Below are 123538 nucleotides of genomic sequence, written 5' to 3'. Positions count from 1 at the left end.
ATCTACTTGTTCTTTGACGTGCTTTCGAACTGCTAGGTTGGCAGGAGCAGGGACCGAGCAATGGGAGCTCACCCCATCGCGGGGATTCAAACCACCCACCTTCTGATCGGAGAATTCTGGGAACAGTCATTTGTTAAGGGTGCTGAGAGTTGTTGAGATGCTTCACAGAACTACAATTCCTGGTAGCCTTAACAAACTACAGTCTGATAACTGATGATGCTGGCTGGGGGTGCTTTAGAGTACAACATCTGGAGGGCCACAAGCACCACAGCCCTGGATGTTGTTGTAATCTTATGTGTATCTGCATGTAGTGTCTAATTTGTCCTTGGTAAAAAACCTGAGCTTTCCATGCTATATAGCAGTTAATAATGAGCTGAATGTTTTGAAGAGGTATAGTGAATTGGTAGAGCATGTGACTCTTAATCTCGGGATCATGAGCTGGAGTCTCATGTTGGGCAAAAGATTCTTGCATTGAAGGAAGTTGGACTAGATGACTCATGATCCCTTCCAACTCTACACTTCTGTGGTTCTATGACACAAGGTAGGGCTCATCAGTTCCATTATTGGGCTGTTTTGCTATACTATATTCTATAAATTAGGTTTCTGTATGGAAATATCATTTGGATTTTACCCACTGGAGCAGAGGATTAATGGAGGCATAATATACATAAATATGGCATAGTTAAATGGTTTCTCATATGACTTACCAGCCCAACTGTAAATAAAGCAACATTTACTTCAGAAGCAGCCTTGTTAAGTGAATAAAGTATATAGTTTTGTTTAACGTCATAGGCAAGTACCGTACATGTTGTTGTGGATTTGGCTAAGCTTTCTAGTGCTGTGTTTTCTCATAAAATGCAAATACCTTAGTCAGAGAAACATGCCAGGCCTTGGATAGTTAAGTTGTGACATTTAAAACCTCAGTTCTACCTTTGTTAAAAGCCCCTTTGATATGGAAACATCTTACAGTTCCTGATTTTCTAAGATGGGATTGTATGTTTAAATGGGCACTGTCAGATACAGAAACTGATGCATTTATTTTAAAAAACTAAATTGTAACCATAGTGATAAGTTAAATGTCAATGTACACTGGTTTTGTTCAGTTTCCTTTCAAGCAGGTAATTGTTTGCAACCCAAGGACTGAGACTATCAATCATTGTGCAGTTCAGAACATGACACGATTATCTCGCTTTCAGAAAGATGCAAAAGAGGCATATTTTAAAAGGGTGAATAAAGTCTGCTATTAAAGTTCACTTTTCGTGTTTGTGATTTTAAATAACAATTGAGAAATGCAGTCAAAGTCTGGGGAAATGGGTCAATTTAACCAATATACAAACTCATCTTAAGTTTTGGGTATGTTTTTTTATTATTATTAAGTGGCAAAAGATTCACCATAAGAATCTTTAAAAGATTCCATAGTTAGGCAATTGGAATCATAGCTGCTATAATAAATGTAATGGGAAGAGCTTCATCTATATTTCTGTCTGTCATGCAGCTGTTAAAAGCACAGGAGCTATCTCTACCTAGTCTTTTGCCAACCACTCTCCAAGGCTATCTCAGACCACTGGGTTATCCTGGAGGTTTTTCTATCATGTAAGATTGTGCTGAACTGATTGTCTTATCTCAAGGTGATGATCACTCTTAGCCAACCAAATATAATGATTTAATGTGAAAATTCCTGCTGATTGATGATCTTTGACAGATAAATTTTCCTCAGTGAGTAGACATCCTTACAAATCCCACAATACATAGATGTTTTAGTGAACACTGCCATTTTCAAAATTCTGCATCTCATTAAATATTGTACTTAGAAGTATGAACCTTATGTCAAATTTTATAATTTCAAGATCAAGGGCGTATGCAAATCTTTACTAAAGTGTCTTTTTAAAATGTCTTCTCTGTGTATCTGGATCTGCATATGAAAGGTAGGAAAAAGTAAGATTCCATATCTATGTCTACTGGTTAATTATAATTTATATGAAAGCGATGATAACATTAAAAAACCCAACCACCACCCTTTCAATTTAAACGAAAAAAGAAGGCACTCAAAAACGGGCAAACACAAGAGCATGGAAATTGTAAGGTAAGACACCCACATTGATTTCCACATCAAGCAGAGGCAAAAGTCAGCAGTGGGCTCAAACTCAGGTGCCTGGCAGCAGGGTCCGATGGAGATACTGCTTGGTCTGAGCCATGCTGCTCTGAAGTGTCACTGACAGAGGAATCTGAAGGCAGCGAGCTGACCTGGTGGCAGGGGATGGCCTACCAGGGGGCAGCTAGTGCATCTCACTGAAGGACACCCAAAATCAGGATCTAGTACTGAGAATATAGGTAAAGGGACCCCTGACAATTAAGTCCAGTCGCGAATAACTCTGGGGTTGCAGCGCTCATCTCGCTTTACAGGCCAAGGGAGCTGGCATTTGTCCACTTCCACAGACAGTTTTTCTGTGACTAAGCATGACTAAGCCACTTCTGGCGAAATCAGAGCAGTGCACAGAAATGCCGTTTACCTTCCTGCTGGAGCAGTACCTATTTATCTACTTGCACTGCTGCTTTTGAACTGCTAGGTTGGCAGGAGCTGGGACCGAACAACGAGCGCTCACCCCGTCGCGGGGATTCGAACTGCTGACCTTTCAGTCGGCAAGCCCAAGCAGCACAGTGGTTTAACCCACGTCAAATTCCTATACAATGCAGCATGGACTGGTGGCATGGGGTGCAGAACCCTTTCAGTGCTTTTGTTCCTGAAACTGATTCTCTTTAGCCATTATTCACCCAATAGGGTTTAATTCTAGCCATGCAGTCCCATTGCAGAAAATTAATTATGGATAAGCAGATTCAGTCTGCCACTCCTTCCCTGCATTTTAGATCATCTCATCCTCTGCTAAGCAGAAATCCTCTGCATTCCAGTACACAGGTTACGCTGCCATAAATGTATACCTTGCTCTTATTTTTTATACTCAAAGATTTGAATGGTCTCTTATCTAGGCAGCTTGCAGGACATACTTAACACAGCAGTAGCAGTAGAATTCCACCATATATGCCTCTAAATCATTTCCTAGCCCACTTCCTAATGGTAATGGCATATCATATTGAAACGTAAGGTGCTATTTGTTATTATCCTAATGCATTGCCCCCTCCAAAACAGAAAGATTCACATTTAAGAACAGGGTCAAGGTTTCACATTGCTAGTCACATCATGGAAGTTACATGGTTAGCCATGTGGAGGGAATATGCACTGACTGCACTGCTCCTCCAGCATGCCTGCCATCTATTCAGCAGAGCAAAACTGGTATTGAGTCCTTAGGGATTAAACTGTTTGCATCCAAGACTTGGAATGTAATGTCATAATAAGTTCTAGCAAGCGCAGGCATTGAGAAACCAAAACAAATTTATGAGGAAATTCCTTTCCCTTAGGTTTCATAAATTTCCACTACTGTCATTATTCCATCACTGTCCAATACAATGGGCACAGAGTTCTAAGTAACTGCCATTATCTGAGAAGAATGCCTTGTTCAAGACCTCATCACTACAAAATTATGACAAAAGCATGTCATTGTCAATGCTGCTTCGTTTAAACGATTTGACCCACTGCAGGTTGAGGGTGATATCGAACTAAGTCCTACTTGGAACAGACCCTTTGAAATCAATTTAATATCACGCTGACTTACTTACTAGTTCCAATACTTTCTGTTCCCAGTCCAGAGAAGCATTAGATGCACCTAAGTCCTATTGAAACCAATTAGCTTAGAGGTTTAGGAGCACTAGCTGGCGAACCGATATTCTGGTCGTCTTCCAGTAATTACTGCCTGTAGTTTGTATAGCTACTTCTACTTTTCTTGCTGGTTTACTTAACTGCCCTCCACAAGACCTATATAATTATTGTATTTCCAAAACAATATCTTTTAAATACTGCAGCGGTACCTATTTATCTACTCGCGCTGGTATGCTTTCAAACTGCTAGGTTGTCAGGAGCTAGGACAGAACAAAGGGAACTCACCCCGTTGCATGGTCTTGGAACTGCCGACCTTCTGATTCGCAAGCCCAAAGAGGCTAGGTGGTTTAGACCACAGTGCCACCCGTTCCCCTTGCTACTCAAATATATGAAGGAAAAACCCAAAGAATATTCTTCAAACTTTTTATCTCCCTTCTTTGGCTATTTCCAAATGAAACCAACCGCACAAACCTTAGCATATTTACTTGGAAGTAAATACTACTGTGTTCAATAGAGCTTACTCCAAAAGTAAGATTGGTGTTTTTAAGATTGCTGTCCACATTGATGAACCAATGGTGGCCCATTTTTCATGATTCTTGGTAGCTGATCAGCTGTTGTGGGATCTTTATAAACTGTAGTGGAAGCATGATGAGACTCTACATGTGGATCTATCATTCTTTGTACCAGTGGCATTCAGATTTTAAAGTACACTTTAATTTTGTGATTTAGTTGAGGAAGAAGCTCTCTAAAATATTGCTGTGGAACCTCATTCTAAAGCCAGAACCATAGTGCTTTTCAAGCACTATGTTCAAGTCCATTTCTTTTGGCCAACTGTACCCAATTACCTAAATGCTATATTAAACAGAATATTTGCTGAATTATTGATGATTCTGGTAACTCTAGAGAAGAGAGACCAACTGACTTACTAATTTCCTCAGGGCCTTTGTTAGAAATACCATTGCTTATACTGCATAAATAGCTGATCTAAAAATGAAAGAGGTTGCCGAGGGGGCCAGAAGGGATATTTTCATGAGAGAAAGTGAAGAAATAAACCTCATTTAAATACTGAAAGGTATTCATTCATCTCTCTACAAAGTTGCTTAAATAAAATTGCAGTGATGCTTCCCAGATCTGTAAGATGCTTTGTTGTGGGGAATATATTTCTCTTACTGAACTGAAATATTATTATTTTTGCTTGCTAAATTGAAAATGCAGTAGAAACAGTTCTCATTTTCATAGTACTACTTCCTTTTATTCATTAGCTCCTGTAGTCGGATTTAAGAAAGAGAAATGTGCATTACTTGTCAATGGAATTAATGTTTCATTATGAATTAAAAGTTGGTTGTTGGACAATTTGCTTCTGAGGCCCATTCTTCCATAAGCAAGCTGTGACAAGTTTTCTCCAGATATGGCCTTCAATCACATGCCTTCTACTGGTAAGTTAACTGCTTCGTAGATATGCAGAGGTACAATAAACTGTAGTGGTTTGAATGTGGACTAGGACCTGGGAGAACAGGGTTCAAATTCCCACTCAGCTATCTAGTTCACTGGGTGACCTTGGACCAGTGATGGCTGCTCAGCTTAACCTGAGTGTTGTTATATGGATAAAATGGGAAGGGAATTAACCATGTATGCCGTCTTGAGCTCTCTGGAGGAAAGCGGGGATAAAAATATAACAAATAAACAAATAAATAATGTTACCACCAGGGAGACATGTTTTACAGGTGGGTATGCTTATCTACTGTATACATTTGTACATTCTTGCTTTTGTGTTAACTTGGAAGCTGCATTTCAGCATATTTATTTTGTGTTCATTATGTCACAAGGTCATTTCACACCATATGGTATACGTATGGTATATACACTGAAAGCATAGGTCCCTAGACGTTGTTGGGACTACAATCCCTATCATCTCTGGCCATTGACCAAAATGACTGAGCCTGATAGTTGTTGTTCAAGAACATTTGAGAACTGAAGGCTGAAAAAAATGGTGCAACAGAGTTGAAGGAACTGTATTTGTCTGTTCCATTTTATACATGTGATTGAGACTTTGACTCACTGCCATATACAAAAACCTTAACAGGCATATATTCACTTCATATATTATAGTTGTGTAGTTGCACACTCTCAATCTATTATGACTTCAATCTTATGTATAATTAGGCTAATTTAAGCCTAGTGATTTCAATAGGTTTAGACAAAAACTTATATATGGACTTCTAAAACTATGTGAAGGCAGCTCCACTTTATTATTGAGGGCACAATAACGTAAGACCGGTCTTTCTTGCAGTATGTGAGAGACAGACCTGCTTGTCTAAATATTTGTATACTGTGCTGCATTCAGCTGTCTCTCTGCTGACGGCACTTTTAAAAACCCAGCTGTGCTGCTACAGGAATCACCAGCGGCGTATCTGCAGTTTAAACTGCTGGAAAGGATGTGCAGAACTAGTCCAATGAAGGGAAACTGTAAAACTGAATACGCTCTGAAATAAGAGTTGGCTGAACTTTTTCAATCCTCCAACTGCCTGAAACTTGGGTCCCCAGCTGTTGTTGGACTACAACTCCCATCGTCCCTAGCTATCAGGACCTGTGGGAACAACAGATGAGGACCCAAGTTTGAGAAACACTGTAGGGCAAGGTTTCCCAAACTTGGGTCTCCAGCTGTTTTTGCACTACAACTCCCATGATTCCCAATTGCTCGTCCTGCTTAGCTAGGGATGGTGGGAGTTGTAGTCCAAAAACAGCTGGAGACCCAAGTTTGGGAAACCTTGCTGTAAGGTGCAATCTGCCTCTGAAGCCAGGAAACTGGGGAGACAGAACCCACTGCTGCGGAGATGGGGCATTTGGGGATACAGTGGTACCTCGGGTTAAGTACTTAATTCGTTCCGGAGGTCCGTTCTTAACCTGAAGCACCACTTTAGCTAACGGGACCTCCAGCTGCTGCCACACTGCTGGAGCACGATTTCTGTTCTCACCCTGAAGCAAACTTCTTAACCCGAGGTACTATTTCTGGGTTAGTGGAGTCTGTAACCTGAAGCGTATGTAACCTGAAGCATATGTAACCCGAGGTATCACTGTATTTCTAGCCCGGGGGGAAGCATCCTTTGCAAAGTGCACACATTCAAAGAGGGACAATCACGTGTGTATTGACTGGGGTAGGGGTGATGGTTAAGGAGAAGCAAGCTGCCTGCTCTAAATGTCATGATCCAGGGATGCCAACTTGAATAAAATAATGGGGGGGGGGGAGCCCTTCCCAGCATAATCGATCATATGACGTGGTGCACGCACACCACTGGAATGGCAACTTTTTTGGGGGGGGTACGTTATTGGGGTGGCTCTAGACACTCCCCCTCGGCCCCTAAGAGTCGGTTCCTAGGTCATGAACCGAACCAGTCTATCAGGAGGAGGCAGTCCTTACTGAGGCAGGATGACGCGTGAAGCCCATAACGTGTGTATGTGTGTGCCTGCGACAGAGAAAAGAAACGCCGTGGGGCCGTTTCCCTTCCCAACTTTTTTGTAAGGCGAAGTCACGGTTACCTTTTTGCCTCCTTTTTTCTGGCGGCGGCCAGGACGGGCTCTCCGCGCGTGTGTAGTAACCGTGCGCGCGGGGAGCCGGCGACGGCCAGCTAGTCAGCCTGCCGGGCGACGGGCCGGCCGGCGGCTGGGAAGGAGGCAGGGCCGGTAGGCGGTGCGCCCGGCCCCGCCTTCTTGTCCTCGGGGATGCCGGGATGTTTACAGCCTTGACAGCGGCGGCACCAGGAGACGGAAGAGCGAGAGAGCGAGCGAGGAGGAGGAGGGGAAAAAAAAGAGGGAGGCTGAGGGCTGCGCTCCTTCTCCACACAAAACCCTCACCCTCCCCTCCCACGTACTGCCGCGTCCCTGCCTGAGGGAGATTTAAAAAAATAACTGAAATCGACGCCTGCCCAGTCTTCTGAGGTAACCGAAAGTACCGAGTCGAAGGGGGGGGGGTGGCGGGCGCGCGCTTGGTGGGTGGAAGAGACTGCTGCTACTTCTGAGGGAGAAATGACGCCGCGCGAGGAAACGGCTGAGGAGAAGTTCGCAGGCCCCGCTCGGTAAACGGCCCCCGCCCTCAAAAAGAACCCCATCAACCCTCTTCTTCTTTTTCTTTTTGGCCTCGGCGCTCGCTCCGCCACAGATACTTCGCCCGGGAGCTGCTCGTGAGCGCGGCCCTCCCACCGGGCGATCTCCATTGGCTGCTTCGTACGGCGTCCCCGCCTCTCATTGGTCGCCGTCAGTGCCGTTTCCTTCCCTCTCCCCTCCCCCCCACCCCCACCGCTTCACGCGCTAGTTGTAAGTAAGACGAGGGTGTGTTTGTGTGGAGATGCGGGGTGGGGGGGGGAGAGGAAGCGACTGCGCTTGCGCGCTTTGGAGAAAAGAGTTCTCTGGAAAAGGGAAGGCGGTCTTCTTCTGAATTGGCCCCTGTCCTAATGCTCTTCCTTCATAGGGGCTCCCCTCCTTTTTTGGGGGGGGGGGAGTTGTCAACCTTAGTCACCTCCTCGCCTCCCCCCACCCCGCTCCGTCTTTGGCCCTTGCATAAGTAAATAGGCGTGTATTGAAACCTTGGTTGCACTGAAGTTGTATAAGAACTTGCGCCAAAACTATTTTTGCTTGGGGGTTTGCGTCTGTTTGCCCTATAATGGCAGGCTGGGGGTTGTTAGCAGTGCCAAGGGATTGGTGGGACAACAGCAGACTTCCAAGTGTGGCGTCCCCACAGTGAAGCACCGAGCAAGGTTCAAGACCCAAGATTTCTTCCTCAGGCAACCTAAGGACTTCTGATGCTGGTGGTGATGCTTGTAGCCCAGAAGGCAGGGTTGGGGTGAGGGCCCCATAGCATGGTTCGCAAAAGACACCTGCAGCCCTTTCCCTGCTGTCGTATCTTTTTCTTTGGTGCAAATTCATATTTATTTATTTTTTGCGTGACTCAAAAGTGCATTGGCATGTTGTTGTTTAGTCGTTTAGTCGTGTTCGACTCTTCGTGACCCCATGGACCAGAGCACGCCAGGCACTCCTGTCTTCCACTGTCTCCCACAGTTTGGTCAGACTCATGCTGGTAGCTTCAAGAACACTGTCCCACCATCTCGTCCTCTGTCATCCCCTTCTCCTTGTGCCCTCCATCTTTCCCAACATCAGGGTCTTTTCCAGGGAGTCTTCTCATGAGGTGGCCAAAGTATTGGAGCCTCAGCTTCAGGATCTGTCCTTCCAGTGAGCACTCAGGGCTGATTTCCTTAAGAGTGGATAGGTTTGATCTTCTTGCAGTCCATGGGACTCTCAAGAGCCTCGTCCAGCACCATAATTCAAAAGCATCAATTCTTCAGCGATCAGCCTTCTTTATGGTCCAGCTCTCACTTCCATACATCACTACTGGGAAAACCATAGCTTTAACTATACAGACCTTTGTTGGCAAGGTGATGTCTCTGCTTTTTAAGATGCATAAGGAAGCAATTTCTCCCCTCTGCCTCCCAGGTAGCCCTGTAATCCAAATTGGGATGCGCTGACTTACCGGCTTGTACTCCATTATACACTGGATGTACACTGGGATAGCTCAGTCGGTAGAGCATGGGATTCTTAATCTCAGGATTGTGGGTTGTCCCATGTTGCGCAAAACATTCTTGCGTTGAGGGGGTTGGACTAGATGACCCACGTGGTACCTTCCAACTCTCTTTGATTATAATATCTCCACCCTTCCCTTCAGTTTCCCAGCTGGGCTTGAGGGTATAAGTATTGGTGGTGGCATTGTGCCGTTGCTAAATGTCTGTGGTAGTATTTAAAACCCTTTTAATGTAAACCTCCAGCAATGTTACGCTGGTTAGCGGTTACACTGCAGCAAGAGACTTTACTGATCTTACAGTTTAGCCCTAACTGCCTGGTCTGAAGTAAGCCCAGTTGAATTCAGTGGGGTTATACTTCCAGTTAAGTGAGGTTAGGATTACAACATTCAATAAGCTTAGACTATGCTGTAAAGTACAGTCTTAAATATACCCATCCTGTGTTGTTTGTGCATGTATAAAGCAGTGAATTATTTATCTGGAGGAAAATCATACTTCTCATCTTCCTGTTTGCAAGTTATTGCTATCTTTCAGATACTGATAAAGAGCTGAATTTGCCCTATTACTGGATGCATAGCTTCCAACTCTATATCTCGTTGCACAGAACACGAGTTTTCTTGCTTTAGCATCAGCTGAATAACTTTGCCATTTATAAACAAGGTATTGACGTTCTGAAATGTTGAGGAGCCAGAGTTGCATAAGATGCTGAAAATTATACAGACATGTGGTATTTAAATACAGATGTGCCTGTTTCCCCAATACCAAAAGAAACAAAGAAGTAATTCCAAGTGTTTTCTACAGTCTTTCGTGGCAGTAGCTTTCTGTCAGTATAAGCCAAAAGCCCTCTGAGATGCGTGCTTATTAAGTAGATTGCCTGTTGCTTAGTATGGAAGGGTGAGTCATCTCTGAGATGCTTCCATGGAAGTCAAGTACACATGATGAAGTTCTTTCATGACCTTGGTACCTCGGTTCAAGATCTCATGGAAATGACTTGTTAATTGTGTTTACTCTAGTTTATTTAAAGTAGCTTTTTCATCATGTACATTGTAACTCACCAAAGCTGTAAACAGTCCATCAATCACGTTTTCAGTCTCAGGTGGCTTGTTTGAACTGCTGGTGGTTACAGACAGCGAATTGGCTGCAGTCAATTTTAGCGCATAACAAACATGATGTAAATTAATGGAAAGTTGAAGACAGGAAATTGTGAGACTATAAGTGGTTGTGTAGGCAGACCCTTAAATTCATTTTAAGCAAGCATCTTTGCTTCTTTAAGCAAGATCATCTTTGGTGGCTGAACACTCTTGATTGTGCAGGATACTAAAGGGCCTGGACTCTGTAGCATTTTAAGAAAGATGGTTGTCTGTTAACTTCACTAACAGTTGAGGTACAAGGTGAGATTTCTTACACCTCTTTCCTCACCATTCCCTTTCTTTCCATTCCCTTACTACCACTTTTAAAGGTAGTGTATTTAAAAACGATTGGCTCTTACTTTCTTCATTTTTTTGGATTCTGTTCCTGGTGAATAGATGTTCCAGTGACAGCACATCTCTCATTTTCTGGTGAGAGATGAGCCTTCCAGAAGTTCCCATTTAGCTGAAGAAGGCAGAGAGGAAAACCAGAAATATCAACAATGTGTTATGATGTAAGTGTGGGAACTCAGGAATAAAAAAAAACAAAACAAAGGATTTATAACTGGTACTGAAAAAACTTACAGTTTGAAGCTATGCTGCTACTAAGCTCAGTGAGGCTAACTCTTGAGTAAATTGCATAGGATTGTAATCTTGCACAGAGTTCAATTGTTCACTAGGTAAACTACTGAAAAGTAATTAATGGTTTACTTAATTTACTACAAATTATGTTCAACTATGTTTTATTTGGGACACAGGTGGTGCTGTGGGTTAAACCACAGAGCCTAGGACTTGCCGATCAGAAGGTCGGCGGTTTGAATCCCTGCAACGGGGTGAGCTCCCGTTGCTCGGTCCCTGCTCCTGCCAACCTAGAAGTTCGAAAGCAGGTCAAAGTGCAAGTAGATGAATAGGTACCGCTCCGGCAGGAAGGTAAACGGCGTTTCCGTGCGCTGTTCTGGTTCGCCAGAAGTGGCTTAGTCATACTGGCCACATGACCAGAAGCTGTATGCCGGCTCCCTTGGCCAGTAAAGCGAGATGAGCGCCGCAACCCCAGAGTCGGTCACCACAGGACCTAATGGTCAGGGGTCCCTTTTTACCTTTATGTTTTATTTAAGGTGGACCCATTGATATTAATTGATCAAACTTATGCATGTTCATTAGTTTCAGTGGGTCTTTTCTGAGTATAACTTGGCTGACTACCACCCAAAGGTATTTAGGATCATTGTACAACAATATTAGAGGCCTGTGTTCCAGCAGAGATGTTATAGCAAAACAGAACTGGATTTTACCTAATCTTTCTTCAGTCCAATCCTATGCAGAGTTAGCCATGCCTAAGGCTGCAATCCTGTACACACTTACCTAGGGGCAAGTCTCATTGAATACAGTGGAGCTTAGTTCTCAGTAGGCACGATTAGGATTGCCACTCCTTTAAATCCAGAGGTTTGGGCACACCTAATTCTGCATTGGGGTACAGCCTTAATTGTACCAGGGATACAGATTGTGCAGTATTGGATGCAATCATGTGTGCATTCTTATAGATGTTATCTTCAATTATAGCTTGGTTCATTTGAATTTACAACCAAAAAGGGGAAAACCTTTCAAAGTAACAGACTAATGGAACACTAAAAATTGCCATGTAGCCCTAAGGGTTTCTCCAATATCCTTAAAATGTTAAATTCCTTATAATGATTTATGTGTTGCCAGCTTTCTTTGTGTGACAATACTGCTGTTTTTCATCCAATTATAAAATTCTTATACCGCAGACTTTTTTTTTGACATGATAAATATATTTCATTGTGTCTCTGTTTCAAAGAAACAAAGGAAAATATTGAAGCCCAAGTCCATTAATCATCTTTAATCAGCCCATCATTTATTGCCTTTTCAGTAATGAAAAGTATTTTCCTCACTATGATGATAATACTGTATTGAGTCTCTAGTTGTCTTAGTGCGAATAGTGGAACGTCGACTATGAATGCGACACTTACTTCATTTATTTGGTACTAATGGGAATTAGTTTTCCAGTGAACAAGTGTATTTGATAATTTTCAGGATGCCTTAAGGCCTTTGAAACTTTGGAACTCTTAGAATTGGTAGCCTTTTGTTTATAGTCGTAACATTATCACAGTGCATATATTAATAGTATCTTACTGGTGCTCCAAGACACTTTAGATTGATTGCCATTTAGATGCTGAAGATTTAAATTATTTCCCCCAGTCTTCCAAGCCTCCCTCCCACCCCCAGGTTTGTTGTATGTTCCAGTTGGATGCTCCAGAAAGTTTTGATGCATGGCAGGAGTACTGTTCAGTGTTCTTTTAGTTCAGCTAATGAGTTTCCTACCTACTGCTACTTGTGTTGTTTCTTTTCCACCCCAAGGTCATTTATTCCCCATAATATCTGTACTGTTGGTGAGGAAATGAATAGGTTTTCTTTGCATTAAACTTTCTTTTACAATATAACCCTCAGTAACTAAAGCAGACTGAAAGTTTCATTTCCTCTAGAAGTTAGAAAATAAACAATAGCTGAAGGACCCTAATGTTTACTGTTTGTATTAACACATAAGATGTTGGGGAACAAATAGATTTAAACAGGCTGGGCAACTTGTGACCCTGCCCTCAGACCTGAACACGGCACACTACTCATGCATTGCGGACTGCCATATGCCTGCCAGCCCCCTATTTTGTAGTCTCAGACAGACAGCAAAAATGGGTTTATCAAGCCCCTGGTGGGGCACCACATATGGCAGGTGGGTAGCATTTAGCTTTGTTGCCACATTGTGTGTGCCTGAATGAAAAAGTCTCTAGGGCTGCAGAGTCTGGAATACACTCAAATATAAAATATTGCTGTGTACTCATTTGAAACGGTTAACTGCTAAATCAACAGTAAGCTAGATTTTGGAAGACTGGAAGGTATCTGACATAATCCTAACCATAAAATGCAACAGTTCTAGAGGTGGAATAAATAGACTTCACTAATGTAATGCAGTTTGGGCATTTCTGTCACTGTTTTAACTACAGATATTATCGCACCCACCCTTTGCTGTCTTCCTTTTTTTTAGCAACTGGGAAATAAGAGTTCAGTACCTTGCAGCAGTCCTTTTGGATTACTTTTTGACTTGAAGCCAATATTTTTTAGGGTAGAGACTAATTTTTTGCTAAGTATTCTTGTAATGCTGAATTTACAAGCACACTTTCACCATAGGAAGGTTACTTGACAAGAGACGAGTTTCTCAGAGACTGAAACTTGAAGGTATGAATATGAACTAGTGTAATTTCTGTTTCTATAGGCATATAGACTCTTGACTAAAACCCCTTTAGCTTAAGCCAGGAGATAAGGGGCTTACAAATTCACTTGTGCAGCAAAAGGCATGGAAATTGTGTTAAGATGCCTGTCTTAACTTCTGTGTTTCATAATCAGTAAAGACATTCTACAGTCTTGTGTTTGTTTACAACTTGGCTTTTATACACCAAAACTTTCCAGCTTTGTAAGTTAAGACAGTTTTGGTATTCCCATATTGCAAATGAGAGATTGAGGCTGAATGTGTGTGTAGCTTGTCTAAAGCTACCCAGGAAACTCATGGCAGAGATAAGATTCAAAGTGGGGATTTCTTGATTCATAGCATAGTCTCTTAGCTACTACTGTACACCAGCATTTAGCAATCTAGATAATTAAACAAGGAGGAGTAAGTAGCTGCTGCTGGGGAGGTATTGAGACTATGTGCAAGGAAGCAGGTAAAAATCATCTTGATGAACTCCCTCCTGCAATTATTGTTTGCCTTAAGAGGGAAACTTCCATTGGCACCAACGGTGAGTAAAGAACGTAGGTTGAGTCCCCTACGTTTACTCTGTAACAGTGAAAGTGCTTGTATAAGTTTTTAAAAATTGTTGAGATGGTGTTTACATTAATTAAGTCATTTTTTTCCAGTCTTGCCACTAATGTAAAATGCAACTGTGTTCTGCACAAGGAAGCCTTGACCCACAATGATGTAAGAGTAAATAAATGATTGTTTTGAGTTATGGCTTAGAAACTAAATTGAAATCTGCAAAAACCGTCTCACTTTTGGAGCCTTAAATTTAGCTTAATCAAAGGTTTAAAAATAAATTACTTTGACATCAATTTTTTTTTAGAGTGTTACAATAATCTAATTAAAAGAAGTATCACATTGTGGTTGCATGAAAGAGCAGATCCTGCTATAGGTCAGCTTCACATATTACTAATATCCTAAATTCCTGGTTAGCCATTAATTTCTTTTGTCTGAAGCCATATTTTGAATTGTACAAAATCTGAAGGACTGGCGACATTGAAGTTGTTAAAGGCTGTCTAACAGAATAATGTAGGTGTTCAAATCACAGTTATCTAAATTATAAGCTAAAGACTTTAGTGGGTTGTTTTTTTAAAAAAGCCAAGATAACTTTGCTTGTGCCCATGCATTCTATGTTCACAAGGACATATCCTTCAAGATACTCAAATAGATGTGGGGAAAGCACCGTTAAACATGTTTGCAATATTCTTATTTCGTCTATCACATCACATGTTCTGATGTTTGGGTCTGGCTGTGAAAACTGACCCAATTAAATCCTATAAACCACATGTTCAAAGGTATTCTTTTTAAAAACTATTAGTTCATAAGTTCTGGGACATGAATACTGGTGCTGAAACCGCTAGGTTCCCACTAGAACTGAGTGTTTAAATTCATTTACTATCCTACACTCCTGCAGTTTTGTATTAAAATTAATTAATAAAGCTGATGCAAAGCAATCATAGACCTTGTTCACACTACACAGTAAGCTAAACTACTTACATAGTCAGTGAGATTGTGTGGGCTTTTGGAGAGGAGCTCACACTCAGTGGCGTAGCGTGGGTTGTCAGCACCCGGGGCAAGGCAAGTAATTTGCACCCCCTAACCCGTGGATTTGCGCCCCCTAATCCTAACCCCCAGATGTTGCGCCCGGTGCGGCCGGCCCCCCCTGCACCCCCCACGCTACGCCACTGCTCACACTTAGTTCTTCTCTGGTCCTTTTTACTGCATTGCACTAAGCCATAGTTCCTTCTTGGTTATGGCTTGTGGTTAGTACCAAGAGGGGTTAACCAGGGGTCCTGGTTTAGACTGAACAACATGCTATGCCAAACCTTGGCTTAGTTTAGCATGGCATAGCAGTAAATAGGACTGAGGAGTAGAAAAGTGGCTACAAACTCTTCTCTGGGAGCCTACACATTTGTGTGATCTCATTAAACCATAGTTTGACTTACTGTGTTATGTGAACTGACTATTTTATGTTAGCGCAATATTGGAGGAGGAAACTGATGGCCAGTAAGTTGTTCAGTCTAATCTCATGTCAGTAGGGAAGAGAGAGAAGGAACTAATCACTTGGGGGCTGGAAGAATAGGATCACATAGTTCTAAAAGGCACAAGTGAGTCAAGGCACATAATGCAGAACATTTCAAACCATTTATTATTATTTATTGTAACCTGTTAATTGTTTTTATAAAAGTAAATTAAAGTGACTTATAGTAAATAAACACACACAGCATGAAACAATACAAAGAAAAATCCAAAAGGCAACCCTGTTTGTAAAAGACAAAATTCAGACAGCTCATGCACTGAATGAGACCACAGGTAATTAAAAACTAAAGGTCTGCAAAAAAGAAGCGTTTTTGCACGGCAAAATCTGTAGTGGCGCCAGGTAAGCCTCCCTGGGATGAACATCCCGCAAGTGAGGAGCCACCACTGAAAAAACTGTTCTTGGGTTGCTACTTTCCAGACCTCCTGTAGAAGTGCCTCAGATGACAATTGCAGGGTCTGGGTCAATTCATGTGGTGAGTGGCAGACCTTGGAGGTACTGGGGTCCTGAGCCACCTAAGGCTTTATAGGTATAAAGCAATGCTTTGAATTGGGCCTGGAAACTATTAGCCAATGCAGTTGGACCATGTGCTACAGATTTTCTTGTTGATTTTGAAAACTGGGGAAACGCATTAAAATTGGTAAATGAAACTAGTGTAGAGTGGCACTAAATACCATACTTTCCCGTGTATAAGATGAGGCCCCATTTTTTAAGTTTGAAAACGTGGGTCGTCTTATACATGAAATGTAGCAATTGAATATATAAATAAATAAATGCAGTGGTACCTCGGGTTAAGTACTTAATTCGTTCCGGAGGTCCGTACTGAACCTGAAACTGTTCTTAACCTGAAGCACCACTTTAGCCATTGGGGTCTCCTGCTGCCGCCGCGCCACCAGAGCACGATTTCTGTTCTCATCCTGAAGCAAAGTTCTTAACCTGAAGCACTATTTCTGGGTTAGCGGAGTCTGTAACCTGAAGCGTATGTAACCCGAGGTACCACTATATGGTACTTGCTGCCATACATGCTCTGACAGTTGCAGCTCCTCACAGTGGCGAGCCATGGGGTCTCCGTAGTCTGCTTGCCTCCTCCCACTGAGCCCGCCTTACAGATGGGAGGGAGGCTGAAGGCGGTCCCTTTGTGCCCCACAGAGTCTGCGGCTGGCTAAGCGCGAGCGTTGCTGCTGCTCCAGTTGGCTGCGGCGATCGAAGTAATATTACCCCTTCACAGCTTTCCTGTCATAGAAACTATTAAGTTGTGGGTTGACATAGCAGCCGGCACAGCGATTTCTTCAAGTAGCTCTTTATTTTGTAAGCTGGAATAGAACTGACTGCAAACAGCTCAGCCGGCCTGCTTTTATAGGCAGCCGGCTGTCAACATTGTAACAACCACAGCCCAGAGTTCCCGCCTAAAATAACTGCTGCGGACCTGAGTGAAAACTATCTACAGACCTGAGTGAAAACTATATACAGTATCCCCCTGTTGGCCCAGGGTGAAACTACACTACATAACACCCCTCCCCACCGAGATAAGGTGTTAGTTACAATCGTAATGGTTTCCTTATATACAGCACTACGCGTAATGGTTCAATTAGGCACAAAAGCATATCGGTTACATTTCCCATACTTAGACCAACAGTGATACATGTCCAACAACATAGTCCTTTAAATAAGTTGGGCGCTTGGAAACTCTGCCAGACCGCCGGGGACTGGTAGCCAAGTCCGGAGGGCCACACAGTTCTTGCTGAGGCTGTGGTGCGACCCTAGGTGGCGTTGGAACCCACTCCCCTGGATCCGCTGCTGTGGGTGGAGCCTCCGCAAGTGGAGTGGTCTGAGTCTGTTCTGAAGCGGCTTGGTTCGGCTCCACGCTGGCAGTTTGCGAGGGAGGTGTAGGTGGGGCCGCGCCATCTGTACGTGTCTCTTCTGGAGCTGCAGGCGCAGTTGGGGGCACCTCGGTAGTGTCCAAGTTCCCAACCCTGCGCCTAAGCTGGTCTATGTGCCGTCGCCACAAGCGTCCATCTTCGAGTGCCACCTGGTACGAGCGAGGTCCAGTGACTCCCACTACTGTGGCTGGCACCCAAGGAATGTCCCCCACATAGTTCCGGGCAAAGACCTGGTTTCCTGGGACAAATGACCGTGGCGCGTTGGCACAGCCTAGGGGTTCAGCCACGGCAAAGTCCGGGTGTAGCCGGTCGAGCGGTGACCTGAGGCGGCGGCCCATAAGCAGTTCAGCAGGACTCCTCCCTGTGGCCGCATGAGGGGTGATGTGTTGCACGAACAAGTATTCGGCGACCCGCTCATGCCAGTCTCCCCGGTCCAGGCGCGCCAGTGCCTCTTTTGCCGAGCGCACCATTCTTTCCGCTTGCCCGTTGCTGGATGGATGAAAGGGTGCCGTTAGGGCATGGCGGATGCCCAGTCCCAAAAGATACCGCTCAAAGGTGCCTGACGTGAACTGCGGTCCGTTGTCAGAGACAAGGACATCAGGACACCCATGCGTTGCAAACAGGCCTCGCAGCACCCGGATGACAGCTTCGGTAGTGGTGGAGGGCATCAGGGCGACCTCCAGCCATTTGGAATAGGCGTCCACCACTACCATAAAGGTCCGGCCGTGAAAGGGGCCAGCCAGATCGATGTGCACCCTCGACCAGGGTGTCTTTGGCGTCTCCCAGGTGTGTCCCTTAGCTGCCGGTGGTGCAGGCCTCGACTCTTGGCACGCTTGACAGGCGGACACCCAGGCAGTGATGGCATCGTCCATATTAGGCCACCAGACGTAACACCGAGCCAACGCCTTCATTTTGACAATTCCCGGGTGGCCAACGTGCAGAGCCTCCAGGACGCGCTGACGGAGTCCCTGGGGAATCACGACGCGGTCTCCCCACAGCAGACAGCCGCGATGAGCTGAGAGTTCATGTTGTCTGGTTGCGAAGGGCTGGAACTCCGATGCAAAAGGCCCTTGTGGCCACCCCCTCCACACCCAGTTGAGCACCCGGCTGATGGTGCGATCCTGGGCAGACGCAGAGGCCACAGTGGTAGCTGATACAGGTGCTGCCGGAAGATCCTCAATCAGAAGGAGCGATGAAGCTGGAGCCGGGTCTTCCACAAATGCTGGAAGAGGGCAACGGCTGAGGGCGTCGGCATGGCCCATCGATTTCCCCGGGCGATGGATGAGCCGGTAGTGGTAGGCAGCCAGGAAAACAGTCCATCGCAGCATGCGTGGCGAGAGGACCGGTGGAGTTGGACGATCACCGGCGAGGAGGCCCAGGAGTGGCTTGTGGTCAGTGATGAGGTCAAAAGTCCTGCCATAGAGGTATTCATGGAACCTCTTCACTCCAGCCACAAGTGCCAATGCCTCCTTGTCGAGCTGGCTGTAATTCCGTTCCGTCGGAGATAGTGTCCTGGAAAAGTAGGCGAGCGGTGCTTCTCTTCCATCTGGAAAACGGTGACTAAGGACAGCACCGATGCCAAAAGGTGAGGCGTCGCAGGCAAGGACCAGCGGCCTGGATTCACTGTACTGTACCAGCACACTGTCTGAAGAAAGGAGAGCCTTGACCGCGTTGAAGGCCGCCGTCTCCCGATGACCCCAGGCCCAAGGCGTCTTAGTGCTAAGGAGTCGGTGAAGAGGCTCAGCCACTGTGGCTTTGTGGGGCAGGAACATGTTATAAAAGTTCAGCAGCCCCAGGAATGCCTGCAACTCCATTTTGTTCTTTGGGGTGGGGGCCTGCTGGATAGCGCGGATCTTGGATGTGGTTGGGTGAAGGCCGGAGGCATCGATAAGATAGCCCAGGAACTCTACCTGTGGAACGGCGATCTGGCACTTCTCCCTCTTTACCTTGAGCCCGGCCTCTTGGAACCTGGTCAGCACGGCACGGAGGCGCTCGAACAGCTGCTGGTGTGAGTCTGCAGACACCAAGATGTCATCAAAATATGGTACCATGCCCGGAAGCCCTTGCAGGAGACGCTCCATAAGGCTTTGGAAGATTCCAGGAGCCACACTCACCCCGAACTGCAACCGGCGGCAACGGAATGCCCCCCGGTGGGTGACGATCGTCTGGGCTTCAGCAGTGGCATCATCAACTGGCAGTTGTTGATATGCTTGGGCAAGGTCCAGCTTAGCGAAGACCTTACCCTCACCCAGGGAATGCAGCAGGTGTTGGACAACAGGAACCGGATAAGCGTGCTGCTGAAGTGCCTTGTTGATCGTGCACTTGTAGTCAGCGCAGATTCTCACCGACCCATCTGGCTTGACAGGCGTGACGATGGGGGTTTCCCACTTGGCGTGGTCAACCGGCTCCAAAACTCCTTGGGCAATCAGTTTGTCTAGTTGTTCGTCCACCTTAGCCTTGAGAGCAAAGGGAACCCGGCGTGGCTTTAGCTTGATGGGGGCGACTTGTGGATCAAGGCTAAAGGAGATGGGCGTACCTGTATATTGCCCCAAGGTGCCGTCAAAAACCTCGGCAAAGTCTTTGACCAGACCCTCAGTCTCTGCGTTAGAGATGCAGTTGATGCCGGTGACTTCCAGGCCGAGGGCATCAAACCAGTCTAGCCCTAGGAGGCTTGGCCGCTGACCTTCGACCACCACCAACCGGAGCAGGCCCGAAAAATCCTTGAAGGCGATCTGGAACCGGCCAACGCCTACCACGGGAATGTCGTTTCCCTGGTAGTCTCTCAGGTGTACGCGGTGGGAGTTGAGTTGCCTCTTGGACACTCTGGGTACCAGTCTTTTGATGGTGCTCCATGACACGATGGACAGGGCAGACCCGGTGTCGATCTCCATGTCACATGGAGCTCCTTCAATGAGCACCGTGACGTTCAGCTTGCGTCGCGTAGGCGAGTCGGTTTGGCCAATTGTGGTTCCAGACGGGCAGCGGCAGTTGGTGAGAGCGAAACAACTTTCCTTGGCAGACTGGAGTGAAGACTTGGACTTGCGAGTCGATGAAGGGGGGGTGTCAGACGGAGCCGATCGGCAGACCTTAGAGATGTGGCCCCTTCTGGAACACTTCCTACAGATGGCGTCTCTGAATCGACACTTGGCACGGGAATGGTTGCCTCCGCAGCCGGCACATTCCGGTTGGCCCTTGGACTTCTGTTGGAACTTCCTGCGCTCCCGCTTTGTCTGGTGCACGTCATCGTCTTCACTGGAGGATGCCTCATCACTGCTGGCCTCTTCATGATGCACCGGAACTGGCTCCCTAGCAAGACGCGGGCTGCTGGACTTGCGGATCTCCTGGGCGGAGCGTTCAGCAGCTTCTGAGGCCACAGCCTCCTCAATGGCTTTCTGTAGCGTGAGGTCTGGCTTGGCTAGGAGACGCCGTTGCAGATGGATGTCCCGGACCCCGCAGACGATTCGATCCATCAGGGCATCGTCTAAGTCTCGGAACTCACAGTGCATTGCAGCCTGTCGCAGGGCGGTGGTGTAGTTGTTGATTGACTCCCCCTCTGCCTGGTTCCGGTGGTAGAACGCATGGCGGGCAGCAATCTTGGACGGCTTTGGTGCATAGTGGTTGCGGAGCTTCTCTTGGATCGTGTCCCATGGTGTTGCCTGGACTGCTTCAGGCGCAACCAATGCTCGGGCCGTCTCAAACACCTCAGGCCCACAGAGGCTGAGGAATAGGCCCCGCTTCCGATCCTTTGATACTGCTGTCAGCTCGTTGGCTTGGAGGTAGCAGTCGAACCGAGCGAGGTAGGAGTCCCATGATTCAGAGGCTGGCGCAAACGGCAGTAGAGGCACAAGTGAAGCCATGATTCCGATGCCGGCGTGAAGGGCGATGGATGGAACACAGTGCTCTAGCCAGAACAGTCAGCTCTGAATTGGTTCTGCCCAGTGATTTCGCTCAGTGATTTCGCTCTGTGATTCAGCTCAGTGATTCAGCTCAGTTCAGAGGCTGGCCGCATCTGGCTGTGCTCTGATGTCCATCCATCCCACCTTCGTCGCCAGTATTAAGTTGTGGGTTGACATAGCAGCTGGCACAGCGATTTCTTCAAGTAGCTCTTTATTTTGTAAGCTGGAATAGAACTGACTGCAAACAGCTCAGCCGGCCTGCTTTTATAGGCAGCCGGCTGTCAACATTGTAACAACCACAGCCCAGAGTTCCCGCCTAAAATAACTGCTGCGGACCTGAGTGAAAACTATCTACAGACCTGAGTGAAAACTATATACAGTATCCCCCTGTTGGCCCAGGGTGAAACTACACTACATAACAGAAACCTCGCGCCTTGCGCCCCTCCTGGGTAACGGCGCCTCCCCCTGAAAGCTCAACAACTCTGGGGCTCCCCCCCAAAAAAGCTCAGCAATTGTCTGGCTCTGCCTGCGAGGGAACAGCTGATAGACAGCTTGTTAGAGGCGTGTGGCTGTCATCGTTGGTCCGGCGGGCGAACAATTTTCGTCAACAATTCAGGTCAATCTCCCCCCCATTTTCTTAATTTGGAGTCCCCAAAAATAGGGGTTGTCCTATACATGGGGGCGTCCAATGCACGGAAAAATACGGTAACTACAGATGAGCAGATCTTTTCCATAGCCAAATGACCTTTAGGAATTGATTGGTTGATTATTTAATTTCTATACTGCTTAACATATTAAAAACCTAGCTAGTTGAGCAGAGTATAAATAATAAAATTATAATAATAATTATTAAAAATATAAGATGTGTACAGGAAACTGAAGCAACAGCAGACAATTTAAACAAAATATTACAAAAATACACAGTTACATGTAACAATGTTTGATTAATACAAATGTAAACACACACACACAAAACATATATATCCTACTTTTCCCCATTTTTAGTTTTTTTTAAAAATTAAAGTTAAAACCCACACATATAACATGGAGTTGACTTTCTCTGCTTCTCCTCAAAGTAATAGAAACCTTGGAGGAACCCTACTCCAATTTCACAGTGACTAACCAGGACACTGAGTGCAATAGTATTCTGTTACTCATGGTCCCCAACAACTTGTATCCAGGGGCATATTGCTCCAGTACTATATAGCCATTGATAGCTCTGTGAATAACTCCATGAATTTGTCCTTGCAAGTGAGAGAGGGAGAAGGGACGATAATCGGAAGCAGAAAATTCATATGTTTTGAGGGAGGAGCCATTAATACCGTAAAGTGTTTCTACTTGATGTTGCCATTAGCAATTAAATGCAATGTTGGGATTGCTTATGAGGTGTGGAGGGGAAGGCAGTGGTCACTGGCTTGAGGCACTAAAGTGAGGAGCTTTTGAGGAAAGGAGGAATGACTTCTGCTTTAGGGAAGGAAGAGCTAACAGCCTCCCTAGGAAAATCCCCAAGCTACATGTGCAGCAAGCCAGGCCCCCTGGCTATTTTGATTAAGCGAAATGGAGCAGCAAGGAAGGAACCGGAGCTCAGAAAATAAAACATTCAGGAGGATAAGCCCCTGTTCCTAGCTCCATATTAGAAAATCAGAATGTTTAAGCAATATTTTCTAGCAGAGCTCAACTTGAAAAACATGTTCACAGTGTAAGCTCAGATGTAGGATAAATATAGAGAATCTCTTTGAGAAGTTGACTTGAGATTTCCCCCCCTTCTCAAATTCCAAGTGAATATTATTATGGAATAAGCAGACTGCATTCACGAGTTGCAGCCTGGCATTCTCCAAATTAAAGCAAGGATCGTAATCTTGCATCTTATGCTACTTTTAAGTACGTACTAGTTGTGGGTATCTGGACTTAATTACATGTACAGTACATATTAGCTGTAGGGATCTGGTTTTATAGTGACGTTTGATTGCAGCCCTTGGGTACAAGAGGAGTTGCCCAACTCCACAGTAGGAAACTTGGAAGGAGTGGAAAAACATCCCTTTGTATCACTGTATCAGAAAAGGCAGCCAAATTTCTCTGTGCTGAGGGCCACATCGTAAATATATCATGAATCAAAAGGCGGCTGCAGCTAATTTGCATATCTTATTTGCAGATAATTAATGTGATTTGCATAACTGATTTCATGTGCGTGCCAAACTACAATTAGTAGACAACATACATTTTATTTTTCTGTACGTAGATGTCCTTGAGCCAGTCCTTGAGATTACCTTGTTATATGGTTTGGAAAATCAGCTGAGTTGAAAAAGGTAAAGAATCTTATCCCCTTATGTTACTTGCCTCCAACACTATTTGTAATTCTGCTTTTTAAAAATTATTCCTGCATTCATGAGGGCTAGAAAACTCAGCCTAGACTCAGCACTTGGTTGCATACCATTGCACTTTCTTTGGTTTTAAGTGGGATTTAAGCTAATGCACATTTATGTTGGTTTTATGCTACTGAATTCAGGGATTTGACTTCGATTAGTTTTAAAGGCTCTAGATTGAATTTTATTTATTTATTATTTTTTTAGGTTTTGGATACAGACTAGAGACACATATGTTTTGTACTTAGGCAGAAATCCTATCTACACTTACAGTACCTCATGGAGCTCAGTACCTTAGCTGAGATCCCTCCATTGCAGGGTGTTGGACTAGATGATCCTTGGGTCCCTTCCAACTATGATTCTATTATCTCTGCTCTAGTCTATGAGTAGAATATACTGAATTGTACTGAGTGTCTACTGTGCTTAAAAAGTTTGGGAATGGTGGAAGAGTTGGTGTGAAAATAGCTAATAGAAAAATTCCATTTTTAATTTTAAAAAACGCAGAGAGGAATCTAATGTAAAATGAAACTTGTGTCAATGTGCAACCGTCCATGTCCTGTTCAACACTGAGATACCGTATTTCCCCCTCTATAAGACTCACTTTTTCCCTTCTAAAAAGTAAGGGTGTGTGTGTGTGTGCGTCTTATGGAGCGAATGCAGGCTGCGCAGCTATCCCAGAAGCCAGAACAGCAAGAGGGATTGCTGCTTTCACTGCGCAGCGATCCCTCTTGCTGTTCTGGCTTCTGAGATTCAGAATATTTTTTTTCTTGTTTTCCTCCTCCAAAAATTAGGTGCGTCTTGTGGTCTGGTGCGTCTTATAGAGCGAAAAATACGGTAAATCATTCTACCTGAGGGGAAAAGGTGATAGGCATATATCAATGAGAACCACTTGCAGAGCATCATTAACTACTTCACCTGCTTCCACTGCAGAATCATAGAATTGTAGAGTTGGAAGGAACCACGAGTCATCTAGTCCAACCCCTGAAGAGAGAAGCCAGTCTTTAAACCATACTTTTCTCTTCAGCAGTGGAATACTATTGCAGAAAAAATAATAATGAAGCCCTAGCACTGTGAATAATTCTTCACTGTGTATTTGATTTAAATCTCTATGTGACCAAAAATGTGCTTTAGCGTATGTTAAATAGCTTGCATATATGTGTGGCATAATATTTTAATATCACTGGAATAATGATAGTTGGCTACTTGGTATTTTGCATCTTCCCCGCCCAGACAAAAAAAAAAAAAACCTCTACAGGCTCTATCTGTTTAGAAAGGAGACCATACTTCCAGAAGTGTGCATTTCATATCTTTGACACCTCTGAATGACATAAAATCATTGTTTTGTTTGCTTGCTTTTGGCTTGTGAACCGAACAATGTTTATTTCTTGAAATGTACCTGACAGGAAAGGGCAGAACATGAAATGCATGTAGGAGAAATGGTTGAATCTTGAGATTAAATCAAAAAACACTCCCCTTAAAATAAAAGTTTTCAGAACGGAAAAGATACTCTCCCTTAATACCAGTTACTTCCGTTGCAGTGAATGGTGCTACACCACTTGGTATTATTATCACTTGCATTTATAACCTTCCTTTCTTCCAAGCAGCTCAAGACAGCATGTATTGCTCTTCCCCTGTCCTTTTTATCCTCACAACAACCCTGTGGGGTAGATCAAGGTGAGAGAGACTGCAATAGGCTCAAGATGACCCAGTCATATCTGGTCCAGCAATTTTGGGGGTGGGGATGAATAGTGCCATGGCTCCAATGCTTCTGTATTCCGTAAGATACAAAAAGGCAGACATTGTTGCCACTGATTTTCTGCTATTGTTTACTCTCAACATCTGTTTCTCTCCACTGGCTGTGGTGATGGGGGCTGTTTTTCTGAGTCCCCTCCCTCCACCCTACAACAATGCCACGGAAAGATGAGAAAAATGATGAAGTAGTTGTAATGCTTGAAAATGCAGCTGCCTGGGACCTGGTTTGAAAACTGCTCAGGGGCTCCGCTAGTCTCGATTTGCTGTAATTTCCTTCAATAAATATTTGTTTCCCACTGGCTGTCTACCACAAGTAGAAACAGGATGTTTTAATTTGTGCAACTCAAGGGCTGAGAAAATATTAGGAAGATTGGGTATGTGGACTTTATTTCATGTACGCATCTTATTACTATATTTTGAGATCAGAACAACATTTCCCCCAGGTTACAGTGGCTGGGTTGGGTACTTGCTCTGACATCAGATCTGGGAGACCGTCATATCCTGATCAAGCATTTTTTGTGTCTTGGGCTGCTGACCAGGGTGTCACTTATATTTGTACAAAAGGTCAATTGAGAAGCTAAGCTTGTGTCTTGTAGCTTGCAGTGGTACAGGAAGAAACAGATGCACACTAGCGGCACCTTTTAATTTTTTTAGTACAGGAAAGAAAATATAAAAATTATCACTGCAGCTAAGAGTTTACTAGATTTGGTCCAAATAATCATATCCTTCTTCAAAATGCACTGATGGTATTTTTCTCACTAAACATCCTTTCAGTGGAGTTATTAACTTGGTTCTGAACAAGTGGTCATTCCCAAGGCAATGGACATAGGAAGGACAGGACAGATCTCTGCCACTGCTCTTCTTGCTACCAACCTCACAGGGTGGGGAGCTCGCTGTGAAGATCTAAACATTGAAGGCCTATGGTCTGCTGTGGAAGTGTCAATGAGCATTTGAGAGCAGCTCACCTAGCCCTACAACACTTTGCTCCTCTTTTCCATCTCGGCAATGTCCTAATCTGCACGGAATCAACCACAGTGAAATCCAACATCAACAAACAAGGAAACACCCAATCTTGGGAGCTTCAGGCAGAAGCATCCCTCCTCCTTAGCTGGGCAGAACACAACATCCAGTCAATCACAGCTGAGCACATCTTTGGTCTCCTGAACATGCAAGCAGACTGGCTGAGCCACAGGAAATTGGACAAAGTGCATACATCCATTTTTCAACAGCTGCTGTCAAAGTTTGGCCAATGCCAAGTGGACCTCTTTGCCTCAGACTGGAATCATCAGCTCCAGTCATCAGTGGAGGCATGGGATGCCCTGCTTTCCACATGGCCACCAGGTCTTCTCTCTCCATCATTCTGAGGGTCCTCCAGAAAATCAGAGAAGAGAAAGTAAGAGTTCTCCTCATTATACCATACTGGATTCAGCACCCTTGGTTCCCTCAAATACTCCACCTGGCAGTCTCCCCTTCCTTGACACTTTACGGAACAGAGCTCCTCTTTCAGAGCCTGATTCTTCATCCAGCTCTTAAGTGGCTCCAGCTGACTGTTTAGAGTTTGAACTGCAATGCCTCACCAAGCTGGACTTACCTGCAGACCTCATTGATACGCTTCTACACTCCAAGAGGCCCCCACCCCCTGCTTATATCAATCCACCTAGATACCATTTTGATTCTTGTGTGTGTCCACAAGTCACTCCTACAAGAAACCAGAAGTTTCCACCATCCTTTCCTCAATCCTGTCATGACCATCCGCTGCCCGCCTCTCTTCCCATTTGCTCTTGAAAACGATTCCTTAGAGAGGCAACTCTAAAGTGTCCCCTGACCAGCCACATATTCCCATTCTAGGACCTCCACAAGGTGTTTTAGAGAAGCTTCCCTTCAAACCACTGGGGAAGGTCTCCCTCAAACTTCCATCCTTCAAGCTTGCCTCATTAGTGGCCATCACTTCAGCTTGCAGATTTTCAGAATTGCACTCCAAGAGCACTCTTGAACCTTTCACAAAGAGAGCATTGTCATTTGTACCGACCCAGCCTTCATTCCTAAAGTCGCTGCTATCTTCCACTTGCAGCAAGAACTTGAGAGAGGAGAAAATAGTTGGCATTCCCTGGACATTTGCAGAACCTTAAAAGTCTACATTGCTCAAACCAAAGAGCTCAGGTGGACCGAATCCCTCTTCATGTCAATCCACCCCCATTTATGCACCATTGTTTGCTGGATTGTGCCCAGTGTGACTTTTTTGTTGTAACGTAAGATACTTTCATCAGTGACACTAAACTTATTCATCAGGATAATAGTATTGGGGGTTATTGCGATTTTTTACTATGTATTTTGTGATTTATATTCTGATTTTATCCTGTGAACCACCCTGAGACTTGTGTGTATAGGGCAGTATATAAATTCAATAAATAATGTAAAATAAATATACTTAGCATGATTTTGAAAAATGTTTTTAGAAGAGGGAGTTATAATCTCTTTAGTCTTACATAAGCTATTTAATAACCATTTGTAGTATACATCAAGAGATGACCTCTTTTTGTGACACTGCTAAATTGCCACCTGTGTTTAACTTTGTAGTGCTTTTTTGAGTAATGGATTTTTTTTTTAAAAAAGCCACTTACCTTGTGCATATCTGGAATAAAATTCCAGACATAGTCTTGTTATGTCAGTGTTGAATCCACCCCTGCCCCCAAGTAGGCTGTGTAGATAGGTGGGTTTCTTTCCTTGTTTGACATCTGAGCTTCTCAAAATGCTTCCAGATGTAGCTGATTGGGCCTCTGAATCAGAACTGCTCACTGTTTAACATGGTAGCTCTAAATTCAAGGAAGAGGAAGCACCTCTGTTTCTTTGAGGCCTGCCCTCTTGCAGTACCCAGTTTTGTCTTACTATTGCTATTGAGAATGGAACATAGATACGTTTATAGCAGAAGATGGGCAGAAAGCTGCTAGGTGTTTCTTCTAATGGGATTTATTAAAAGAAGGTCTGGGTCTGGTCACTCCCTGGATAGGAGACCACCCAAGTGCTTCATGCGTGCTGACTTGAATTACATCATTTAACAAAGATAGGCTACAAAAGAAGTGAGTGGTACCTGCAACAAAATGTTGCAGCGTGGTCCGCTTAGGTTCAGGATTTTCCCTTTCCACCAAGTTTTCCGAGTCCCCCACCATCCACAACAGTGATCCAGTCTTTTGTAACGATGAGGCATATTCAATGCCCATTAAGCTTTTTTGGGGGGTGGGTGGGTATGTCCCCCTTTGGGTTCTTTCCCAAAGTTTCTTTGTACTTACACAAATATATGAGCTCCCCCAAGCTTGGTGACGCCTCCCTCTTATGCATAGATGGTGTTGTTTTCACTGCATAAAGAATGACTCTCTGAACATTGGGATCACTATTAGTATGTGTATTATATGATAAATAAGTGTTTGCTGGGCCCAAAGGAAGAGAACACAACCATTGAACTGATACTAAATACTAAGCAGTCTGTAACACATTCATCCCCAGTGCTTTTAAATTTCCTATAACTTTCCTGGGGTAAGAATGAGGTTTGGAAACAAATACAATTCTGCTTGTCCCAAATTATGCTGAGACATTCAAGTCACTTTGAGAACCCATTCCCCAGTGTAAGCAAAGGAATTGTGCAGCCTTAATTTTGGTTGCATGCAAATATGTTAAAAAACCCCTGAAGTCTCTTTTTTTAAGAGTGCTGCTTAATGTTTTAGGTTGGGCTAATGCCTCCAGACTGTTCATGTTCTCTGCATGGTTTACCCTGTGCAGCTTTAAAGAAAATGACACCCCCCTCCAAATAATTTATAACCTAACAAATGGATTAAAATCAGTAGTTAGGGGCCTTTCAGGGGCTAGCCTTGTTTGCATATGGTTTGTTCCCTTGTTCTGATGCTCTAGCTTTGACCTGCAACCCGCAGGTTGAGAATATGTGGATTAGATAGGTGGCATTGCATTCTGGGAATCCCCCAACTTCCCCAAGTGAAACCTGGACATGGGTTCCTCAGTGGTAAGATCAGTAAAACTTGCAAGACCCCCTGAAAGATATTGGTTCTCTCAACACTGATCTTTTCCTGCAGTGTGCAGCTACAGAAGGGTGTTGGATGTGTTCTGTGTTGCAATACTAGTTATTACAATTGAAAATACATAGGGTTATATCTGAGTTCTGCAAAGAAATTGATGGACCTAAGTTGGTAATGTACACTCAGCAGAACTAAGATTAGGTGCAACATATGGGATAATAGCCTTTGTGCCTGTAAGTCTTTAGTATCTGGCAAACGGCCTCTAGGGGTGCAGTTTTCACCAGAATCCTGAACTTCTCTCTCCCCAATATGAGGTCCTGATCTGGATCTGCTGCATCGTCTAGCGGTTGCTACCTGTAAATTTTTGGTTGGTTTTTTTTGGGGGGAGAGAAAGATAGAGATATGCGTTTGTATGTTTCCAGTGTTACGTCAAGTGTGATCCTTGTGTCAGTGGTTGGCGGTACGGTGTAACAAGTTGCTCCATCTTAACGAGTCAAAAATGAAAAGGGTTTTCTGGCTGAAGAAAGCCTGAAAATCAACAGGTTACCTAAAACAAATGTAAAACAGAAGTAATAAATTGTGTTCTGTGATTTGCTAGTGGCAAGTTGTAAATACAAAGCATCGTCCTCAAACCTGTGAAAACAATGAAGGAATTAACAACACGCACGCCTTATTTGTTGTATTTATTTTGCTAAAATGTAAGTCTGCCATACTACAAAGCATAGCTGCTTTGTACAGGTGTTACTCTAATATGTATGATAATGGGAAGGTAGAGGAGTTAACAGATAATTGTTTAGTTCAAATATTAGTCTACCTCTTTATAGCAGAAAATTGAAATCAACTCCATCTATTAAATGCTAAGAATACAGCTAAATGGTGAGAATTGATTTTGTTGCCTTCTGTGCCTATACAAGTTCTTTCTTTCTATTTTATATTGTATCTAAACCAGAAATTTAAAAGAACTGTATCTGTAAATGTGTAATTAGCTGAGATATTAATGGGCTTTCTTGCTGAGCGTGGACTTTTGCTCCTCCTTTCACATGAACAAGCAAGGAAGCAAACCAACTAACCAGCCAACAAACAAACCAGGAAGTCTTTCATAGCTTCCGGTTTCATCTGGGAAACTATGGTTAACAGCTTTGGAATAAGCTGAGCTAGTAAGCAAACTTCAACACTTGGGTGTGCATGCAAGCAACAGGTGCATACATGTTTCAGCTTAAATTGAGATGAATTGTCCAAACTCACTATAGTCTTCAGCTATGTTATTAGTGGCAGACATATAATATTGTAAGATTCATGTTGGAGTTGACATGGGGTTATCTTATTTTATGCTAGCAGTAATATTGTGTGGTAGGTCAGGCCAAGAGAAATTTGCTGGAGGACTCCCAGGTAGCATCATGGCTAAGCAAAGATTTGAACCCAGGTGCCCCCAAAGTCTAGCACTTGTTCTGCTGTGCTACATTGGTGTCATTCTTTCCTGATTAAGATTTTTTAAAAGAGAAATGTGAGATTATTACTGCAAGCTTACATAATAAGGTATCAGATCCAATTAGTGATATCCACATCATAGTTTAAGACACTTGTGGCCTTAAATTCCTCTGCAGACTGCTTGGGCATTTAAATTCTGTTTTTTTTTTCAGACTTGCCTAGACAGAGATCTAATTTTTCCAATGCACTAAGACTTCTTTGTATTTTTGAGCCTTACGTTCAAAAACTTGTTGGGATCTTGCAAGGAGTTGCCAACATTGACCTCATCATGCATCCTAAATAACAGTGTGTTTGCCAAGCGTTGTGGAAAAAAATGTCGCTGCCAGCAATATTTTGGTCTTATCGCCACTTTCAGTTTTTTCTGTGTTTTAGGTGCTCTACTAAATCTTTGGTGTTCCTGTCAGTTAGGAATTAAAGGGTACAATAATGTTCAAGAGATTCTTGTTAAAACCCTCCCCATTTATAAAGTAATCAGAGGGTATACACAGGATGTCCTTTGAAAGATTGTGACTTCTAGGCTTTTGAATAAGTGGGCAGAATTATTTTTTAAAGTGTTGGTTGTGCCAAGTCTGAAGCCAATGTTTGCCCTTACCTATTCCTTCTTATTTAGCAGGCACTGAGGAAGTGAATCAGTATGTATGAATGGGATGCACTAATTTCCAAAAAGTCTGAAATAAGAGCATTGGAAACTATAGCTTGACCTTTAAGAACACTTTCCATTTTGATTCCTTGCCCCCGACTCCTTGAAAGCCCTCTGTATCTGTAACAGAACCTGTTTAGATTGCATGAAATTCTAGGGTCACTTCTAAGGTGTGGTCTCCCAGTACATGTGGGATTTTAGCTGGGCTTGTTGAACTCACCATTGACCTACATGACTGACAGGGTAAACCATGTGTTCGAAAACCTATCGATAGTGTTTTGCATGCGCAGTGATTTTTAAGAACGTTACTCTGTCACGATGTTCTAATTGAATGATCGTCTGATAAGTTTCCAGAGAACCTGTGGGGTTTCTCAGCACGCAGTTTGAAAACTAGTCTGAAAGTTGATTATTTATTTTTTTAAGAGGAGGGAAATATTTAAAGAGGAGCTTTTGTTATTTGAATTAAAAACTGTTACATGACAGCCAGGACAAAGATAATGCATAACGAAGCTGGATTGTATGGATGGTAAATTCAGCTTCTGTACCAGCTATTATCTTAAAGATGTGTGCTATTCAATTCATTGTAAAAATGCTAGCGACATTTGTTTTTGAGATGCAAAGTAGATGGGAAAAGCATTTGCTATGGAGCAGTTTTATTGCCACTATTCAACAAAGGGCAAAGACCAATAAGAACAGTTCTGTAGAAAAGCTTTGCTTCTGGTTTAAGAGTTAAAAGGGCAAAATATTGATGTTTCCCTTATTCTGAACGATTTCCACAGCTTAAAAACTCCTGGAAGGAGAAAAAGCATAAAACTGACATTTAAAGAAGTAAGATGATTTACACTATGTCCAAAACTTTGGGTTAGGAAACAGTTTTAATTTTTTTTTTTAAGTAACTTGTCTGTTAAAAAGTGCTTTCCTTTTGATGCTGTTTCCCAATTGGATAGACTCCTTCAGCGTTTCTAGGTTAAAAATATTTGCATTTTTGGTTTTGTTTTAATAAGGATCTGTAGAGAAGCTTTTTTGTTCTTTGTAGCTAGCTGGTTTTTTATATCGATCAGAATGCTTTCACATTTGATTCTGATCTCAGACCTACATGAATAGAAGCAGCGATGTTGAGAGAAAATGACAGGCTACAAAATGTAGTCAATTTTCTTTCTTTTAAATGAGTCCTAATCTTCTCTTACACTCTGCTCCGGGGAAATGCGCATTTGACGAAAAGGATTTTTAAAGGGAATTTTGGTTGACGAAAAGGATTTTTAAAGGGAATTTTGGTTGACGAAAAGGATTTTTAAAGGGAATTTTGGTTTTTGATTTTGTTTTTTTATTATTAAAAAATATTGTAAATGAGATATATATATATATATATATATATATATATATATATATATATATATATATATATAATATTATATTATATTAATTTATCTGTGACTGTCTTTTCCATTGGTTTACAGCTGGTGAGTTGGGTTGCAGCCTCACCTAAGTGGGTCACAGCAGAAGCACTACTGCTATACAGTTGTATGTTATATACAGTTATATGGTTTTAAAAAAGAAAGAAAGGAAAGAAATGGGTCCCCAAATTAATGTTAGGGCTAAAGGTGGGTGTTGTGGGTCTGAAAAGATTGGAAATCACTTGTCAGGCAAGTGTTGATTTCATTGATCCATGAGCATTCATGTGTGAACTTGCCCTCAGAGGGTTGACCACTTAAAGCAGAGCTTTCCAAACTGTGTGTCGCGACATGTTAGGAGTGTCGGATGCAATGTGTTGGTGTGTATCGCACAAACGCTCCCCACGCTCCTCCTGGGGCTAGAAAGGGGTTAGTTTAACCTCCGGTTTGCTAGTAAAACTGAATTACTGTGTTGAGCAATGATGCAAAACTGAATTACTGTGTCGCGAAATGATGCATGTCTAAAAAGTGTGTCACCAACATGAAAAGTTGGTAAACCTCTGACTTAAAGAGTATTTTCATGTCACATAATGGACTTGAATGTATGAGGACATAATAGGCCACCCCTTAGTTTAACTCCTTAATCCTCATCTTTCCCTACATGAACCAAGCAAATGTAACTTCAGGGGCACACATTTCCCCCCTGCTTACATATTTCTGTGGTCTGACACTGTAACAACAAAAACAACTTGTTAGTCGCTTGTCACCCAAAGGTTTCCAAGCAACTTACCTCAAAGAAAAATATACAATATATAATAGCAGAGGGGAAATATAATATAATACATTAATTCATATAATACATTAATATTTCAAAAAACATAACATCAGTGGAAAAACAACAACAACAAAACATACCAGCCATATAAATAGATGGTAAAGTCCTTTGTCCTGCCCTGTAAATTCCTGTGTAAGCTAATGATGCTATGGAAATAAAACCAAAGAGGTTTTGAAATATTTCAAAAATATTTCATTGTGTCGTATTTTTATAAAGGTCATTCATATTTTTGTACAGGTCACTTGAAAGTGTTGTGATTTGAAACAATGGATGAGCAATCTCAAGGCATGCCAGGCCCTCCTGTTCCTCAATTTCAGCCACAGGTAGGACATTGCATTAGTTGCTCAGACTAGGTAGGAAGGGGTACATTAATTCAGAATTTTAAAGCCCAGAGAACTTACTCTGACTTACATTTTGCCGATGTTATTCTGTTCATTTCCATTACATACTGTAGCCCTAGAATGGTGCTATGGATTTTTTTCCTTTCCTTTTTTTTTTTACTGTTGCAACTTGGACTCCAGTTTGTTTGTTTGTTTGTTTGTTTGTTTGTTTGTTTGTAACTATACTATGTTTAAGGTGAATCACAAATCAGTTCTTGTAGAAACACTAATGCAATAAGCACTAGTCTAGCTTCAACAACAATAGAAAACCCTTTTTCAAAACTACATTTCTCCTCTTTACCCTGAAGGTAAGCTGGATTTTGAAAAGTCCTGTGGTGGCAGTTGTTGTAAAGGTAAAGGTAAAGGGACCCCTGACCATTAGGTCCAGTCGTGACCGACTCTGGGGTTGCGGCGCTCATCTCGCTTTATTGGCCGAGGGAGCAACCGTTTGTCCGCAGACAGCTTCCGGGTCATGTGGCCAGCATGACTAAGCCACTTCTGGTGAACCAGAGCAGCGCACGGAAACGCCGTTTACCTTCCCGCTGGAGCAGTACCTATTTATCTACTTGCACTTTGATGTGCTTTTGAACTGCTAGGTTGGCAGGAGCAGGGACTCACCCCGTCGCGGGGATTCGAACCGCCAACCTTCTGATTGGCAAGTCCTAGGCTCTGTGGTTTAACCCACAGCGCCACCCACGTCCCCACCCAGTTGTTGAGGGATGACCAATTTATCTCAGATGGAAGTCATGAAGCTAGAGCTCCTCTCTGTGATGCTCTATCTTGCCCCCTCAGGGCAATATGGTTCTTGGGTAACCCTTTGGTGGTGACTGAGATTGGTAGAGAGGCCACCAGTAGGAGCTTTAGGAGTTAGTTGGTGGACAGCTCTGTAAGAACATCCCTTAAAATTTGAAGCGCAGATGTGCCAGGACAACACAAATTTCTGTATCATATAATCTTTTTGTGTAGCTCCATGGGAATGCTAATATCAAATAGTGACCTGAGAGAGAATGCAGTTTGCTAAATCATAATTGCGTCAGTGCAAATTATGTATTCAGAAGTAAACGAAGAAACAGTAGCAGAACAAAGTTTCTTCTTGGATTTCGAAAAGCATACCAAGAATGAGTTTGTGTATCCCTGTTTTTCAGCGGAGTGTCGGGACAGCAGCGAAAAACAGTCTAATTAAAAGGATGAAATGTTTTTCTGATACATAACAAGTTTTAAGTTACAAACGGGGAGTGGGAAAGTTGTTAACATTCACAGATTTCAGCACAGCTGTTGCTTTGGAATTTGAGCCTATTTACACCTCAGGTGGTAGTCATGTTCCGCTGCTATACGCCAGTGGTTTGTCGCCAATACACTAAAAAGTGTGATGGGGAGATGTATGCTTTCAAAGATGATGTGCCCCTTTTTTTGGCCAGTCATGACTGTCTGATGTACGTCCGCACACTGCGTTTGTATGTGCCCATCTTCACTTTGAGGATACCAAAATACCAGTTGAAGGTACTGTCATAACCAGGATTTCTAAACACCCTTGTTTCTAGACCTGGTTACAAGGGAACCCACCCAGGCTAGCATTAACCATAATTCACGTTGGTGTAGGTGTCCAATCCTGAAATAATTTGAAAACTGAAATTAATAGCTTTGTGAATAGGTGAATGCTTTTAGTTTTGAACTGTTTTAGAAGTTTTAACTGCATTATTTTTGCATTGACATGTTGCTGCTGCCCTGGGCTCCTTTGATGGAAGGTGAGGGATATATGTTTAATAAACAACAAAATAAAATATAATAAATAAATAATCCAAAGCATGTTCCTGTGACTGCCTTCTGATTTGCAAACTGCGGTTTGCAAGGAGCCAGCACTGGGTCTGCCCAGAACATGGGAGAGAATGGTTAGGGCCCCGATAATCTAGCTCAATAGATGGATTATGTTATGCCAAAAGCAACACCCCAGTTGTTGCCACTCCTTTTCTTTTTAATGTGCTGGTCTAAGATGCAGTGTGATCTTTACCAAAATGTATGTAATATGTTCTCTGACCAACTGATGCTCCCATTATGCATGAGTTTATTGCTTTCCCAAATTGCATAGTGGCTGGGAGGGAGGCCCGGGTGATAGTTGGGAGATGTGCAGCTATGTTCCTTCTCATGTCAGGTCTCCACGTCTAAATTGTATGACAAGACAAGGGAGCAGATGAGACAAGCTGTCAGTCAGCCACACTGCCCTTTGAAGAAAGGCCATTGGGGCTGGGGAGGCAGAGGGGGAGGTGCTGCAAATGGGCTGTGAAGTTTACATACACTGCCCACTGTTAAACAGATTACCTCTAATGAAGTGTCTAATGCTCAGGCCATATCAGTCTAATCCTCGGTGGCAGTTCATCCCTCAACTGCCAAAAAAACACCGCCCTCTGGCCCGCTCTCGCCACTCTGGCCGCCAAACACAGGGAGGTGCCCAGTCTTAATAAAGCCAGACAGTGTGTGATCTGACATGCAAATGTAGGTCATTGCATATGTAAATGTGTGATTACAAACCTGCATGCCAAAACACATTAGTGAGACTTTGCTCTCAGCATGCGGTTGTCACACTGCCTTAGTAGTTCACGCTAATGTTTGTCAAGTTACTGCGCAGACAGAGGATGCAATTCCCAATTCAAATTTTGAAATATATGCTGGTTAAACAACCACAAAACCCCGTAGCTTAATGAAGCCACTTCCTGGTTCTCTGCAACATGAACATTTGAATAATAAGAGAGAACTCCACCAAGTTTCTCTGTTTTTACTCTAAATGCTGCAGATAACCTCATTAAATCTGCATAGGCTTCACTTTGAATATACATAGTGGAATTGCTGCAATACCATCACTATCGAAGCAGCAACGTATTTGGATGTAGGTGCTTCTAAGGAACAATAATTTATTTTTGATTGTGTAACTGAGCATCGGGGAGGCAAAAGCCCTAGAATCATTTCTAACACCTGCTGCAGTTCAAAGAAGACTAATTGAGTACTTACAGCATTTAGAATTGCTGCTGTTTTTGCTTTTAAATTGAAATGCAAGGGCACAAAATGACAAAATTGCTGCCGTCCTTCATTTTGTTACTGTTTTTGTTTGGGTGCTGCATGTCACAAGAGTATGCAAAACTTTGAAATATAAAATGCTTGGGATACAGAACAGAGAACAACCTGGAGTATCACTGACTCTCGGTTTTCTCTCTTACAATCTTTGCTGTCTCCTCCAAAAACAGGAGAAGCCAGTTACAGGTATATATTCTACATCAAATGGAGCATATCCAACTTCAAAATACAAACAGTTAAATATAATCAAGAACTGTGGATCTTAGAACTCTGCATTTCTGCATCAATTTCCAGATCTCTAAAGCAATCTGTTAACGGTTGCTCAGTTTCCATATCTCAGTAGTAGATAAAGCATTGGTCACAGATAACATTGCAGGTGCATGCCTTCAATGCAGACAGAACTTGCTCTGATTCCAGGCCAGTACTAATCCATCTTCTTCAACTACAATTTTCAGAAGTAATTTGGCCTGGGTTTCCCATCCTTTTCTCCTCATCTGTACTGGACACTAGGAAGTTTTCTCATACCTCTTGGCTAGAATGTTCACTTACGCCTAGGAACTATGTAGACACTGTTAAATTGGCTGACATTCAGAAGCACATACATGATCATGTTTCTCTTGAAAATCCACAACTATACATGTATATTTTAACAATATGAGGACTAGACCTGAATCCTTAAAAGGAATACTTACGATATCAGGTGAAATGGGAACAAACAGTGTTATTGATCACAATTTATCACCCTAGTCTGACTTGTCAGAGGACTTGTCGACAGTAGGGGAAGGACTGTAGGTCAAAGTGCCACTGACAGGAACTTTTATCTGCAATCCTATGCCCACTTACCTGGAGATAGGCCCCACTGAGCTCACTGGGATGTATATCTAAGTAAGCATGTATAGGGTTGAATGTAATGTTCATTTATTTTTGTCAATTGCATTTGTGTATAAATATTAATATTCATTTATATTCCTTTTTACAAAAAGTACACAAGGTACCTAATTAGAATGTGACCCAGAAAGTAAACAATAGAAACAACAGTTTAATATGAAGGCAGATAAAACCATGATTTTAAAAAGCCCCACAAATAAAACTGTCCTCAGTCCTCACCTGGGAACAGTATCAATCTCTCTGGACAGAATGAAAAGGCCTTCTTCTGAGTGCACCTACCTAATCGTGAAGGTATTGGTTAGGAACATTTTGGGAGGATTGGAACCTAAAACCATTTAAGGGTTTGAAGTTCAAAGTCAGGACCTTGGGTTGAGTCTAGAAGAAAACTGCCAACCAGTGTCAGTGCAGTGTTGACACACAGACACTTGGTGATGTGGTGGAGCTAGGAAAGGGTTAGTTCTCAGTTTTCAAACCCAGTAACTTAGAATCCATTCCAAACTGGATGCATACTGACTTTCCAGGGTTAGGAACCTAGGCAGTTCCAAAGCAAACATAAGGAAACTCAGAACAAATACACCCATATAGTTTTTCGAACACTGTGACTGAGTACTGCTTATTTCTGCCAGTGCACACATACTTGCCTTTTTAAAGCCTCTGTACTTTGTGCAGCCAATCTCACATTCATGTTCTTAAAGCTAATGGTATAAGCAACTGGCTGTTGGGAGGGGGGAAAGTATGATTGCACATACTCCTCCAGTATGTAAAGTATACCTTATGTTTTCTTGTATCCTTGACTGCAGAAAGCCTTACGACCCGACATGGGCTACAATACTTTAGCAAACTTCCGAATAGAAAAGAAGATTGGCCGTGGACAGTTTAGTGAAGTTTACAGAGCCACATGTTTGTTGGACGGTGTGCCAGTAGCTTTAAAAAAAGTGCAGGTAAGGATGTCTTGAGCAATGCAATGAGAATCTTGGCTACTGCTTTTGGTAAGGTTGCTTAATGTTGTTTTATATATAAGTCAATAGGTAACCATTGTTTTAGAACCTTTGTGGGGTTTTTTACTTTATTTTTGCATTTTTCATTTCACAAACCATAGCAAATAAGAAACAAAATACAGACATCATATCCCCTTTGACTTCTCTGCCCCCCTTTTGTGGATCCTTATGTTTTCATTTTCATTCTGCCTTTTATCACTAAGTCCACTGCTGATTCTAAAACAATTGGAGTTAGCATTGTTTTAGAACCTTGCTAATTGTTGAAATACCGTTTTATAAAAACAATAATCATAATTGTTTATTTTTATACTACTTTTCCACAGTAAACTATGCTCAAAGCAGATCACAACATCAAAATGATTACATAATTCACAAGTCATAACAAGTCATAACAAAATATAAATAATCACATATTATTACTCTCATATTAATAAAAGTACAATAAAATTGTACAATTCACTGATAACAATTCTTAATAAGATCTATCAATAAAAATACAAGAACATAACTTACGCATCTGCAAAACTAAATTTTGACTCCGAGCAACAGCAACAACCCCCACTCTGATGCTCTCTAGGTAGCAGCAACTTTCATAGCTGGAGTCATTCTGTGTTCTGTGCTCTCAGGCCAGGTGAAGATGGTCCAAACTGAGAACAGGGACCAGTTCACATAGGACTTTTATCCACCATCCACTACCCAGAGATCTACCCAGGCAGCAAAGTCTCTCACTTCCGAGTGCTGCCTTTGGCTGATGGTACCTGTACCTAACATTCACCAGCCGCAGCTTTTGTGGCAGTTCTTGCCTTGAAGAAGCCTAGCATCAGCATGTGGCACCTGCAGGCAACTGTGGTATCAGGATTCTGTCAGGGCTTATTGCTGCACTGACACCTGTCCTGAGGCTGCTGAGGCACCATTTAAATTTTCCACAATGGTCACCCCAGGGCATTGTGGGAAATATAAATGGTGACTCTAGGCCGCCAAGCACTGCGGCTGCTGTCTTCATCAGATATCCTTCAAAGATAACCTTTGAAACCTGCAGCCAAGTCCTGAGTAGGAATAGGTGGCTATGATTCTATGCAATGGGTAAATGGAAGAAAGATCTAACATTTTTGTAACATACATAGGATTCAAAATATCTTGGCTCTCTGATTATTGTGCAATGAACTTTAGACATCAAAAAATGTTTCAGACTTGAGCCTTAAAAAAAATAGGATGACAAGGCTGGCTGTACTGCTTCTGCCGCTGCCACCTAAGGATTTCTGAATGCTTTTCTAACCCTGAATACAATAGCACCACCTCTGTCCTCTTCATGTGGCATTGTGGAGCTGTAAGTTTAAGGTGCCAGGTTTTAAGAGCTGTGCATGTGTTCCCTTCCCTTCCCTGCCTCTAACTGCAGTCTCTGTGTGCTGTTTTTAAAAGAATGAGCTTCATTCCAGAGCAGAAGATTTTGAACTGCTAGCTTGTATTAGCGAAATGCATTAAAAAGAAGTACAAATGTTAAAGAGATGCACTCAAAAGAGATGTGCAACGTTTTTTTTAAAGTAAAGCCAGTCCATTGATTCTCGTCAGAAACCCTACTGTGCCAAATGTTAGTCCCAAGGCCATTAAAACATAACAGGCTCTTCTTTGCGGAGTATTATCTACGCACAGTCTACAGTATGGGACCTTCTTGAACAGATTTCCCCAGTCTGATTGCCCCCAGATGGTTAGAACTGCAATCCCCACTATTGGTCATGCTAGCTGTGGTTGATGTAAGTTGTACTGCAGGACACCTGAAGTTTACTAGGTTGGGCAAGGCTGTTCTAGAGCAATAAGTTTCTTCACTTGAATGGGAGACATTGACCTTACTTGAGCATAAGAAGGGCTAGCAAGCCCCTTCCTGCTCTCTCCAAACTTGCCGTGAGTGCAGCAATGAAGGGGACCTCTCTTGTCTGTGTTGTTGCAAGGTCTCCTTGCAAGGTTTTCCTTGTTAGATTGGATTGTTTTTCTTAATGTTGTTAAAGTATTGCAAGTATTGCTTCATTTTTTCCTGTGGGTTATTTCTCTCTCTCAAGTCCTATGCACTGTGTTACAATGAGTAACTTTTGAAAAGTGCCTTCACAACAGTGGAAAGTCCCGACTCGTTATCTGTATTAGTGAGTCATTTCCTAATCCTTCTGCTGTCCTGTGCAAATCCACCCTGTTACAAGGCACCCAGGGCTAGCTTGTGATGCTCGCTCCCACACTGCCGTATATTTTAATGAAATTTGGGTGGAGTGGCTCTTGCACCCCATCCTAAATACTTTACAGGGCCAATTATGATTAGGATTAAATGCTGTCTTTTATTTAACAATGACATTTCAAAATTTACATTGCATTATATTACTTGCTAGCATGCTTTCTGCCTGGAAGTCCGTGGGGCATTAAAGTAATTTGGATTCCTAAACTTTTTTTGGCCATGTTAATATTTCAAAGCGTCCATCTTTAAAAAAGTTACCTAGCAGAATATAAGCTCTTTTATTATATGGAAATGCCAGAGGGTGCGAGGGTCAGCAGACAAGGAAGCAGGATAGTGTTAAATTGCAGCATAAATGTCAAAAGAAGTGTATCTAAATGAAGACTGTAGTTTGTGTGTGTGTTTGTTACTGTACTATTTTTAAACTTGAGAATTTAATAGGTTTTTGAATTGCCCAGCAACAGTAACTATTTTGTTGTTGTTGTTATTTTAAGAATGCATGCAATTATGGAACTTCTGGCTAGCCTGGTCTACATAGGAGTTAGGGTGAAATGTTTTGCTAGAATTCTTTCCAGAAGCTCCATTGCATTTTGTGCCCTAAGTAGTTCCATGCATTTCCCCTTTCATTTCAACTCTTAATACCTTGTGTTAGAAGATCATAAAAGGATTCTTTTTATCTGGCACATGGATTAATTATTCATTGTGCGTTGTCAGCGAATTGCTTCTTCAGGATTAAATTAGAACTAATTAATCTTAAGGAAGAAAGTTCTGTTTTATGCTATAAAAAAAACTATGGCCATTTTACTTTCCTGGTTGGTAATCATTTTATTGGTTTTTGCATTTGTAGGGAATTCTATTTGTTTGTTTTGCCAAAGCTCTTTATGGTTCTGCAGGTTGTGGTTTATTAAATATGCTATATTGAAAACATTTAGTTCTACGATTCAAAAGAGACTACTTTTTCAAAGATCGGAGTGCTGTTCATACATTCTGAATAAAAAAGTCTATTTGCTCTCTGAGATCAAACACCAATGGTCTTAAGAGCAGTATTACATTTTGCAGGGGGAAAAGCTTGTAGCTGGAGTGTTTCAAAAGAAGCATCCTTTTGAATTAACTGACTTATTTTATAGACTTCAAAAGTCTAGTTGTTGGACTGAGAGAAATAAATGCCGAATAAATTCAGAAATGAGAATTTAATGGGGGAGACTTTCTATTTTAAGAGGGCTAGTCCATCTTTCTGCTCCCTTCTGCTTGGTTGTTCATCTTAATCCCATTACTGCTCCCAGCTTTAGCACCACCTCTAAGGATCATCACCCCATCTGCAACATGTAAACGGCCACCTCACCATGCTGATTTTTTGCCTTTGGCTTAAAGCTCCATGAAAAAAACAAAAACAAAACATGAACCCATCTTCTCATTCCCTGTTTGCTTCTCCCTCTCAGGCTTTTTGGTATCCTCTTCAGCAACTTTTTATCCTCCTTTAATATATCTCTTCTATCTTTATCCCATTGCCACAATTTCTTCACATTTTCCAGATAGAAAGCTGTGCTGCGTTTGCCAATTAACTGCTGGTGCAGTAGATAGATGCACATGAATTCAATGGATTAGGTCTGACTTGATGGCTGGCTGTGTAATGAGCAAGTCCCAAAATTTGAAGATGTGCCTGGGTTCCTTGGATGTGCTAGACTAGAGCATGGCTGGGAAACCTGTGGCCCTCCAGATGTTTCTGGATTACAGCTCCCTTCAGCCCCAGAGAACATGACCACTAATGACTGGAAAACATGTTCCTGGTTTAAGAAAGATCTTTTGTTTCTCTTTTTATAAGTTCTATGTGTAGCAGCGGGGTATGTGGGGAGGATTTGGGAAGTTCTGAAAGCCTTATTCGCATTGGGCTGTAGCTCCTAAGAGGTTTGTTTGGTGCCAGTGTTGATGTCATTTTGGTGCTGGATGAAGAGCAGGATTTATAGCTTTTTAAACATTTTACAAAGTTTAGACCATGTTTAGCTTTACAGTCTACAAAAGATTTAAATATTCCAATCCAGAAAACTGCACTTGTCATTCAGATTCCCTACATTCTGCAAACCCATACCTCATCTCCTCCATGCCTCATAACTAAATGGAAAACCATACCCTTTTCCTGTCTAGCAAGATGTCCACATTCCTCAGGCTTTACCCTGGTCTCACACTGAAAATACTTCTTTTGTGCAAATCAATTCATTCCTTTGTATAAGCCAGGCTTCCTCAACCTCAGCCCTCCCAGATGTTTTTGGCCTACAACTCCCATGATTCCTAGCTAGCGGGACCACTGGTCAGGGATGATGGGAATTGTAGTCTCAAAACATCTGGAGGGCCGAGGTTGAGGGAACCTGGTATAAGCCTTCTTGTTTTGTGAGGAAAATCTTTGTCTGTTTTCTATTCAGGAAAAATACTAGATTTCCCTCCCTAAATAATATTTTTTTTAAAAATGAAAATAAATGAAAAACACTTTTTTAAAAGTCCCATGTAGCTATGGAAGATTCTGAAACCCTTTCACCCCAAGTTTTTTTTTAAATGAACCTTTTGGGGCTCTAACACTCTGTAGTTAGAGTGGGAAATTGATTTCAAGGTTCTTTTAGAAGTATTTGCTGGTAAGCTTTAAGCATCATGTAGTATATGCAAGTACATGGACTTCTGAACAGAATAGTAAGATTGTCTTAATTTTTTGTTGGGTGTTTTCAAATCCTTTAACAGTTTATTGGACAGTTGTTTTCAGCTAATAAAAATGACAAAGATTGGATATTAGCTTAGTCGTTACAAATGTCCTTGAAATGATTTAGTCTTAGAGTTTTGTTGGATGCAGAAGCTATTATATTTGAAGTTTTTTCCTGCAATGTACAGATACCAAAAGAAATGTTAAACTTGTAATTCATCAGCGTTCGTATATTGATAACACATTGTCTTGAGAAATGTGAAATGTAAAAACATCCTTGTTGCTCCCTCTTGTTAGTACATGGCTATTTGGTCATGTCTGGATGATTATATATCAGCTTAATCAACTGAGATATGAACGAGCCTTGTACCCTGCACATAGCCTTTTGGCTTCTTCCTTTGGGTGAGCAAGCAAACAAGCCAGGAAATATTCAGTTAACTATTGTTAACCTTACTTTCCCAAATTGTCTATAATAGAAAATGAATTTGGAACATGTCAGGATGTGAAACCATGGTTTGAATCTGGCTGATATCCTGGGATTGTTCCAAAGCCATCAACCACGGTTTCCCAATTTGGATGCAATGAGAAATTGTAACCGAATATTTCCTGCCTTGTTTTATTCATGTGAAAGAAGGAGTGATATGGCTGCATGTGGACTGCAAAGAGGTTTGTTCATATGTTATCTTACTAAGTTATGATACGTATGTCTGCAGCTTTGGGGAAACATTAAGTGTGCATGCTAAGTGGAATATACAGTGGTACCTCGGGTTACATACGCTTCAGGTTACAGGCGCTTCAGGCTAACCCAGAAATATTACCTTGGGTTAAGAACTTTGCTTCAGGATGAGAACAGAAATTGTGCAGCGGCGGTGCAGTGGCAGTGCAGCGGCAGTGGGAGGCCCCATTAGCTAAAGTGATGCTTCAGGTTAAGAACAGTTTCAGGTTAAGAACAGACTTCAAGAACGAATTAAGTTCTTAACCTGAGGTACCACTGTACAAGTTTGTTTTAAGGGTACTAATGATTACAAAACCTCTTGTGGAAGAAAAAATCAGGTATTGAGTAGTACAGCACCCAGTTTAAGGCTATTTAATGTCACCACCCCACCAATATTATTGTCTTCCTTTGAGGGAAAAGTAAATTGTTCTGTATAAATAAGCAACGAATATCTTCCATTAGCATGGAAGTTCCTTTTCTTCTAGTTGTTGATTAGCCAACGAGAATGGATGTATTTGTCATAAATTTGCTAGGCTGCGATAGTTGGGGATTGTTCAGGGGAAACGGGGAACCCGACCTTATTAATACTGTGTTAATGGGCTCTTCCATAGTAAAACACAAACAAAGACCAACTCTTAAATAGTACTCTGGGCTTCTGGAATTCTCCCTAAGGCAATCAGTTTAATCAGTACCAGGTGCTGTGTGTTTCTTGGACAAACTTGAAAGAATGTGCTTTATAAAATAACTTCTTATTCTCCCCCCCCCCCCCACTATGTGATCATTTTAGTACTGTTCCTTCTCCTGCACTTAAGACTATATAACCATTTCTTACTGGGGAAAGATTTGGTAAAGATCATGTGGAAGATCAGTGGAATTTGCTGCCAAGGAGTGTGCCAAGGCGTCTCCTTCTTTGGAGGTCTTTAAGCAGAGGCTTGACAACCATATGTCAGGAGTGCTCTGATGGTGTTTCCTGCTTGGCAGGGGGTTGGACTCGATGGCCCTTGTGGTCTCTTCCAACTCTATGATTCTATGTCCATCACAAAACTTAAATCTAACAAGAAAAAACGATTGCAAGAGAAGCATGGACTTGACTTTGGTATGGATCAGTCGCACATAGTATCTTTAAGCCACAGGGACATAAGTTCAGATTCTCTTGAAAAAATAGTGTTACACAACAATGTATGTAAGCTGTGGTAAACAGCATCCCTTGATGACTCTGTTTTGGGGTAATTTTCAGTTTTCTTCTTTATAGTAGCAAACCCCCCTCCCCCATTTTAGATATCAAATTGTTTTATGTGCCCTATGGGAACATAGTTGCTCACTTTGCTAATGGTGTGTTGTTCAAAACATTAAATTTGGCATAGTGTAGTTACAGTTCATTGAAGCTTTTATTTGTGTAGTACAGCTTGTCCACACACAAAGAGGGGGATTTTCACTTTCCCCCCTGAAACAGCAACTCCACTCCTCTGTATTGAAAACTTCTTTTGAATCCCCTATGAACTTATAGGGACCCCTGACCATTAAGTCCAGTCGTGAACGACTCTGGGGTTGCGGCGCTCATCTCGCTTTACTGGCTGAGGGAGCCGGTGTTTGTCCATAGACAGTTTTTCCGGGTCATGTGGCCAGCGTGACTAAGCCGCTTCTGGCGAACTTAAAATGAACTATATTATGTAACTTGAGAGGAGGGGAGATAAAAGCCCTACTGAATTGGTGAGTTAGTTGTACGCTTCTCTGAATTGTGGCCATAGTCTCTTCAAAACTCGTTACCAAGTAATAGTATCTTCATGACACCATCAAGCTCTCTTCAGAACTATTCACTTTTCAGAAACAAATGTTTCCTTGTGGTGATATTTCATAAAGGGGGCTATGTTCTCCTGCTGGCTCCAACAAATTGCATGTAAGAATTGGAGCTTGGGTGATGTTGACTGTGGGCACAGTTCAGAGCTGTTGAAATCATTGGAGGAAAGCATACAGTGGGTTGCATCCAGTACAATTGCTTTGCGGACAGAAGGAGAGTTTTGCTCATGGAAGGACCCTGCGAGTGCTAGCCATGAGTAGCAGTCTGAGACAAGACCCAGAAGCTATTGGACAAGTTAAAAGTCATGACTGAAGAGCAAGTCTAGAAGAGCACAAATGAAGAGCAAGCATACAGGAACATGCCACAGCTTAGGAAGACCGTGTTGCTCAATCAAGGCTCAGCAGGAACAGGAAGCCCTGTTTGTTCGTTCCTACCCAGAAAGATCCAATGGCCTACCTCGGAAGCTGGAGTCATTCTACCCTGTGTAATTTAGTGGTTCACCACATACATGAGTGTCACACAGATCTGGCAGCTCCTGACAATAATTGTTGTGGTGGTGGTTGTTAATTAAATTTGTATACCACCCTTCATGTGAAGATCCCAGAGCATAAAACCCTTTTAGTTCATGGAACAACTGCATTGGGTTGACAGAAATGCCTTCAGCACACCTCCTTTCCATCATCCTAGGCAACTAGAGTAATGCATAAAACTATTGCATAATATGGTAGCATCCTTGTGCAAAGTGTGGCTCTCTGTGGCACAACCAGCAGTTGTGTGCAGAGCTATTTTATCACAATAGTGCAGTATCCATTAGTGCAATGCAAGCTTCTAACCCAATAATGACCTCCTCAGTAATCTTGTGAATTAGCCAATAACCCAGTAAAACAAGCGCTCGGCTGCTTAAATACTTGCAGCTGGACAAATCATTATATGTGTCGTCCAAATAATTTCTGCTGTTTCTCTAAAAAGGCTCTTATGAACTTCAGAAGCCATTGCCATAGCATTTGAGGTGGGAGACTTAAGTTACAAATGTTGACACAAAGGATACTTTGCTGTCATTCTTACATAAGATATAGGATGCAATATGTGCAACATAAGATCTAGGTGTTAAAACAAAGAACTGTAAGATGACAATCGGTGAGTCAGTATTTCTGAAATATTGTAAAATATTGTATAGTAACGCTGCATATTTTAAGGTAAATTTCCATAGCTGTCCAGTTTTACTTAGTCAACTTGCTTAATTTTTTAGGCTGTACTCCTAGACATACTCCTGCCAACCTAGCAGTTTGAAAGCACATCAGAGTGCCAGTAGATAAATAGGTACCACTCCGGCGGGAAGGTAAACGGTGTTTCCGTGTGCTGCTCTGGTTCACCAGAAGCGGCTTAGTCATGCTGGCCACAGGACCTGGAAGCTGTATGTTGGCTCCCTCGGCCAGTAAAATGAGATGAGCGCTGCAACCCCAGAGACGGTCACGACTAGACCTAATGGTCAGGGTTCCCTTGTTGGAAACAGTGGGGCTGGCTTTTGAGAATTTCACTGTTAGTTAATCTACTATTTATCTGCTTTTCTCCCTTATATGGGTCCTTTCTTCCTAATTTATTCCTGGGTTTGGGATCAAACTATACATTTCACTTCAGGGTTTTTTTTTATTAGAATAATTGAGACCTGCCATGTCTCTTTTTAACAAAAAGCAGTTGGAGGTGCCATTTGGGATCATAGTGCAGGGTTGAGGTAACCCATACCTTTTTCCTGCAAAAAAATAAATAAATCCCTGATGGGTGCTGTTTTCTGCAAATAGATGCTTCTGTTGCTGAGTTTAACATTGGGGACATTTAGACATTATTGCTTACCACTCAACCTGACCACAGTGTCCAGGAAGGGAAGGAGTCTACAATAACGTAACTTGTCCCCTTCAGTGTGATACAGCAGGGATCAGATGTTGGTGTCTCACAATGATGAGAGGTGGGGACAGGGCAAATAGGAACTTGAAGTACCAGGTGGGTTGAGGTTTTTGTCTGGTAAGTTTTAAAAAAACCATGAACATGCCTGCTGTGTTTTCCCAAAGGCAATCAGATTCTTGGAAGCTAATCACATGTGCCAAGTCTTAGGATTTTAATGCCAAGGTGATCTAAGCAAGAGAGTGTGTTTTTCATTCCGGCTCTGAGACTTATAGCAGCTGAGGGCTGCAACATTTCTCTTTTGCCAGGCATGTTCTAAACCCCAAGTCGTAAACTTTTGCTTCTGTGTTTTCCATCAACACCAGCTTGCTTTTCAATATTTAGTCAAAACTGACTATACAGTGCTAGACCTTCCTTCCCCACTCTATTAGTCAGATGCTATTTTTTTTTGTCATAACATTCCATTCATGTGACTTATCTTGCTATCGTTCTGCTTTGCCACTCAGTCTCCTTCCTGAATCATAACTTGCAGCACAGAGAGTTTGCTTTCTATCAATCTCAGCATTTGCAATGCACAGAGGTGTGAGAATCCTGGGGTGTGTTCCTGCTAAAGTGCGTCTTTCCGCTTCTCTTAGCAATTTGGCTGGTTAAAATATATTTGTCCTGTGAGATTTACGCAGCTTCCTGATTCCTTGGTTAACATCTGTTGCCAAAGCTGTTTGTTTTTGCTTTCCCTGGCCGTGTGTATTCAACATAGGGCATTTTTTTTGGACGACAAAAATGGGGACAGCTAAAATTACCTTGCTTCTGTAAGAGAACTTCCCCAAACAAGCACAGATTTTGGAAGAAAGTCATAATGGGAAAATGATTGACAGGACCACTGTCCTTGCTACCTTACTTCTAGTGAGGGCTTCTAAGTGATGATGGAAAAGTACATTGCTGGTTGGGGGGTTGCAAAGCTTCTCAGTGCTTTTGTTTTATACTTCTGAGACAGCCTTTCATTTGTTTATTTGCTTTCACAATATGTGGACACTTCAAATTACAGCAAAAAAAAGCACACCTGCAGTTTTCAATCCCATCAGAAATCCACATATCACCATGTATCTGATGACACCCAACAACCACACTGAAAAACCAAGCAGAAGAAACACTGCTTTGTTTTCCAGGAAGACCCACTGAACATGAACATGTTGCCTAAGAGCAGATTTCCAGGGGGCATATGCAACTCTCTTGTGGTGCTGACCTTTAGGGGTTTCTCTCTAGCTCCTGACTCCCTGGAAAGCAGCTGTCGTCACATAGACATTAGGGGTCCTCTTAAATGAGATAGCATGTACAGAAATGCAGCTCCAGATCTAGACTTGTATAACTATCTTGATTATCATCATCACGCCAGATGCGCTTAAAAAATGAATGTCACAGTTCATTTTATGCCAGTGTTTCTGAAATGTCAGATAGCTGAAACACGCTTTTTCTCTGAATTAAAATTCAAGGCACACTTCTTGTATTCCCAGAGGTTTACATTTAGCGTGTGTAAATTATATTTAAAAAGTTTCCACCCATGGTGCAGCCTAGTTTCTGTATGAGTCGCTGATCTGGGCGTGCCATCTGATTGGAAGGAGACGAGTTTAGAGCAATTGTGCAGAAGCACAACAGAAAGCCTCCCCTGAGAATGTGTGGTTCTACTGCTGCTTCTCTACATGAACAGTGGTTGAATGATGCAATCACACGTCCACCATGGAGGTGCTGTAGAATTATCTACTCCCCCAGTGTAGGCTGTTTAGAAGAGGCAAAGCTAGAGCAGCGTAGCATTCAGAGATGCAGCAGGGGGCCTCTTCCGTGTTTATGTACAGTGGTACCTCAGGTTACAGACGCTTCAGGTTACAGACTCTGCCAACCCAGAAATAGTACCTCGGTTAAGAACTTTGCTTCAGGATGAGAACAGAAATTGTGGCGTGGTGGCAGCGGGAGGTCCCGTTAGCTAAAGTGGTAACCTCAGGTTAAGAACAGTTTCTTTTTTAAAAACAAATATTTTTTTTATTAACAATTTCAATATATATATATGATCCTGAAACGAACTGAACTCAGGATATCACTCAAGAAATCACTCAAGATATCCCTCAAGTAATTAAGGAACAAAAGAAGAAAAGGCACACTAGCCTGGGAACTTCCTCTCTGCCCAGAACATTGGAGGCTATACACCACACCCCCTCAACAGTATTTATAGGAACTCAAACACTGAGATCCTGCTCTGTTCCAGTAACAAGAAGCCGAAAGCACCAGCCTGAAGATGACGAGTGAGACCTCGTCGAAACGTCGCCTAGACACCCCAACTTTTACACGGGAAGACACCCGAGGACACCAAAACCTGCATTCCTGTACCCGTGAAAATCTACGAAAGCAAATATCTCACCTCTACGGGGAGGAAACCTTCCAGCTGACAAGAACCTACGAGAAACTAGAAGTCCGAAGAGCCACCATCTTATGTGATCTCTTGTTCCTACGCAACTGCCGAGACAACAACTTAATTCCCACATGCTTCCAACTTAAATTCCATTCTAAAACCCCAGCTACCGAAAGGATCCTGAAAGGAACTGAACTCAGGATATCACTCAAGAAATCACTCAAGATATCCCTCAAGTAATTAAGGAACAAAAGAAGAAAAGGCACACTAGCCTGGGAACTTCCTCTCTGCCCAGAACATTGGAGGCTATACACCACACCCCCTCAACAGTATTTATAGGAACTCAAACACTGAGATCCTGCTCTGTTCCAGTAACAAGAAGCCGAAAGCACCAGCCTGAAGATGACGAGTGAGACCTCGTCGAAACGTCGCCTAGACACCCCAACTTTTACACGGGAAGACACCCGAGGACACCAAAACCTGCATTCCTGTACCCGTGAAAATCTACGAAAGCATATATATATATATATATATATATATATATATATATATATATATAGCGAGAGAGAGAGAGAACAGTTTCAGGTTAAGAACGGACCTCCAGAATGGATTAAGTTTTTAACCTGAGGTACCACTGTACTCTTGTGAATGGGTACTACTCACAGCAGGTATTAATTATTTAATTGAATGCATATCTCATGTCACATAGTTTGGGGATTTCTCATTTATGCAACATTACTTTTAGGGCACGAAATTAAAGCAAACATTGATGATATATATATTGTGAATTATTTCTTTTTTCCTTTTTTTAAACAAGATATTTGATTTAATGGACGCCAAAGCCCGTGCTGATTGCATCAAAGAAATAGATCTTCTTAAGGTAAATGACTTTCTTTTTTTTACTTGAATGAAGGTGAACTTTAGCATTTATTTGTTCAGATTTTTATTATTCCCAAGTCTAAAGATTTGGGAGAAGGCGTACCTAAAATGTCTTCACTATGGATTTGGGATGATAGAGGGGCATGCATGTATTTTAAATGCAGCTGCAGCAAAACTTGCATATCCTCAGCTGGTTTTTGAGGCAGTAGAGTTGCATTTTGACTCTCCATAGCTAATAACCAGAGCAGAACTTACTTGATATGTTTATTTACTTCTCTGTGTGTGTGTGTCATTGTGATTTGTATCTCACTGCCCTTCAGGGCAGCTTACAGACAACAGCAACAAGGTTCATAATAAATAACAAATGAAAGCTAAAATGATAGGAACCTATTCTAGCTTTAGCCTCATTAATTCCCGCCCCCCCCCAAAAAAAACCTGCTACAAAATATATAAGATTACTGTTTCATGAAACAGGTGGCAGGTCAGCTGCTGTTTTTTAAAAAAATAAATGGCACCATAATCTCAAATATCTGCTGAAAGTAGAAAAGAACCTAAGGAACAAGTTAAAAATAGAACTGGCCTAATGAATTTCTCAGGAGTTCCATAATGAGCATCCCATTACCGAAAAGATATCCTTCAATTCATCCCAGCTGCCCTCACTTCAGTCAAAGATGGAACTTGGGAGCAGAATTTGTCCGCTGATCTTCACGATTGTTTACTTGGAAAAAAGACTCCCTCGAGCATATACTGTATTTATGCCTTTTGCATAAGAATTTAGGATGCTGCCCAGACTGTTTGACCATCTAGCTCAGTACGGTTCATTCTGACTCTCACTCCACGGCCTTGGGCAGAAAGAGGGCTTTTCTGAGACTGCCCCCTGGCAATCCCTTTAGGTTGGACCTGCTATATGTAAAGTTTTTTTCTCAGCCACTGAGCTACTACCCCTCCCCTACAATATATGTATAGAACACATAATGTGCACACACATGCACACAAAGATACAGTGCTTTTGTATTCCTTTTATGCATGTCAGTCTCCCATCCATATTGCATTGCATTGTAAGCTGCCTTTTTAAAGTTTAAAGTGGGAACCAAGAGCTGCCCCAGTTGTTACCGAGAGCTTATCCTTGTAGGATTTTCCCTTTGAACTGCTGGCCTCCACTCCCCACCTTCCGCCACCTTACCAAGTTATATCAGAAACAGCTGTTTTTGAATGAGGTTTGTTATGTAGGTGGGGGTGAAGGCTTGCCATACAAGAATCCTTAGTTCTCGAAAGCAGACTGCAGTGTGATCCAGAGAAGATGCACTTTGTAAAACAAGGACAAAAGCCTTGTCTGTGCACACACAAACTTTTTTGTTCCTCTAAAGTGCCTTACTGAATACTGATTATGAATGATGCAAAGAGACATATAAATAAGGTGAGTTACAGTTTACAGGAGGGGGCTTTCCTTTGGAGTGAATGTGGCTCTTCTTTTCCTGTTTGTTGTTGCCAATCAGAAAGATGCTCTGACAAAATTCCCAGGTTTTAGGTTTTTGGGGCTTAAAAAAAAGTTTCTGGTCTTTGTGATTGCAGAAGGTGACATGTTTCTTAACGACTATTATTGTGCTTACTCTCTGCTTTAAAAATATAACAAACCTTACCTGTGATTTTAAAGGTTACTTAGGTGTCTGCACCTAACTTCCCACCTTGCCGCTCCCCCTCCGCCCCAGCCGTAGCTCTTTGTGTTGTACTAGCAACTGCTCCTTTATATTTTTAGGAGTGCCTTGTCAGTTAGAACATGGGTATTTTTGGTAGGAGTTGCCTCATTGCACATATAGAAAATTCCATGCACCTTACTGACAACGTTGTGGAGGACCTTGCTATGTCTATGGAAGAAATGGTATTGGAGAGGTTCTCCGCTCTGTGGTTGAGCAGATGATGGATTTGAGTACAGAAACTACCCTTGGTCAGATATGCACCTAGCAAGTAGTAGCCTAGGCTACCTGTGTGAGCAGACTGAGCCCCATGTGATTCTGCGCTGCAGGAACTAAAAACATAATAGGAAGCTTTGCTGTAAGAGAGTAGGGACTAGAAAAAACTCATAGCTGCATTGCATTCATTTCTTCACCTATTGATAATCATGCCTTGAAATAGCTTTTCAGTTCAGTTTCATGATCATTGTGCTGAAGAGATATGTAGCCATATGCTTTGAATACAAAATAGATTTTTTTAAAAAACTCAACTTTTGAGGCAAAATTTAAGACAGTGTGATAAGTTGTTTATATTCCTCAACGTATATTCTATGTGGATTGTTATTATTACTTTTTGTCAACACTGTTCTTGACCTGGGCATAAGCCTGCCAAAAGTTTGCTTTGCTGAGTTTTTCTTGTCTGTCTGGACGCATTCAGCTTTAAAAACCTCAATAATTTTCTGAGAAAGAGCAAAATATTGCAAATATATCCATTTTAGAATAATCCAATGGATGCATTTGGAAATTAGTGGTGCCTTTATTAATCCTGTGAGTGGAGTGTAGAATGCAAAACCTCTTCTGGTTCCAAATTCTACTTTAGTTATGTTTTACAGTGGTCATTGGTTGAGAAGCTAATGAAGTATTTTTTTTGTTTTATCTTTCCACCCCCCAAAAAACATAGACATGCTGTAGTATTGCTGCTGTATTGTTTCCTGGCTTAGTTCAAGGTGCTGGTATCCTCTTTGTTAAGTTTGATTTTTAGACTTGGTTCAAGGTTTTTTGTTATCTAAAAATAAGGCATGCAAATAATGAACACACGAATGTTTCCTTTTAGTAAAGAAAGGGGTGTTCTGCCTCCTCCCCCGCCCCTGTGTATATAGGATTAAATGGCGGAAACCAATAGTTGAGGCTATACGTACTGTAGACTAAAGTATCTGTTTCTTTTTCTAGCAATTGAATCATCCAAATGTAATCAAATACTATGCATCATTTATTGAAGACAATGAACTAAATATTGTACTGGAATTAGCAGATGCTGGAGACCTATCTAGAATGATCAAGGTAGGCGTTTTTCTTAAGAGAGAGTTTTCTTTCTTTTTTAATATATTCATTGCTTGAAATAAATAGAAATCATCTTTTATTTTTCATATTTTGTTTTGATTCTCATTACTCTGATTTTATTTCTGGATTCTCAGGTACCCTAAATTATAAGTGATTGCCGCAAATCCTACTCTTGGTTTCAATTCTGTAAATCCTTTCCAAGCTATCGCAGTGTCCATATTTATATCTCACTATCAACATTTGCTGCTAATCTTAAAATGCTATGCATGATTGCAAGGAAACATAGATGGGGAGGAGATCGTCATTAGACTCCAAATATGGCATTGTGCCAACTATAATATTTAATGTTGGCATTTCTGTTTATAAATTCTCCCCTTTGAGATTTTTACCATAATAATTCAGCTGTGAAACCAGATTGTATGTTTAAAAATGTTGGTACTGACCATCCAAACATGTAGGAACATGTGAAAACAAAGCAAAACAATCAAAGGCCCTTGGAGCCTATGAAGGCTGCTTCCATAACGCTTGATTTTTGCCAACAGGAATGAACCCACAAGTCATTGCAGTGATAATATGGAAAGCGCTTAGACCAGTGACTTCTCAAAAACCAGGCAGTAGGCTGCTATGCTCTTAGTTGCAATGCTGGCTGGGTGATTTGGCACCAAACTGAAAGTGCTATGATAGAAGTACAAGCTTGTGAAGAATATTTGCAGCAGTCCCTCCACAATGCACCATTTGAGATGTTCTGTCCATTCATTCATCCAGCCATTCATTTATTTGAGTATTTCTAAACCACCAACTTATTAAAAAATATGGCCTCCAAGAATTTTTTTTTTTAAAAAACATACATTTACAAAATCATAAAAACAACACTGAAATGCTTGGCTAAACAGAAGTGTTTTCAACAGGCAGTGAAATGATAGAATTGTGAGTGCCTGTGTGGTTTCAGTGGGAGCAGTGTTCCAAAATATTGGTGCCCCTCTACTAAAAGCCTTAGTATTTGTAGAACCTAAATGAATAGAAAATAAACGAAATAGAAACTAAACTAGAAATCACCATTTGTACACACTAAACTAAATAACCATGGCACAGCTAAGAGGGCTTCTGCTTGTTCCAGGGGATGAGGAATCTGCACCCATGTTAGTTTCTAGGGCTTTGTTCCCTAACCTGACCCTAGGAAAACCCTGGGGAAAAGTTATGAGTCATTTTTAAAATTGACCTATTTGGGGTATATTTGCTCAGATTAATAAAATACAGGAACAGTCGACCTGTTGGGGCTTGTTGAACATATTTGCAAACCAGCGAAACTGTGTATATGTACACACACACCCAGAACCAAGCTCGCACTACAACCTATTCTATTGGCCACAACAGAATGCTTCTTTCAAACAGTGGGAAGGGACTCTGAAGGAAAGCCTGCACAGGCCCATGTGTGCCCGCAGATGACCCTTTGTCAAAGTGCTTTTTACGAATGTATAAGCAGTGAACACTCTTGGCATATTTCTATGGAAATCAAGGTTGTTTCCAAAGCTACATTCATTTCCACGTTCACCATAAAGCAACAAGGGTTTTCTGAGAGATTTTTGGAATCCTGAGTCATATTCTGATACCCTAATGAGGCACAAGATCATGCTTAACCTATTCCAGTGGAACAGAAATAAAGGTCTCAGGTGGTATCAGAGGTCTGCTTACCACCACCTATTTGGCTTTGTAGCAAAACAAACCCCAACCCAGTTTTGCCACCCTTATTCTTCCTGTAATGTTTAGGGAAAGGAATGGGAACTATTTGGCTGTGCTGGAGTGAACATGACTGTTCTGTGCACTGAACTTTGAACAAGACCATGAGCATTTTAGGCTGGGAAGGAAGTTAGGAAGACCAACCGATTGCCATTTTCCATTACTGTTAATAGACTTTCCAACAAGCCCAATTATAATTTTAGCACACTAAAAACTAGTAAGTTTGCCAATTGTAGTAACACACTGGAAAGATTTCAACAGCCAGCTGTTCAAAATTTTGAGATTAGTTCTTAGATTAAACATATTCAAGTTCACTGTTGGGTTAATTGTATTCTATTATGTATGGGGGAAAGTGTGAAGCTAGCTAATCTTATTTCTTTATTTATTATTAATTTATATAGGCAGCATTTAAAACAACAAAGCTAAAAAGCCAAAACAACTTCATCGTAGTTGAGGGTTTTTTGTTTTTTGTTTGTTTCTTAACTTGCACTCAGCTAAATGAATTACTCTAAGAGCTGCATTTAAGATACTTAAGCTTGGGTAGATCATTCCACTCTATTTTTATATATTCATTTCTTGTCAAATAATCAGTTCCCTCCCTAATACAAGTCCTTTGTTCTCCAGACTAGATTATTGTTGTTTTTCACTGCATTGTAAGTGTCTCAGGTTTATTGGATACAAAAAGTGTGCTTTTTAATTAGTCCTCACCCTCAGCCTTCAAAATACTATTTTTGTGATGCTTAGAAGGAATATTAACTTTGCTTTACAGCATAGAGTTGAAACTGCATCTTTGTGCTTTGAAGAATATTCCTTGCCAAGATGACATTTTTAAGCCAAGAGGGTGAAAAATGTGGTGCTACAAAGATTGACAATGTACTGTTAATATTTATAACCAAATTGTATATATTTTGCTTATGAATTAATAATTCTGTAGGTTTACACTTGCTACAATATGAAGGTTTTGTTTTCTCTTCTGTATATTCCAATTTGACATAACATTTAATATGAGGCCTCTCCTTCTTTTCCCTTTCTGTGACAGACTTCATTATGGCCTATTGATGCCTTTATTTTACCTAGGACTGTCAAATCCGTCCATTTAACTCCTTTCATTCTAGCATTTGAAATTCGGTGATACATTTGGCGGATATTTAGTCAAGGCAGCATTTTCCCTTTAACAGAAATACAAATATATCCTTTTTAGCACTGAAAACCATTTTATACACACACAGATTCACAGAAGGCCAGGCATAGCTTACAACAGTGGCATTAACCCACTATTTGTTCAGAGAGACGAGTTCTGGTTTATAACTAGTTTTTTGTTACTAAAGAAACCACAATTTTAAATCTGTGATTATTGAAGTCATAATTTAATCTACTTGCGAATCCAGTTTATGCATTTTCTTCTGATTTTACCCTAGAGATGTCCAAAACTGCCTGCAATGCAATTTGGCTGTGTGGCTATTTCTTACCTATCTTTTTCTTGAGAGTAGTTTATGATGTCCTCTTAACGTAGGCATCATGTTTAATGTAGTGAACTCGGATTGCTGTTTGAAGTTAATGACAGCCTATCAGGCTATGATTAAATATGTATAAGGTGTCACACTATACTCATATTTTCATAGTTCTTGTAGTGGGATCAGCATGAGTTTATTTTAGGTATATAAAGATTGAGGGAAGGAGGGAAGTACAATGAATGCATCCCCATCTCTCTCTTTTTTAAATGAGAACACAACAGAAAAATAAGAACATTTCTCTCACTGTGTGTATGTGTGTTTGTGCTGTTTTTTATACAAGCAGTGAGAAACACAGTAATTAGGAGTCAGGCGCAAGATCTTGGAATCCAATAAGGATAATAGTGGCTACTGACTCTCTTTTCATTAGACAATACAGATGAATCTTCAGCACGGTGTTGTGCTTTACCCTAATGAGCAAAAAAGTATCTGCTGCCTAAAAGTTTAAATGGGTAACTCATTATGATGGTATCACGATATTGACAGTCTTATGAATAAGGTCATTCATGCAGGTTGGTGGTTTCCCAACTTCCTACTCTCAGAGACCCCTTTCCACATCATTTCAAATTTATTTAGTATCTCATTTTATATTCCATCTTCCTATACATTTGTGTGTGAACGAACTACCTAGGCATTGCAGTAGATATAAGATTCTATGTTTGAGAATGCACATTCAGTTCACTAGGACCGTCCACCAGGCCTGTTGAGTATAAATGACCATCACCCCAAATAAAACAAAAAGTGTTCTGGAGCGCAACTGACAGACTGCACAGTCCTGACTTTGCTGACACCATGCTTCTCCCCTCACTGTTCTGGTAAGCAGCAGCAGTGCTGCTGCTGGAAAGCCATGGCTGCAGCTCCATTCTACTGGATGAGATGCTCCTGCTGTCATCCAGGATTTAATCCCAAATTGTGCTGTTGACCTGCATCAATGAGATGGGTGAATGAGTTGGATTTTCCAAGGTTGTCTGGTTTGGGTTCTTGTTGCAGTGCTGACCCAGACTTGATGATTAGGAAGGAGGTGGTCACTGTGCTATCCCATCTCCCTCTTCAGCTTCCTGTCTGATCAAATTCAGTTTCGAGTGTTTGCACTTGATATTAGGCACTTAGTTTGAAATTCCATTATTGCATATATCATCCTGCTGCCTAACAATCTCCTTGCTGGGATTGGTCTTGTTTTTGGTTTTGAGGAGTCACAGAACAGTGGTTTGGGGAGACTTCAGTAGACATGCTTAGACTGCCATATCTTTTATGGGCCAGGATTTTTCCTGCAGTCATTCCAAAATGCTTCTAACTCAACAAGTGCAGCAGGTTATATAATTTCTCAACCAGAAAGGATGATTGCTACGAGATTCCCGAGAGTCCTTTCTGTTAGCATGCTTCACATTCCTGTTCAATCACATTCTAGAATTCAGAAATTACCTGTTATGTAGACACGATGGTTTTCAAGCACTCTGTACCACTGTATAGAACTGTCTTGGCTCTTTTGTACATCAAGTACTTGGAGATGATGAATTGGTTGGGATGATCGCCAGATGTATTTGGAGGGAAAGCTGAATCAAGTGTGACCAAACACAGTTTAGAGCTCACTTTATAGTTTATGTTGTGGCAGTAACAGCAGCTAAGAAGGAATGCTTTCCGAGCATCATCGTATCTGCACAGTACTGGCTGGAGGAGCAATTTTGAGTGGCTAAAGGAGTCCTTTAGATGGATCTCTAGCGTTATATTGGAGAATGCTTAAGTGCCCACTGTGAACATTTGCAAACCACTTCAAAACTTTGAGACCATAATTATAGCATGTAAAGAAAAATAACTCTTTTCTCTCTTGAGTGAGGACCAGGCAGGCTTGAAGCTACAGAAGGCATGGTAATGTTTGAGCCTGGTGTGAAAACTAAGAAGAACAGGGATATGATTTATACCCTAACTTGTTCATATAAATTTATGTTGCTGTGTGAATGGCACTGTACTGGGGTGAGAGTCTTGACTAATAACTTGAAAAGTAATCCTGCTGCATTGTATTATGGCTACATTGTCAAGGTGAGATTCCATTTTATTCTGTTCTGTTTATTTAAATGATTTATATACCATCCTTCAGCATTACCTTCAGGGTGATCTGCAAGAACAAGATAAATACAAAAGCAAAATATAATTGATTACAACATGGTTTAAATAGTAATACAAAGAAAATAATGGAAAATTTAACGATTCCTGGTGCAAAAAAGGTACTAGGATTAGCACAAGGTTAACTTCAATGAGGAAGTAATTCCATAAGTGTGTGTCATAGCTGAGAAGACTATCTCTAGATACCAACCACCTTTCCTCAGCTGGTGGGGACACCAGGACAACTAGACAGCCTCAATTGTGGTCTTTAAGGCGGCCTTCCCATTCTGGTTCCATTCAGATGTTTGCTAGGGAAGTGTGTGGTGAACACCGAGAATTGGATTAGAATAGAGGGCAGTCTGTTTCCACATTCACATACCGTTTCTTGGGTTCCTTGAAGGTTTGTTGTTGTTTTTTAGTCGTTTAGTCGTGTCCGACTCTTCGTGACCCCATGGACCAGAGCACACCAGGCACTCCTGTCTTCCACTGCCTCCCGCAGTTTAGTCAAAGTCATGCTGGTAGCTTCGACAACACTATCCAACCATCTCATCCTCTGTTGTCCCCTTCTCTTTGTGCCCTCTATCTTTCCCAACATCAGGGTCTTTTCCAGGGAGTCTTCTCTTCCCATGAGGCCAAAGTATTGGAGCCTCAGCTTCAGGATCTGTCCTTCCAGTAATGCATTAGTGAAACAAAAGGAAAGAAACGGCTCTTTCCCTTGCCTCTTCTTAAATACAGTCATACCTTGGTTGTCAAATGCCCTGGTACTTGGACGTTTTGGCTCCCGAATGGCGCAAACCCAGAAGTGTGTCTTCTGGTTTGTGAACGTTTTTCAGAAGCCGAAAGTCTGATGCAGCTTCTGCGGCTGCCAATTCAGTGCAGGAAGCTCCTGCAGCCAATTGGAAGCTGCGCCTTGGTTTCTGAACCGTTTCAGGAGTCAAACTGGCTCCTGGAAAGGATTAAGTTTGACAAAAAAGGTACGACTGTATGAGAGCAACCAGCCAAATCTACACTTTCAACATTTTTTTATTGTTAAACACTGAAGTTTATTTTTAAAAACTTTCTTTAAAAATTTAATTTTTCTTTGAGACTTCCGCATATGCTAGAGTAAAGACATTTGCTACTACTGTGAACTGAAAAATGCTTTTGATATGTACCATATACTGATTATCCAAACATTGAGATGGTACATTACAGATGCCATTATGTCACCTTTCTCCTCTGAGCTTTTCTTATTAGTTTTTAAAGGGTGTTTTTTAAAAAACAAAACAAAAAAACTCAATATTTTTCAACAGTACACCAGGCAACACTAGCTAGATTAATTATAGAACAAAGTCTCGAGTTAATATATTTTTTATTAAGCATCTTCCTAAAGGAAATATAAAGCAGTGCTTTGAACTGACTATACCTATGTTTGCTGTTAAAAGTTTTGAAGCTACCTGTGGTACCTATTTTGTGTCATTTTTTTACTCTTTGTAATTTCAGGTGGTTCCCCCCTTTCATTCTTATATACATATACATACGTAGAATATATATATATATAGATATATTCTATCATTCTTGATGCAAACTCTTTGACACCAAGTGCTGACAAGCCCTACTAATATCTATGAGCATTTTAATATACATATTAGGGGCGTGTGCTTTTTGTAACTCATTATTTTTTTCCAGTTTCTAAGAACCAGCAGCACTGCTGCAGTTGCAGGTTGGAGGTGTAATGACAGCAGTTGGACAGGAACGGCAACCCTGCAAGCACTCCTGTCTGGAAACTGCTTCAATTGCTTTCACTTGCTGTAGCAGTGTTGCTGGTTGCCAGATAATGTAATACCTTTGTTCCCACCTAGGGATGCTTGGAAAGTTCAGTCTTTGCTAATGCCTACACTGAACTTCTCTGTTTCTTGATAAATGGGATACAGTCTGTGTCCTCTGGCAAAAGTGGAACACATCTAAATCTGATCTGGATCATGAATGCATCCATGCTCTGCATTACTCTGTCCTCTTAAATGTGGTTGGGACACAAACTGCAGTCTCTTGCATTTTTATCTTTTAGTTCTGCTACAAGACTTAAATGTAACTATTCCATTTGTTTGCTAGCCTTTGAACCCCTCTTTTATAATCTGATGAAGGTTCTAGCCTACAAAGGCGCATACTAAACTGCTGCCTTTGTTGTTGTTTAGTCGTGTCCGACTCTTTGTGATCCCATGGACCAGAGCACGCAAGGAACTCCTGTCTTCCACTGCCTCCCACAGTTTGATCAGGCTCATGTTTGTAGCTTCGAGAACACCGTCCAATCATCTCATTCTCTGTCGTCCCCTTCTCCTGCTGCCTTTAGGATACCCCCAAACTCTTTGTTGTTTTCTTTTTCCATAAAAATTTATTTAAATGTTTTGGAAATCATCATAACCTTACTTAAGTATTTTTTTTCTGTGGGAGGCAAGCTTGCCTTGTTCTTTTAGCTTTTATTAGACTCTCAAGACTCTTTAATCCCTCCCTGTAACTTTCCTTATATGTCCTTGTAGGTTTCATGAGAGGCAAGTAAATTCCAAATACATGGTTGGTCTACTCATGGGATATTGTATTTTGCAGCAACGCTAGGGATATATCAAGATAGATAGCTAACTACCATATTTTTTGCTCTATAAGATGCACGTTTCCCCTCCTTAAAAGTAAGGGGAAATATGTGCGCATATTATGGAGCGAATGCAGGCTGTGTGGCTAAGCCAGAAGACAGAACAGCGAGAATTCGTTTCAGAAGTCGAACGGATATTTTGGAAGATGAACGGACTTCCAGAACAGATTCCATTCGACTTCTGAGGTACGACTGTATACCATATAATTCTATGCCATAGCAGAAGGGCCACTCAGCACTAGAGCTATGCATTCATTTTTTTTTTAAAAAAAATATTTATTAGGTTTTTACAAAAAATAAAAGTACATAATCACCACAGAAATAGAAAAAGTGTAAAAAGAAATTAAGCATAATCAAAAGTAACACATAGAACAGATCAAAACACAAAAATATAAAATACAGTAAAGAAAAATTCCACCCAACCAAGTACAAAAACATAAAAACTCCAACTTTTTCGATCATACTTAATTAACTTCCTTTCTTGACTTCCTCACGCCTCCCTTTTTTGTGTTCCTCTTTACCCAATCAGATACAGCAAAGCCTTACCCTCTTTCAGATCTCATTTCTAATTATTAAGTTCATTCTATTATGTCACCAATCTTTTCTCCTCGTACTTAATCACCTTTATAATATTATTTACTTTCGACATAATATCACGTTAATCTTTCCTCCTTTTCTATTACATTTTGCATACTTTTTAAGCTATGTCACTTATTATTTCCAAATCCAACATTATTTTAACATTCATAAACTTTGCAGTGTTTCTGCAGATAGTCTTTAAACTTCTTCCAGTCCTCTTCCACTGATTCTTCTCCCAGGTCTCGGATTCTGCCAGTCATTTCTGCCAACTCCATATAGTCCATCACTTGCATCTGCCATTCTTCCAAGGTGGGCAAATCTTGTGTCTTCCAATACTAGAGCTATGCATTCAAAAGGTCCTGGATAGGACTGAAACACCTGCCTTCTTCCAGTCAAGTGTCTTCATCATGTACCTTGAGATACCTGGTCTTTGGAAGGTCCAAGCCTCCAGGTAAGCTCTGGAACAGATACATTTCTCCACTTGATTTTGCATTGGGGCAGAAAAAATTAAACCCCAGTGTTAGCATACCACACCACACCAAATCTTGGAAAATTTGATTTCATTAGTGCACATAACACTTTTGAGAACATTTTGGGACAAGTAAGGTGTAGAATATATAGGAACAGCTGGCATTGTACAATGCGTTTTTGTTAGAAGTTTGTCTAAAAATACATTGTTAAAAGTCTTTTCAGGGTTCATTTTAAAAACAATAAAATGTGTTTTCTATGCATATACTTGAAGTTGTGTATTTGTTTCTAAATGAAAAGAAACCCGGTATCTATCTATCTATCTTGTTGACATCAAACAGTCCTCTGATATGCAAATCCCAGCTATGGGGAGAATAGATACAGAGTTTGTTTTGGATTCAGTCCAGGTCTGAGGAAAGCGGCATTTAAAGAGCTTGTGTTCAAACATCGCATCATTTCAGTTTTTGAAAATATTTTGAGGAAATTAAAATTGTGTGTGTCTCAGCATACAGTCATACCTCGGGTTAGAGACGCTTCAGGTTGCGTACCACGCCGAACCTGGAAGTATCGGAATGGGTTACTTCCGGGTTTCGGCGCCCGTGCATGCACAGAAACTACTGCCTTGGTTTCTCTCTCCCGCTGAAATCGTGCCCTGTGTTTAATGTTACGGGCAACTCTATCCTGGGGGAAGGGAAGCCTCCTTCCTTTGCTCTTCTTCTTCTTCTTCTCCTTCTCCTTCTCCACCCCCCTCCCACCAGGTCCTTAGGGGTTGTAAAGCAAGCCAAACAATTTAGCACCGACCCCATTCATTCCAGGAGCTAGCCATCACCCACTCAAGCCCTGCGAAAAATATCATCACCGTTATTATCATTATTATTAGTAGTAGTAGTAGTACTTTTATGTTGTGAACCACCCCGTGATATTCGGATGAAGGGTGGTAAATAATAATAATAATAATAATAATAATAATAATAATAATAATGGTGTTGAATGCAACCACCCTCTATTGGTAAATTATCTACAATTAAGACTTAACCAGATCCAGTCATAAATTGACCAGGTTTTCCAACAAGCTTCAATTTCTGGTTTCAAATCTGGAATAAGGGGAAAGCCTGTTTCAGGTTAACTGGTTAAGAAGGAACTGAGCAAGAAGAAATTGACACATGAGAGGAGAGGGAGGGAATTACAATCCTTGTTTGGTTCATTTGAGAGGCTTAGATCTGGCAGATCCGGCTTCAAGTTCTTCTTCTGCAATGGACTGCATGTGTGGGAAAGCCATTCTTTTCTACCTTTAAAAATTCAAATAGTTGAATTACCTTTCTCACTACATGGTATAATTGTGAAGGGCAACACAGATAAGACTGGTGTACATGTAACATTCTCAAACTAATAACAGTTTTATTAAACTTAAAGTTTTGTGCCCACATACTCCATCTTTTTCATTTCATCCTTTCTTCTCTCATTCACCACAATGCAAAATGTCTGGTACTGACTAAACTACAATTTCCAGTACAACTGACCTGGGAAATTGGGGTTTAATCTCAGTAGGAGGGAGTACACAAGCACAATACTTCTTCTTAGTCTAACAAACCATGGTTTATTAGATGGAGCTGATTATGTATTAACAGACAGAGACACAGTGAGTAAGTGGTTCCCAGGCCCCAGAATTGTTCTAGACAGGGTTGCACTCCCTCTGAAAGAAGAGGTATACGGTATAGGAGTACTATCTTTGTCCATGGAGACCCAGGTAGCTTAGACGGCTCCAAACTTTCTGGGACAGGGATAGCTTGGCCACTGTACCATATGGGGCTCCTCTTGCTTCTCTATTCTCTGGTGCAGAATACTGGGCTTGGTGGTGATGAATACTTCTCTTAATCCGGCACATATTGCACCAGTGCTGAGGGATTTGCACTGGCAGCCCCTTGGTCAACGAGCCAGTTTTAAAGTTCTGCATTTGTTGTTGTTTAGTTGTTTAGTCGTTTAGTCGTGTCCGACTCTTCGTGACCCCATGGACCAGAGCACGCCAGGCACTCCTGTCTTCCACTGCCTCCCACAGTTTAGTGAAACTCATGCTGGTAGCTTCGAGAACACTATCCAACCATCTCATCCTCTGTCGTCCCCTTCTCCTTGTGCCCTCCATCTTTCCCAACATCAGGGTCTTTTCCAGGGAGTCTTCTCTTCTCATGAGGTGGCCAAAGTATTGGAGCCTCAGCTTCACGATCTGTCCTTCCAGTGAGCACTCAGGGCTGATTTCCTTCAGAATGGAGAGGTTTGATCTCCTTGCAGTCCATGGGACTCTCAAGAGTCTACTTACATACAAAGCCCTAAATAACCCTGGATCACATTACCTGAAATACCTCCTTCTTCACTTGCCCAGGAAAGGGACTATGATCAGCTAATCAGTTTCAGCATGGCCTGATGAGTATTGGTTTGTGATAACACGGAAGCAGCTTTCCCCACTGTTAGGGTCAGTGCTGGTGAAATATGAGAGGCTTCTCAGTGTTGGAATTCTGCTAGCTCCTGAAGGCACACCTGTTTAGGCAAGCCCTCCCCTGAACTGAACTTCTGATTTTATTATTTTAACTTTCAGGAAAAAAACCAGTTTTGATTGCCATGTCTTTAATTGTTTGTTTAATTGTATGTGTCAATTACGGATGTTTTAATGTTGTGCTGTGTTTTAATTATGGATTGATGCTATTGATTTTATAGCTGTAAACTTCCTTAGAAGCCATTTTGGCATAAAAGTGGCATGTAACGTAATAAATAATAAAATGGGGCCAGCAAATTGAAGGAACTGCGCTAGTAGCCTCTGAACAGCAACACATTTCTGAATGAATTTGTGATTTCTGGATTTTAAATAAATGATGAATATAGGGCTTCTTCGCCTTTGCATGAAACCTTATCTAGAATTGAGATTAATGCGTCAGAATGAATGTGGTGATAAAAGGTTAAGACTGCAGGTAAAAGGCTAGAGCGTCAGTGCTATCCTAATACTACACCTCTTGTGTTTTGCAACATATGTATTTTTTACACAAGGAAGCATTTGAAAATATAACCTCCTAATGCTAAAATGTTACAGTCTAAAATATCAGTACCTTGTGCTGTTTTTTTTTTAATGTTTCAATTTGTTCACGGTTCCAAATAAATCAGTACTACAGCCAGGTAAATGTGTTTAGGCTCAGAGTGCCATACTCTGCAGATTCTGCTATTCAGTGAGTGCATATTTAACTGATTTGGGGGCAGCGGAGTTGGGGGTGCAGCCTCAGTACCTTGACAACAAGGTTTTGTTACCTAAAGGACATATGTTGCCATTGTCGTTTGCATTACATTTGTTTCATATATTGGTTGACTCAGTTAGCACACAGCTGTTAATTTTCTTTTAAAGCCATTTTCTTTATCCCACTTAACCTTGTCCTGTCAAGGAAGAGGAAGATATCATATAAATAGGATAGATCAGTGGCAGACTTATGGGTGGCAGTTTTCTTCTCAGCTTGAACATAGCTCTGACAGCCGCCTTACACCTGCCACGCTTGCAGGTCTTTAGAGCTGGCAGTGTAATAGTATCCTCAGCCAACAATAAAAGAAAAACATGCAGTTGTTTTGCAGTCCTGGCATTACAGTTACTGAAATAAATCACACACACACACACCCCTGCCATTTTATTTGGTCAAATAACTGTTTCTAGACAGACCTAGAAACCCTGCATGCTCCTTGGAGGAAGAGAAAGTTTTAAACAAATCATAGAAAATACTGTAATAAATTCATCGGGAAGCAGTTTGGGGATGAGTTTAATAGTACAAACACGAGAACAAAGTTTCTGTGGTATAGCATTGTAGTCTGAAATGTGTTCCAATGAGCTGGTTCAGGCACCATGGTAGGCATGGACTTCAGTATGCCTCAGGGTCTCCTTCAATGCCATGCTGGAAGTGGAGCGTACAGTGGCTCTCTGCAGCTTATTCCAGTCATGATAAACCATGGTTTACTGTGCTGCCAAAACTGGTCTAATGCAAAATCGTATTCTAAAAGGGATAGGGGGCAGCCATTATCATCAAAAGCTCTACCTTCCAGCCCTGAAGCTATAGGTTAAATTCAAATTCGAGGGGGTTCTCAATCAGACCCTGACCTACCAAACTTTCCTTAGGGTACAAGCTGGGATTATTCGTATCTACTTATATTAAGTGTTTGGGGGTGTATCCAGTGGGGCTTTTTGTTTCATCGGTTAAACATGACCCTTTGGTGGGTAGCAATATTTTGTTTAAAATCCTATCCTTTTAATAATTTTTCAACAAATTATTGCTTTGCAACGTTGGCCTACTCACAAATCTGCTTTGGCAGTAGTTAATTTTATTGCTCTTATTTTTTTAAGCATTTCAAGAAGCAGAAGAGACTGATTCCTGAAAGGACAGTTTGGAAGTACTTTGTTCAGCTCTGCAGTGCCTTGGAGCACATGCATTCACGGCGCGTCATGCATCGAGGTAACTTAATTGCATTTAATCAAGCTAATGTCATTCCAGTGTAGAGGTTGAAAGAAAAATATATATCCAGTGTATATATGATTTTGTGTGAGTGTGCATATTACTGCAATGGCTTTTTCAAATTGTTTTTCCTCTTCGGGACAGGTAACTTGATAAATATTGCTCAGTAATAATCTTGGGTCCCTCCTTTAGCGAGAACACATTAAAACATATTTGTGCTGGTACATTGGAGTGAGGACTATATTATGGGTTAAAATGAACAACTTGCAATTCATATGCATGCTATGCATATGCTGTAGATTCTTAAAAATCATTTATTCATTTATTTTTGAAGACTTATTCTGCATCTTTGGATTATGCGCCTCTCAAAATAATTCAGGTAATAATAATAAAAACCAAATACACACACACACACTAGCAGCCCTTATCCCTCTGGCTGATGGATAGGGTCAGTGTGCGCTTCCCTTTGGCTCTGCGGTTGGAGGGTAATTGGCAGTAGGGAGCAGAGTGTTTTCCTGGCAGGGAAGGGGTAGGCTGCTCTCTGCAGCTGCTTCCTTGTCTGGCGGATGGATGGGAGCAGTAGGGAGCAGACTGGGAGGCAGGAAGTGCAACTGGTCAGGGCTACTTGGTGCCCTGGGAGGTGGCAAAAACAGAGTGTGCTTTCCTTCTGCTCTCTGGTTCCAGGACAACAGTCTCTAGGTTTGTCAGACTTCTTAGATACACAGGACGATGTCCATATCTAGTTATATCCGGAGTATACACAACTGAAATCAGTAAATGCAGCTCCTGTTGATTTCAGTGGTTCTACTCTGAGTATGAATAACATAGCCTAGCACCCATATACTTTTCATAAGATGTGCTTAAAAGATGTTGTTAACCTGGGGGAGCTAAAAACACATACACAACTTCCCTTTAAGTATAGGAGACTGGCCTACCACAAAACTCCCAAGGGGGAGGTATGACTATTTTCCTGTTAAAAAACAACTGGGAAACTACCGTATTTTTCGCTCTATAAGATGCACCAGACCACAAGACGCACCTAGTTTTTGGAGGAGGAAAACAAGAAAAAAATCCCTCTTGCTGTTCTGGCTTCTGGGATAGCTGCACAGCCTGCATTCGCTCCATAAGACGCACACACATTTCCCCTTACTTTTTAGGAGGGAAAAGGTGAGTATTATAGAGCAAAAAATACGGTACTTTTCTCTTTGTATCAACCTTCAGAGACATGGGAGAGCATTTGAGAGACTGACTTGCAGCACTATGATCATTAGTGCTCATTGAAATCTCATTGCATTCAAGGAAATCAGAGGATCATGGCTAGTTGTGAGAAATTGGTTCCTGTACATTTTGACACCTCTTAAGATAATGTAACCAAATTTTGCATGACTGTTCCTGAGTCCTAAGAGCAGGTTTTTCTATGTTACTTCCTCTTGAAATCAGTGAGGCTTAAATTTAAAGCTCCTGTTTAAAACTTACCTTTAAAACATTTACATTTTGATCTCAAGTATGTTGAGGTTGATGCTGCTCTTTTAAATGGATGATTAAACCATCTATGGCTTTTAAACTGTGGAGGTGGGGTAATGTTACGACATTATGTATTTTTTGTGTTTTTATGTTGTAAGCTGCCTGTGAGCCTTGGATAAATGATGGTATAGAAATTTAATAAATTATTATGAAATAATAAAAATAGTTAACAATAAAAAATGAAATTTAGCCTATGGGAATTGAGTATGCATAATTGGTATTTTTAAATATGTTAAAGCAATACATATATGTTTAACTTTAAGCAAAATTAGATGAGTACTCACACGCAAGTCATGGATATTCTACTGTCACCTGTTGAAATATTTTTCTTTCTACAGATATCAAGCCAGCAAATGTATTCATTACAGCTACAGGAGTAGTAAAACTCGGTGATCTTGGATTGGGAAGGTTTTTCAGCTCTAAAACCACGGCTGCTCATTCTTTAGGTCAGAGAGATTTCCTTGATTGTAAAATGATGTATGTTCACACCAGTAAATGGCCCTCCCCGCCCCACATTAATTACTGGAAGGGTCAGCAAAAGGAAGTGGCCCTGCAGAGGATGACACTCATTTCAGGGACTGAAATCCTGGACCCTGTCAGTCAAGTGAGGCATTCCCATGGAATCATAGTAGTTGATGATGATGTGGTGGTTTTTCAGGTTTCTTGCAGCCATTGTGTAAACAGTTCCCATATGGAAGAGGTGGCTCATAACAACCCCGGCCACAGCACCCCACAACTTTTGCATTGAGGACTTGGGTGGGCCCCAAGAGGGAATCTCCTATTTTATTTTAGATTGCATAGTAGCAATCTAAATTTGGAAATGCAAGTAAGAACCTTAGGCTGCCGCTGCTTCCTTGCAGGTTACCCTACTTCCTTTCCGTACAGCGTTCCCTCTTTTCCTTCCCTTTAGAGTGGTGGACTTCTCGGGGTGACAGACCTGCGGTGGATTCCTCTTGATCATAGAGCAGAGAGTTTTATGTCGGATACATTTTACAATTTACCTCTAATTGGCATTGGTGCATTGCAAAAGTCCAGCAGAAAAAGATAATAAGAACGGGCATTCAGACTAGTACAGCAAACCCTCTTGAAAAAGCTCACAAGCAGAGCTAAATAGTGAAAACTCTCCCCACTACTTAATTGCCCATACTTGGTAATCAGAAGCATATTCTCCTCCAGATGCAAATATTTCATTTCTAGTTATTGTAGCTAACAACTATTGATAGACCTTTCCCCATTGGATGTTTTGAAGAGCTAACATAACTTGCCTTTAAAGGGTACCCTTTTAAAGGGAATTTATGCTAGTAGCCTTCACAAGATCCATTCCTGTGGCAACGAACTCCATGGTTAATTATGCAGTGGGTGGAGAAAGGTTTGCTTTTACTTTTACCTGGCATCACCCAGGTTTGGTATATGGCCTTCCCACACCCTCTGGTATTCAAAGAAGAGTGACAGAAAGCACATTTGAAAAAACCTAAGTTGTCTTTTTTGTTAAACTTGCCTCAGTAGGACTTATCAGCTCTTTCCCGCTCCCACCCCATTTATTGTGTGAACTCAGAAGGTTCTTATTTAAATGCTTCAGTTTGTATTATAGTTAAAGTGTTAGAATAGGCTAAACTCTGCAGAATTCAAGCATTTGTTCTTCTTTCCCCCTGTCATCAATCTTTCACACTCATCTCAACCCCCTAATGTAACAGCAGGTTTCTGAGAACTACTGGTTAAAGGAACTTTTGCTTTTGGTAAACTACAAACCTCCAAGCCTTAGTGCTTGCAGCTGCCCCCTGTAGAGTCTGCAAATTCTTTCTCCACCGATTCCTCACCCTGTAAGCAGCAGATATGTAGCCTGTTACAAGCCAGATCTGCTATTAGTATTGTTATTGTGAAGCAAATCGTGTCATTGAAGGTTGTATCATAAACACAGCAACAACTGTGACTTTATCAGCAGATCAGTGTTGGGTAGTCTTTTCCAGCTCAAATCACTATCAAAAAAGTTAATTTTAAGAATGCTGCAGTTTTATCATGCTAAATTGCAGTGTCATTTAAATTTCTCAGTTTCTTTTTGACACAGCATCAGAACCTCCTGGAATATGAAAGCCCATAAAATGGCCCAGGGGCCTGTCTACACATTACAGTCTTTTTACACTGCTGCGCGTGGCAGCTCTTGCCACTTTGTGAAGTGTTTGGATCAGCAAACAGATAAAGCTGGGTTTTTTTTCCCTGCTAGATGCTTTTAGCTTTTTGGGACAAGCAGCCCTGGAACACAAGTGAGGAGTTTCCACATATGAGCGGCTTGCCATGTGGAAATGCAGGGTGGCTTAAAAGGAGATCTGTACCCATGCCCTGAAATGTAAACTAGCCCTACGTGCCAATATTGTTTTAGCATACAGTCCTACATATGTTTACTGGGGAGTAAGCCCCATTGAACTTAATGAGACTTACTTTTGAGAGGGCATGCAGAGAATGGTACTATTCATACATTTTTAGGAAGTATGTAAACAAACTTTTAAGGGGCCTAGAATCATAGACTCATAGAGGTGGAGGAGACCACAAGGGCCATCGAGTCCAAGCCCCTGTCAAGCAGGAAACACCATCAGAACACTCCTGACATATGGTTGTCAAGCCTCTGCTTAAAGACCTCCAAAGAAGGAGACTCCTCTGCTTAAAGACCTCCAAAGAAGGAGACTCCTTGGCAGCAAATCCCACTGTCGAACAGCTCTTACTGTCAGGAAGTTCTTCCTAATGTTTAGGTGGAATCTTTCTTGTAGTTTGGATCCATTGCTCCGTGTCCGCTTCTCTGGAGCAGCAGAAAACAACCTTTCTCCCTCCTCTATGTGACATCCTTTTATATATTTGAACATGGCTATCATATCACCCCTTAACCTCCTCTTCTCCAGGCTAAACATGCCCAGCTCCCTTAGCCGTTCCTCATAAGGCATCGTTTCCAGGCCTTTGACCATTTTGGTTGCCCTCCTCTGAACACGTTCCAGTTTATCAGTGTCCTTCTTGAACTGTGGTGCCCAGAACTGGACACAGTACTCCAGGTGAGGTCTGACCAAAGCAGAATACAGTGGCACTATTACTTCCCTTGATCTAGATGCTATACTCCTATTGATGCAGCCCAGAATTGCATTGGCTTTTTTAGCTGCCGCGTCACACTGTTGGCTCATGCCAAGTTTGTGGTCAACCAAGACTCTTAGATCCTTTTCACATGTACTGCTCTCAAGCCAGGTGTCACCCATCATGTATTTGTGCCTCTCATTTTTTTTGCCCAAGTGCAATACTTTACATTTCTCCCTGTTAAAATTCATCTTGTTTGTTCATTAACACACACACACACACACACACACACACAGAGAGAGAGAGAGAGAGAGAGAGAGAGAGAGAGAGAGAGTTAGTTAGTTATTCTTGGCGTTTTAGAACATTTATCCATAACCTATGAAACCTTTGAATTTATAATCCGCTTTTGAGCTTTGCTGTTCTAGTCTCGTCTTAAGGCTCATCCACACTTCTGCATGTCCTGTGCCTAGAAAGTGGTTTTCTGATTGTCCCGTGCTTTCTAGGCACATATCCAAGGCAATTTGCCTTTGTCCTGCCACTTTCCCCTGGAAAATCCAGTTATTATTCTCCCCCTTACCGTTCCTGTCAATACTTCAGTTACTCTTATAGTGCAATCCTATGTGTGTTTACTCAGAAGTAGGATCCACTGTGTTCAGTGGGGCATACTCCCTTGTAAATGTGTTTGATTTCAGCCATTATTATTATTATTATTATTATTATTATTATTGAAATGCCCCATACTTGAATGATAGAAAGCAGATGAATTGAAAAATACTTCTGTTGTTCCAGCAGGGATGGGATACTGAAAAATATTACAAGAGATTTGAAATTCATAACATTAATATTGATTTATATAGAGGTCTGAATTGCTAAATCACTTCCTGATAATTCTGCAAGTTTTATCTTCATTTTTCAAAACAGTTTATCATAGAAGTCGACTCTATAAAATAGGGCTAAGGTTCCCTGAAATGAGATTAAACTCATTTACAATATTCCTCTGTATTGTATGTTGCAATTATAATTTTTTCAACCAAAATATTGGAATGTATATTGCTTGATAGCATTGTGATGAAGTTTTAAGTTTTCATTTTTTAAAATTATATTTCTATATTGGTTGCAGTGGGAACACCTTATTACATGTCTCCAGAGAGAATCCATGAAAATGGGTACAACTTCAAATCAGACATTTGGTCTCTAGGATGTCTCTTGTATGAGGTAATACTTTTTAAACTAGTACACCTTACTTATTGGTGAGTGATGTTTTCAAAAGTCTTTCTGTATCTGCCTTAAGATTCCGCTATCCATTTTTACGTCTATTAACCACTTGGTGATAAAGTAGCATTAAGCGAAAGTGTAGAAACTTAACCTTTCACTGCTGAGCCTGATAAAATTTACATACATTCCTCAATCCTAAATGAATCTGTTGCAGAATTTTGCCATAAATTTCAGCTCAGAATGGTTCACCCCCTGAATTAGAAATGATCTATTCTTGGCACTGCATTCTAAGACTTGCACACATTCCATAGCATAGCTAGCTGTGAACAGAAACCTGTCCGCCATATCCAGTGAACACACTAAGGTTGTAGTAGAACTAACACTGCTTATACCAGCCTACCTTTTTAAATCGGTGTAAGAAAACTCTGCTAAAAACTGAACCTTTAAAATATTGCATTCTCAAAAGTTGCGGATTATTTCTGGTTAAGATTGGTGGGTGCAATGGGGAACTGTACCTTTTAAGAGTTACATAAGGAGCTGTCAAAATGTTTGCAGTTATTAAAGCCACAAAATTACTGTCAGATTAATTGATATATCTGGTAAGAGAAGCAGGAAAATAACACTATGAGCAGGTATTCATTCAATCATTCACTCATGCACATGATAATTACGGTGCCAACCTGTCCTGTGGCTTAATACTAATTATACAGGAATCAACAAGATAACCAAGTTGAACCAAATCCTTCAGGACATGCACAGCTGCTCCTAAGGTTCTCCCACTGTGCTTTACAACTTCTACCCAAATGCTCTCCAGAGAGGCCCTCCCAGCTCAAAAGCATCCAGGTGAAGTAACAAACCACCTGCCTCCATGATTCAGCAGAACTCACTAAAGCTATCCATCAGGATAAACACCTGCTAATGCAGAATTGGGATTTTGTGAATTGTCTCTTTATATCCATGGCAAACATTATTGTTTTCTTTGTAACCAGCTCAGTGCCTCTTCTAACCATATAAACAATGGCTACCTCAAGTACCTTTTGAGATTTGAATTTTTCATACTGGGGCTTGGGTGTTTTCACATTAAAAAACAAACAAACAGTATTAGGCCCCTGCTCTTCGTGGGGAACCACTTAATACTGATTCAGCAGCACCCATAGAGAACCTAGTGGATGCTCAAAGAAATGGCATCCTCTGTGCAACTTACTGGCAGCTTACTCTGGTGTGTTTCTTTTAGTAGAAAAAATGTTAAGAAAACATATTGTGCACTCACATATTTTTGATTTTAATTTCTGATCCAGAATGTGCCTCAGTTTGTGAAGTGGAAAGCTGTATGATTTGGATTGGAATTCAAAAGTCTTTTTTGGCTGTGTAGAAAGGAATTTAATGTAGATTTTAAAATATTTATCAAAGTAATGTATTCTAATCAAATAAAAGCCTCATGGAAGAATTCCTTTAGACATTTATGTGGATCAGGATAGGGATTTTTTGAACCCCTGTTTTCTCTTATGCTTCCTGTTATAAAATTGTGACCTTTAATGAAATTAACAACTGCATTTTGCATTGACAGTACTTTCATTGCTTTTTTCATTTATCATTGCAGTGTGTTGATTGTTTTGTTTTGTATTACTGCAGATAGTTAGGATATAATTAGTGAGGTCATGTTATGAAGGATGGCAATAGGTTGATAATAAGCTTCAGGTTTTAGTGAAATCACTCCTCATATTTACTGATTTAGCAAGAGGATCCTTGCTACGTAGGAAAGTAGTTACAAATGTTGTGCTGGTATATGAGCAGGTGCAAATGTTAAGATCCATGATTATAAGATCTGTTCCTTCTTCTCTTAAAAATTAATCCACAGTCCAATTTTATTTGGCTATCAACAGATTTTACTCACTTGAAATTCATTCAGCTGTTGATCTCGTTGAATGGAATAATCCAGTGCTTCCAATTATTTGTAATAAGGATCCTATTTGTAATAATTATTTGTAATAAGAATGGCTAACCCACAAAACAGTTAATCGAGAGCAGTTTAATTTTAGCCAGTTTACGTCTATTACCATCAATGGGACTGATAAAGTATGAGTATTTCAGTTCAACAATTCTTTGAAATTGATTTTTTTTTTAACCCGTCTAACATAAAATGCCCTTTAAAATGTTTTAATTACTTCCATGTTTGGGGCATTTGTTCATGTTTATCTTCAGATTAAAGATAGGGAAGCTGTTCGTGAAATCTCCATAAAGGTCCAAGTGACTATATTTCACTAGTTAATTTGTGGCAGTTGATTGGATTTTCAGCTAAACCTAATGTTTGGTTTATTTTCTGTATCTGGCCGCTGTATGGCGGATCATTTACAGTTTAATAACAATTACTGACTTTCCTTATTATGAAGATTTTTTCTTCCAAGGTTCATTTTACAACAGGAAAATTATACTTTCAAATATGCCTGAGATATCAAAATAATAATAATAATTAAATAACCACCCCAAAACACACTCTATTCACTGCGGTTTTAATTGATATGCAACAAAGTAGACTTTACTAATTAAAATCAAGATGCCATGCTTTTGCTACATGGACCTTTACATGGAAAAGTAGGTTTTACACATTTCCTTTATTGTTCAGTGCAGCAATTGCATCCTTACAGGGTCGTAGGTTGGTGGCTTACAGCTCCCCCCCCAAAAAAAGAGTGGGAGAGGGAGAGAGAGCGCACGTTGCCACCAGCCCTGAAGACAGACAGTGGGCTTTCGTCCCTCAGACACCCCCAGAATACTAATCAGGAAAGTCAGACCCTGGAGGTCAGGGAGCAAGTCAATCATTCTAGCGATCGTCTCAGTGTGGAGGATCAAATTAGCCTGAAAAATTCAGCTGCTGGGAGGAGAGGGCGAGCAGCTGTCAGGGGCAGCAGCGAGATGCACTAATGAACCAGATGAATAGTGCAAAAGCTTGAAAATAAAAACAGGACAGTTGACATTTTTCATCTGTCAAAGCAGGAGATGCATGAAAATATAGTATTCCTGTTTTAACTCCTTAGGGGACATTCAGCTTTTCTTTCTTTCTCCCCCCCCCCTCTTTTAACACTCTGCAGCATTCAAACAAGAGTACTTTTTAATGAACACCTAGCGTACCAACACACAGGATCTCTGCATTTATTTTGAATTTTCTGCATTTCGTGCAGGTTCTGTTGTTGGAATTCCTGGCTTTTTTTTTTTTTTTGCGCACAAAGGGGGCAAAAAACGCTGCATGAATTACCTTCTTTCAAGATTTAATATTATGGGGCCGGTACAGTTTGCAAACCGCTTTTCTTGAGAGCCTTAATCCCTTTGCTCTTAGGGGTTTTAAAAAGAGAATGCAATATTTATGGTACCCAATTAGTGCACACACAGCTGTAATGGGTTTTGAGATCCTTGCTGTAAAATCCTTGCCTTCATGTCCATTTTGGAAGATTCCTTCCCAAAGTCTCCTTTATCAATAATGCCGCGGCTAAAATTTTGCAGCTTTCTTTTGGTTGCGAAGGAGTTAAATGTTCTATCTGGAAGACCACAAGACAGATGAGAGCCATTTTCAGCTTGTCCTGTCCCTGCTGAAGCTCACTGAGTAGCACAGCATGGACTAGCGTGTTTCACACACACTCTGCCTGTCTGGGGAATGTACACATTGTCCTTCCAAAATCAAACTTATTAGCACATGTAGAAAAGGGTGACTGACTTTGGGGCAGCATTGCAATCCAAGCAGTGCTCACACTGCTGCGGTTCAGAGATTTAAAGCGTTTGGAAGGCAGTACGAACATTTTTTTTAAAATAAAAAAAAATCCCTGTAAAGTTAGCAATCCCACCACAGTATTTGTTTGCCTTTGTAAAGTCGGGCTGCCTTCAAATAAACATTAGGTGCCCTAATGATATTTTAAAGTTCTTACTTTAAAGGTTCCTTGCCAAAAGATAATGTTAAATTTCTTAAGTGTACACGAAACCAGAATTATGCCTGCAACATAGCATGCATGTGAGGATTTGCATTCATATTAAATCAAGTGTCGATGCATGTATCAACTTGCGTATGTGCTTTCAGCATATGTGTTTGGGGTTTGGTATGCACAGAGGACAGGTGCTGCAATTCTGCACCAAATTGCATCTTGCTGAAACCGGTTTTGAATAGAAAATTGCTTTCTTCCCTTAAATTTAGAAATTACATTTTAAAGAATTAAGCAGATAGTGAAATGGCAAATTCAAAAAAGCCCAAATGGTAACAAAGAGAGTAGTATATGCATAAAAAAGCAAAAGGGTTAAAGTTTCTGAAACCAGCCAAAAGATTAGACTCAGGGTAGATTTTAGCATTATCCTCACAATTGCCAGGGACTGTATCCTTTGGGTAATGGCCATAGTTCAGTAATAAGGCATCTACTTTGCATGCAAATGGTCTAAGATTAAGCCCTTAGCATAACCAGGTAGGGATGGGGAAAGTCTGTTTTCTGAAGGGCTGCTACCTTCCAGTGTAGACAACATTCAGTTAGATAGACCAGCAGCCTGATGTAGTATAAGGCAGCTTCCTTCACAGATTGATGAGTTGTCCAGGGTCTACAAAAGCAATTGGGAGTTCAAGCAAAACATGGATGACTCAACTTATTTCAGTGTGGTCTTACTCACCCATGGTGGTGTCCTCTGCAAACTGGAACTTGCACAAAGTTCCCAAAAAGAAGGTGGGCTCCAGACGGAAATAAATAGTTTACAAAAGTACTTTATGGCTTTGCAGACTATGCAGCAATATTTCATTTTTTTAAAGCATAGGGGATCATTTAGGAGGAATATGGTCATGATCCAAAGAACAATTTAGCTGTACTTATGGGGGTTACAGTGGGATCCCTCAGTGGGATTTTAAACATTTTCCAGCCATCATGCCATATCACAAATTGGTTTTGAAAACCCTATCTGTTTCAGAATTAGTTTTCCTGTTTCCGTGGTGGTGGTGGGGTGGGTGGGGAGGGCAGTTGCTATTTGAAAAATGCACGCCTAGAGCAGAACTTGTTGCACAGTTCTTTTAGATTCTGATCAGAATTATCATTTTAAAATTAGATCTTTATTTGTATGGTGAGTCCTACAAAGTCAGTATTGGTGAATAATAATCTGGTTTCAGAAAGACATGTCAGTTAAATATATAAACAGACTGTAACATTACAGAAACTAGCTTCACTTGCATTAGGCACACACCCTTCAAAAAACAAATGAAAAAAATGTATAATGAAATTAAGGGCAGTGAAGATCACAAGAAGTTGACGTAACATGTTTTCCATTTAAAAATTAAACTGGGCCTTTCGAAACAAAAAGTAGTTCCTTGAAAATATACTTATGTGAAATAATATTCCTCCTGACCACACACACGAAATAAAAATTAAAAATCACAAAAAATCCAAGATACATTTTGTTTTGTTTTAATTCCACACAGATGGCTGCACTGCAGAGTCCATTCTATGGTGACAAAATGAACCTGTATTCCTTATGTAAAAAGATTGAACAATGTGACTATCCACCTCTTCCATCAGATCACTACTCAGAAGAGGTAAGTAGCACCGCTCTCTGTGGTATATTTGAAGGTAGAGGTATGAGTACTTGATGAATATTGAATAGTGCTTTTTTTAAAAAAAGTTTCCAGTTTATACTGGGATCTGGGTATGTTCTTGCACAAGCATAGCTTATGCATGAGTACGTCTTCATGACCTTCTTGTTTGTATTGTGGGCTCAACAGTGTGCCAGTTTTTTTCCTTGATCCCTGAATATGCTTCCTCAAGAGAATGGTGTGCTTTCAACACTGTGGCAGGTTTGAAGCTGAACTTTTCACATGCAGAAGAGTCGAAGGAGATGGCTGTAAGGCAATACATAATACTTTAGAGTGGTCCTGTTTCCTCCTCCTAATATAAGAGATTAAAATTTGTATGATGCTGTGTAGGAGAAACCACTCACAGTGGATGCAGAAAACCCAAACCCTTAATACCATCTGCTTTGGTTGGCCACAAATGAACAGCAGGATTTTCTTTTAGTCACCTGTATGGGAGCATTGTGCTAGCAAGTGCCTTCTGAATTCATCTTCCTTTGGTGTTCTCATGAGAACTAATCACCCTTCTGATAACTTCATGGAGGAATGAGGCTCCCTACCAGTTCACCTGCCAACATAGATGGGGTCCAAAGGTCATTAGGCATTCTCATGTCATAGCCATGTTTCCCCTGAACCCCATAAAGGATGCATGTATTCATTATTGTAGGAATGATACCTGCACAGCCTTAGTCCCCATGCATGGATCACCCTAAAGCCATATAGATTACCATAAGGCATAATGTGAGTTTCCCATTCCTGACCAAAACTTTCCTGTCAAGGAAAGTCAAGGAGCCTAATCTCAGAGCTCAGGCCCCTTTACCAAGAGAAGGTGCTGGGCATGGAATGGGAACCCTGTATATCCCTTCCATTCTCTAGGGCAGAATGTGTACACATCTTTGTATACCTGTAAAAAACACAGGGTTCCAGTCGGCGGTACAGAGGCTTCTCTGCATTTGCAGGAGAGGACCATGTACTGAGAGTCAAGGATTAAGGCTGTATTGCTGTTCCCATAGTGGTGAACTTGTGCTACTTATAATTCATTTTGATTTAGATGGTGAGGATTGCAAAATACTGATTAGCAGCAAAAACATATGTAAAACACATTCTTGCTAACTAATGCAAGAAGACACAGGAAGAACATACGTTTCTTCAGTATATGAAAAAGTGTGTGTATGCTTGTGTGTGCGTAATTCTTTTATCTTGTAGTGAAATATTCTCAAAGTTTGAACTAGGTAAGATAATAGCAGCCTCAAGCCAACAAAGAGGCTACAGTAACTTATTCTAGTTCAATGTACATGAATTAAAGATTATGTTGAAATGCACATAAATGTCCTCTCTGAAATATGTTTTGTAAGTATTAAAGCTTTGCGCTGCTTACAGAATGGGGAGTAACTTGTAATTCAAAACCTTGAATCCTCTTGCTTTCAAGATTTTGATTATTAATAAAAGATTGCAGTCCAGGAATTTTTGGTCTTTTAAACATTCTTTGTCATATATAGGGTGACAATTTGTATTTTTATTATAGTGACAATTGGAACACAGAGCGGTTTTTGTTGTTGTGTTTTTAGGAAGATGATTAGAATTACTTTTTGAGGTGGAGATTTACCACCCATTAATTTGCGAAACCTTTCCTTAATGTAGTCTTCCCAATTAACTCTTTTTTTCCAGTGGCCATTTTTAATTATTACGTTTTTGTGGAATATAAATATGGCACTTCGTATAGGCAACTTCAGAACCGGAGGCCTAGAAATACAGTAGGGTGTGAACAATAATGCAAAATGATAGCAAGAATGTCAGGGGCCGTTCTTTGTTGTGTCATTCATGCTGTCTTCCTTTTTCCACGAAGCGCATGAATATTTCACGTATCTGCATCCTCATCCTCTATTCTTCTTGACTAATTTTCAGACTGTCTGAATTTGCATTTCACATGGTAGCTGATTAGGAGATGCCGAGTGCAGCAGTGAAGCCTCAGCAGGCGGTTGCCATGGTGACCTTCAGCAGGATTTTAATGATGATGCCACTAGTGGTTCGTTGAAGTCGGCCTGCCTGGAGGGCTACTTCACTGCAGCTAAGTGTGAAGTTGGATATATGGATTCTCAGCCAAGGGGCAAATATCAAAGTCCGGCTCTGATAGAAGGTCTTGGTACTGGGAAAGAGAAATAAGATTCCACCTTTCTTTTTATTAACTTAGTTTGCATAGTTCCAAGTTAGGAAGGGGTGGGTGGAATTACATACACACATACACACACCACAAAACAACAACAACAACCATGTTGTATATTTTCCCCATGCACAAACAGGGATATTTACATTAACACCCTTTTAAAAAAATCATTTATCCATCCGACAGCACTAAAGAAAGCAAATTGTGCTGTTCCATTAATAAATAATTTCTTAAGAAAAGAAGTGGCCTTCGGAACAGAAGGAGTTGCTTTGAACCCGTTGTCCCTTAAAAATCATATGTGGTATAAAACATTTTTTAATGAAATATATTTTAAGATTTTTCTCTCTGCCTCTAATACTATAGTTTTAATTGTGAAAGTCTTGGATAGAACTGCAGAGGAAATAGGCTAAAGTGTGTCTGCCAGACTGCAGCAGCAGCATCCTAAAGACTTCTCAAAAATTTAGACTTCAAACCCGTTATCCAGGTTGAAAAGTGCACTTGGTTGAGCTGCTGAGTTCAGGGATCACTGAACAACGAAATCCGCTTGAATTTTTTATGCGAATAAATTTTATGAAGGAATAAAATTACTTTGCATCAGCTTCTGTCTGCTTTCACAGAAGAACATTTTAAAAAGAAATAAACCCTTTAACCACAAAAGAGTACTCTTAAGATCAGTTTCTAAAACAGATATACCTTTTTCTTTCTTTTTGGCAGTGAAACCATCAGTTGCTTTCGTTTTTTCAGGGTTCTGGATCTGATGTGTGTGCTTGTGTTAATACAAACCCTTTTGGTCTGCTAGCACCCTTCTTCACATGCCATGACAGTGCACAGCGTTTGCATACTCAGTTGTGGCAATGCTACCTCCTTCCTTCTCTGAACTCCTTCCTGCCAAAAGTTTGGCTGGTTCCTTAAACCCATCATGCTGACATCTACTTTTTATTTTATTTTATTTTTGAGTGGTTGGAATGTCCCTAGGCCTTCCATAACACCACAGCTGCTGAATCAAAAGGATGGAGAGGTCTCATTTCAGTATATTGAAGCTTATCTAATTGCCACAAAGGTTTCAAAATCTGCAAATTGCTTTTTGATTTTGTTCGTTCTTTGCTTTCATTGAATTTATTGGGGGGGAATTACTGGGGGGGGGGAACCCAGTCTTTTCTTACAAATCAATGTGTTCTGAGCACTAATTTGAAACATCCCTTTTCTACAATCCTAGTAAGACAAATTCCAAAGCTAGCTTTGACTGCAACAAATAAATACATAGATACAATGAAAAAACCCTACCCTAGATACTAATGAGAATTCCACTTGCAGAAGAGTCTGCCAGGGTTGCCTTTGGGACCCTTTCCTTTTTATTTTCTCTATCAATGATGATGTGGAAGAATTTGATGGCAGTGAGATTGTTTTACCCAAAGTTTACAGTTCTTTTTTATGTTATGCTGTTCTTATTTTATCCTTTACATTGACCACGTGGCTTTTGCAATGTGGAACTTGGCAGGTGCCTTTAAGTTCCTTTGGACAGTGGTTCCCAATTAGCTAATTACTGAGAACCCCTATTTTTCAAAGGCCAAGCCATGAACCCCCTACTTTTGAAAAAAAATGATAACTATGTTAGTTACAGTAGTTTATTCTGTGAACTGCCCAGAGACGGTATATAAATTTAATTAATTAATAATAAAATAATAATACCACTGCAAAGCGGTTTTTGGAACAAAATGTGGGATAGCCCCTAGTGAGCAAAAGATTTTAGGTATACTAAAAAACAGACTTGGGTTGAGCGATATCTGGTTTTCAACATTGTGATATATCGGCAGCTGAACATCATGATATTCTGATATATCACAGTGTCTGAAATTGGAGACTGGGGATGAGGGAAGGAGCAGTAATGGAGATCAGGTGTGTTGGGGGAAGAGAGGAAAGGGAGTCATCTCCACCCCATGGTTTGAGTGGGAGGGGGTGCATCAAGCCGCCCTCAGCAGGGCAGTCAGCGAAGATGCAAGTCCACTGTGGCTGTTGCGGCTTTCCTGCTGACTGAGAAAATCTGCTCTGCCTCAGTGCCAGGGGAAGGTAGTGCCCGGTGTCTTGAAATGAGGGCGATCAGCTGCCCTGTTTTCCCTCAGCATGAGGGAAGGCAACTTAGATCATCATGCAATATCGGCGGTGCCTTGAAATTGCTCTCCCTCGCATGAGGAGCAATATATTTATTGCTAAAGGTAAAGGGACCCCTAACCGTTAGGTCCAGTCGCGGACGACTCTGGGGTTGCGGCGCTCCTCTCGCTGTACTGGCCGAGGGAGCTGGTGTTTTGTCCACAGACAGCTTCCAGGTCATGTGGCCAGCATGACCAAGTTGCTTCTGGTGCACGAGAGCAATGCACGGAAACACCATTTACCTTCCCGCCGGAGCAGTACCTATTTATCTACTTGCACTTTGATGTGCTTTAGAACTGCTAGGTTGGCAGGAGCAGGGACCAAACAACGGGAGCTCACCCAGAGTCGGTCATGAGTGGACCTAATGGTCAGGGGTCTCTTTACCTTTATGTTTCCTAAACCATGCATAATTTTAGACACTTCTGTCATGCCTTCCTCATTACTTTCCGTTTTCCCCTAACCTAAAAAGGCCCAGACCATTTCCTTGAAGGGAAGATACTTCAGCCCACTGATGTTATTAGTTAAGCATTTCTAGACCTTTTCCAGCTCTACAGTGTCACTTTTAGAGATGTGGCAACCAGAACTGTGCACATTACTGTGTAGCAGAAGTATGGCCGTTCCACAGATTTGCATTGGGCTGTTGCACTACTGGTAGTTTCCCAGTTGCTTTCTCAATTACTTCTTATAAGTATGTGACTATTGGCTCAGTCTTCAATTCAAGACATTTTTTCCCTTATGAAGTATGTAGCTAAACACCTGTTAGCTTCAGATCAAGACGTTTATCCTATCAAAAACCAGATGATCAGAGCCTTGTAACATTAGTTCTTATGCTTGTACTGGTGAGAATATGAGTAGACAGACTTTCTTCTTATGCCCAGCAATATTCTGTTTTTGTATTGGTTCAAAGTTCAGTGGGCTTCTAATGAAGATACATACACCGTCATGTGAAAGACAGCAATCCCATGAATGCAATCACGGAGCTGGAATTCTAACACACACACACGCACACACACACCCCAACAACTGGATGGGCATGGTTTTCTTAAGAACTTTTGAATTACTATTCTGAATGTCAGGTTGGTTCTTTTCCAGGCAAAGTCTCTAATTTTACTTTGAATCACAATATCATAACTCACAAATCCCTATAGAAGTTGTTCCCCTCCCCATCCTGAGTGGGCATGATAGTCTCTCTCTCTCTCTCTCTGTGTGTGTGTGTGTGTGTGTGGTACATCTTAGTGATAAAACATATATGTTACATGCAGAATGCCCTGTAGGTTCCATTCTCTCATGAATGGCAATGTCTTCAGTTTTAGACCTTAGAGGGCCACTGTCACTTGGAATAAAAAGTTTGGGGCTAGATGGCCAATAGTCTAACCTGACATGAGGCAGCTTCATATATTAGTATGCTTAAAAGTTTTGTGTGGGGGTGTCAGGGACTGGGCAGAGGAGGAACGGTGGAGACCGCCTCCCCAGCCTGACCCTTCCAGAGAAGAAGACATTACAACAGGGGTTTGAGGGAGGTCACAGCTCAGAGGAAGGTGAGGCGAAATGTTGGGAAATAATGGGAGAGGAGGAGGAGGCAGAGCTGGAGCAGCTGGCTGGCATGTTACCACTAGAAAGCATTCCAGACCCACCATCTCCCAGAACCTGGTGAGCCTTAAAAGTAGGAGAGCGAAGAGCTCAAAGACAGATGACCCTAAGCGGCAACTGTCAAGGGGGTGGTGCTGTTGACCCCCTTGTGGGAGAGAAGGGCCATGGAGATTTACTTGGGACAACACCATTATTCCAAAAGGTTGCATTCCCAAGCCTCTCTCTGTAAATATTGAATAAAAAGCAGATGGCAAGGACTTTTCTTATCCGTTTCTGGCAACGGGCCATGGGGGTTGGTTCCTCTGCTGCCTGACAGGGGGAGGCTGAAACCAGACCCTTAGTAGCATCTTTTTAAGGAGTAATACGTTAGGTGAATACCTTCTGATAGGAATAAGCAATGTTTCTTTCTGCTTTAAATCCAAGTTCTCCGCCATCGCAGGCGTTTCCAAACACTGGCTTGCCTGTGTCAGCCTTTTTTTTTTTGGTCCCTTTTTATGACTTGAGGGACACTGAGTCTCCCCCACCCTTGGAGTCTGACAAACCTGTTAAAGTAAAAAGAAATGTGTCCCGCTGCTCCCCACTACCAGGCTAAGCTCCAGGCAAAATACTGTCATTGTGCTAAGTTCACAGAGGAGGTTAAGGAGAATAAGCCGAGCCGAAGGAGACTGCTGCTCAGAGATGCAACAGGAGCCTTCCCAGTCTTAGGTACTGTCCCAGTCTGCCTTTCGTAGAGCATGCTGGTCATCCCATACCAGACTAGAATATATTGCTGTCCTGACATCTCGGCTCAGCCTAATTCACATTAGCATCCCTCAGGTCAGCTGAATGCAATGGATGCTACTAGCTCCATATTAAATAGGGAACCTTCCCGACTTTATGGAAATGGATATGCCTGACAATAGGCAAAGGCATTGCAATCCTGTATTCAGCAAGAAGTCGTCGTCTTTCCACACACCTCAGAAAAGAACATTCTGCCATTCTGTGTTTTGTGCTTTTAGGAAAGATGCTTCATGGAAGTAATGTGCATTCGGGCAATAGGATGGGAGCCATTTTTTTCATCTTTTTCAGCAAATACTTCAGAGTTCATACTTAGAAAGATTTAAGGAGAGTCTGCCTCGATCACTTTCTCTCCTGTAGAGTTCATGGCATCTACCTTAAATCTCAGTTTCTTCTGCAGTTTAGATGGCAGGTTTGGAGCTTCATCCCCAGCCCAAGTCCGTGTTTAAGATATTCAAAATAGGAGTAAGCAGTGGCTTATTTTTTTCCATTTCCGTGCTGCTGCTTCAGCATAAACCAGCAATCTTGATCAGCAGGAAATAAATACATTCATATACATATATACATACATACAGCTTCCCCTTGCAGACTTAGGATATCTAGATTATAGGAAACATTCCTGATATGCATTAATAATTAATAATTATGAATAAATAATTTTACACTTTACCTTTTTTAAAAAAAGGAACCCCTGACACTTTTCAATTTGTCCTACAATATTAATTTTACGCATATATATTTCCTCTTCTGCATAGCAGCCTACAAGCAGCAGCCCATCAGTAGATAAAATACCTGTGGCATGCGTGAAATACTACAAAAGTTCCTTCAGGATCTGCCCAAAAGGGTTCTCTTTGCGGAGCTGAAACCTTCGTTTCTCAGAAATCTCTTGCCTGCCTGCCATGTAAGCAGTCTGCAAAGCGTTCAGCCATTGACTGCCTCTTGGCTAAGCTTACTAATGCACCGCTCTTGTCGGCTGCAATATATCACCAACCCCTTGCATCTTCCTGTGGCAGATCATGTAGCTTTCCTATTGCATCTTGGGTCATCTCCTTCTGGATTTGTGAACTTTGAAGTTAAGCCTCACTTAAACTGAACGCGCACTCTTAATAACAAAGAACATGCATCCCCATAGGACTATTCCTTTATTTTGCAACTCTACGTTGAAAATGGAAAGTGGGGCAGTGGGGGGTGGAACTGATTTCATAGAAGTCTGGAGTCCCATTTTAATATATCTGAAATAAAAGTTTTCTACATGCTAGGCACAAGGTAAATGAAAAAAAGATGACTAAGAATGCAATCCTATTCATTCATTGAGTTCAGTGAGACTTACTTGAAGTGTGCATAGGATTGCAGCTTCCTTTTCAGTGACTTCCATGGTGAGATTAATGTAGAAGTGAATTTGAAGCATCCCACACACATTGACCTTGCAGCAGTACCTTGTGTTTAGTACGTCTTAGTCGGCAACCCTGTACCAACTTACCTGGGAGTGAGCCAGTAACCATGTATAGTATATTAAAAACCATGGACACAGTTCATCCCCATGCAGGTAGTGGAATCAGATTTATCTGTGTGGGACTGTATTGGTTGTTCAGTATATGTTGCTCATAAATGAATTCCTCGCTGAGTCCTTCACATGACATGACCAGATTACATATGAATCTTGCCAGAGGAACTGAAGGGAAAATTCAGCTTATAACACTTTGGGCCACAAAGCTTCATAGCCTTTGAAGGGTCTCTTCTAACTTGTTTATTCTAAGGCAACAAGTTAGAGTAAATAAGTGGCTCTAACACCTATGACTCAATGAATACCAATGATTATAGTAATATATACTGGTTTGTCAGGGAGGCTAACTTGTGGCCCTTCAGTGTAATTAGACTACAGCTTCCATGGTTTCTACTCATTGGCCATGTGGGCTGGGACTGCTGGGAGTTGTTGTCCATCAATATCTGGAGGATCACAGGGTAGCCACCCCTGTTGTATGAATTTTGTTGTTGGCATCTGTCTGTCTAAAGAGACAATGGAGTACAGGAGTGAAGTCAAACATTGTGTTAGCAACACTGAAGCTTGGGCAGTGTGCTTGGAGGTTCTGGGCTGCCCAGACAACAAGACACCCCTCTCAGCCTTGCCGATGTGGTCCAAAATAAAAAGCAATACATTTGGCACCAGCTTGGCTGTAGAAGTTGCTGGAAAGAAGTGTACAAGGCACCATGCAGTCGTCTTAGGGACTCCATCCCAGATTTGTTAGGCTTTACTCCTTAGCCTGTTCTTCTCCCAAAGATGTCCCGCAGGGTGGCAGAGGTTTAGGGTCCTTTTTTTAGATGGGCCACCTTCTCAGGTTAATGAGCCCCACCTCTACCTCTCACTTCCCTCTGTAGCACGTGTAGAAACCGCTGCCTTGACCATTGGACTCACTATTGGTCTCATCCGCTCACCACCACAGCTTCTCTTCACATGTAGGGAAAAGTCCCTAACTCTGAGGGTTTGAGACGCAACAGCTACCCTCACCTGGTTTACCTGGCCAATCAAAGCTGTTTCCCAGGGTGTGGCTACTTGTCACATGCTGACAGCTTATAGGAGCCACATGTTAGGACTGAGTTCAGGGTGGGGATCAAGGGTGGACAAACTACCCCAGAAGGAGGTACTACTCTTCCCCTAATGCCCTCTACACCCCTGTGTATGCATTACTGCCACGCTATTGTAGTTTTCCAGTACTCCTAATTAAAGTTTGGAAGAGGGAGAGAAGGACGGCCCTAATAACTTTATGACACAGTGCTTTTTTCTTTTCTTTTTTTGTTCCTCGTGTCCATAATATTCTTTTTTCCCCCCCTAGCTGCGACAATTAGTTAATATGTGCATCAACCCAGATCCAGAGAAGCGACCGGACATCACCTATGTTTATGATGTAGCAAAACGTATGCATGCACATACCGCCACCAGCTAAGAGACTTGGCAGCTTATGAAGAGAAAGGAAAAAAACAACAAACCCACCGGAATCATTCAAGTATTGTTGTGCAAAACCTCTTCCACCTTTTCTCCCATTTGTCTGCGTCACCTAAAGTTTAGTTACATGCGATGAGAATGTTTAGCAGTTTCGTCACAGAGTTAATAAGCTAAAATGAAGTATTTTTTTTTTAAAAAAAGTTTTAATGGAAAACATGGAACAGTTCTGAACATGACAGAATAAGAAAATCGGCAATCCTTTCTGACTTCTGAAAGCTGCAATTTCACACATATTTCTACATAAAGAGCAATGATTTTACATGGGAATAATATTTTGCTCTACGTATCAGTTGCAGTTTTGCATATGAGCACAACAGTGGACTCCTTAAAGGAATACTGTTGAAACTGCTCCTCAGTTGTTTTCAGTAATGTGTGGAAGTGATGAATCAGCACAAATTGGTGAATTTATTGTTCATTAGTGAATATATTGTTCCTTTTCCCTAGATTAGGATTTTATTTTATTTTTTTTAAAAAGGAATTTTGCAGTTTACGGTTTTCCTCATCAAAATAAATGTAGATAGAAACCATTTTATTTGCTGTTGAGCTTTGATGCAGCCGCTGAATGTGAAAAAGAATTGGTTTTATTTTATTTTTCCTCAGAAATTGTCCAACACTGAAAAAAGAATAAATTTGGTCAGCTGTTGTTTTTAAAATCCTTGTACAGTACCTTAACCCCAGCTCCTAAAACTTGATATCATGTATTTGTATTATGCTGTGCCTTGCTGCTCCGAGCCTCTGGGCGGACAGAAAAGAGTGGTGTATTTGTACAGGGCCTAGAATTCTGAAAGCATCACTGCCACAATCTGTAGGTCTCAAGATGGCGCTCGACAAAGTTAAGCATTTGCAAATCCCTTTTCATTCAGTGGTGGATTGCTAAGCAAGTCATATCAGTGACAAAGTGCCTAATCTGGGCTGAATTTATCCAGATAATCCTTCATTCTATATATTGACTTAGTTTTAAAGGCCAGTTCAGCCTTCCCCAGGCTGGTGCCCGCCTAATGTTTGGGAGGACAAGTCCCATCAGCCAACAAGGTAATCCAGGCTGAGACAGAGGAAAGGTGTAGTCCAAAATATGCAGATATTGCCAGACTGGGGAGGGCTGGGCTAGTTTACACCCAGCAACATTCAGTGTAAGGTACACATTATATAAAATGGCCAAATGCTTGAAATGTCCTAAGTATGGCATCTTCTCCTTGCGCTGATGCTCCCAGCGTGAATCAGAGAGTTGTTTTCTTTTCCTTTTTACACCACTGCAAACCAGCAACAGGAATGGGTTTTGGCTGCCTAGAGTCAAAGCTTCAAAGGAATAGGCAATCTTTGTGGCAGCCAGTCATTGATATGAATTGTCCGTTACAATGCAGACATCTGCTTCCTAAATAATTTATGTGTCTTAGAAGGGTATTTTGTTCCCCGAAAACGTTCACTTGAGATTTTTAAAAAGAGAGTTTTCTTCTTTTCTTTCTTTCTTTCTTTTTTTGCATTAGCTTATATTCCAAAGCGAAATTCATAATTAATTGAATAAACATTCAAGGCCCTGAACGGGGTATTTGTTATGGAGCATGGAAGCATTATGTTGTAGCTACAAGTGTCGTTTTACATAGTCCTTTAAAATCCTGACCGGACAGCCTGCAAATCTATGACGTGTCAAGGTGGGTTGGTTAACAGTTACAGGAGTTGACAGGTAGAATTTTAATCCTACTGTGACACATTTATCTCTGAGAACAAACAAGAAGCCATACAGTATTTTTTGTGTGCACAATAAACCAACAAATTTTACTAATTCACTATGCAGCCATGTGCAGTTAGGCTCATCAGCAGAAAACTTTAAAATGTAAATGCAACCTGCACTCCTCAGGAGGCAATGCCTAAGAGTGAAGCCAGGCATGGCATTTTGGAGAATCTGATATGTGGCAGTCGCCTGCCATGGAGCAGAGCCAAAGGCAGGTTTGGCTTCCATAATCAAAACTGTTGCCTTCCACCACTGGGTAAGATGCATCTGTGGGTAGACGTGGGTGCAGTGAATAAGTGGCAACAGCAGCAAGCAGCCACGCCATGGCATGGGCCAGATCTCCCGACTCCTGACCACGAAGCAAAACGGAAAGGTTTACTAAGTCCCTTCAAGGGTTGCTGTGCACAGTTGGTGGGGTGCATTTGGCTTGGTGGACACCATTTAGGCAGGCCTAATCCAGAGCTTTTTTAATTGTTCGTGTTCATGCCACTTGAATGTCCACAGCAATAGTGGGATCCACTGTGCACCCAGTCTCCTAGATCTGGGTCCTAGCACAAAATGGGTTTGCATGGAGCCATGATTGAGCTAGTTGAAAAGATGTTCTGCTTCCTTAACCTACAAAATTCAGAACGTGAATGCAATATGAACACTTCCGTTAGGATGATCCGTAATAGTTTTCTTTTTTCACCCTGAATGAGGCTAAAAATAGGTTTGCTAAAAAGAGCATAGGACAAGAAAGTAATCTCTTGATCCTCGTTGCCAAGTGCTACTATGCAAAAGTATTCCAGCCTTTCATTAAGTCTGTTTCACCCCATCTCCCTCCACCTACTTTTAGGTCATTTTACAGGTCCGATGGAGAAGGACTGCTACGTTTAACATAGTAATATGATTTTCATCAGGTGTTTTGCATGTTTAGTTGGATGTTGCACTGAATTCTGTAGGTTTTACTCCAAAGCAAGTGGCACAAATTGCAGCTTTGTAAGTTTCACATGTGTACCTTTATTACAAAACGCATGCTTTTGGGAAGCCAAAACCTGCTTCTAGAAGAAAATAGTGTTGGCAATAATTATGAAGCTTGCTAAGCTAATATGCCTACAGTATAAAGGTGTTTAAAAAATAATAACAATAAAAGAAATACTTCCAGTGTTGATAATGTAAGATGCATTCTGTCGAAGGACCAATTAAGTTGATTTCAGAAGCCAGCAAAAAGAACGTTTCTGATGAGATGCTTGGTAAGCTTGTGTCATATTAAGAAGGTCGGGCTGGGCACCGACGCCATTCAGGCACTCTACAATGGCAAAACGATTTGCTACGCCACACAAATTCATAGTAATGAAGATAGCTCTGCCAGTGGATCACTTGAGCAGCCTCTTCATAATCTCTTCTGCTTGCCAGAGCTTCTAGGACTTGGAAGCAACCAAAGGGTAAATATGAGAATCCCACTTAACAAGTTGCAGTAAAAGCTAGGGAAGAAAAAGACCTAAGTCCCTAGAAGCGGCATGCCTTCTCTTGCACGGTTCTGGTAACACTGGAAGGATGACATTATATATTTCAGATTGGCAAGGTGGAAACTTCCCATGTGGGTATCGCTAGCCACAAGCAGAAGCATGTCTTCCTTTCAATGCTACTGGAGCAGTCAAAACTGATGAACAAGCTACAGTTCACACTTTGGTTTTCCCTCCATCTGTGCAATATCTCATCTTGCTCTCATTAGCTCCCTTCATAGTTGATAGTGGAAAGGAGATGAAGTTATGTGACTTCGCTTCTACAAAACCTGGTGCTTGTTAATGTGTGTAGAAGATGGTGGCAGGGTGGATGGATGGCTTGGCAGTCTGCCGAATCATCTTACCCTGTTTGCCTGGTTCCTTGCCAGGTATCAGAAAGTGGAAGGGTTGAGGAAAAGAGTTGAAAAAAAAGCTAGCCGCAGACAGTATAGGTTCAGTTGTAGCAGAGGTGGAATTATTTTCACTGGAACTTCATTCTATCCAAGCTCAATTCTAATCAAAGGCCAGTCTACGCTTCCTGATAAGAGTAAAATAGAACTTACTCAGTGTCACCTAGGGCTAATCTTTCTGACACTGTATACTTATATATAACGAGTTAATAAATGCCTTAACTTTATCTTCAGCACTCATGGAAAATAGACATTTGTGTAGATGACTCTTTTGAAATGAATGTATTAATCAATAACCAAAACATGTATAATTTTCTGCTGCCTTATACTCAGTTGTACTGTAATATTCCAAATAATATTTGTTGTGCTTTCTGCACCCACTCTCTGCACAAGGAATTGTACTCTTTGTTTGGAAAGCTATGTTGTACAATATCTTGATATAAAAAGGCTACACAAATTAAATAAATTGGAAAGTGAAACAACTTTGATGTCCTTTTTTTTTGCCCTTCAACGTTTATTTACAAGAATGTGCAAGGTGATTTGTTTACTGAAAATGTTATTGGGAACTGAATTTGACTTAAGATGGCAAGTCCAAGCAACATAAATATTTGAGTACTCCGAACCATCTTCTGTAACCCCCTTAAAATGGCCACTAATTCCAAAAACAGCAGTTCTTTTCAAACATTTGCAGACAGGTAAGTGCTCCGTGGGCTGAAAGGATGCTTGCAAAGTAAGATGTTCATTGGTCCACCCCCCGCCCGTCCCCGTCCCCCCAATGCAGTCAGTCACACATCTTTGCAAGTTTCCCAATGTGCAGCAAAACATAGGTACAACAGGGGTACAGCCTGCCACTGAAGCCTGTGAATACTGACCATCTACTGTACTAAGTATGTTTGGAAAAAACCTACATGCAGGGATTGCATAACAGCATCTATACAGGCCACAGCAACTCCTCTGCCATTTGCAACGTGGCTTCTGGACAAGTTCCTCAACACCACCTGCATAATTAAACTCTGGGAACATTGAACCAAGTCCTTCTCACCACCCTAACCCAAGGCCAGAGCTATGTACATCCTGATTTTTATATTCCATTTGTTTGTTTTTTTAAAAAAATCTGTGCCAAGAAATTGTTCAAATTTCCCACTAGTGAGTGAGAACCTTCTTGTTTCCCACTTAGATTTTGATAGCGTTGTCCATTAGTGATTATTTTTAATTGCTGCTTCTTTTTTAATATCATTTTAAATGGATTGTTAGGGCTTTTAATTGCAAGATTGGTTTTATGGTTGTTTTACTCAGTGTCACCTTGAGCACCTGGTGAATAAACATAATAGGCAAACAGATCAGCTTCCTTTGCATAACTTATCCTGCATGGAGAGGAATATATACCTATAATGTCCACTGATGTCCTGGCCCTCTAGAAATCCCATTTTTCTCCTTCTGAATCCTATCTTGAGTAGAGAGGTATAACTCTGAATCTATTCTCTGTCTTGAATAGAGTGGTGTAATGTACATGAGTGTTTTCATGTACAAATTGTGTTTGCTGCAAAAGCTTATAACTGCCACTGATTAGTTGCTGGCCTGGCACAATTAGCTGCAAATGCTCTTCGTATTTTTTTGTGTGTGGCTTGTTCTATGTTACAATGTAGTGCTTTGGGTATACCTTTTTCATCACATACTGATGAGATGCCAGTGAAGCTGTTTGCTTCCTGTTCCATTCACCCTGCAAGCTAATTGCATTGTACAAGAGGACTTGTGTGCAGTTGTGTCCTCTGGGCATAAGGTGGGAGTGTAGTCTGAGGTAATCCTTCATAGTTGTGTTTTTTAAGTTACACCTGAAAAAACTGGGTCAAAAGTGATCCTGTGTTTTGCATCAACGTTCCATTTGTGAATGGCCAGGTCTCAAGTTACAAGGAGACACGTCTTTTATGAATTAAAGGTAAAGGGATCCCTGACCAGTAGGTCCAGTCGTGGCCAACTCTGGGGTTGCGGCGCTCATCTCGCTTTATTGGCCGAGGGAGCCGGCGTACAGCTTCCGGGTCATGTGTCCAGCATGACTAAGCCGCTTCTGGCGAACCAGAGCAGCGCACAGAAACGCCGTTTACCTTCCTGCCGGAGTGGTACCTATTTATCTACTTGCACTTTGACGTGCTTTCGAACTGCTAGGTTGGCAGGAGCAGGGACCAAGCAACAGGAGCTCACCCCGTTGCGGGGATTTGAACCGCCGACCTTCTGATTGGCAAGTCCTAGGCTCTGTGGTTTAACCCGCAGCGCCACCCGTGTCCTTTTTTATGAATTACACTGTTTCAAATAGATACACAAACACATCGGCAACCACAATTCATTGTCTCCTTCAGAAAAGGCGCTGTATTGAATTCGGCAAATAAACTCCACTCTGTGAGATGCTACTGTGCTGTAATGGTCACTACATCTACCTACTCAAAGCCCAGGAGGTGAGGATGGGAGTGATTCAGACCACCAGTTTCCTTGCCATGATATTTTGTAGTATGTGATGGGATCAGAACGAGAAGGTAGCACTCCCCTCTGACAAATTAGATTGGAGGTCCACCTAGTTCAGTACTCTGCCTCCAGCAATGACCAACCAGATATGTCAGGGAAGGTCATGAGTAGAGCAAAATAGAAATATCCACCCTGTGCAGGCATGAAAGTGGTGCTGAAGCTGAGTGTCTATTCGAAAATGTGTTAACCGTGGCCCTATTATAGTTGACACAATGGCTCCACAAGGATGCTACCTTGACAGCTGCAAAAAAACCACACCAAAAAAGCACCATATCATTTTTTTTTTGTTTTCCAAGGAAAGTGCATTTTCTCTTTCTCAGCTATTTTTTTGTTTTTGTGTTCACAGCTCCACGTGCACTTTTTCCCCTGGCATCCCACTATTTCCCATCTTTCAGCACAGCTGCCAGTTTCCCTTGGTGAACACAACCAATCCATCCTCTTCCCATTCGCAGTCTTGTCACCCTTTGACAACATGCTATCTTTTTCTTCCTTTGAGGAACTGTAGTCCGGGCATGGTCTTTCATTCTTTGCTCTTCTAGAGTAAAACACCAAGTTTTTTGTTTCTTTGTTTTTTTCTACTCCTCCACCCTTCCATTCCAGCATCATGTTGATAATACTTTTAGAAGTTTCCTTCCTCTTGCCTCTTTTTCTTTCATTTTCTTCATTTCTATATATATTCCAAGAATGCATGCAGCATGACATTTTCAGTACCTTTAAGACGAAGAGGATAACTGGTTGGTCTTTTAAGAACCATCCAGATCTGCCCAGCACCAAAGACTAAAAGATGGGAGACCATGCACCTAAGACAGTTGGGTGGCCTCCTTTTGGCAACTCCTGCAGCCAAGCTTGCGCCAAATGTATTACTCGGCTTTCATTTGGACCACAACAGCGAGGCCAAGAGTGTCTTGCCGTCAGGGCAGCCCAGGACCTCCAAGCACACTGCCCTGGCTTGCGTCCCAGAGAAACCACTTTCGTGCTGCTCATGCGGCATGTAGACTTCACCCCCAGAGGCACACTCCATTGTCTCGAGACAGATGGATGCCAACAACGAGAACTCAGCAGCCCTATATCCTTTTCCCTTCATGCAGAGGGCACAGCCCTGTGTAGCCATCAGAGATCTCTGAGAATTTCCTTTCACACATAGGAAACTACCTCATGCAGTCTAGCTCAACAGAGAAGCTGAGGATTCATCCAGGACCACTTCTGCAAGCAGAACCGATGATCCAGCACTGAGCTCTTCCCCCAAAGGATTTGTTGTTGTTGTTTAGTCGTTTAGTCGTGTCTGACTCTTCGTGACCCCATGGACCAGAGCACGCCAGGCACTCCTGTCTTCCACTGCTTCCCGCAGTTTGGTCAAACTCATGCTGGTAGCTTCAAGAACACTGTCCAACCATCTCGCCCTCTGTCATCCCCTTCCCCTCGTGCCATCCATTCTTTTCCAGGGAGTCTTCTCTTCTTATGAGGTGGCCAAAGTATTGGAGCCTCAGCTTCACGATCTGTCCTTCCAGTGAGCACTCAGGGCTGATTTCCTTCAGAATGGATAGGTTTGATCTTCTTGCAGTCCATGGGACTCTCAAGAGTCTCCTCCAGCACCATAATCCAAAAGCATCAATTCTTCAGGGATCAGCCTTCTTTATGGTCCAGCTCTCACTTTCATACATCACTACTGGGAAAACCATAGCTTTAACTATACGGATAGCCCCTTTCATATGTGGGGCATGGAGCTGTGTTCTGGAAGAGCTGCATAAATAAAACCAACATTAGCTTGTATCTGTATGGAGAGAGAAAGGAATCAAGCCACTGCTCTCTGCACAGCCTCCTATCTTAGTGCTGTATTTCACCGTCCTCCTTATGACCTGAGAATTTCTCCCTAAACTTTCAAGGGCTTGACAGCCGGCCGTCTTAGGCACACAATACAATATGTTCATAAATCTCTTTGGTGGGAGGCAGGGGGGGGGGGGAGAGAATGAAGCAATTATTTGGGCTTGCAGGCTGTTTCTATTGGTATCGGTGTTAAGTTGCAGCTGTTAGCAGGCCTGTGACACCAGTTCAGGCTTCATTAAATAGAGCCCTGCTGATAGAGGCTATTGATCCGACAGCTAGCACAGGTGTACTACGCCACAATATGTCCTCCCCCCGCCCACCCTTTACTCCTCTCTTGGGATAACCAATCGGAAGAATTGACCCACTTGCCTGGAGTGTTGAGAAACCGACGTGCAGTTTGATTTCAATTGTCAGTCTGACCGCTAACCCTGTAAATCAAGTCCCGGCCATGGGAGGGTTGCGGCGTTTTCAGCTCTTTGTTACATATGCCTAAATCCTAAGACGGGTCTAATTAATGGGATTTGTCTTTCAGCCCTCTGCGTGGCTGTTAATGTCCTATCTGGTGCCACCTTCTCGCCATAGGAATAAGAAAAGTTCCAATTCTACACCCAGAATGACTTGATCTAAAGGGATAAATTGGATAGGGGGATTTTCTTTAAAAATTAAAGGCTTTTTTAAATCTAAAAAATAAACATTACTAATTGAAATTTAGAAATGCATGCACTTTGATTTTAAAGAAAAGTGCTTATTTTTAAAGAAAAGCATCTATTATTTTTACACATCTGCCTTGCTAGACAATACTAAAGTCTTCTCTACAGCACAGTCTGATACAAACCTACTCAGAAGTAAGCCCATTGAGCCTTATATGGGTTTACTACTCAGTAAATGGGTATATTCTGCAGCATCCATTTTCCATCTCCAGCCAGCCAATGGCCTACAAAGCTCACAAGCTGATCTCCAGGTGTTTGACATTCCCGATTTGTCCTCAAAATGCAAATAGGGTTTCTGTTTAGGTATCAATAGCTATTGATAGATTCTCCCCCCTTTTTTTAGTTTCCCCCAAGCCCTTTTCTGAAAGCTAAGTAAGGCTGGTTCAGATGCTGTTCCTTCCTCTCTGGTAGGTACTGTATGTAAGAAATAGTAATGATGCAAATTCAGATTTGGAATGGAGAAATCCATGCCCCATTTCAAACCACAGGCACTGGAGTTGCCTTGCCCTAGCCTCTCTGCTCATCCCCCTGCCTTCGTGCAAATTCCCATGGGATGGGAAATATAGGCGGAAGGGGAGCTTCCTTGCAGAGTCAGGCTTGCCGAGAGCCTGATATTTTTGATCATCATTTCCTGCTAGGAGCCATTCTCTGTACACAGAGAATTCAGATTCTGCATCAATTCTGTAACCTGCATGGCTCACACAAATTTGCTTTAAATCCCCACCCCTCCCAACATATTTACAGAATTTATTCTGGCTTTGCTACACATGGAGGAGTCGAGAACTACGTAGGGGACTGAAGCCCTGTCCCTCAAAATACTGTTTTTGGGATGTTTCACCAGACATTGCTAACATTAAAACATATCTTCATTAATCTATGGGCTAGGAACTTGTTGCTGGGGGGGGGGGTTTGCACAAAAATCTGATACATGCATACATAAAAATGCATGCTCTTTGAGTTCTTTCCTGCATTCAGGTAGGCAGATTTCTACATCTCTTCCCCAATCATGCTGCTTGGCTTTGTGACTTATCTGATCAATATATGGTCTATTTAATGTGGGGGGACGGACGACTGTGACCCTCCAGGTGTTGCTGAACCCTAAGCGTGTTTCTAGAAGATGGCTTAATTTGAAAGTAGGTTGCTCAGATATCACAAACGGGCAACAGAGGTGTGGTTGTTATCATCAAAATCATCATCATCATCATCAGATTCCCTTGCATACACTTCAGGTTACATACGCTTCATGTTACAGACTCCGCTAACCCAGAAATAGTGCTTCAGGTTAAGAACTTTGCTTCAGGATAAGAACAGAAATCGTGCTCCGGTGGCGTGGCGGCAGCAGGAGGCCCCATTAGCTAAAGTGGTGCTTCAGGTTAAGAACAGTTTCAGGTTAAGAACAGACCTCTGGAACGAATGAAATACTTAACCCGAGGTACCACTGTATGGTCAGAGTGTAAGACTAGGGATTGGGAGACCAGAATTCGAATCCCCGTGCAGCAACGAAGTTCACAGGGTAAACTTTGGCCAGCTGCAGTCTCTCGGCCTGCAGAATGAGAGGGAGAGGTAGGGAGATCTATGTACTGTACTTACTCCACCTTAAGCTGCTTTGAGGAAAGGTGAGAGATGGATGAAATAAATAAAGGAATAAAGTGAGGTATGGGGCATGGGCTAGCATTTTGATGGCTGGAATGTTGTGTGGACCTTGCATGTGCAAGGAGTTCAGTGGGGTGGAGTCCCTCCCACAATAAAAGCCTGTCTGGAATCCCTCCAACTTGCATCGGCTCGAGTCTGGAGGGCCTGTGGTCAGAGATGATGGGAGTTGTGATACAAAAATATCCAGAGCGCTACATGTTCCCCATCTCTGGCCTAATTTAACTGCCTCCTTGATACCCTTAAAGTGCAATTCGACCACTGATTTAAAATAATTCCAGTGGTATGTGCTTAAATCCTTAATGCCCCACACCACAGAAATGTAATCAGTTTAAAATGCTTAGGCTGTTCAAGAGGGCAATAAATTAATTCCATTTTCCAGAGGTCGTGATTATTGTCTTTTATATTCACTGTTATTTAATGTCCTACCGAAGCCACAATACAATATTTCATTCCCGGCACTTAATCCATGAGAGAGTCCTTGGAGATCTATTATTCCTTTAAAGTAATTTATGTGAATGCCATGATGGTTGTCCCTTGTAGAAAGCATAGTGGGGACTCTCTCTTTTTGCTCTGCTACAGGACATAAAGAAGAAATACACAACTGTGTCTTCTTTTAAAGGTAAAGGGACCCCTGACCATTAGGTCCAGTCGTGGCCGACTCTGGGGTTGCGGTGCTCATCTCGCTTTATTGGCCGAGGGAGCCAGCATACAGCTTCCGGGTCATGTGGCCAGCATGACTAAGCCGCTTCTGGCAAACCAGAGCAGAGCACGGAAATGCCGTTTACCTTCCTGCTGGAGTGGGACCTATTTATCTACTTGCACTTTGAGGTGCTTTCGAACTGCTAGGTTGGCAGGAGCAGGGACCGAGCAACGGGAGCTCACCCCGTCGCAGGGATTCGAACCGCCAACCTTCTGATCGGCAAGTCCTAGGCTCTGTGGTTTAACCTACAGCACCATCCGCGTCCCATGTCTTCTTTTAAAGTGCCCTTAAGTTGATTGAACTTAAAAGAACAGCAGGGAGAGGAAAAAAAGAGTTGGGCCCCATCTACTCTATGCATTCTATGGCTTCCCCCAAAGAATCACAACTGTTTTAAGGATACTAGAGGGCTTCTCCCAGAAAGTCTCAGTCTTCCCATCTGCAGCATGGGAGTAATCCCAATTTCTCTTGCAGAACTATTGCAAGGGTTACTGAAAACCCTTGAGAAGGTTGCTGAACATGTACAGCAGCATCTTTTAGGCAGGAAGCCCAAATACACTTACAAGGGTGTAAGCCATAGCAATTTACTTCTGAGTAAATATGCACAGGCTTGTGCTGTTAGTTTGGAGGTTTGTCTAGGTTTGTTCATGTTCCTTTTTCGTTGCGGTTCTTGACTAATGTTTTGTGAGCCACCTTAAGGGATCCTTTGGGGGCTGAAAGGTGGGATATAAACATTTTAATTAATAAATAAAGCTGCTAAATGCCAAGTGTTCTCACACCTCCTGCCAGTTTTTTTAAAAAAAAATTTACAGCAACAACTCTGCCCTCCTTCTTTGCCCTCAGGATATTTTTGAGCTGCTGAAGGAAATCTGATCATTTTCATAAGCAGCCCACTACCCTTTGTTTTTGTTTTTCGAGTTTTTGGAAAGAAGGCTTCTTTATTCTCCATCATAAGGAACAAAATAGCCTCCAGAATCCATACCAGATGACGCTTCACCTTCTTTGTAAAGGAAAGACATGGAAGCCTTTCCAGAAAGATTGTTACTAACTCCATGTATGCCCCATTTGTACTGAACATTTGAAACAAGTTGTGGGAACCGTAGATTATTATGGGTGCTGAGGGTCAATGGCGGACGCCCTTTCCCTTCACAGAACTACAATTGCCAGAATTCCCTGGGAAGACAGACTGATTGTTAAACCACTCTCAGAACCCTTAACAAACTACAGTTCCCAGAATTCTTTGAGGGAAAGCCATGTCTCCTTATGACTATTTAAAGTGGTGTGATACCACCTTATGTATACAGAGCGCTTGATTTAGGGCAGTGCAAGCGATTCTCCCACACACAGCGCCGAACCGAGAGGGTGCAAAATAATGATAGTGCTAAAACCTATATTTATACGGGTACCTACTGAGAATAAAACATGTCTCTCCTATATTGGTTTCTTCAACCATAGCAGGCACTGTAACTTTCTGTTTGACTTTACCCATGAATTTGTACTCTTCCATTGTCTCCCGAAACAGATGGATACCAACAACCTACTAAGAAGATCTAAAAAATAAAAAAAGCAATTGCGTGTTCAGACCCAGAGACCTCCCTCCTAAATAAAGACACATTTGACTCAAATTTTAGTTTTGGTTTTTGGCAGAATTTAGGCCAGAACTTTGTTGATTACAGAAAAGTGAGTGGTTGCATAGGCTCTGGTTCGACTAGCTCCCTACACCCTTGCAGGTAGCCCGGACCCAGAGCTCTATCATAGGTCAGCCAAGGGTGAACACCTGAGGCAGGTGAAAAGCCTGGGAGCATACTCTATTCATGCCCCAGATGCTCCCCTGGACTCAGGCACGGGCACAACCCCCTTTTGGGTGTTGACCAAACCAAGTTGAGTCCCTGGATTCCTTTAATGGAATACCCTTCACATAGGGATGGTGAGAGCGTTCTCCCATCCCTATCACATGAACCAGTGCCTATCTGCAACCTTACAAGTTGTGACGAATTGCTATGCGGCAGGCGAAACCCAAATGGCAACAGCCAATCAGCCAAGTGGGAAAATTCCTGCTGTGCCCCTGTCTCAATAACAGACAACACACGATGGCATAGCAAGGTCAATCATAAAAGGCCCTAAAATTAGGGAGAGGTGGGCGAGTGTTCCGATTCATGAGCCGAAAGAGGAAACTTTTGGTCATGTGCATGGGTTTATATAGGTCCCTCGATCCGTTAAGACTGCAACCCCATTGGCCAGATTGAAACCCAGCATTGAGGGACCTACTAATCGGGTGTTGTGGCTATCCAATGGACCAACCCACAACCAGGAGGTCAGTCTCTAGGTCTCACCGCAACATGTGCCCTCTTTTAGGGAGGACACGATATGTACCCAAAAATAATTATTATGAAAATAATAAATATTTAGGAGTGGCGGCAGCAAATTTTGTCCTTGGTCAGGGTGCCACATTACCAAAGGCCAGAACCTGATTGGCCTACAGGAGAATCCCGAAATTAGCCAATCACATGGGGCCCATTGTGTAAATAATGTATATAAAGCAGACATTTCGGGGGAACTTCCATTCCTCACTACTGTGAGCTGAATAAAGAGCATGAAATCCACACTTGGCTCCGAGTATCTTTCAAGATCCATCTGTAGAGCACATCCACTTACAACACATTTATATTGTTCTTAGACCAATTTTCACTGTCATCCCTGCCCTGCTCCAAGAATCACAGGAACGGTGATCCAGTGAGGTTGTAGAACATCTGATTCCCAAACAGCTGCTTCAAAATCTTCACCGAGGTGAGGAATCGACTTACACCCATTTAAGCTTGTGGCGTATTCCTCCAGCAGCCATTGGACTCCATTACCATCAGCCCCAGCCAGCACAGCCAGTGACAAGGGATGATGGGAGTTGTAGTATGACATCTGAAGGATCACAGATTCTGCATCCATTTACTCCTCAATGCACAGAGCCTAAGTTCTGGTTTAAATGTGTTCACTAGGTGTTTTTATTGTTGTTATTATTAACAAAACAAACCCACGCATCTCCATGTGTGAATACCCTTACTGGCTCCTATGAATGCAGCACAAACCAACCAGAGCATTAGAACCCTTGCCTAGGTCTTTGTTGTTTAGTCGTTTAGTCGTGTCCGACTCTTCGTGACCCCATGGACCAGAGCACGCCAGGCACTCCTGTCTTCGCCTAGGTCTTTATTCACATTTAAACCAGCTCTCCAACTTGCCAAGTTAAGTGGCGTGATCATGTCAGCATCTCTGCTTTGATTTGGGTACCAGCAAATTGAGCCTCGGCACAGGATGCAAGTGGTTCAAATTATTGTTTTTATGTACACCACTTTGAATGGATCAATATGGATTCCCCCTCGCCCCCCGTCAGACACACACCGCCAATTGGCCATTATGCTATCGAACCACTCATTTGGCTTTTAAGGCCCATTTTCCTCTAATTATATCTATCCTAAATAATTATGTCACTTGCAAATTGTTCACCCTCTGTTTCCACATCATTAATGAGTATATTAAACAACACCATCTGTTCAGATTGTCCTTTTCCTAATTATAACTTTAAGTATACAGGATTAAGGAATCCCCTACATGGCCGGGACTAGTAAAGACTCCCTTAGCACACACTTATTTCCTGTGGCAGCCGACTCCCGGGTTTGAGTTGCCTTGCCAGACTGAAGTGAACTTTTGATTTCCCCAGTCTTGTTTCTATTTAGGAAGGTCTTTGTTTTGTGTTTGTGTGGTTCCCCCCCCCTTTTTTCTTTTTAATGGCTGCAGCAGTAAAACTAAATGGATTACAGATCTAATTTAGACAGCAGTAGTCCCAAGTCCAGACAGCTTTAAGAGGTGAGAATTAACTCGAGTAGGTCCTTAATGAATCTGCAAGATCCAACTTTGATCTAATGACTGCTTCTTTAGAGCATATAACATTACGAAGTTGCCTAAGCTCAGGATATATAGTTTACTGCACTGATCAAAAGCATCGGCTTCCTTGCTCCCTAGAGCCATCCAGAGCCCATTCCTATTCCTATAAAGGTCAGGGAGCTCAATTCCCAGTATGTGGACTTAGGACAACAGCCTAAATTAAGGCTGCTGACATGCTTTGGGGTTTTTTTTGTGGGGGGGTGGGTGGGTGGGTAAGGGAGCAGGCAAGAAGCAGATCCCTTTAACTTACAAAACTGCCCAACAGTGATTTGGACTATTATTTCACTCAGCCAAGACCTTCCGGCACGGACTTGATAGTGCTTCTCTAAGGTCTTGTGTGGAAGTCCTTTACAGTACCTGAAGATGCCAAGGATTGTAATTGGAACCTTATGTGCTGAAAGAATTTGCTCAGCTTCTGGGTTCATATCAGCTAGAGCTGAGCCAGAAAGACTCACTGTTTTGTTATCATTTTCATTGGGTCCAATCCAGCGAAGTCATTGCGCTAGCGGAATGACTTCATCTTGCGCAACGTACCGTGTTTTTCGCTCTATAAGGCACACTTTTTTCCTCCTAAAAAGTAAGGGGAAATGCCTGTGTGTCTTATGGAGCGAATGTGTGGTTGATTGCTGGCTCCCTTTCTGGCCCCGCCCCCTTGCCCAGGCCTCCATTGTTGAATGTTCTGCAGACGGAGGCTGTTTGTTTCCCCAGCGACATGTGACTGGATGATTAGAATAGCTGTCTGGAAACTGCAGAAATGGCTCCCTTTCCTAAAGAAGCTGCAGAACTGTGAGTTGAACCCCATAAAAACAGGATTTTTTTCCTTTGCAAAATAAGCTCAACAACTTTGAGCTGATCCTCAAAAAAAACGGGGCTTTTCCCCTTTGCAAAAGAAGCTGCACAACTGTGAGCTGACCCCCCCCCCATAGGGCTTTCCCCCTTTCATCCTTTAAAAGCCAGGTGCGTCTTATGGTCTGGTGCGTCTTATGGAGCGAAAAATACAGTAACTTTCCCTCCCTCTCATCCATCTGGACATCCCCTGCACACGCACACCCACCCAAAATATACTCAGGAAATTGAAGTCGCATACTGTCACTGACTGGCTGGATGCAGAGAAATGGTAGGAGGGAATCCCCAGGGGAGGAAGGCTCAGAACCAGGGGACTGGTGGTCGGACGGCAACGAGTGGTCAAAGGGAGAAGAAGAAGCAGACTTGGAGAAGGTGTCAGAGGCTGCAGAGGTAACATAGCTCAGTGAGCAGGAAGAGGCTGTGGCAGAGAGTAGTCCAGACTCAGAGGCAGGAGAGGAGCAGGGTCAGGAGACGGAAATGAGGCAGGTTACGGAAGAATCCAGGGAATCTCCCCCTCCTGCGGTGGCCAGCTCCCTTCCTACCAAGTCTCCCAGAACCGGGAGAGGTATGAAGAGGGTGGAGCAAAGACAGACAAGGTTGCTTAGGAAGGACCTGGGGAGACGTGCTGTGCTCACTAGGTTTGATGTGCTGGTCCGGGGGGGTGTTACCGTGAGGCGTGGTCAAAGTCCGGTCCTGGGCCGAGGGTCTGGAGACTGTCCAGCAAGGGGGAAGCGGGGTCCAAAGCAAGAAGCCGGGCGTGGTCGGGAACTCCGGAAAAACAGGTCTGGGTGCTGGCAGAAACAGGTTTCCAACGTCGTTGCTCCCGCAACCTGGGACTGGGCTGACTGGCCTTTATCTCCTCTGGGGCCAGGGGCGGTCCTGGCCCACAGGTGACCCGCCTCTCCTGGCCTTAAGGCGAACACTCCTCCTGAGAGCACTTAGTTCCCTCCGCCTCTCTGCCCTGAGCCTCTGCAGCTCAGGAGAGGCAGGAGGGTTACTGGACCCAGAGGCAGCTTCACCTTCCCCTGACAGGGCTGGGAGAGGCGCATCTGCAGGCAATGGGTCCTCAATCACCTCCGGAGCCAGAGTGGATACATCTGGTGTCTGCTCCTGAGGATCCGGCACAGGTGCAGGCCCTTCAGATTCAAGCCCCTGCCCCAGCTCAGCCGGTCCTGGAGGCGGGGACTCCTGTGCAGGCTGGGACTCCTCAGATTCAGCTTCTGAGTCAGATTCCCAGGCCACCACATTTGAGCTGTATTGTTTCATTGACTAAAGAGTTAATTTCACTGATAACCTTGTTGCTGACCTCCCCAACACCCACCCTGACACATACATGGTCCTTGTCTCCATTTTAATCCTGTGAGGCAGGTGAGGCTAAAGTACAGTATCTGTCACAAGGTCACCCGGCGAGTTTCATGGCTGAGTGGGGATTTGAAGCCAAGTTTTTAGTCCTACATGCCAACCACCAGACTGCACTGGTTGTCAAAGAGCCCGGCTCCTAATTTCAATACGAAAGGACTGACAAGTCTTAGAGACACCTCCGTGGCTTAGAATCATGTGCAAGCCAGGTCCGCATGTATGGTGAAGATGTTAAAGAAGAAGAAAAAATGGTGCAACCAGTGGTGGCTGGGAGGAAGGCAAACCACCTGTAGGGGGCATGGCAGAGCCAATGAGAGAGCTACTATCCCTGTGACTGGTTGTAAGGAAGTTGTTGGGCAAGTGGCAGCTGGCTGAGATTCTGCGGCAGTGCCCTAGTCACCCTAACTGACCAGCCTCTACTGAACACAGCCTTCTAGTATCCTTAAAGACTGCTTCTATGGGCCTTTTGTACAGATGGAGGTCTCAATTCCCTCTGTTAACCACAACAATTTGTTGTTGTTGTTACAGTTTATATACCACCCTATACCCAGAGATCTCAGGGCAGTTCACGGAAAAGATAACAACATATGTAATCAGAATAAAAACAACAACACAATAACACCCCCCCCCCAAGGAAAGAGTCACATTTTAAAAGTGCATAGGATATCAAACAGATCAACCCAAGGCCTGGTTATAAAGGAACTTTAAAAAAAAATATTTATTGAGTTGTGCTTTGATTAATTATATACATTTTCCATTCTTTCTTCAAAATAAATTAACTTATACATAAATATAAACCAAAATAAATCAATATTTCTTTGCAAGTGACTTCCCTCCACCTTATTGCGGGTTCTTATTTTAAAAATGAACGTTTTTGCCTGGCGCCTTAACAGTGTATAATGAAGGTGCCAGGCGAACGTCTCTGGGAAGAGCATTCCACAGACAGGGAGCCACTGCAGAGAAAACCCATTCTCATGTTGCCACCCTCTAGACCTCTCACTGAGGCGGCACATGAAGAAGGGCCTCAGAAGATGATCTCATGGTCTGGGTAAGTTCATATGGAAAGAGGCAGTCCTTGAAATATTGTGGTCCTGAGCCATTTAAGGCTCTATAGGTAAAAATCAGCACTTTGAATCAAACCCAGAAGCTAAGTGCAAGTCAGACCAGGATCGGTGTAATATGCTCAAACTGTCTTGCACCAGTGAGCAACCTGGCCTTTTAAAAGGACTTTAGCTCAGTGGTGTATCTATTTTGCACACAGATTCTTTGCACACAGGTTCCAGCTTCAATCTCAATTTACTGTTTATTTATTAAATTTATATACTGGCCTTCATCGAAAGATCACAGGGTGATTTGCAGTATAAAAAAAATCCCAGCTAAGGCCAGGAGAGAGAATTCTGTGTGAAACCCCAGAATGCTGCTGTCAGTGAGTTTAGGCCATACAACATTTCTCTGATGAAAATAGGGACGTCTTTTTCCATCACTACCACCCAATTATACCCCACCCATCTGAATGGGTTGCCCCAGCCACTCTGGGAGGCTTCCAACATATATAAAAACATAGTAAAACATTAAACATTAAAAAGAAAAACCTTCCCTATGCAGGGCTGCCTTCAGATGGCTCAGGAGTTGGATAACTCCATACCTTCCAACAGTTCTCTGATGTAAATAGGTAAAGGTAAAGGGACCCCTGACCATTAAGTCCAGTCGTGACCGACTCTGGGGTTGCGGCGCTCATCTCGCTTTATTGACCAAGGGAGCTGGTGTACAGCTTCCGGGTTGTGGCCAGCATGACTAAGCCGCTTCTGGCAAACCAGAGCAACACACGGAAACACCATTTACCTTCCCGCTGGAGCGGTACCTATTTATCTACTTGCACTTTGACATGCTTTCAAATTGCTAGGTTGGCAGGAGCAGGGACTGAACAACGGGAGCTCACCCCGTCGCGGGGATTCGAACCGCCGACCTTCTGATCGGCAAGTCCTATGCTCTGTGGTTTAACCCACAGCGCCACCCGCGTCCCCTGATGTAAATAGGGACATCCTAAGGAGAAGTGGGACATTCCAGGATCAAATCAGAAACCAGGATGGCTTCTGTAAATCCGGGACTGTCTCTGGAAAATAAGGACACTTGGAGGGTCCGGTTTTGTCAATACTGAGCTAGATCAAGCAATGGTCTGACTTGATATACGGCAGTTTCCTTTGATCCTATCTTGGCAAACAAACAAAAAATCACACGTGCAAAATAGCCGCTGCCCAGTTTCAGCAGCGTGTTAACAACCTCCAGACCAGGATAGATGGCTGTTTTGAGTCGCTGCCTCCTCCCTCCTGCATGTCTCCATTCAAATTCATTCACCTCCCAATTGAATGCAAAACAAAACAAACCCCGGTCCTCTGCACTCCTTCAAAGCAGGGGATAGAACAGGCGCTTCTGGGATGGGACTCTGCAAATCTCACTGATTCCGGCTAATTAAGAAAGGGCCCCAAAGGCTTACAGACGTCATGGGGTCGGGGAGACGAAGATCCGTTCTTACCCATACTTAGTGATGACAAACACGTCCCAAGGAGTCAGGAGAAAAAGCCTCCAATAACTGGCTTTGACATATTGAGATTCTGCTAATAGCAAACCTTTCTGAGTGCCCTTATCAGGCAACCTCACCCTGGTCGCTGCTCCTACACCACTGTTATTTTACGTTGACACTCCTTTTGAGCTCTTACATGGTTTCGGCTCGGCTCCTAGGATCGGAATTCCTGGCACACAGGAGCCTGTTTCCTCCCATGCCTTGCTAATCAGCTCCGGCGCTTTTGGCAAAGGATGCTATTTGAGAGGCTGGGTAGTCCAGTAGGCCTGACAGAAGACTAAAAGCAGAGAATGGGAGCTGGGAGCTCCTGGGCCAGCGGTTTTTATTTCTCCCCCCACCCCCGCTCCTCCCCAATTGATTGCCTTGGATTCTTCTTCCCAACACGTAGGCCGCATTTTTCATCTGTATCCCAGAAGGACTGTTCCGGAGATTCACCTCAGATTCCACACAGAACAAGTCTTTGATACTGTAATCGCTTTTTTAAAGGGGGAAAAAAGAAAAAAGAAAAAGAAGCTCTCTTTTGATGTCAAGGACGGTGTGGAACCCATTCTTTTGATTAAGAAACACTTATGCAGTTGAAAAAACTCCTAACAATGGATAAAAAGAGCAGAAAATGATTGTCAATTGTGCTTTGCAAGACAAGATCGACGTAAAGGAACAGGGTACTTTATTTCCGCCTGTCAGAAATTATATATCTATATCTATAGCTATATATATCTCATCCAGGGCAGTTGATCATGAATGGAAACATTTTTGAGCGGCCCTCCCCCCAAAAAAACTATTAAAACAGCAGATGCAGGAGCCAAGATCAAGACTACAGCAAGGGGCAACGGGTTACCCCTGCAATCCTCACATAGGATCCTGGTCTGCTTGAGGAACGCAGGTGGAATCTAGACACATACAAAAAATGTTGTGAAAATCCTTTTTTCAAAAACGTTTTGAAAAATATATTTTATTTGCCACAGCTCACCATCGCCATCTAGTGTCACATTTGTATAATGCACTTTAAAAACACATAAAATGTTTTATTTGTAGCTGTATATGCTGAGTTCAAAGTCTTGCTGTTTGTTGGGAGTTAAGGCCCACAAGTTTAGGGCAAATCATATGATTAATGCAAGGTGTGATTTGTCCCTTACTTTTTACTTGTGACGATGTTTTGCAAAGGCAGTTGGGATCCTTCCAGTTGTACTGCTCATTGTGTTGTAGGTGCTGGGGTTCCCCCCCCCAATGCTTTTTGGAGCGAAAATGCAGCAGACCATCCACACCACCAGTCACATGGTGCTGTTTTTTGGAGGGTGATTGTGCTTTCCCCCCAATTGCACACCAAAGGTTGAGAACACACTTTTTGTTGCATTTCACCATCACTTTCCAAGCTGCAGAAAGTCAGTGTTTGTTGAAAAGTGGACTTGTTGCTCTAGGGCAACAGAGCCCTTTAGTTGTGCTCTAGTACAGTGGTGCCTCGCAAGACAAAATTAATCCGTTCCTGGAGTCTCTTCGTCTTGCGGTTTTTTCGTCTTGCGAAGCACGGCTATTAGCGGCTTAGCGGCTATTAACGGCTTAGCGGCTTTAAGAAAAATGAAGCAAATTCGCAAGAACTCACAAGACGTTTCGTCTTGCGAAGCAAGCCCATAGGGAAATTCGTCTTGCGGAACGACTCAAAAAATGGAAAACTCTTTCGTCTAGTGAGTTTTTCGTCTTACAAGGCATTCGTCTTGCGGGGCACCGCTGTACATGCTTGGATTCCTTAAATGTATGTAAAAAAGTAAATAATTAACAATTTCATTTAAAATGTAACTGTTGCCACCAGTAACTTTTGGCTTCTCTTTGCACATCTCTCTGTAGTCACCTTGCAATGAAGACAGGCAAAACTCCATATTTTTTGATGGATTTAACTTTGGTTCAGTTGTCTATTCATTGGTGTTTATTGACTCCTCTCACTCTGAGTTTTGATCAATGTTTTTGAATTCAATTCAAGGCAAAGATTTCTGTCAAAGACCTGTGCCTCTATTCTTGCTCTATGTGTTTCCTGGATGTGTGTGCTGTTTTTGTTTTTTTGCAAATTAAATTTGTTGTTAATAAGCTCCAAGTGACAGTTTACAGTTACTGTAGCTGGAGGTTTCATGGGAACAGCACCCTGTGCTTTTCAAAATCTGCAGGGTGCTTGTAAATGTGCAGCAAAATTCGCTTCTCTTAAATTGCAAACATGTCAGAAATGGGCTTTGCTTCGTCACTGTGCGGGGTTGTGTATTCAAAATGTGAATGGGAATCTGAAAGAGGCTTTTAGTATAACGTGGTAGAAGCAACAGTAGTAACAGAAATGTACAGTTGTACCTTGGATCTCGAAGACCTTGGCTCCCGAACAAATTGGCTCCTGAACGATCGAAACCCAGAAGTGAGTGTTTAGGTTTTCGAATGATTTTCAGAAGCCGAACATCCAGCACAGCTTCCGCAGCTTCTGATTGGCTGCAGGAGCTTCCTGCAGCCAATCAGAAGCTGCATTTTGGTTTCCGAACATTTTGGAAGGCGAACGGACGTCCGGAACGGATTCCATTTGACTTTCAAGGTACAACTGTACTTCAAAGGAAATGGACTAGCAATTTATCTACAGTCCCTTTCTAGAACTACAGGGCCTATTTGTTTTTTCAACAGCCTGAGCTGACTTACTGAGTGATTACACAATTTGCTACTAAAGATGCATGTAAAAATGATATTATCTTTTACTAACATGGCACTTTAGGGATATCTATGGGGTATATGGGGTTTTAGGGGAGAGGTAGTACCTCTGGTGGGGGACATGTTGTGCTCCTTCTGGGCTAGTTTGTCCACCTTTGGCCCCCATCCTGCACTCAGCTCTCACCTGCGGCTCCTAAAAGCTGTCTGCATCCCATAGCAGCCACACGCTGGGAATGGCTTCAACTGACTGGCTAAACCAGGTGAAGGCAGCCGATAGGTCTCACACCCTGGGTGAGTTAGGGACTTCCTCTGCACGTGAGGACAGGCTCTGGCATTTGAGCAGACAAGACCAATAGTGGGTCTGATGCAGTGGCGTAGCGTGGGGGGTGCAGGGGGGCCCGGCCACACCAGGTGCAACATCTGGGGGTTAGGGTTAGGGGGCGCAAATCCTCGGGTTAGGGGGCACAAATCCACGGGTTAGGGGGCACAAATTACTTGCCTTGCCCCGGGTGCTGACAACCCACGCTACGCCACTGGTCTGATGGTCAAGAAGGTGGTTCCCACATGTGCTGCAGAGGGAAGCAAGAGGTAGATGGGGCTCATCCACCTGGAAAGGTAGCCCATCTAGGAGAAAGAAAACTCTGATCCTAAAATGTCCGCTGCCTTGTGGATATGCTCATCTGTGAGAAAGGCTTCAGGGCCAAATCTCAAGCAAAGATCCATACACAGATGTCCTTGCAGGACATCTTCAGGAGAAGAAAAAGCTAAGGAGTAAACCACTACAGAAATCCAGAGTGGAGTCCCTAAGACGGTTGGATGACGTTTTGTACGCCTCCTTCCGGCAACTCCTGCAACCAAAAAGGTAAAGGACCCCTGACAGTTAAGTCCAGTTGCGAACAACTCTAGGGTTGTAGCGCTCATCTCGCTTTAGTGGCCGAGGGAGCCAACGTTTGTCCGCAGACAGTTTTTCTGGGTCATGTGGCCAGCATGACTAAGCCGCTTCTGGCGAAAGCAGAGCAGTGCACGGAAACGCAGTTTACCTTCCCGTCACAATGGTACCTATTTAACTACTTGCACTTTGACGTACTTTTGAACTGCTAGGTTGGCAGGAGCAGGGACTGAACAACAGGCGCTCACCCCATCGCGGGGATTCGAACCGCTGGCCTTCCGATCGGCAAGCCCAATGCTCAGTGGTTTACACCATAGCACCACCCGCGTCCCATTGTCCCATTTGCTGATGCCAAATGTATTGCTCTCCTTTCCTTTGGACCACATCAGCGAGGCCAAGAGGGGAGTCTTGTCCTCTGGGCAGCCCAGGACCTCCATACACACTGCCCAGGCTTGCAGACCGGTGAGGTTATTTCGGTGCTGCTAAAATGGCAGTTTGACTTTACCCCTGGTAAAGGTAAAGGTAAAGGTAAAGGAACCCCTGACCATTAGGTCCAATCGTGGCCGACTCTGGGGTTGCGGCGCCCATCTCGCTTTATTGGCCAAGGGAGCCAGTGTACAGCTTCTGGGTCATGTGGCCAGCATGACTAAGCTGCTTCTGGTGAACCAGAGCAGCGCACGGAAACGCTGTTTACCTTCCCACCGGGGTGGTACCTATTTATCTACTTGCACTTTGATGTGCTTTTGAACTGCTAGGTTGGCAGGAGCTGGGACCAAGCAATGGGAGCTCACCCCATCATGGGAATTCGAACCTCCGACCTTCTGATCGGCAAGTCCCAGTGGTTTAACCCACAGCGCCACCCGCATCCCTCTATTGTCTCTTGAGAAAGACAGTTGCCAACCACAACTTTAGGAACACAGAAACCTTCCTTATATCAAGTCCATCTACCTCAGTATTGCGTACACTGACTGGCAGCTGCTCTCTAGCTTTCAGATGGAAATGTCAGGGATTGAATCTGAGGCCCTCTGCATAGGAAGAGATAAATGGATGTCTACTTTGTTTTCTTCTTAAGTCTCAGTGATTGCTAATATTCTTAAGGATGGTTTATTACGCAGCTGGGAGTCATTCAAGGCAGGTTCAAATATGCAGTTTCACTGCTTGACAACTGCAGCAAAAGCCAGCACGGACTCATATGTATGAATGGGCCAACACCTCAGGGAGAGCCCTCATATCAACTCAAGCACCATGTTTTTCAAAGTTTGCAAGTTTGCACATTCAGCCTGCAATCCAGTGACACGCAGAGCCTGGGAATGAGGAACAGATCCTTTCATTTCTCCATTCCGCTTTATAAGAAGTTGCAGCTTGACTGAAGGAAAAGCCTTAAAAATAAATAAACCGAAAGACTGAAAATATTTCCTTGCTATCTTAGTAGCTGTTCTATGGCCGAGAATACAAATCTGAAATCACCAGCATGTCAGCAACCATTAACACAACCCTATGCATACCTACTCAGAAGTCAGCCCAATTGATTCAGTGGAACTAGTCTCAGCCAAATGTGTACACTGCAGCCCCAGAAGTCTTGCTCTGCATGTTCATAGACCCATAAAATTGTAGAGTCATCTAGTCCAACTCCCAGCAAGGCTGGAATCTCAACTACATTATACATGACAGGTGGCCATCCAACCTGTGCTTAAAAACCTCCAAGAGTCCACCACCTCCCGAGGGAGATCGTTCCACTGTCAAACAGTTCTTCCCATCAGAAAGTTCTTCCTGCGGGTTAGTCAGAATTCCCTGTCTTGTAGCTTGAATGCATTGCTTCGGGTCTGTCCTCCAGAGCAGGAGCAAACAAACTTGCTCTGTCCTCCAGGTAACAGCCCTTTAGATATTTAAAGGTGGCTCTCATATATCCTCTCTGTCTCCTCTTTAACCAGGCTAAACATATCCAATTCCCTCAACCTTTCCTCATAAGGCTTGGCTTCCAGACCCATGATCATCTTGGTTGCCTTCCTCTACCACGTTCCAGCTTGCCAATATCCATCTTAAATTGTGTTGCCCAGAACTGGACACAGCATTCCAAGTGTGGCCTGACCAAGGCAGGATCCGGGATCTAAGTCGCCATCTTCTTTGCCTTCCCTGCGAGCTCTTGGGTGGGCAGCTCCTCATCCAGCCAGTCCCTGACACTACCCAAGATCTGCATCAATGATGGCATCAAGGTTGGTGCAGATGTGAGGTTGGTAGTGAGCGAGCAGGTACACAGAACACGAGGCCACACAGCCTTCCCCACTAGGGTGAGATGGACTGGGTTTCTATTTAATGATAATTATTTTTAAATCTAGGGACATGGGTGGCACTGTGGGTTAAACCACAGAGCCTAGGGCTTGCCGATCAGAAGGTTGGCTGTTTGAGTCCCCGCGACGGGGTGAGCTCCCGTTACTCGGTCCCAGCTCCTGCCAACCTTGCAGTTTGAAAGCACATCAAGTGCAAGTAGATAAACAGGTACCATTCCAGCAGGAAGGTAAATGGCGTTTCCGTGTGCTGCTCTGGTTCGCCAGAAGCGGCTTCGTCATGCTGGCCACATGACCTGGAAGCTGTCTGCAGACAAACGCCGGCTCCCTCGGCCAATAAAGCAAGATGAGCGCCGCAACCCCAGAGTCGGTCACGACTGGACCTAATGGTCAGGGGTCCCCTTTACCTTTATCTTTACCCCTTACCTATTTTTAAATCTACTTCCCTATCTGAAATCAGCATATGCAAATTTCACGCAAGCCTCCCTCTTTGTACCATCTTTTCGTCGGCGATGCATTTCCACTTTTTTCCGCCGATGCACACCAGATGAATGCTGATCATAATCGAATGTTTATTTCTCACTCTTACAGCTTTTCTGAGGAATGACGTTCTGGTCTGCTTGCATCATGGCTTTGCTAAGTCATACTGCTGTAATAAATTCCAGCGTGGTGATACATTATAAAAGCCTGGCTGTTAGGAATCCGGCTGTTTAAATATATCACCACTCCAGCATTTCTTAACCAAGGAGCACCATGGGTTTTTCAGGGGTGTGGGTGTGTCTATTGTCTTTTCCATTCCTGGGTGGGGAGGAGAGGACCGGAGAGGAAGTATTTCCCTCCGACCCATTCAAACAACTCCAGCATTGATCATCAGCTACCCAAAGAGACGAAAGGGAGCTGAGCAGAACTAGATCATGGTCCGTGGGGATTTGAAACTAATGAGGGCTGGACCCTGCCAGAAAGCTTCTCCAGCGCTGGAATAAAAACCGCTCTCCTGAAAGCTTGCCGAGAAAATTAGAGATTTTAAGTTAGGGAGTGTGTGTGTGTGTGTGTGTGTGTGGTCATAGCTCAACTGAGCTGGGCCCTTTGAAGGAGACCAATTTGTAGCTCAACGAAAATAACAACCCCACCAACACCAGACCATTAGCGCATCACACTCCCCACCCTTTCTCATTACTGCACCTTGACACATCAACATCCAAACTTTATTTTTGGTCCTCCTTGTGTGCATGCGAGAGATCTTTTTGTTCCACCTCCAGCCCATGCGCTGACGCAGCTCTCTTCCCCTTCCCTCCGTTCTTTAAGCATGCTGTAAACTTATTCGTCCCCCGAAGGCAAAAGCAGCTATCTGAGCAACACTTTGTCAGCATAATACATTTACAGAATGCATATTTATGAACCTTTGAGCTTTTATTGTTCCAAAGGGCAAATAAAAAACATGAAAAGTAGCAATATAGTGTTTCAAAAGTCCCTCAAGGAAAACAAAAGTAGCTGGAAATAAATCCTGGTGGTTTTGGGGTGGTTTTTTATTTTTTTTTAGGGGGCAAAAATATTCCTTAGAAAAGAATTAGAACATGCAAACTACTTTGTTTTCCTCGTCCTCTGTCTAGCCCCACTGGAACCCGCAAATCCACATATTAGGAAATGTTAAACTTTTTAATGCACGTGAATTCTGAGGAACGTTTGGTTTGAGCCATAATGAGGGCTAGGAAAGGGGAGGTATTTTGGGTTGCACCCAACTAGTGCAATTCCTCTGATGGAAGAAGGTTCTTTGATCCGTTGGTAGTACCTTCTGCCAGCAGAACAGAGATTTTCAGCAATTACTCCTTTTATTGCAGTCCCCATGCACCCCAGAAATCTATTCTGGATTGTTGGGGACCCTCCAGAAGAGTATGGATGGTGGGGCTGTTAGATGAGGGGAAATCACGAAAGATAATCTCCTTCCCTGTTCCACTGAAGGAGGGCTCCTTTAGATCAGTTGAGTCTTCTGACAGTGTAGGGACACCAATTGGATGTAGCCTATTATCTTAATCGCCACATACAGTTGTATCCAACAGAATTGTCCAGTTCACACAAGGACCTCTGCTTGTACAACATAACTTCCACCCCTTCCCCTTTCCCTGTGTCTCCACCAAATCTGCTCCAGAACAGAAGGGGAAGTTCCATTGCAAAAGTAGAAGTCCTTGTTCTAACGGGACAATTTCATTGTACACATCCTCTGTTGGTGGAAGTTGGTTGTTCACCACTCCTCAACCAGGGTGATGTATCAGTAGAAGAGGTAGAGCCTCAGCAGAGTCTTTAGAGATCTCCTGCTCCAAGAAGAATAGCTTCTTCAAAGCCCTAAACAGCCTCAGCCCAGTATACCTGAAGGAGCGTCTCCACCCCCATCGTTCTGCCTGGACGCTGAGGTCCAGCGCCGAGGGCCTTCTGGCGGTTCCCTCATTGTGAGAAGCAAAGCTACAGGGAACCAGGCAGAGGGCCTTCTCAGTAGTGGCGGCCGCCCTGTGGCACGCTCTCCCATCAGATGTCAAAGAGATAAATAACTACCTGACATTCAGAAGACATCTTAAGGCAGCCCTGTTCAGGGAAGTTTTTAATGTGTGACATCTTAATGTATTTTTGGTCTTTGTGGAAGCCGCCCAGAGTGGCTGGCGAAGCCCAGCCAGATGGGCAGGGTACAAATAATAAATTCTTTTTCTTCTTCTTCTTCTTCTTCTTCTTCTTCTTCTTCTTCTTCTTCTTCTTCTTCTTCAGTCCCCGGTAAAGGGGAAAACTCTTCTCCCACACAGTTAAAAAAACAAGCAAAGTGTTTATTGTCTCCAAACACAAGGCAAAGCTAAACAATACTATCTGCTGTTCTTCTGGTCTTCAAAGTAAAGATACATAGGTATAGGGAGATCCACTAACACTATCACCCTGCTAGCAAACACTGCTGTGCAAAACCCACAGCCTCTTCCCCTGACTCCCACACATTCAGAGTCAGACCCTGACACACAAACAGTACAGCATCGGGACATAACAGACAAGACAGGACAGACTAGGACAGGCCAGACCAGGACACAACCACAATGAAAGCAATGACCTAGAGACTATTGTACCCATCTCTACACATAGGCATATTTCCTGAACCAATGGGAGGGTCAATGACTCAAGAAGGCATACACGCGACCTCGCCGGTGTTGCTATGGTAACCCAGTGCACCCGGCACCCTTTTTACAGAGCATCCAAGCATGGGGGATGTGCTCCTCGAGACATGAGCCCAAGTACTGTGTAGTTCAACTCATTGTTCACATTATACCAACATCCCCTAGACTGTGCGAGATTTGATGGTCTTGCAGAAAAGAAAAGTTTGGTTATGTTTTTATTGCCTTAATAGGTTATTGAGGCTATGTTTAATTTGTTGGCATTTTATAATATGGTGCTTCTATTTTTGAGGTGGTGATGTATCTCCGCCCTAGAACCAGATGATAAACAGCAGATTATAAATCAGATGAATAAACAGGAATGGACTGCGTACAAGTACAGCCCAGACAAGTTACCCCTCAAATCAGTTTAAACTCCTGACCTAGACCTGGGTGGAAAATCAGAATAGAATAGAATGGAATGGAATGGAATGGAATAGAATAGAATATGTTATATTCTAAACTCACCATGACAATACATTAAATCACTATAAAGAAACTACTTTCACGTGTAACTTTCCCTGTGTTTTAAAATAGTTCTGAGTTTCTTAGATATTTTAAAGTATGTTGGTTAGCATTATATCTTATTTGCAATTTGTACTTTGTGCTTGTATTTTACTGTGCTTCACCCTGGCCACCTTCAGAAGAGGGATCTAGAAATGCAGCGAATAAAAAAACTATTCCAGTAACGTTAGAGTGAAAACAAATGATCTGTATCTCTTGTTGTTATCTGTACCATTTCAGATCATAGGTGACGGGAACAAAGGTTTCAATTTATATATATATATATATATATATATATATATATATATATATATATATATATATATATATATATATATTACAGTAGTTGCCGGGTGTTGTCTACTGAGATGAATAAACATTCCAGAAATAACATTGAGCCAAAATTTATCCACCCTAACCTGTATGATGAGCAAACTAAACTGGCTTGCATTTGTGTATGTTTTTGAAATTGGAGCTTTTAATTGGAGATGGTTGTTTGCTGTTTACACTTGTTTTGAAACTGGAGATTTCAGTCGGAGGGGGTTATATGCTGTTTGCACTTGATCTTACATATGCAGTGCTCCATGACAACCTGTTCCCCCCCCCTCTCTCTTTTGCCTCCCACTTCATATTGCATTTATTTATTTACAGCCCTTCAAGCAAGAGATCATATATTATAAATCACAGGGATAGTGATATGCATGGTCTCTCACGCATAACTTTTCTTTGATCAAGTGACTCCAACCAAATGAGGTCTGAACACACCGAACGGGGTCACCGACGCAAACTACGGTTCACAACAAATCTGTGGCTGCCATCGCTTTGGTACTTTCCCAATTCCCTGTTGAGCAGATGCTTCTGTCATTTTTTGGGAAACCTTTTGGTTTCTCGTCTTGCAGAGAAGCTAACAAAGGCCAAAGTGGGGTGGGGGTGGGGGTGTTGGATTATCTTATACAGCCAAATTAAACATAAATTCAGAAGTGAACAACAGAAAAAGTGCCTCGGTTAAGCTTAAGTAAAGGTGACTCAAGCTTTTTTACATTGTTATTGTTATTATTATTATTGAAATTTATATACTGCCCTATACCCCGGGAGTCTCAGGGTTGGGACTATGGAATTTAGAAGTGTGATCATTTTTGATGGGACATATTAAAATGCATACATGTACACACATATACCCAGGAGCAGTAACAAACAAATACAGTTGAAGCTAATCAGTATTTTAAGAACACATTTGCCATTTCAGGAACATTTCAGCACAATAAAGGCAAAGAATGGTGACAGAAATCAACCCTGGTTTTGTCGCTAGAAGAGTTTCATAAACCTAAAGGAATCTCGAAGGAACGTTTGATCAATATTTTGCCAATTTAACTATTACACAGTGAGGGTATAGAGAGATGCTGTGGGAGATAAAGCCAAAAATGACACCCCTCTATCATTCTGCACTCTCTATAATGTGTAATACCACTAAACCATCAAGGGAGTGGTATCCAACTAAGATGTTCCATCAGGGCAAGGATTCCCCCTTGCACAATTGAACGTCCTCTCCTCCCTCCTTCTCTCCCCCCCTCAGTCCGTTCCAGAATTTTGGGGAGGAAGCCCTAGAACAATTTAGTGAGTAGGGGGAGGTCCATTGAGTAAGTGGAAGTCCTTGCACTGACGGGAAGCATTACAGTGGTACCTCGGGTTACATACGCTTCAGGTTACATACGCTTCAGGTTACAGACTTCACTAACCCAAAAATAGTACCTTGGGTTAAGAACTTTGCTTCAGGATGAGAACGAGAACAGAAATCGTGCTCTGGCGGCGCGGTGGCAGTGGGAGGCCCCATTAGCTAAAGTGGTGCTTCAGGTTAAGAACAATTTCAGGTTAAGAACGGACCTCCAGAACGAATTAAGTACGTAACCAGAGGTACTACTGTAGTTGGATTCTGCCCATGATTTTTTGTATTTTCCTGCAGCATCCAATGACCACCAATGATGTGGATCAGGAGAAAGGCGGAGCAAAACCTCATGATACCAGGTGTTCTGAAGGGGGAAACCTCAACAGAGGAATGACCTTTTTAATGGCAGTTCCATGTCTCCCATAGGGCATAAAGGTAAAGGTAAAGGACGCCTGACAGTTAAGTCCAGTTGCAAACGACTCTGGGGTTGCAGTGCTCATCTCGCTTTACTGGCTGAGGGAGCTGACGTTTGTCCACAGACAGTTTTTCCGGGTCATGTGGCCAGCATGACTAAGCCGCTTCTGGCGAAACCAGAGCAGCGCACGGAATCGCCACAGGATTTAGCTTTATCCAAATACAGATATACACAAGTTCCTCAGAGAAGCAGCTGGAATTTTCCAGTGGAAGAAAACCTGTTCATAAATACCTACCTACACCTTAAAAAACCTGCTTTGATGATTGGAAATAAAAATGGTTAGTTCTGAATGGTTGGGGGGGGAAAACATTTTTTTAACAAAAACTTTGAGCTTTCAGATATTTGGGGACAAAGGGGTAAGGTCAAAACTAAGTGAAAACTTTCTGACAATTTGCTTTTGAGACAAATTTTGCTTAAAAAAAATTACACATGAAAAAATGCTGTAGAGATTCTAGACGAAAGTGATAATGATGTTGAACACCATTTATGGCTGGCCAGGAAACGCGCTCTCCCAACTCCCAGGGGATAAAACTAGGGCATTTGAAAAGAAATAATAGATTGTAGCCTTATACTAGAACTCCTACAGTGCAGCTATTTTTGTTACAATCATTGTAGACATATGTTTTCATCCCATGATACAGGTATAGAAAAGAGCCACCCCAGAGACCTCCTAGGTACCCACCATCAAAAATAAATCTGTGCACTAGCCAGATTTTCCATTGTTTCCATCAATGGCTATTAGAATAGAAAAAAAACTAGACAAAAATCCCCTTGACAGCTCACCCTGTTTGGGGTCAGAAAAGTTGCCTGTAACTGTCTAGCTGCTAGTACATTTACCCAATAATAGGTAACCAACTTGGTCTATGTCAGCCAGCAACCATCTATTTCTGAAATCAACCTGTGAAATATTATCATAGGTATGTTTTTGTATCTACATATGTGTGTAATTGTAAAGATACGTATATCATGTTACATATATCATGAAGTTACATATATCATATATGCCTACTGTATATCAGCCCTTGAAACTCCAGAAACTCCAGCGGGTGCAGAATGCCGCAGCGAGGCTCCTTAGGGGGTCCTCACTGCGAGATCACATTCACCCGGTGCTATACCAGCTGCACTGGCTCCTGGTGGAGTACAGGATCAGGTTTAAGGTGCTGGTTTTAACCTTTAAAGCCCTATACGGCCTAGGACCCTCGTACCTACAGAGGAACTTACGATCTTCAAACAAAAGCATCTTGGAGGTCCCGGGCCACAGAGAGGTTAGGCTGGCCTCAACCAGAGCCAGGGCTTTTTTGGCTGTGGCTCCAATCTGGTGCAACGCTCTGCCACAAGAGACAAGGGGCCTGCAGGACTTGACATCTTTCTGCAGGGCCTGCAAGATAGAGCTGTTCCACCAAGCCTTTGGCCAGGGCACAGCCTGACTCCCTCCTTTGGCAATCTTCACAGAACTCTAGTTCAATGGTTGCCATTAATTTGATTTGAATTAATTTTATAATGACATGATTTTAGAATGTTGTATTATTTTATTGTTGTTAGCCGCCCTGAGCCCGGCTTCGGCTGGGGAGAGCGGGATATAAATAAAAATTTATTATTATTATATCTACTCTATATTTTGGGAAATGGTTTTTCGGTTCACTCTCTATGCTTTCGGATGCCTCTCAAGACATTGTTGCCAAAATCAGTATGAGGGTTCCCGAGGTGAGGTGGCAATCTTTGTTGACATTTGGATGCTGAGTGCCGTTCTGATTCAAGATGGCGGACATCAAAACATGACTATGGCATGACTTTGCCCTTGTGAGATATCCTTGCCAAACTCAGCATGAGGGTTCTCGAGGTGGAGGTGTCTGAACACTGGGCACCTTTCTGATTCAAGATGGTGGAATGAAACACAAATTTGGTGTGACATCACTCATTACTATTTTTTTGCAAGATGGGTCCAAACTAATGAATTACGGTGTCCATTTAAAAAATCACAATGTGTTTTGGTTTCTAACAATTCCCGAGCATTGCCAGGTACTCCCTGCTAGTCTCAATGCGAAGGCCATGATAGCTCAGTAGGTTAGAGTGTGGTGCTGATAATGTCAAGGTTGCAGGTTCTTTCCCCGTATGGAACAGCTGCATAGTCCTGCAATGAAGGGGGCTGGACTTAGATGATACTCAGGGTCCCTTCCAACTCTACAATTTTCTATGATTCTATGAAAATGTAGGCTGGCTTCATATGCATTAGAATTCATATTACTCATGGCTGGACTTTTTGTAAACTCTTAAAATCTCTCTACGTGGTGGCTGTTGCCACAAGTTAATCTGTCTCCTCAAACCCATTCATTCATTAAACAAACAAACAAACAAACAAACAAACTGAAAGAAAGAAATACTTAAAAGGCATTCATTGCTGGGACCTCAATCTATAAAAACGGAAGTTATGTTTATAAAGCAGCCAGTCCAAAGTGCTGGCAAGGGCAACCACAGCTACAATGAACACATATAAAATATGAGACGTCCACTTGAGAAACTAAGAAACTGCCCTAATTTACAATACTTAGTATTTATCATATTTACGGATCAACTAGAGCAAAATAGCATACATAGAAATTGACTATAAGCTATATGTGACATA

The 123538-nt window shown here is 42.3% G+C and overlaps 1 protein-coding gene across 5 annotated transcripts; it reads left to right on the top strand.

The window, feature by feature from the left end:
• The first annotated feature begins 7350 nt into the window (after window positions 1-7350).
• On the top strand, window positions 7351-93606 carry NEK7 (NIMA related kinase 7). Of its 5 annotated transcripts, XM_081914947.1 has the most exons (11): window positions 7356-7648; window positions 23761-23827; window positions 34253-34338; window positions 39150-39290; window positions 51879-51941; window positions 54841-54951; window positions 68339-68447; window positions 70310-70417; window positions 74146-74240; window positions 79675-79788; window positions 89332-93606. In XM_081914947.1, exons 3-11 carry the CDS (start codon window positions 34282-34284, stop codon window positions 89440-89442), a joined length of 909 nt encoding a protein of 302 aa, XP_081771073.1. In that variant the 5' UTR covers window positions 7356-7648; window positions 23761-23827; window positions 34253-34281; the 3' UTR covers window positions 89443-93606. The 5 variants fall into 5 exon arrangements, with proteins under 5 accessions (XP_081771076.1, XP_081771075.1, XP_081771073.1 ...); XM_081914950.1 differs by lacking the exons at window positions 23761-23827; window positions 89332-93606 and adding an exon at window positions 81727-84352 and having other exon boundaries at window positions 7351-7648; XM_081914946.1 differs by lacking the exon at window positions 23761-23827.
• The last annotated feature ends 29932 nt before the right edge of the window (window positions 93607-123538 follow it).

Source organism: Podarcis melisellensis (genome assembly GCF_964234715.1).
Source record: "Podarcis melisellensis genome assembly, chromosome: 6".
Taxonomy (NCBI): Eukaryota; Metazoa; Chordata; class Lepidosauria; order Squamata; family Lacertidae; genus Podarcis; species Podarcis melisellensis.
Note: the sequence above shows the minus strand (reverse complement) of the source record. Positions and strands in the feature narration are given on the sequence as shown.

Excerpts from the sequence above, each read along its gene's own strand:
- NEK7 (XM_081914946.1), top strand. The coding sequence starts at position 34,282 with ATGGATGAGCAATCTCAAGGCATGCCAGGCCCTCCTGTTCCTCAATTT. Across the intron at positions 39,291-51,878 it reads TAGCTTTAAAAAAAGTGCAG|ATATTTGATTTAATGGACGC; the intron begins GTAAGGATGTCT and ends TTTTTAAACAAG. Across the intron at positions 70,418-74,145 it reads CACGGCTGCTCATTCTTTAG|TGGGAACACCTTATTACATG; the intron begins GTCAGAGAGATT and ends TATTGGTTGCAG.